The sequence below is a fragment of the Elaeis guineensis genome, chromosome 5 (genome assembly GCF_000442705.2).
Source record: "Elaeis guineensis isolate ETL-2024a chromosome 5, EG11, whole genome shotgun sequence".
Taxonomy (NCBI): domain Eukaryota; kingdom Viridiplantae; phylum Streptophyta; class Magnoliopsida; order Arecales; family Arecaceae; genus Elaeis; species Elaeis guineensis.
In genome coordinates, this window is record NC_025997.2 from 20,217,532 (window position 1) to 20,361,710 (window position 144,179).

Here is a 144,179-nt window from a genome sequence, read left to right on the forward strand (position 1 = left end):
TGTTTGGTATCCTTTGGAATCTTCTTCCAATTCTTCCTCCTCTTGCTTTTCTTCTTCTTCTTTTTCCACCTCTTTCTCTTCTTTTTCCTCTTCTTCTCCTTCTTGGAGAAAATTATCTTTTAAAATAATCTTAGTTGGATCTACCTCCTCATGTTGGCCATCTTCACGTAGGAAAATTTTTAGAGCATCCAATTTCATATCATCGAATGATTGATAAACTCCTACTGTCTCATCCTCTTGAATTCATTCTGGTAATTGGGACTCTTCTTCTTCTTCAAGTGCGTAATGAATGGCTCAAGACTTAATTTTACATACAGCCTACCAATCTTTTCTTCATCTTTTCCTTAACGAAAGAGGAGTATAATACACTTGAGCAGCTTGTGCAGCTAGTACAAATGACTCGTTGACATAAGCTTTTGATCCATATTTGATTTTAATGTCCGTACCATAGATCAACCTTCATACCATTGTCGGTATCAAATTATTGGCACTTAAATAGAATGATACTATTTCCTCCAATATAACTCATCTTAATCACTTCTTCGAAGATTCCATAGCAGTCACTCTCCACCTTATCTTCCCACAAGCTATCTTTTATACACACACTATTGTTCATTATGCTTTTATAATTTTCATATTGCTAGGTGTGAAATTTAAAACCATTTACATTACAGCCATTATAGCATGTATGTATTTTTCAAGCCCGTAAGCTAATGGTCTCAGCTTCATTGGTATGGACTCACTCCCTTGAATGACCTGCATATTATAAAAAGAATAAATTGAAGAAATTAAAACATATAAAATGATAATAGATGCTTACCAATTGATGAAACCAACATGCAAAGTTCTCTAAGTGCTATGTTGATATTTCTTCATCACTTATACTCGAATTTTCTCCTTTTAGCATCTCATCATATTGCCTAAATATGCATAAAATAAGTATACTAAAATAAGTGATTAAAGAGTTGGGATTGTGATGGACACTTATGGGATACATGGGTCAACCTCTGCACAGTTTAGCAAAACATATGTCTCTGTCTGTCAAAGTTCAGTATCAGAGAAAATCCAACGAACCTCGTGCCCAAATTCTCGAGTGGGATGGGCAAATATTGAGATCTTCTGCTCTGATCCCTCAGCACTCCCATCATCATTTTGGCTCACTTGAGTCAGCTTGGTCTGCACACTACAATTAAAGTAGTATCGGTTGAAATTTAAAATCTCTTCTATTATATAAACCTTTATAATAGAATCTTGGACTCAAGCCTTATTTTTTATTTTTTTTTTAAGACTGTGCATATATCTTTCAAATGGATACATTCATCTGTACTGCATTGGACCCCCCACCCTAGCTTCATACATCAGATGAATCATGAGGTGCTCCATAGAGTCAAAGAAGGTGGGAAAGAATATCTTCTCCAACTTGCATATGGTCTCTATACTGCTAGCCTCAAGACTGGAGATGTGATTGGTGGATAGTTTAGTAGCACAAATATCTCTGAATAGAAGGTTAAGCTCGATCAAAAAACTCTATATGGAGTTAGAAAAAGATCCCACCTAGCAAATAGGAGTAATCATTGCATGAATACATGGCAGTCATGGCTCTTTAGCCCATACAACCTGCAATCTTTGACATTGACGTACCATGCTAGATTACTTGCATAACCATCTGAGAATTTAAGGCTCTTACACCATTTGTAAACATCCTTCAGGTGGTCCCTTGTTAAGGTATAAAATACTTTCGGCTTCAAAAATTTTTCAAGTGACACCTCAACCAGCTCTAATAGAGGATGCTTGCATATATTCTTCATATCTGCTCGAGCCTTGGGATTATCCTTCATCTTGCCCTTAACATCCATAACAGTGTAGCAACATTATCGAATACATTCTTCTCGATATGCATGACGTCAAGGTTATAATGGATCAAATTAATGGACCAGTAGGGCAATTCCTAAAAGATGCTTTATTTCACCCAGTTATGAGTTGTACCAAACCTCCGAGGCTTCTGCTTGTCAAATTCAATGCCAAACGAAACTTCATCCGATTAGGATATCCTCGAAATACTTTCATGCCACTGAAGCACTGGGGTGCATGGTTTTTCTCTATCTTATTCCTCCTAAAACTATCCCACTGCTTTCAAAAAAGATGATGCTCGGAGAAGAATTGACGATGACAATCGAACCAACATGGCTTACGATCATGCACAAGCTGAAATGATTTTGTATTCTCCATGCAATAGGGACATGCTAGCTTCTCATGAGTGCTCCATCTTGACAGCATCCCATAAGCAGAAAAATCGCTAAGGGTCCACATCAACACAACTTTCATTATAAAATTCTGCTTCTTCAATGCGTCAAAAGAATGAATGCCATCGGATCATATCAATTTCAGTTCATCAACAATAGGCCTTAGATATACATCAATTCTTCTATCAGGATGTCATGGTCTAAGAATGACTAATGTAAGAAAGATGTTGTATTCTTTTATGCACATCCCAGGTGACAGATTGTATGGAGTGATAAAGACTGACCAATATAAATAAGGAGCCGCTGTATGACTGAATGGTGTAAAACTATCCATAGATAGATCTAGTCGGACATTGCATGATTCTTGAGCAAATAAAGAGTGACAAGCATCAGATTACTTCCATACCTCACTGTTTGATGGATGACATATCATATCAGGATGCTTGCGTGGTCCTTCTTTGTGACATCTCATCTGTCTAGCAGTACTCTTAGACAAATAAAGGCTCTAAAATCTAGGAGTGAGGAGAAAGTATCTAAGAACCTTATATGGTATGTCTTTCTGATTCCTATCCTCTTTTCTTAGCTTAAATCGGCTTGCACCGTATATGCCGCATGAGCTCTTCTGTTGGTCCTCCTTATAGAAAAGCATGCAACCATTACGGCATGCATCTATCTTCTCATATCCATGCCCAACCCTTTCACCATTTTTTTCAAAGCATAGAAGCTCCCAACAAACTTTTCATCCTTCAGTAGTATTTTTTTTATTATTGCTACGATCCTATCATAACAATTGACTGTCATATTAAACTCGACCTTCAAGTTCAACAACTCTACATAACTGATAGTATAGTATGTATTTCACATCCTGATCAAGTAGTTGATCAGCATCTTTCAGCATACGATAGAAATTATCACTGTCAGCTTTTAGATCATCTTCTACATCTCAATTAAATTCAGGACCAGCCGCATCCATAACCATGTCCACCATTCTATCTATGTCTGTATCCTGCTCAGTTCTAACCCTTGCAACTTTCTCCCACATCTCTCCATATAGGTACCAATACTTATAGTCGGACATAAATCCACTCTTATACAAATAGACAGTAATTATATCCCTATCAAAAATTTTTTTGTTGCCATATCTATTACAAGGGTAACGAGCCCGTACTTGATATAAGAGTTCGTATTTTCAAAAATAAAATCATAGAAGCACTCTACACCCTCCCTGTATTCAGTAGAAATCTCCCTATCGACTACTCAATGGTCCATCCAATTACGATCCATAGCAGACTACCTAAGAATTCTGTATATATATAAATGTAAGGCAATTGCTAAATACTATTTTATCATTCAAAATAGCTTACATAATAAATACATCATATCATCAACTAATAGATAAAGATAGATCCTATCTCATTCAGAAAATATATTAATTCTATATATCCATTACAGTAATCAAATGATACATAATAGGAGCCGAAAAAAATTTTAACAATATTTTTTTTTGGTACTTCCGTATCAGGAGAATAAAAAAAAATATTATCCAAAATTTTTTTCGAACCCTCAGCATACCATTTGATTCCTATATGACCTATAGAATTACTTGTATTTTTAAACTATCCATAGTGGATAATCAATTGACTAATGTACATAATTCTTCCATCTATATAAAAATAAATAAATGTACGGATACATTAAAATATGTTCATCAATCAACTGATGGATCTATCACTCCATACAATGTAAATTTTATTAAAATTAATACATAATTAATACTGTCCGACATCTTCCATTAACTTGAGCGCACTGGGTGCGCGAGGGTTAGATGCCTTGGACGTCAGTTGTGATCTGAGATTCGGACATGCAGGACACGTCCAGACCCCATATTTGTAATGTTGTCCGGCATCTTCCCTCAATCTGAGCACTCTACATGTCCAGATCCAAATCTTGTATATCTAATTAATTATTTAATTATTTAATTAATTAATTAAATTAATATTTAATTAACTTTTAGTGATGGTACTCTAGCTATCACTAAAGCCATCACTAATAGTAGACTACATTAGCCATCGCTAATGCCATTCCTAATACTCATAGTGCTGATGCGAGGATGGATCGTAGGGTAGGGGCGGTGGGGCAGGGCCGAGGTGGCTAGCTCGAGGCCATGGACTGGGGGTGATGGAGCTAGGGCAGGGGTCGTCGGGCCGTGGGCAGCAGGGTCGAAGTGGGGATCGGGGGTAGGGGTGGGGGCCGTGGGGCCGGGGCGGGGGCTCGGGGGCCAACGAAGTTGGGCTGCGGGCTGGGGGCGATGGGACTGAGGTGGGGCCGCAGGGGGCAGTGGGGCCACGAGCTAGGGATGGGGCCGTAGGGCAGGGGTCGCAGGGTCGGTGAGGTCGGCTCAAGTTCGAGCCGATGCAGGGATGAGGCCGGTGAGATCACAGCGATCGTGGGACGTCGGAGAGGGGGGTTAGGGGGTGAGGATGCCGGAGAAGGGGGTTGGGGGGTGGAAACAGGAGAGAATATATGGGGAGGAAGAAATATTTTGATTTTATAAAAAGCTATTAGCGACGACATGACGATAAATTTATCGTCGCTAATACCATTAGTGACAATATTAGTAATAAAAATTTTTATCGCTAAAAATAAAAATTATTGCTAATACTTTTATCATATTTTTAAAATAATTTTTTCAAAATTATTCATGATGGCATGACTTCCGTCGCTAATATCGTCGCTAACAACTTAACCATCGCTAATACTGTCGCTAACACCATCACTAAACATACTTTTTATTAGTGACGAGATCAACCATCGCTAAAAAGATTTTTGGTCGCTAGTAGATGTATTAGCAACGGCAACATTGTCGATGCTAAAAGCTATGGCTAATAACCTTTTCACACCTTCACAAACATCCGAATATGATATAATTTTAAAATTTAAAATCTATCTTTACTATTCATTATCTAAATAATTATCATTAGAGTATCATCACAAAAAACTACCTCGATCCGACAGTCCTAGCTATATCAATCAATAAAATTTGATTTCGATGATTACGAATGACCGCATGATGATCTGATAGATAGAAACTATCAATGAATTCGAAACTTAGAATAATAATTTTGATGATACTTATAGCATACTATTAAAATTTTACTTCAATCAGCCATCATTATTATGATCAATTTAGTACGAAATAATTTTGATTGTTAAATAAAAAATGACAGATCAAAAGATCAAACGACATCCTATTAAAATAATTTTTTAGATAAATAATCTTTGCTACTATTTTAATTATTTATATGATGGTGATCATAAAATCTAAATCATACGTATATGAACTATTTACGTTAAGTAGATCTTATAAAAATATAAGTACAATTACTTAAGAATTTTAAGAATGAGTATTGTTGGTGCAAAAATCTGCCTGCTCGGAGAAGCTGGAGTCGAGGGAGTCGCGGTCGCCGTCGGGACCTGCAAAAGAAGTCTAAACAAGAGTTGGGGTTGCTCCGGCAAGATCCTCCAATGCTCAAGTCAGTTCTCTACCTCAACAAGAATGGAGTGCTCGAACAAAAATTTTAGCAGAGTTTTTGGGATAAAAATTAGAGCTTAGAGAGTAACGTATCTGGGGTCCCCTTTTATAGGTGGAGGAGGCAACAGACTGATAGCGATGTTTGAAACCGTCTGGCAGTGGGCTGCTCGGGGTCAGGAGAAGTTTGTTGTGAAGAGTAGTAGAGTGGAATCGTGGCCATCATCGGAACATGCCATGTGGAGTCTGTTGCGGGGAGTGGAGCGGCGTCCGTTGTCGCGACTTGTCAGAGGGTGGAGGAACCGCACGGTATCTGTCGTAGGAAGTGGAGCAGAATCGTGACCATTATTGTGGTCTGTCGGGGAGTGATGGAGCCACGCAAAATCCATCGCAGGAAGTGGAGCAGAATCATGGCCGTTACTGCGGCCTGCCACGGGGTCCAGGCCTATCGACCGAAGTTCGGTTGGGGTGTCTGGCGGAGAGAGGTGGCTAGCTAGCCATCCGAGAGGAGCTCGGATGCTGCAAATCCTGTTGGGTCTTTGGGCGTTAAGGCGGCAGGCGAGGACCACTTGCCGTAGGAGCTCGGTCAGAGGCTTCCCGCAGGCGTAGCCTGGTTTCGCGCAGACTTTGGCAGAGGGCCGACCGGCGGTGGATGTAGGATGGTGCTGGAGAGGTTCGTCCGCAGGAGGGGTCCAGCTACTGGATTCCGTGAGCACGGTATTTGCCCGCTTATAGAAGTTTGATCGAAGTCTGATCTCCGTAGAAGCCCAGACAGGGATCATTTGTCGAGGAGTCTCGGCCAAGGCCTATCTATAACAGAAATCCGAAAGGAATTCATCCATATTGGAAGCTCGGGTGAAGGCTTACGATGGGAATCCGGCACGGACCGCTCATGGTAGAAGTTTGAAGTAGATCGTTTGCAGCGGAAACTCGGAGTGGGTCGCTTGCAGTAGGAGCTCGGAGTCCGGCTCTCGTAGGAGCCCGGATGAAGTCTTCCCGCAGTCGAAGTCGGGGATGAAGTCCGGCTCCCGTAGGAGTCCGGATGAAGTCTTCCTGCAGCTGGAGTCGGGGATGAAATCTGGCTCCCGTAGGAGTCCGGATGAAGTCTTCCTGTAGCCGGAGTCGGGGACGAAGTCCGGCTCCCGTAGGAGTCCGGACGAAGTTTACCTGCAATTGATGTCCGGGGCAAAGTCCGGCTCCCGTAGGAGTCCGGACGAAGTCTACCTGCAATTAAAGTCGGGGGTGAAGTCCGGCTCTCGTAGGAGTCCGGGCGAAGTCTACCTGCAATTGAAGTCAGGGGCGAAGTCCGGCTCCCGTAGGAGTCCGGATGAAGTCTTCCTGCAGTCGGAGTCGGGGATGAAGTTCAGCTCCCGTAGGAGTCCGGACGAAGACTGCCTGCAATTGGAGTCGGGGATGAAGTCCGGCTCCCATAGGAGTCCGAACGAAGTCTACCTGTAATTGAAGTCGGGGGCGAAGTCCGGCTCCCGTAGGAGTCCGGATGAAGTCTTCCTGCAGCCAGAGTCGGGGACGAAGTCCAGCTCCCGTAGGAGTCCGGACGAAGTCTACCTGCAATTGAAGTCGGGGACAAAGTCCGCTCCCGTAGGAGTCCGGATGAAGTCTTCCTGCAGCCGGAGTCGGAGACAAAGTCTGGCTCCCGTAGGAGTCCGGATGAAGTCTTCCTGCAGTTGGAGTCGGGGACGAAGTCCGACTCCCGTAGGAGTCGGATGAAGTCTTCCTACAGCCGGAGTCGGGGATGAAGTCCAGCTCCCGTAGGAGTCCGGACGAAGTCTACCTGCAATTGAAGTCGGGGGCAAAGTCCGGCTCCCGTAGGAGTCCGGATGAAGTCTTCCTGCAGCCGAAGTCGGGGATGAAGTCCGACTCCCGTAGGAGTCCGGACGAAGTCTACCTACAATTGAAGTCGGAGGCGAAGTCTGGCTCTCGTAGGAGTCCGGATGAAGTCTTCCTACAGTCGAAGTCGGGGATGAAGTCCGGCTCCCATAGGAGTCCGGACGAAGTCTACCTGCAATTGATGTCGGGGGCGAAGTCCGGCTCTCATAGGAGTCCGAACGAAGTCTTCCTGCAGTCGTGAAGAATCTGGTCGATGCTGGTGGGGGTTTATCCGTCGGCAGAACTCAGGAATACTGTGGAGACTCGGTCGCAGGAGAGAAGTCGCCGAAGGTCGGACGCCGGTAGAATCCCTAAGTGGTCACTCCTGACACGAACTTCAGTTGGAGGGGGGATTCTATACCCAATACCAGTCCCCCTACTTTCGAGTTCGAGTTTTGAATGAAGGAAGTACAAAAAATTTTTACAGCCGAAGTCGTTTCCTTGAATTTTGCACACGACCGCCTCGAAAATCTTGGCATTCAACGCACGCATGCTGGAGTCTTTTTCCGATTAGGGCGATCCGAAGAGTCCTTTCAGAATTTCCCCCGGAGTGTAGTCCTAAGCGCCACATCATAATGGTCCCGCTAGCAGCTAGCCCTACGTCACGATGAGTAGGACACGTGGCGGGCGCTGGTGGACTTAGGGATATCCGCCGCCATAACTGCGCCAAGCCCCGTCGCTTATTTAAGCCCCCCCTCCCTCCAGGGGCTTCGCTTCACCTGAGAGTTGACACCTTTTTTCTGCCTGAGGGTTTAGTCATTCCATCGGTGCCCTTTTCAACTCTAAGCACTCTTTGCACAAGTCTTCGCCATCTCCACCGACTCCCCACCACCTTCAGTCTTCCGAGTCCCTTCGAAGGGTTCTCCCGTCGGGGCTTTTGCCCCGGAGGCCAACCTCGAGAGGATGCCACGGATCAAGAGGAGTAGGAGGGGGAAGCAGCATCCTGCGAATTCTCCGACTATCGAACTGTCACTGAGGGTTCCCACCACCTCAAAGGAGGCTCGAGGGAGAATTCCTTCAACAACAGGGATTTAATAACGGAAACAACCGGTGAGCGCGTTCCACCCGAGAATTTTAGAGTAGTTGAATGGGGTGACACCGATCAAAGAGGGCAGAGTTATCGTCACAAGCTGTGGCGGGTTTCTTGACGTCGTTGGGGCGAGGGACCAGAAGCGGTCGGTGCTGACGGTGGGGCAGTAGGACTTGTTGCGGGGACGGTGGAAGTAGCGCATGCCGACCTTGCCGAAGTACCTAGGAGGTGGTTGTCGTGGAGCACACGGTGGTGGTGCATGCTTCCGGTGCCACCGCAGCCTCCGAGGTACTTCCGATTCTTCCCGACATAGGTCATCGTCGCTGCTGCCGTCGCCATCGCTGCCCCTTAAATTCTATCCCCTCCTTTTCCCCCTAGGGCTGGGGTTTCGGCGATGAAACGGAACGAGGCGGGGGGCGAGAGCTGAGGGATTTATCACACGCATTGGAAAATGCTGTCGAGAAGGGCGGAACCGGAAGGAGAAGTCGAAATCTTGAAGTGGTCCCTAATGTGTTCCTTCCGAGTCTTGTAGTAATGTTTTTTTTTCTTTTTTTTTTCGGTCCTCTGGGTCTTGTAATGTACATCTTGTTAATCGAGAATGAGAAGGAGATTTTATTACCTTGTCCGACTTTGAATCAAATCGTCGCCTGTTGAGCTTCGCTATTGTTATTGTTGTATTCCCCTCCTCTTTTTCTTTTCTTCTTCAGCCTTAAGGGCTCTGTAATGCACATTTAGTAAATAACATGAGAAGGGGATTTTTCGTTACCTCTTTTACTCACGTGTTGAATTATCATTTGCCGATCTTCCTTCGGCTTTTGCCTGCTCGATATCGATGCCATTCGGAGGTACCCGATTGCTGTCGCATTGACCCGTCTCTCTGTTTGCGATCGCTGATTTGTCCGAGACCACTCGAGTTTGATGCCTCCTTTCAGAGTTCGAGCTCGGAGATCTAAGCTTCTCATCTCCCTGAGGAAGCCGTCTTATCCTTGGCCGTGTTGAGATCTCTTTTGGAGACCGGAGATTTTGATGAGAACCCCCATCCTGGCCGGGACGAGGTTCCCTGTATTTTTAATGTAAATTATTTTCCAGTCGTCGCTGATGTAGTTCGTCGCTTTCCCTTTTAACCCCTCTTCCTTTCTGTTTCTTTGTTTTTTTTTTTTCGAGTGAGGGTTTTCCCCCTGCCCTTAGTCCCCCTGCTCTTGATGGGGTCGCGGGAGCGTGGAGGGGTCGCTGGGAAGGTTCCCTTTTTCCCATCCGGTCTTGAATGACCGGACCTTAATTGGTGTTGGGATGAGGTTCTTTCCCTATTTCTGACGTAATAGGTTTCAGCTCTGATTAGGACGAGGTCCTCCTCTTGTCTCTAACAGGGCTATGGGGCATATATGGGCGCTGCAGGGCCTCTCCCCCCATCCGGTCTAAATGTAACCGGGTCTTCGACTTTGCTCATGTTAGGACGAGGTTCCCCTCCTGTCCTTAACGTGGCTGTGGGGGCACATATGGGCATTGCAAGGCCTTTCCCCCCATCCGGTCTAAGTGTAATCGGGCCTTCGACTTGCCCATGTTTGGACGAGGTTCTCCTCCTGTTCCTAACATGGCTGTGGGGTCACATATGGACGTTGCAGGGCCTCTCCCCCATCCGATCTAAATGGAACCGGGTCTTTGACTTTGCTCATGTTAGGACGAGATTCTCTTCCTGTTCCTAACATGACTGTGGGGGCACATATGGGCGTTGCAGTGCCTCTCCCCCATCCAGTCTGAATGTAATCGGGCCTTCGACTTTGCTCATGTTAGAACGAGGTTCTCCTCTTGTTCCTAACATGGCTGTGGGGGCACATATGGGCATTGCAGGGCCTCTCCCCCCATCCGATCTGAATGTAATCGGGCCTTCGACTTTGCTCATGTTAGGACGAGGTTCTCCTCCTGTTCCTAACATGGCTGTGGGGGCACATATGGGCGTTACAGGGCCTCTCCCCCCATCCGATCTGAATGTAACCGGGCCTTCGACTTTGTCGAGGTCTCCTCCCGCTCTCGACACAGTTTGTTTCAATCGTCATTTATAAATTTTTTGAGCTCCATGGTCGCGGGAGGTCTGCTCCTCCGAGCTCCTTGAGGTAATAAGTTTCGGGGCGGACTACTTCCTTGACTTCGTATGGGCCTTCCCAATTTGGGGCAAGCTTCCCTCGATCCTGAGGTTGCGAGACAGCGGCTCGTCGAAGCACTAGGTCTCCTGCTCTAAAGACTTTATTTTTGATCCGAAAATTGTAATAGCGGGCGACTTTCCGTCTGTAGGCTGCCATCCGAATTTGAGCTACCTCCCGCTTTTCTTCCAGCAAGTCGAGGTTGGCTTTAAGACCTTGCGAATTGTGATGTTCGTCGAATGCCATGACTCGTGCCAACGGAAGCTTGAGCTCAATTGGGATAGCAGCCTCCGTGCCGAAGGCTAGAGCGAAGGGGGTCTCCCCCCTGGGCAGTCTTTGAGTAGTTTGGTACGCCCACAACACATGGTAAAGTTCGTCTGCCCAAGTTTCCTTCGCCTTTTCGAGCCTTGTCTTGATCCCTTGCAGCAGAGTTCTGTTGGTCACTTCGGCTTCGCCGTTCACTTGAGGATGGACTACCGATGTGAAGTTATGGAGATGTTTAGGTCTTCACAAAATTCGACGAATCTCACTCCTGCAAATTGCCGCCCATTATCAGTAATTAGGATTCTCGGCAGGCCGAACCTGCAAACGATTGACTTCCAGACGAAGTCTTGCGCTTTAGCTTCTGTGATTTTCGCCAGCGGTTCGGCTTCGACCCACTTGGTGAAATAGTCAATTGCTACCAGGAGAAACTTCCTCTGCCCCGACGTCATGGGAAAAGGTCCAAGGATATCCATTCCCCATTGCGCAAACGGCCATGGGGCACTCAAGGGTGTAAGCTCAGCAGCAGGCTGTCTCTGGACATTGGCATACCTCTGACATCAGTCGCACTTTCTGACATATTCATGGAGTCACGATACATTGTCGTCTAGTAATACCCTTGGCGGAGCAACTTGTGGGATAGGGACCTAGCCCCTAGATGGCTTCCGCAGATTCCCTCATGCACCTCCCACAAGGCATAGTCAGCTTCTGAAGGTCGGAGACATTTTAAGAGGGGCAAGGAGTATGATCTCTTGTACAGCTTGTTCTCGTAGAGGATGTACCGGGAGGCTTGATTTCTAAGCTTCCGAGCTTCTTTTGCATCATGAGGGAGAACTCCATCCCTGAGATATGCCACCAGTGGGTCGATCCAACTGGGCTCATGATCAATTTCCATCACGGGCCGCAACTCTTCCGTACTTGGGCACTTTAGAACTTCAAAGAGAATGCCCTCGGACAATTCAGCTGGAGCCAGCGTAGCCAGCTTGGAGAGAAGGTCGGCCCTGGTATTTTCCATTCTTGGAATCTGCCTGATGTGGAAGCTACTAAAGGCGGAGACGAGCTCCTTTACCTTTTTAAGATACTTAGCCATGCTGTCCTCCCGCGCTTCGTAATTTTCGTTGACTTGTCCCACTACCAATTGGGAGTCACTGTGAACTTGGAGCCGATCTACTCCCAATTCTTTGGCGATCCTCAACCCTGCGATCAGAGCTTCGTATTCCGCTCCATTATTAGTTGTGGAGAACTCGAAGCACAGAGCGTACTCCGCGATGATTCCCTCCGGACTGATCAGGATCAGACCCACGCCTGCGCCCGACATGTTGGAGGATTCGTCCATGTAGAGGGACCAAAAGCAATCGGGGGGGCTGCTTCTTCTTCGGAGGAGTTCGATCGGGGCTCCAGGCCGTCAATTTCATCCTGTTCAGGCTCGACTTCCTCTGAGATAGTGCATTCTACTATAAAGTCCGCCAATATTTGGGCTTTCACTGTCGGTCTGGGTCAATAGTTGATATCAAATTCTGTGAGCTCGATCGCCCATTTCGCTATCCTCCCGGAGGCATCTGTCCGGTGCAGGATCGCCTTGATCGGCTGGTCGGTGAGCAATGTTACGGTGTATCCTTGAAAGTAGAATCAGAGCCTTCGGGCTGCAATCAACAGGGCGTAAGTTAGCTTCTCTAATTTAGTGTACCTGATTTCGGCATCTCTCAATGCGTGACTGATGTAGTAGATCGATTGTTGAATTTTTGTTTCTTCCTTGACGAGAACTGCTGCGAGAGCATAGGGAAGACCGCCAGGTACAAGAATAGCTCCTCTCCAAGCTCGGGCTTCGCCAACAGTGGAGGTGAGCCGAGGTAGCTCCTTAGTTCTTCGAACGCCTGTTGGCACTCAGTGGTCCAACAGAAGTCCTTCGGCCGCTTGAGGGTTTGGAAGAAGGGTAAGCACCATTCGGCCAACCTCGCAACGAAGCGATTCAGGGCTGCCACCCTCCCTGTAAAGCGCTAAACCTCTTTTATCGACTTCGGGGCGGCCATCTCCTGGATGGCGTTTATTTTCTCTGGATTGGCCTCAATCCCACACTCCGATACCATGAAGCCCAGGAACTTCCCTGAGGTCACTCCGAAAGCACACTTAGTTGGGTTCAGCTTCATCTTATATTTTCGAAGTGCGTCAAAGGTCTCCTCGAGGTCGGCGACGTGGTTCATGAAAGATTTGCTTTTCACGAGCATGTCGTCCACATAGAGCTCCATGTTGCGGCCGATCTGCTCTTTGAAGATTTTGTTTACCAGCCGTTGATAGGTCGCACCTGCATTTTTTAGGCCAAAGGCATGACCCTGTAACAGTAAAGACCACGGTTAGTAATGAAAGCAGTCTTTTCTTCGTCTTCTGGTGCCATCCTGATTTGATTATAGCCGGAGAATGCATCCATAAAGGTGAGAAGCTCATGGCCCGAGGTTGCATCCACCAGTTGATCAATTCTGGACAGAGGATAGCTGTCCTTCGGGCAGACTTTATTCAGCTTTTTGAAGTCTATACACATCCTCACTTGCCGTTTGCCTTTTTGACTAGGACGACATTAGAAATCCAGTCAGGATAATTGACTTCTCTAATGAATCTAGCTTTCAGAGTTTGTCCACTTCCTCGGCTATCGCTTTCTGCCTCTCCGGTGCATGACCTCAAATTTTTTTCTTCGTTGGTCGATACTTTGGATCAACGGTCAGACAGTGTTCCATGACTTCTGCGTCAATCCCTGGCATGTCTGCTGGGACCCAAGCGAAAACATCTGCATTCTTTCGTAGGAAATCAATGAGCTACGTCCGCACCTCTTCCCCCAGGTTGGAGCCGATCTTCACCGCATGCTCCGTATCCCCATCGTTCAAAGGGATCGAAATCAGGTCTTCGATTGGGCCGCCCCTTTCCTCAGTGAGATCGTCGCGGGCGTCCAATCCATCAACCGGACAGAGGTCAGATTGGTCACTTCTTTGCAAGGCTATGTTGTAGCAGTGTCTGGCCAGGGCCTGGTCTCCCCTGACTTCTCCGACCCCCTGGTGAGTAGGAATTTCTGTTGGAAATGTGTCCTAAAAAGCCAATCGTCAAGCTGTTGACGGTGAGCAACCAAGTATTGTAATTGATTTGTTAATAAATAAAATATATTTGGCATCTTCATCATAAGCTTTCATCTTCTAATGAACTCCGTTGTTATGATGAAGTCCTTAGGACTATTTAAGTTCGATAAAGAGAGGATTTATCGATTAGTCCTTAAAACTGTTTACGATCAAATGATAAGCTGTTAATAAGGCGACAGCTTCTATCGAGCATAGGTCGCTGTAGGCCATATGGGTTGGTTGTCCTCTTAACCAAGGAGTGTGGAGACACTGGTATGGCATACAGGTGAGATGTAAAGGTACATCCTCATTGAACGTGACCAACTCCAGAGCATTCTGCTGTCGAGAATGTCTCTGATGGGATATAGGTATAAGTGTCCCTTAGACTTGAGATCGCCTCAGTGACTTGCAAGCAACTCACTGTGGTTTGGTACTGGACTAACTGAATTTTTAATTCAGGGACGGAAGGCTTCTGGGCACAGTCAAGTACTTGCGAAGTCAGAGTGTGATCGAGATGGGATTGACCACTCCAAGAGTTGGAGAAGAATGAGTCGCTGTATTTCAATTTAGCAAAATCTTGGCCAGGGTAATCCATCAGATGGATTTGATATTTTGAAATACAATGTGGACAACCTGATCAGAGTTGACAGTTAAACTCTGGGGTTCCTATGATCATTTTGGTCAAGGGGATGAATTATATAAAAACTATATCCGCATGGGTTCTAAGGATGTTGTTCTATACATTCGACCTATCCGATCGTCGGGTACCATTGCTAGATGGTCACTTCGATTGGTATAGAAATTTGTTCCTATGCTACCGGCTTAGGTTTGGACCTATGAGGTCACACACATTAGAGTTCATGATCCGATCAGATGGTTGGTGAGATTAAATCTAATTAAATATGATTTAATTAGATTTATTTTGGGCTTGATTGGATCAAGTCCAATTGGTTTATTGGATAAGCCAAGTGCAAGAAAAAACTAGTCCTAGTTCAACTAGGACTTGGGTCAATCTAATTTTTAATTTGATTAAAAATTAAATCAGATTTAAATCTAATTTAATCTGATTAAATTAGGTTCTTAATTGGGTTAAGACCTATTTTAATTGGATTGATCTAATTTTGATTTGATTTGGTTTGAAAAATCAAATTAAAACAAGTCATAAGACAGAATCCTAGTAAGACTAGGATTCCACCTTGCGCCACATAAGCCTTCTCCACGCCCTCTCTCTTATTCAATGTCAATCTCCACTTATTTTGTGCGACAAAAGCCCTCTCTCAGATCTCTCCCACGTTCACAAAAGGTCTCCTCTCTTCTTTCTTACATGGAAGGTAGTTTGGATCAAATCTAAAAGGAATAAGTTTGGATTTCGAATTCTATGAGATAGAGTTTTAGAAATCCAAAACTCTTTCAATTTTGCACCGAATTTATCCAAATTTTTTTTAAAATTTTCATGGCTTTTAGGGTATACATTGTGCATCCTTTTCTGTTGATCCATACATAAAAATATGAAGGAGGTGCTCAAGAGTTGGGCATCCCTTAACTTGCCATGTTTGGATAAGCCTTGACTAGGTGTTTGACCTAGATAAGGACTCTATCATATCTCTCTATATAAGATGAGTTTCTTTATAAAATTTTAGGAGAAGAGATTTGAGAGACCTTTGTGCCATCCAAAAATCAGAGAGAAATATCTTTGGGTCGTGGAGATATAAAAGACGCAAGTTTGGGTGTCTAGAGAGAAAAACGTGAAGAAGAAGAGGGTCTTCTTCTTGGGTTTTTGTTTTTATATCTTTCCTCCCTCCATCTTGAGTTTCCTGAGAGTGTCTCAGATCTGAAACTCCTCCTTCTACTTTCATCTTTGGAAGAGTTCAAATCAAGAAGAAGGAGGCACCTGATCAACCATCAAAGAAGGATCAGCGCAGTACTAGCATACTGTGCTGATTTCCTGAAGCAGGACTTCTGATCGAGATTCGTGGGTTCGTGTGGACGACTCCTAGAGGCCGGACGTATGTGTGGCTTGCAACATCATCCTCAAGCCCAGATCAACAAGGTTAGAACGTCTAACTTGCAAGATAATAGATCTGATCTATTGTTTAATACATATATTAGATGTAGTATAGAAACATGTTGATATGATCAACATGTAGTTCATGCTATATTTATATATTTTAATTTCTGATTTAATACCATGTAATAATCATGTAATAGGATCTTAGATCTAGAGATTTTCTGATCTTAGAAAATAAATTTTGATTTATTTTAGTCTTTCGCTGTATGATCTTGAAAAAGTTTCAAGATCTAACCCTCTTTTTCAAGATCTAACCCTGAAACCCTAGATCTGGTTCCTTCAATTTTAATTTCAAATGATAGGTTAACACCATGGCCTGGAGAGCGTTGAGACTGGATCGGCCGAGGATAGCGTTGTAGGCTGACGGTGCCTTCACCATCAGAAAATTCACCAAAGCCCTGGATTGCTTTGGATATCGACCCGCAATCACAGTCAAGGTTATTACCCCCTCCATCGGGACAGTATCGTCGGTAAACCCTACCAAGGGGGAGCTAATCGGCCCCAAATGATCGTCAAGGATGGACATTTTTGAGAAGGCATCATAGAACAAAATGTCGACCGAACTTTCATTATCGACAAGAATACGGCGGACATCGTAATTAGCTATATTTAAAGAAACTACAACTGCATCGTCATGAGGAAATTGAACTCTCCGGGCATCTTCTTCAGTAAAGGTTATGGATTCCTCGATCCTTTGTCGCTTAAGGGGTCCGATCAATACATCAGTTGTTTCCTGTCGGGATTCTTCCAAGATGGTGTTGGTGAAATCTGTCGGAGGCCGACCATCGGATTGCTCCATGCCGACTGCTGTTGTCGGAGGAGGAGGAGTCTGGGAGGTCGGAGATAGGGTTGGGGCTTGCGGAGCTCGCTGAGACCTGGCCGCGGAGGTCGCTGACCGCCCGAAGGGTGCCCTTCGGGGAGGCATCAGGTGGAGGCCAGGCAGGAGACTGGAGGAAAGATATCGGGGAAGATGACCGGAGATGGTCCCGTTGAGCGCTCCTTTAAGAACAAGGGTACCGTGAAGACACATCCCTTCCTCTAGCGTCAATTCTGTTGGTGCAAAAATCCGTCTGCGTCGGAGAAGCTAGAGTCGAGGGAGTCGCGATCGCCGCCGGGACCTGCAAAAGAAGTCTAAACCGGAGTTGGGGTTGCTCCAGCAAGACCCTCCGACGCTCAAGTCAGTTCTCTGCCTTAACAAAAATGGAGTGCTCGAATGAAAATTTTAGCAGAATTTTTGAGATAAAAATTAGAGCTTAGAGAGTAATGTATCTGGGGTCCCCCTTTTATAGGTGGAGGGGGCAACAGACTGATAGCGATGTTTGAAACCATCTGGCAGTGGACTGCTCGGGGTCAGGAAGAGTTTGTTGTGAAGAGTAGTGGAGTGGAATCGTGGCCATCACCGGGACATGCCACGTGGAGTCTGTTGTGGGGAGTGGAGCGGCGTCCGTTGTCACGACTTGCCAGAGGGTGGAGGAACCGCACGGTATCCATCGCAGAAAGTGGAGCAGAATTGTGGCCATTATTGTGGTCTGCGAGGAGTGATGGAGCCGCGCAGAATCTGTCATAGGAAGTGGAGCAGAGTCATGGCCGTTACTGCGGCCTGTCAGGGGGTCCAGGCCTGTCGGCCGAAGTTCGGTTGGGGTGTCTGGCGGAGAGAGGTGGCTAGCTAGCCATCCGAGAGGAGCTCGGATGCTGCAAATCCTGTTGGGTGCCTTGGGCTTAAGGCGGCAGGCGAGGACCACTTGCCATAGGAGCTCGGTCAGAGGCTTCCCACAGGCGTAGCCTGGTTTCACGCAGACTTTGGCAGAGGGCCGACCGACGGTGGATGTAGGATGGTGCTGGAGAGGTTCGTCCGTCGGAGGGGTCCAGCTACTGGATTTCGTGAGCACGGCATTTGCCCGCTTATAGAAGTTCGGTCGAAGTCCAGTCTTCGTAGAAGCCCGGACAGGGATCATTTGTCGAGGAGTCTCAGCCAAGGCCTGTCTATAACAGAAATCCGAAAGGAATTCATCCATAATGAAAGCTCGGGTGAAGGCTTACGATAGGAATCCGGCACGGACCGCTCGTGGTAGAAGTTTGAAGTAGATCGTTTGCAGCGGAAACTCGGAGTGGGTCGCTTGCAGTAGGAGCTCGGAGTCCGACTCCCGTAGGTGTCCGGACGAAGTCTTTCCGCAGTCGAAGTCGGGGATGAAGTCCGGCTCCCGTAGGAGTCCGGATGAAGTCTTCCTGTAGCCGGAGTCGGGGACGAAGTCCGGCTTCCGTAGGAGTCCGGATGAAGTCTTCCTGTAGCCGGAGTCGAGGATGAAGTCCGACTCCCATAGGAGTCCGGACGAAGTTTACCTGCAATTGACGTCGGGGGCGAAGTCCGGCTCCCGTAGGAGTCCGGACGAAGTCTACCTGCAATTAAAGTCAGGGGCGAAGTCTGGCTCCCGTAGGAGTCCGGGCGAAGTCTACCTGCAATTGAAGTGGGGGCGAAGTCCGGCTCCCGTTGGAGTCCAGATGAAGTCTTCCTGCAGTCGGAGTCGGGGACGAAGTCCAGCTCCCATAGGAGTCCGAACGAAGTCTGCCTGCAATTGGAGTCGGGGACGAAGTCCGGCTCCCGTAGGAGTCCGGACGAAGTCTACCTGCAATTGAAGTTGGGGGTGAAGTCTGGCTCCCGTAGGAGTCCGGATGAAGTCTTCCTGCAGCCGAAGTCAGGGATGAAGTCCGGCTTCCATAAGAGTCTGGACGAAGTCTACCTGTAATTGAAGTCGGGGGCGAAGTCCGGCTCCCGTAGGAGTCCGGATGAAGTCTTCCTGCAGCCGGAGTTGGGGACGAAGTCCGGCTCCCGTAGGAGTCCGGATGAAGTCTTCCTGCAGCCGGAGTCGGGGACGAAGTCTGGCTCCCGTAGGAGTCCGGATGAAGTCTTCCTGCAGCCGGAGTCGGGGACGAAGTCCGGCTCCCGTAGGAGTCCGGACGAAGTCTACCTGCAATTGAAGTCGGGGGCAAAGTCTGGCTCCCGTAGGAGTCCGGATGAAGTCTTCCTACAGCCGGAGTCGGGGACGAAGTCCGGCTCCCGTAGGAGTCCAGACGAAGTCTACCTGCAATTGAAGTCGGGGGCGAAGTCTGGCTCCCGTAAGAGTCCGGATGAAGTCTTGCTGTAGTCGGAGTCGGGGACGAAGTCCGACTCCCGTAGGAGTCCGGACGAAGTCTACCTGCAATTGACGTCGGGGGCGAAGTCCGGCTCTCGTAGGAGTCCGGACGAAGTCTTCCTACAGTCGTGAAGAATTTGGTCGACGCTGGTGGGGGTTTATCCGTCGGCAGAACTCGGGAATGCTGCGGAGACTCGACCGTAGGAGAGAAGTCGCCGAAGGTCGGACGTTGGTAGAATCCCTGAGTGGTCACTCCTGACACGAACTTCGACTGGAGGGAGGATTCTATACCCAACAAGTATCAAGAGATATAAAGTTTTGGATCATTCATATACACGTATTTTGAATTTTATAATCACCACCATACTAACGATTAAAGTAGTAGCAAAGATCATTTATCTAAAAAATTATCTTATAATCGAATGTCATTTAGCCTTTTAATCATTCATTATTTATTTAACGATCAAAATCATCCCATGCTAAATTGATAATAATAATGATGTCTGATTGAAGTAAAATTTTGGTAGTATGCTATAAATACCATCGTGATCATCGTTGTAAATTTTTGAATCCATCGATTGTATCTATCTATTAGATCATCATGCGGTCGTTCATGATCATCGAAATCGAATTTTATTGATCGACATGGTTAGGACTATCGGATCGAGATGATTTCTTGTGACGATACTCTAACGATAATTATTAGATAATGAATGATAAAGATGGACTTTAAATTTTAAAATTATATCATATTCAAAAAAAAATAAAAAAAATTATATTCTGTATTGAGTATTAGCGACAGTAATTGCAATCGCTAATACTCTTCCTGCCATCACTAATAATTTTAATAATAATTTTTTTTTAATTTTTTATGATGGTGAATACCATCGTTAATAGTACCATAGCTAATGATTATTAGAGACGGTAGTTGCCATAGCTAATACTCTTTTCATCATCGCTTATAATTTTAATAAATAATTTTTTTTTAATATTTTGTGATAGCGAATATAGTTGCTAATGATTATTAGAGACAACAATTATCTTCGCTAATACTCTTTTCACCGTCTCTAATAATTTTAATAAATAATTTTTTTTTTATGATGGCGATTGCTGTCTCTAATAGTGCCATCGCTAATGATTATTAGTGACGGTGATGCTATCGCTAATACTATTTATGCATCGGTAAAACTAACATTAGCAATGATGAAAATATCATCTTTAATAACCATCGATAAAATAATTATAAGCGATAGAATTATTGTCATCAGTAATACCGTCACTAATAGATATACTAGTGATGGTAAAAATATCGTTTCTAATGGATATTGCCAATATCTTAATTTTTTTATAGTGAGACTTCAATTAACTGTGTGCAGTATTCAATTAATTTTGTACAGTATTTAATTAACTGTGAACAGTATTTAATTAACTGTATGTAAGATTCATTTAACTGTATGCAGTGTTTAATTAACTGTGTATAGGATTTAATTAACTATGTACAGTATTTAATTAACTATATATAATTTTAATTTAACTGTGTATAGGATTTAATTAACTATGTGCAATGTTCAATTAACTATGTGCATTATTCAATTAACTGTGTATGATTTTATTTTAACTATGTATAGGATTCAATTAATTGTGTCCACTATTCAATTAACTGTATATAGGATTCAATTAACTGTATACAGTATTTAATTAATTATGTGTAGTATTCAATTAACTATGTACAGTATTCAATTATCTGTATATAATTTTAATTTAACTATGTGCAATGTTCAATTAACTGTGTATAGAATTTATTTAACTATGCACAGAGTTCAATTAACTGTATATAGGATTCAATTAACTATATATAGGATTTAATTAATTGTGTACCACATGAGCTTAACTGTGTATGATGTTAATTTAATTATATGCCATGCTAGTTTAATTATGTACCATATTTAGTTGACTACATACCATGATACCATAGATTGTGGAGTGTATATGCTGATATTTTTGGAGCTATGATACCCCTTGTGGATACATCAAAAATTGGCTCTCTATGTTGGGCCTATGGCATCGTAAGGGTCTATCCATGAGTCGCCCCTAGCGTAGGCATCATTCCATGGGTTTGCCCCCATGACGTGCCGAGCCAAAAATAGCGTGCCAACATTCATTTTTCAAAGGAGATGATCTAATGTTAAATTTAACTATATGTAGTGTTCAATAAATTGTATATAATTTTAATTTAACTGTATATAGTGTTCAATTAATTGTGTATAATATTCAATTAACTATATGCAGGATTTATTTGACTATGCGTAGACTTCATTTAACTGTGTGCAGCGTTCAATTAATTGTGTGCAGGATTCAATTAATTATGTACCATATTAGCTTAACTGTGTATGATGTTAATTTAAATATATACCATGCTAGTTTAATTATATACCATGTTTAGTTGACTACATACCATGATACCGTAGATTGTGGAGTGTATGTGCTGATATTTTTGGAGCTAGATACCCCTTATAGATACATCAAAATTTGGCCCTCTATGCGGGGTCTATGGCACCTTTGGGGTCAATCCATGGGTCGCCCCTGGTATAAGTGTCATTCCATGGGTTTGCCCCCTATGGTGTGCCGAGCCAAAAATAATGTGCCAACATCTTTTTTTCAAACGAGATGATCCAGTGTTGAATTTAACTATGTACCACATAAATTTAACTGTGTACAGTGTTCAATTAATTATTTATGATCTTAATTTAACTATATATAATATTCAATTAACTATGTGCAGTGTTCAATTAATTGTATACCACGTTAGTTTAACTATGTATGATGTTCAAGTAATTATGTGCAGTATTCATATAATTGTATACGATGTTAATTTAACTGTATATGATGTTCATTTAACTATGTACCATATTAGTTTAACTGTGTATCATGTTTAGTTAACTATGTGCCATATTCATTGAACTGTATATCATATAAATTTAGCTGTGTGCAGTCTTAACTTAACTATGTGCAGTATTCATATAACTGTGTACGATATTCATTTAACTATATATTATATTGTTTGATTTTACAAGTTCATAACAAATAATACTTTTGCAATATTCAACCATTCTACTTCTTAAAACAAAAAAATCAAATCCTATATATTATTCAATAGCCTCATTACAAGTCCTTCTATTGTGTCCTTTCTCACATCATCCACATTTTATATTTCTTGATAAATCCATCTGTGAAGCTCTTCTTTTCTTTCTAGGCCTGTCAGGATGAGTCTTCATAATAGGAGGTAAAATATGTATCTCATCTGATGTACTCTGACTCAACTCAATATCAAAAATTAGATTGATATATTCTGCATATGTGGCTCTATACATGTCAGCTTCGAAATAGTTATCAGTGAAGTGATATAAAGATCTACCAGCCTTCTCAATGCATGCACATACATGCTTATATGACATCCGAAAGATTCGCCATTCATCACAAGAGCAAGTGTATTTCTGTAAGTCAACCTTACATAAGTACTTTATATCTTGTACATCGTAAATCATAATGCTCGATGTAAAGATAGATAACCTTCGATCTTCTTCTGTATTTTTTTGTAACACCTTTTTTGGATCTGGGCAAAGATGGGTTTGTATATTGTAACCTCGAATCCATCGATTGTCCATCAATTTTATTAACTGGAGTCTTATATGATCAACCATCTGAGGAATGGGAAGATGCCGAGCCTCCAGAATCCAACTGTTGAAACACTGCCACATTAGATATTATGATACCCCAATGCGGACCCGGAAAGACTGTATTTGCCCAATGCTCTGGCTTTGCATGCATCATAAAGTTACTTGTGCTTAGATTTGTGGCTATAAGTTTGCTGATTAGTTTTTGAAAATTATTCAGGTTTGGAGTATATGTAGTCATATTTAATAAATCAAGCAATCTCTTCCTTTCAATTGCATGATAATGGACAAGCACTTACATGTACAACAATGAAAGAATAACAATGACTTAATAAACCCAGATATTTTGAAGATCTAACTTAAAAATTCAGAAGAATATGATGCATACCTGATTTTTGTAATTATCTTTGACATGACAGATGAAATATGAGTGGTAGCTACCAATAAAATATTTCGACACTGCTTTTATAAGTTCCTGATGTCTATCTGTCATTATAGTAAAATGATGCCCATGATAGTCAATGCAAGACTCTAAGGCTTCTTTCAATATCCAACAAAACCAATCCCAATTGTCATTATTTTCTATATTAACAATAGCATATGCAATGGAGAACATATCATCATTCGCATCTTTGCCCATAGCACTAAGTAAAACTCCTCCATCCTTATGCTTAACAAATATTCCATCTATGAATATTAGAGGTCTATAATCTTTTATGAAACCAGTGATTGAGGCTTTAAATAAAATGAATAGGCATCTAAATCGATCTTCAATGGTTTCGTACATTGCTATGCTACTGGAATTGGTCTGAAGAATGGCATCACAATATCATCGTATCTTTTTATAAGATACTGATCTCTCACCATAGATCTCCTTGATAGCAACCTCTTTTCTATGCCATGCTTGATGATATGGCAATTTCATACCATATTCATGACATATATCTTTTATAATATCAGCCAGCCTATATAAAGGCATATCTTGGAGTTTCTCCTTGAAAACATTTGGAACCTAATGGTTCAAAGCCTTGGGATAATATCGATTTTGCAACCCTACTTTGCATGTATGTTCATTGTTTATGATTTTAATTGCAAACCTATCATAATTTTCAAGACGAAAAGCATGAATGCACCATCCACATCCATTATATGCACACTCCACAGTCACACGCATACAATCATTCTTGACAAACATAAAATCTCTGCAATTTGCAATGTAGAACTTATGAATTGTAGCACGAAGGATTTTAACATCCTTGAATTCTTGACCTACATCTTCTATATAGCTTTTCCAAGTATTCAATGTATTTTTTTGACTTGGTTCATCTTCAATTGCAGCTTTTATTTCTTTAACAACTCAAATGAAATTAGTCGAGCTACGAAATGATGAAAAGTAAAATGAATCAACCATTTGACCATTTTTGCAACAACTTGTATGTTCAGCATCATAGATTGGATCGCTAACCCTACAATATAAAAGGATTATTCTTTCATTATATTATTACCAATTAATTTTGAACTATTACATATATCATAAGTACTATATTCATGTTGCAATTATATATAAATGCACAAAACAACTAATTAAAAATAAAAAAAGATATATAATTTGTAATTAAATTCTGTATTACCTCATATTGATTACCATTTTAGGAGATTCAGTTAAGGATACAATGAGATACAACCATCTCAATTATCACAACTTTTAACTTCAAATATATTTTATACATATTCCTAACATCCTTATCCACGATGAGCTTAACAAGCATTATTGAATTGTTAGGAATATAGAATTTGATTTTTATCATTGCAGGGGATAGATGCTTCCATCTCTCCACTATTTCATTGACAATGTAATTAAGAGTTGAATCTTGTGAAATTGAAATAATGTGGCCCTCCATACCATAAGAGCACACAGCCATGAAAATTGGATTTTCAATGTTCTTTGGATTCATGACTATTAGAAAGTTAGATGAGGTTGCTTAAAATGATAGATGAGCTCCTTTAAATCACTTTGACAATAATAAAGAATAAAATCTCTGAAAAACTTGAATGAAATTCCTTAAAACATGATGTTTGTATCAGAATATTTTGACCTGAATACAACAAAAATTAGAGAGGCCAAAATGAGCAAGAAATCTCTCAAAAAGTGAATGTCCACATCAGAATATTTAGACCTGAGTTTTAACGAATTTGGAAAGGTGATCTACGGATAGAAAATCCCTCGAAGAATGGGCTTCTGTTGTTTCTTCTAAAAAATAGAGAAACATTTTGTAAAAGAATGGAATCTAGAATATTTCGTGGCATGAAAGGATATTTTTGGTATTTTTTAAAGACATCTCGCATCAAAGCTATTGGGTTACACTAAATAAGGACCAGAAGTTACAGTTTTGATCAACAAGGAGTTTTTATTAAAATGGCGCCAATTAGGGGATCAGTAATTAAATACCTGTAAATAAAATGGCCCCAACTATTAGTCACACCTATGCAAGGGTGTGGCCTGACAAGTGAAGCTGAATTAGATACGAGGGTGGGTGGGATTGCATGTGGATTGGATTAACCTATGCAATGTCAAATTAGGTTGAAACTAATCCAATCCAATCAATGCCAAAAATATCATAATTAGACTTAGAATTAAGAAAAGATGATCCATTTTAAGTATGGATTGGATTTAGAGCATGTTTGGTCTAGAAGAGCTGAGCTTTAGAATAAAAATGGAAATGAATAACTCTTATTCCAACTATTTGATTCGATACAATTTCATTTCTATTTCGATTCATATTCCAATTCAATTTAATTCTAATTCCGTTTTGGAAGTATTTGGTTAGGGAGAGTAGGGGTCTGAAATTAGAATAAAAATGGATAACTCTATTCTAATCATTTGGTTGGGAGGAGTCCCATTTCAATTTTGATTTCAAGATAGAATGTGTATAGCTCAATCTATCTAAACCTCGATCCCCACTTTCCTCTCACCATCATGCCTATCAAAGGAATCTTATAAATTCTTCCGCAATTTTTAAAATCTCCCACCACATCATTGTTCTTCTCAAGCAACAACCTACTAAGGCTAAATCTCCTTTTATGTGCGGTCCAACTTAACCGCGCGGTCCGACTTAACCAAACTTTACCAATCATATTTGTTATACTCACCATTCCACTGGAATCTTCTATAAAGAAAAAGTTGTCACCTTGCACTAGCAGGTAGCGACCAATCAAACAATGAGTAATGGAACCAGCAGATGGTGGCTCTTGCACAATCTTCTGACCTGGAGACTAGAGTTGACATGAAAGAGCAAAAAGGTAAAGAAAAACAAAAGAAAAGGCCAAAGAAAGATAAAAAGGAATATATATATATATATATATATATATATATATATGTGTGTGTGTGTGTGTGTGTGTGTGTGTGTGTGTGTGTGTGGAAGAATGCGTCTCCATCTAAGCATCAATTTTCACCCAAAGGGTGAAAAATAAGTTTTAAGTTTGCCCTCTGTTCTTCTTCTTCTTTCTTGATTAACCTATTTGAGGTCTTTTAACCCAAGGTTTCTTGTTAACAAGCTTGCCTACTCATAGTTAGAGTAGCGCCGAATCGCTGGGTCTAACAAATTAGCAACATAATGGGCAAGGTGCATATGTCGAAGGTACATACGTCAAGATCAATCCAATTTAACGACCCAAGTCAAGCAAGTCCTGAGACCAAAAGATAGCCGAATTGCATAATAGGTGTTATTAAATAACAATTGCCAAATTCTACTAAAAAAAAATATATAACAATAGCCAAATCCCCACCTTTGGTAAAACCCAACCCAAGTCCACCAAGGTGGTCCAGTCGAGGGTCATTGGTTCAGCCTATTTATCAAGTTGCCAACATACACGGACAAGTAACTAAACGTTAGCGGGTCTTCATGATTCTCATTATTTTTACATTAAGCAACTGCCAAGGCTATGATCTGCATCAACTTGCACTTATTATTTACGTCCCATTATTGCACCTCCTGGAGGAACCTTTTCCATGGATACCTAAATCCTCATCTTCCTTGAAGTAAAAGGCGGGTCCCTTAGCCGATGGTGCTTTTGAGATACGTAAAGATTTGCCTCAGTGCACTTTTCTTTTGTCCTTTTGTGGTCACAGATAAAAGCTTAACTAGTGGAAGGCAGATCTACCACAAAATCCAGCTTCAGACAAATTTATGGGTCATTTGGCTCATGCAGTTGACCTTGGCAAAGAAACGAAAGCAATGGCTGATCTTTAATCTGCGTCATGTCCTGTCGGGCCAGTTGACACGTGTGATGCTTTAACATGTGTGCCGGACCGACCATGCGATCCCAGCAATCTCAAATTTTGCCAACCATCACATGTTAATCGATGTTATCTATGCATAATTTGGAACCATAGCGTCCTAATTGGTGTTTAGTGGTTGTAGGAAAAATATATCACTCTTCATGATTTGATTCCAAGACCCCAGCATTTTATGTGCTCCCACCAAGGTCCCTTCAGCAGTGTATTGTGCCTCGAGTGTGGTTTTGGATGAGCCGCGCAAAAGTGTTTGTTTGTACTCGTATTCCCCCCCCCCCCCCCGGGACTACCTACAAATGCCTTTGGGGGACATGAGTTGCTAAAGTGTTGATGGATCTCCATCCACCTTGGATGTCATGTTTTGTCGCATTGAAACATGAAAGGGTGTATATGCTGTGGCTATCACCACACTCCACCATTCATCGTTTTAGAAAAAGGAGAGGAGAGAGAGGAGTGGATCATGAAAGTGAACACTTTGTTGGATTTGTACTTGGATTCTGAAGCCCTTGGAGACCCTCGTATGACCATAAGATATATAGAGCCTCGAACCTTTTCTTCTTTTTGGTTATTTTACTTTGTATCCTCAGCTTGCTTTCCCATCCTACAACATAGGAAAATTATATCCTACACTGCATGCATCATACAGCGGTGCATGCCATTAATATAGCTGCATATATATATTTTGTGATTGATGGCGTACATGGCAATATAGTGCATGTAATATGGGGTATAATTTGTCCTGCAATGTGTTGGAGGATGGCTGGCCTCACAGCAGCCTCAACCTCAATGGGTTTTGTCACATTTTGAAGCCCTCTGCCGGCTTGTGGCAGGTCATTTCACATGCCACCGATTGAGTAAAGGGCATTTTTAGATTCCATTGGGTGAGAGCCAGCTGTCTCCGGGGTAGCAATTTGATGATGACCCTATTTGGTTTATCGCATAATTACACAGGCAGGTAATTATTTGTAAAGTGAAAGTTAAAAATGAGCATGCATATATAATCACTCCGCAATAAAAATTTTTAAAAAATATTATGCTTTTAGTCTATGATATTTAGCATATTTTTTAAATAATTTTTTAAATTTAAAAATTTAAAATTTGATCTCTCTAATTTTTGAATCGTTCTGATGGGGTCATTCTTCTAAATTCTGATCACTTTATCTTATCAAAAATTCCAGACGGTGATGATCGATGCTCAGTAAAAACAAATGCTTATGTGGCAAAAATTTTCTAAATAGAGATGATGTGGCATTAACTGAGGTGACATAATGTAGATAACACAGTATATAGGTGATGACATGGCATAACAGATGAAAATATTTATTTTGATAATATGGTATAGATCATGATGTGGCATATGTGTGATAATGGGGTATATGTATACGACATGGTATGTGCTGTAAAATTTTTTATCCAGAAGTGTTCAATCATCGAGTGATATATTATCATCTATATGGCATGTCATCACTTAGTGGGTGATGATGTGATATATAAATGATGAAATGACGTATGCTGCAAAATTTTTTATCCAAAAGTAGTGTTCAATCGTCAAGTGTCATATTATCATCCATATATTATATCATCACCTATATGCTATGTCATCACCTATATATTATAAATTATATTTTTGATCCTTTAAATTTTATAAATATTTATATATGATCCTCATAGTTAAAAAAATTCTAATTCGATACTTTGATTTTTTAAATATGATTTAATTTAAACACTACGATTGGAACAATTAGAACTAATGTAAAGATGCAATGCACATATTAAAAATAAAAAAAAAATTATTAATAATATATTATTATATTGTTGATTGTACTCCATCTTCAATCATATCCTTAACCCCATCCTCTTTTTCTTCCTACCTTCTACTAGAGCAAATATAAATATATATGCGAGAAAAAAAATTATATAATCATGATTTATATATAATATCACATCATATGTTATTCATCTAGTTTTTTATTACATCTCTTGATCCCATTTTGGAAAAAAAAAATGCAAACATAGAGTGTTCGATCTAAATATAAAAAGAATAATTAGCCAAAGAGGATAAACGAAAGAGAAAGAAATAATTTTATTTTTAATTTATTTGTTCTTTTAGCTTACCCATTCTACCCCAATCGAAGCAAATGCCTGAGATCTTTGATTACATGGTCCATGATTACTGATCCATTCCTTTTCAAAGAGAAACTCGATTACTGACTCATTCATTCTCCATCATTATCGCCACATAACGGTCTTCAAATTTTTGAACTTAATTTGCTTTAGGACTATCTTCCAATTGGGACACAATCTTCCTATTTTGAATATTGCCGTCACATTAGAATCATCATTTGCCTTGCCATATATTGAATAAATTAAATTATATTATATTTAAAAATTAAAGTATCTAATTAGAGATTTTTTTTTTAAACTATAAGAATCATGTAAGAACATCTATAAAATTTAGAGGATTAAAAATATAATTTATAGTATATGGATAATGCATAGATAATGATGTGGCATATAGATGATACTATGGCATCTAATGCTTAGATATTTTGGATAGAAAAATCTACACCACATATCGCATTATCATCTATATGCCATATGATCATCATTCATATGCCACGCCATCGTAATAAAAATTAATTTTCATCCATTATGCTATATCATCATCCATATTCCACTTTATTTACATCATATTATATTTTGATTAATGCCACATCATTTATATTTAGATGGTTTTTGTTACATAAATATTTTTTTCGGTACATAAGTATCCATTATGGCTTGTTGAAAATATTGGTGAGATAAAATGGCCAGATCCGAGAGAAGGACAATATTAAAATAATTTAAAAAATAAAAAAATTAAGTTTCAGATTTTTAAATTTTATGAATCATTTAAAATTTATATATTAAATTTTAGAGATTAAAAGTATAATTAAAAATCTCCCCTCCAAAGAGAGAAAGAGCGAACCACAGATAGTTCATTTTTCTCATACAATCCTGATAAAATAAAATAAATATACGTAAAGAAGTTTATTAGCTTTCAGAATTTTCATTTCTCCATCCACCGACCTAAAGCTAACGAGATTACATGGCACCATAAAGCGGAACAAAAGGTTTATCCCCAACATCTCTCCAACCAGCTATGTGTCTAAAGTCGACATGCTAGCCTCCGTTGACATTATAGTGGGACCCATAACTGGAGTTTGTCGAGGCTTTTTTGTTTTTTCTTCCTCCAAGTATCCAAAAGTGTTGCTCAAGGACTCATTTATCAGATGGGCTTGGGTTGTATCTTTTTCCGGAAGAAATGATTCATCCTGTTTTACTATATGCACCATTACATTATGCAATAGCTGTTATGAAATCTATACTGATAGATGAAAAAAAAAAAAAAGCTCAAAATGCTAATTTGAAAATTATGCAAGATATGATCTAATAGTGATGTTGCGAGAAAGTACTAATCATTCTTTCACCGGAAAGATACAGCCCAAACCCTTATTAGACTAAGTAGGTCATGATTTTACCAAGATTTATCAACTCAAGGGGGTACATCATGTCTAAAAGACATTAGTGAGCCAAATCTCTAGCATGGTGTGGTATGTTTCATCTGCATTACAACATGAAAACGCATGGGTTGACTTGAGTTGGCATGGCCATTAAGTGGCATGGCCAGAGATGGTGAACTACCCAACAAACAGCATCCATCTTTTTCTCCAAGTGTGGAGTACCATCAGCTGCACTCTGGTACATTTTTATTTTTAATTCTTATGAACAACTTTGTTTCTCTGTAATAAAAGGTTATAGCCCAATTACAGTCTCCCCAGGAGAGTTTCTTGAGCAGCAGAGATCAAGCGTTGATAGAGAGGTCTAGGAAGATGATGAGTTCAATGTGTTTATCCTTGAATTGAATGACCTTAAATTTTTTTGGTATGAAATTGAATGACCTTAATTTGTTAGCTAGTTTCCTAACACATATGATATACTTAAATCTTTTAATGGAAACATCTATCTTACATTTTTTACACTCTTTGGCATACGAAAACATTTAACTGCACAAGCAAAATGTTGGGTACAGATACTATCATAGATTTTTTTTAAAAAATAATTACTAAGCCCGCAATTGTCTCGCACAAGATATTCGTACCTCCATCCCTAACCCTTCTCATTATTAATTTTTTTATTTTTTTCGTTGAGTACTGCTAATGATCATCTTTTGCATCACTACTAAGTTTAATTATTTGGGATCTCTCATTGCTCAACCAATCATTGATTGTTAAAACAAATCAATAAACTTGAAAATGATAAAGCTGGTAATTTTTAGTGTTTTTTTTTTTTTTTTTTTTTGGTACTTTCGATATAGTGGAATGATGACATTGAAGGCCAAGTGCTGAGTGGAAGGACAATTAATTGGTACAAATGGTAGTAGAAATTTCGAGACCGGGATGTCCATCGGGCTTGCGTCGTGGGAGACACGAGTATCTCGTCCACAGCGGTGGCGAGGGAACCCAGTTGGAGCCACTAAGCTTGCGAGGGGCATGCGTTGGTGGCCGACATCCACTCCCCTTGCTACCAAGTTTAGACTCTGGCACGACATGTCATGCAAGCCTGGAACTTATTCCTCCGCTAATGCTCATACGAGGCAAACCCTTCAAACTAAGGGCACCTTGGACTTGCACTTATTTTACTCGGTTTCGAAGGAATAAGCACATTTTTTTCCAGATTTAGTAGAATGATATTCCATCAATTAAAGAATTAGTAATATTTAATTATTGAAAAAAAAAACTAATATTTTATTAAAAAAAAAAAAAATTGTCCGAGCTGCTTCCTCGAGACTATTTACTTGCTCAATGCCAAATTTAGCAGTCTATTATCTCATCAGCAGACTTAAGAGATGAGTAAAAGGAAATGTTTTTGGGTAATGCATGCCATTATTGGTATGTTCCTAAAAAGTTGCAATGATACTTCCAAAATATTTTTTAATAGAAATAGTGGGGACATTCTAACAATCCATTAGATTGGTATAATTAAAAAAATTTAATTTTAACATGTTATTAAACTGATTTATTTTATTTTTACTAAAAATATTTATTTTATTTTTTTTAAAAATCGATCAATTTTCATCCTCGCCCCCTCCCCTTGCCAGCTGCTACAAGGGGTAGCATGGCGTGTTATTGACCATGGGATTTGATGTGGTCCAATTGCACCTAGTGCATGCAATACAGAGGCCTCCCCATTGCTCCCTCCCCTCACCACCCTCTTCCTTGTATTCCCATCCATCACGTCGCCCCGCCCCTTGCTGCTGCTCTCCCCATGCCGTCCACCTCCTCCTGCATTGTCTACCTCCCCACGCCGGGCCCCTTATCGCGTATGTTGGCTTCATTCCACAGCCTTCTCTCCTCACCCGCTACCTCTCCCCGTATGGTCCACACCCTCTCCTCAGATGCTATCCATCTCCTCACATAAGCCCCCTCCCTTTGCTGCCCCCCTCCCTCATACACTGGCTCCATCATGCCGGCCTCCCCTCACCGACTACTTCTCCCCATCCCATCATCTCTCTTCATGCTGTCTACCTCCTGCGCCATTCTCCTCTCCTATACACTGACTCCATACCGCTGCCTCCTCCCCTCATCGATCTCTTTTGTTGCTTGCAATCTCCTCTAGTGCCAACCACCTCCTCCCCCATACACCGACTCCATCTTGCCGCCCCCTCCTCTCGCCATCCCCTCCCTCATACACCGGCTCCATCGCGCCACCTCCTCCTCTCATCCATCTCTTCTCCCCATGCCATCTGCCTTTCCCCACACTATCCACCTCCTCGAGCTAGCCCCCTCCCCCATACACTAACTCTATACTGCCACCTCCTCTCCTCGCCGGCCCCTCCCGTCGTCGGCCGCCTCCCCCAGTGCCAACCACCTCTCACATTGGCCCCTTCGATCCCCTCACCACCACCTCCCCCGTATATTGATTCCATCTTGCCATCTCTTCCCTTTGCTACCCCCTACCCTCCATGTAGGAGTACAAGTGGTATGGATATTATTTGTCCAGATTCATTTTGGTATCCGAATCAATTTGAATATGGATAGAAATTTGAGGATCCGACTAATATCCATATTCGTATCCGAATTCGTCAAAAAAAAAAAGATATGGATATAGATAGACAACTATGCGATCCGTATCCGAATATCCGAATTTATATGTAATCTTTTTTAATTTTATATAATTCTTATTAATTTTTTTAAAAAATATATAACTACATAGATAAATTATTAATTTAATTTATCATCTATTTAGTAATATCTTTAATTCTGTTGTTATAAAGTCTAATTATTTAAGTCATATTTATAATTATATCCATACTTCTAGTATCCGAATTATATTCGTATTCGTTTAAAATAAATATGAATATTAATTTTTATATTCAAATAATATCCATATCTATATTTATATTCGTTAGATAAAATAAATATAGATATGAATATAATCATATCCGATCCGATCAGGTTTCAGTTTTTATCTCCACGTCTTTCTTCCCGACGGAGGAATCAGAAATCGGATGAGAAGAAAAGTTTAAAAATATTTCTAACATTATAAAAAATTCACGGAAAGTATCATTATCTTTTTGGTAAATTAGCACTGTATGTTGAAAAAATTAAGCGCATTGGTCCCGATCGTGATCGGTTACAGAAAGCAGCTGTTAGAGAATCCGGAACGTTCTTTCTTGACCGGATAGTTAATTCTTCTAAATAAAAATGATAAGTCTATCATTTACGGACACCGCAGCAAAATCCATGTTCGTAAGATTTTTTGCAAAAGCGATAAGACACGTACCGGACACAAGGAGTGACATGGAAAGTTATTCGCCCTCACAAGTATTGTCTAATTTATTTTCTAAAAGAGTAATATTACGAGGAACATTCCCAAATAATCACATAAACCTCTCCTGCCACCGCATATTGGTATGATGCATGGCACAGTGGAACAACAGCGTCAAGATGAGAAGCTTTTTACGTGATTGATTAGCAATATATTATTACTCTATATATGTATAATTCATACATATAACTGTGTGCATATATGCTTTAAATTAATTTCTAAATCAAAGATATATTTATACTTTACAAAAGGTTAGGTAGAGGCCTAAGTAGGGAGTTGGCGTCGTGCGCAAATATAACTCAGTGGTAAGGAAAGTTGGATCCTTGCTATAGTGCCATCAAGATGCCATAATTTCTTACTCTATAGGATGGTCGGGCTAACAATTTTATTTATTTATCAAAAAAAAACTTAACAGGTTTTTTTTTTTTTTTTAAATTACGCCAACGGTTATTGATAAAAACCTTCGTTGTTTTGCGCGCAGGATAGTTGTTGGTGTATTGTCAGACTCATAAAAAAGAGAAATAATTTGTTTTGAGAGGGGTTGCTCCAAAGAATTATTTGTTCCATTTGAATGGACTACCCTCTTGGATGGAAGCCACAGCTCCTGATGTACGAGGATCAGACAACGTTTGATACCTTGAGATTGATTTTTTTTTTTTTTTTTTCATCTCTCACTCTCTCTCTCTCTCTCTTTTCAGTGGGTCTATGCAAATCCCATCAAAATGTGCGCTCCTAGAGGTAAAATATCACACACTCCATCACAACATTCAGGGGAGGTGCAGAAAATAAACCCATAACAATGTTTAGAAAGCAAGATATATTAGTGTATTGAGGCTTGCCTCTCTATTACAAATTAAAAGAAAAAAAAAAGTTTGAGCATTTGGCGCATTGAAAAAACTACTAGACAGTGTCTGGCAAATTGTAGTTAGTCAAAAGTGTAGACGATCAGATGGTTTCGCTCAATTGTGAGTGGCCATGGTTAAGGTGCAACATTTGATTATATTCCACTTATAGATAGCAACATTCCATGCATGTAATTTCACTAAATATATTTACTAGATGAATTCTTATCTTGGTTCTCCCAAACATCACAAAGTAGAGTGTTGTCATATCTTATCCAACTTCCACACCTGCTGTCATGCAATCGAGCATGTCAAGATAAAGTTGTTCCACTCCATGTAAGTGATATTCACACTCATTTTTGCATTTTTAGGTAACAAACAACTTTCTTCTAATGGAGAACTAGGCACTAGAGCCTGGATAGGATTGTTCTTTGGTTACATTGAGCTGGAAGTTGTAAATTCATAGATAGCAAATCCAGACTAAGATTAAATTTGTGCCTTTCACATCCATCTTCCGATTGCATCTCAAACCCGCAGCTACAGTAATCGAAAACTTTTGGAAAATCTCAATATGATTATAGTGTATTCTTTTTTCATGAACTAATTAACCTTGTTCCAATGGTCCTACTCACCATCTAGCAATCAAAGATTTTGAATTTGAGTCCCGGATGGTGCTTCCAGAGTATGGGAAGATAATTGATCATGATATGGATGTATGTCTCCTTTCTTTTCCAAAATAAAAAGAAAGAAAACCTCTGCTGCTCTCCTAATTAAACGGTGCTGAACTCCCATCCTTCCATAGTTCTATGAACGTATGTGGCAGTGGTGAAAAACACAAGGGATAGGTTATTTCTATGAGAAGTTCAAATGGGTTCCCAACATTTCCTAGACTGCCTTTTCAACATAGAAAATTGAGTATGAGGAGGGAGATCTAGATTTTCTTTTCTTAAATAAAATATATAGAATTTAAATACCATTTTAGATGCAAAAAGAGCAGTGATAACGAAAGGCAAAAAAAGATATTAAAAGAGTTGATGTCATTTAAACCCTATTTTATAGCTGTTTTGTGTTTAGCAGCAAGTAGCAATTTTTTTTAGTTAATCATCATACGTGGATAGATATATTAGGGTTTTGATTATATTTTGTTTCTATACACAATTATCACTTGTTTGTATATATCGAGAAATAAGCAAGTAAATAAATATGAATTGATCATAAGATACCAAGAACTACCAAAAAAGAATTTCATTAAGTAGAAATCAAACAAAAACAGTAGTTACTCTAGGGGATGGATCTTAGTTGTGCACCCTAAAAAATGTTAAAATATGTTCTCAAGCTTTCAAACTTATCCTCGATATACATTTTTATTATTATGTTTTGATGTATTATCAACATAATTAATTAAAACTATAGCTAGAGAAAAGAGTTTGATAAACTTTTTTAAGGATTATATCGACCAGGTTATAAATTGACATAATACTAAGTAAAATTATAAGCCTTGTTAGCTATTTATAGATTTTGCTTATAACTACAATAAACAACAATATCTATGCAAGATTTTCATGTCCGCAAAGATTTTAGTCGAGATCTCAATTTGATATCCAACACCACCTAATGTGTTATATGCAAAAATCTTGATCGAGATTATCTGATAAAATTTGAGATATTGACCGATATGATATATTTACATCAATCAAAATTTTAAATCTTTTTTATCTTTTTAATATATATTTTTAATTAGAAAATCTAAAAATTAATATTTAAAAATATATTTTAATTTGAACTATTCATAGAGGTATTAATATCATGTCCAAAAATATTGTCCAGATCCTTTTTTTGAGAGATCATATGTATTGTACCATATGTGAATAGAAACATCCATGAGAATCATAATATAAAATATTCAAAAAAAAAATAAAAGAAACATCTATAGTTGAATCTTGTAATATAGCCCATGTGGTTAGCCACATGGAAAGCTATCTAATAAGTTGCATCACTAACTTATTTATAAATATTTATCGCCTTAAAAGAAACTAAGAATTGTACCAAATGCCAATAATCTTGTCCTAGCGGATAGAGTTGGGTATCTATAGATGGTGAGTCTAAAAGTCACTAAATAATTGTCAAAGAATCTCTCTCTAAATAACTATGAGAGATCCTCAGAGTATCAAAAATACATTTTAATCACTCCCAAGCTGCACGTAATTCCATCATTAGAATATGGTACAAGGATCTTAACGCAACCTATAGCAATTAAAACATCACTAGCCTCCTAATAACAAAGTTCATAGCCACCAAAAGCACTTTATTTTTATATTACCATTAAAGTTAACCTTGAGAAAACAAGGGGGTGACGGCTCCTAGAGAAATATATCATATGAGGAATTACAGAAGCTATATGAAAAGAGCCATATATTTCTCCTATTATCAAAAGTTTTCCTGAAATAGTCATTTGGATGAACTTTTAGCCATGTATGGATGCTTTCAGGAGACTTAACGTGGCAATCATTCTCAAACATTAGAAGATAAGGTCATTCCTAGTCAACTTGATGTGACAAGCAATATAACATATAAATACCACCTCATTTGTTCTATCTTCCCTAAAAGATCTATCTTTAATAACATCAAGGGCTATACCAGCTCAAAATGTGAAGGCTGCTGATGTAAAATATCTCAACAAGAAAGTTGATGCCAAGCAACTTTCTAAATGAATAAAGAAACTCTATGATGGATACACCAATTTTCACACCCAATGGATACCACAATTAGCACAGATCCGGATAAGAAAAGTTTAAATAAATATATCTTAACTTATCTCCATTGTCACCAATCGTTATTGGAAACAACCTTATTAGCTAACTCCTTATAACAGTTGATAGACTAAAAGTTGATTCCATTTTCTTTCATTGACCACAAAATAGATTTTGCACCATCTGACCCTAAGAAAAATCAGAATTAAAAGAGCAAGCCAACGTGCAAGATGGATGGATAATAACTACAAATCATAAATCATATTAACTCATTACTAATGCACTATTTAAGATTAGAGTAAACTAGTGGAGCATAAGAACAAAATCTTCTTCCATACTGGACCAATACTATGAGGACTAATCAGAAAAGAGATAGAGGACCATGACACATATTTCATCTTCATAAATAAACTCTAGAAACCATCCTAGAACAACAAAATTCTTGCAGTATGTTTAGCCATTAAAGCATCATATCAAGCAACCAACAAGGGAATTCCCAAACCTCCATCCTAGATGGGCTAGTATACACTATCCCATGATATCAAATGCACCCTTTTTGAAGAATTTATTGAGCCCCATAGGATATTTCTAATATTGCCCTCCAATATTGTTTGTAGCACACCCATAGGATTTAATAAAATTCGTCATCAAACAAGTAGCAAGTACAGATAATATTGACTTAATAAGAGTAATTCTATCCATCATAGATAAAGCTTTCCATGACTAACCCTCTAATCTATCGAAGAATTTCTGTACTAAATCATTGCAATTGGCTGAAGATGGTCTCTTAACCATGATGGGAACCCTTAAATACTATCGAGTACCATTAGCTTTCCTGATGTGAAGATGATTCTTGATATGCTATCTGGTGAGCATATTAATCTTTAGGCTGAATTTAATCATAGACTTTCCTATAATATAGCTTTGAAAAATATAGCACAATGACGAGTAAAGAGAAGATGAGAGATAGTTACTCTTAATCAAGTCAGCTGATATACAACCAATGTATTTGTCTAGACCATAGCTTTTAGCATTCATGAGAAAATACCTGCACAAATTATAAATATGTAGGGTGGCAAAGGATATTCTAGTTTCAAATCAATAGAAGAGTAGAAAGTATCAGATGGAGTGTCATTAATCAAAATAATAAATAAAAGAGACACAATACATCTACAAATCAAATCATTCAAGTATCCCGAAAACCAAATTGATCAAATAAATTGAATAGAAACTCCCATTGAATCGCATCATAAGCTCGTTCCATATCTAATTTAATAGCCATATAACCACATCTTACGCAAACCCTTTGTAAATCATACATAATTTTTCTAGCTATTAGAACATTATCAAAAAATATTCCTACCTTTAATAAAGGCATTCTATTCCATATCAATCTGCGGATTAAGATATGCTATATTTTATTGACCTATAATCTAGGAATAATTTTGCACAGGTCATTGCACTCATCAAGATTGCGGTTTAAAAACGTTGCCCCTTTGCCATCTTTACCATGCTCTACAGTTCTCATGGTTATTTCCATCCGCGTCAGCCACAAAGAACCTTCTACCACCGTATTTTATCTTTTCATTTCACTTTCCACGAGTTTATCCATTCGTCTCCACCGTCGCCTTTTTCCAACGCTCACCGACAGGTGAGCAGATCCTTGCTCCTTTATATGCATGCAGAAACAAATCCCTTCGCTCCATGAAGCCTGAACTCTCCCTCCTCCCTTGGACCTCGAAGCACTTCTATCACACCCGCATCCCCTCACTCCTCCTCCTCTCTGAAAAATAACAACAATAATGGGAGAGGACACGAGACCGAGCGTGAGACTGTTCGGCTTCGCGGTAACGGAACCCGGGGAGGACGACCACCGCGGCGGCGGCAGCGTGGAGGGCGGGCGGAGGTTCGAGTGCCAGTACTGCCGCCGGGAGTTCGCCAACTCCCAGGCTCTGGGAGGCCACCAGAACGCCCACAAGAAGGAGCGCCAGCGGGCGAAGCGCGCGCAGTTCCACGCAGCCCGCCGCTTCGCCCTCCCCGCCCCCCACCATCCACTCGCCCGCGCCGCCTTCTGGTGCCCCTCCGCCGCCACCTCGACACCGCCCTTCCCCGCTCCGCCGCTCCACGTCCAGCTCTCCGCCTGGCCTTGCGCCCCTCCTCCTCCCTCGCCGCCCTGCGCCACCGGCCGGAGGGCCCCCGACGTCGACCCCGAGATCGATCTCCATCTCAGCCTCGCCCCCTCCTCGGCTCCTTGATTCTTTTCATTCTAACTGTGAGATGAGATTGTGGGCATTGTGGGCATTCTCAGGCACGAGTTTAATTTAATAAAATTTTGTGTGTTCAGTTGTTTTAAATAATTTCGACCATGATATCCTGCTACAGCTCCTATTCTTCAATCTTCATGTCTCAAAGCTGGCAAACTTAGGGCTTTGGTGGGCCCTTGTCAAATATCTAGATCACCACCGGCACCCAGTATTATATATAAGTGAGTGGACACTATCATAGAGGATGATGCATTCTTGCATGTGTTCATGTCTGGATTGCGACATTGTTTGGGCAAGCAATTGCACATAACTTTTAGGACATTTCATGATTTTCCATTAATTATTTATTTATTTGCATCAAAACACTCTTAATACAAATGATTTTATGCTATTTTTTTTTATAAAAAATTTATCTTGAGTCCACAATCAGCAGTGAAACACGTGGGGATTCGTTATCTTGCTGATATGTCGATTGGTATAAAATCAATTATTGGCAAAGTTTCTATTTTAATCAATGGAACAACCACATTTTTCTAGGACTTTTGTTACTCAACAAGTGTTGAGAGAAAGGACTCGCCTATTGTAAATGTTGCTTCCACCATGTTGATAAAGATTGGGGCATTTATCGGAGGAGTTACATGTTGAATTTTTATCGATGCTCATATATTGCTTGCAAAGCCCAAATGAATTGTTTAGAATCAAATCATCAATAGACATGCAATTCAAATAGATGATGCCTGTTCAAGACCGGATGTAGTTGAATTTCGTTTGAACATAGGCAAAAATCAGTGAATGTTGTGATGGTTTGAAGTGATGACGGGCATCTTTTTTGCTTGATATCTGCGCAGGGCACCTTGACTTTTTCGGCATCGTCTCCCACTCGTTATTGCTGGATGTGCGGAGTAGAATAGAATACTAGCCTTCTTACCATGTGACACGGTGACTTTCTAGACTATGAGAAGTGTTGGAATTAAGCTTGACATCTTTGAAAAAGTGAAACGTCATGCCTTAATAACATCAAAAAGCGAATTTTCTCTGAACGCTTGATACTAAACTGAGATGAAAGATTGTGGATTGTGAAATGGATCTAGTTTATTTTGCAGAAAAAAAATCCTCGTGCCAAAATATTGATTCATGAAAACCTACATAATTCGTGTCATGTCACCACTGTGTCCATTTGGTTTATTATGTGACAATTCCTTACAAAAATGAGATAAAGTGATAAACTATAAATTTTACATCAATTTTAGTATGACACTTAGAAATTCAAAATTAAGCAGAAGTTAAAACTGGGATGATAAAGGTTGCTATTGGCATCAAAAATAGGTGAGTGAAAGGATTTGAACTCCGTAAATGTTATGAGCTCTAACATTGCTTTAACTAATAAGCCAAAATCTACGCTTGTACTCAAGCTGGCTGAGACTATATTTATACCCTTGTGATGTGGTACGATCTGAATGAAGGCTAATGGGAGAGTTTGGAATTTTTAGATAATTTTATAATCGGGATGAGTTGGGATGGTAAGACTTTAAACGGATGATAGGATAAACCGTTGCCACCGTAGGAAGGCTGTCTGGGAACCAGGGGATAACCGGAAAGGGCCGTATGCGGAGCGGGGCCAGAGTGTGCGTGTTTTTTTTTTTTTTTGGGGGTCGTTTATGGTAAGTAAAAGGGTCCGGGGAAGCTTCGAAAAAAAACAGGGTTTTTGTACCTCCCCCAAAAAATAAACGAAAAAAACAGGGTTTCATCTAAAACCCCATCCACCTTTTCGTAGGAAAGAATTGCCTCCAGGACCCTCTTGGAATTGCTTCCTTTCCTTCTTCCACCCTCGGAGAGGAGCTGCAGCTGTTAGATCGACTCCTGGAATCGCCATTCTGCCGGTACTCTGATCCTTCTTGAGCCATTGTGCTCCAAAATTTAGCTGGTTTCCCACAAAAATGTTGATTAATCTGTCTCTTTTTCATCTATTTTTGGTAGCTTGTTAAGCTATATGATTGTTTTGTTGGAAGATTTCAACTTTGTTTTATCTGCGGTCTTTTTAATGATTTTGGTTGATATTTATGTTGTTGATCTTGTTTTGTTGCTGAAGTCGATTTATTTACTCGAAAAAACGAATAGATTGAAGCTTCGGTTTCTGATATGCGAATCATTGCTTGTTTGCTAAATTGATTGATCCGAAGATTTTCGTGGGGTAAATCTGTACAATAAAGAACATTGATGTGCTCACCAATAGGTTGAATCTTTGGTTTTTGAGAGCTGGTTTATTGTGGGTTTTCCTACATAGCTCGCCCTGAAGTTATGGGGTGTTTGGGTGAAGTAATGAGATGATCATGGAGAAATATTTGGACTTTCAGGACCCTTTTGGTTCGCAGGAATTGGAGGGGAGAAAGTGTGATTATTGTGAAGTACAAAAAACTCATTTTGTTCGGTTGGAGTTTTCAAAGGAGAGAGATTGGAAAAATGTGATTCCCGTGGGAATACAATTCCCATATTTCATAGAAAAAACCTATGGAGGAGGGTGGCTTGTTGTAATTCCGATGGAATGGAATTGGAGATGCTATATTCCCAAAACACCCTTTTATTGCGGTCCTTTTATATTATATGAATATAATATAAATATAATATTATATTGATATATAATATTATATGAATATTATATTATATTAATATATATTATATATCGATATAATATCAATATATTAGTATTATATTAATATAGTAATTTGACATGTTCTAATGTTCTATTATATTATATTAATTATATATTTATATTATATTAATATTTATACAAAGTTTGGAGCAAAAAGTTATGGTCTTATATCTATTAAGAGTATAATTTATATAGTTTTCCTAAGAAAATGGATGGTCAATCAAATATAAATTACTTTGAAAGAAGCCATTTTTCCATGGTCGACCAAACATGTCAAAACTATTTTTTCAGGCATTATATTTTCAGAAATCAACTTCCCAGGAATAACATTTCAGGAAAGAAAAGTTCCTATGAACCAAACAAGTCCACAAAAAACTTGGCTTGAAGGTGTTCAGCCAATTGGTTAGCTATTATAGGTAAATCCTAAAAACGTTCACAAATATATTTGAAGTAGGGGGTGTTGGAATTGCACTAGACAACTTATATTATATAAGATAGAGGGAGGCTAAGATACTCTTCTTTAATCAATGCTCTATGGTTTCCAACCTAAAGGACGGGGGGAGAGGAGGAGGATTGAAGTGTAGACCTAGGAAGGTAAGCAAAAGAACCTATGAAAACTAAGGAATTTTTTACTTGACTACTCATGATAGAGAGAGAGAGAGAGAGAGAGAGAGAGATCTTGATCTTTCCAACAGGTAAAGGTGTGCTTGTTCTTTGGAAAATCCATATAAGATGATTTGCAGCCAAAAAAAAACAGGTGTAAACTAGGTAGGTATGCCTGAGCTTGCTGGCCTTATCTCATCTTCATGGCGATGGCTTTTTGTAAATGAATATACAATGCATTTGATGGTCACTAGGTCACCTATTATTTCATGCCAGGTCCTCTAGATGGTTTGGCCATACTTTCATTCCAAGGAAGCAATAGACTAGAGAATTGTCTACCAAGAGACTTTGGAGACTAGTTGGCTAGATTGCGTACCCTTAATTTTTGGTTGCACATTTTAATCTAATGGATTGGATCATTGGACAGCCCTTCAAGATTCCTATCACTTCAAATAAAGTCTTGGCAAGAGGAAATCGACCGGCAAGGTTGATACAGAGAACTACATGATAGATGTTAGGTTTTCAAGTAAATCTGTGGGCAAAATGACATAATTTAAATTATAGTTTTATAACATAAATAAGCATAGACTGATCATTTTGCAAGGGATCAGAATAAGATAAAGAAACTGTTATGTCTCTAAAGCTCTACAAAATCTACAAATAAAATAACATAATTTAAGATTACAAGTTTATTACCTAAAATGTAACTTTTATTGGATTGATAATTTTATCGATAAATAAGATAAATGGCCAGATGTCAGAGAGGTTTAATGTTCAAAATTGGCATATTGCAAATTGGGCCAGACAATTATGTTAATCTTTTAAGAAAACATATCCAATACAGCTAGGGTCTTTTTGGTTTTTGAGAAAATGAAATTCAATGAAAGAAAACAAAACAAAGAGAAAATAGGATTTTTCTATTGTTAAGGGCCTATTCGGGAAATCTAATGGGATTGGGCTAGATTTCCTATAGGAATTGGGCCTGTTAGCCTGCCTAGCTCGTTGTTTCTAAAGGCCCATCCTAGTCTTGGCCTAAATCCCATCTATAGGCCTATTGGACTGTGGGGGAAAAAAAAAGACCTATGGAGGTCCTTTTTTTTCCTTCCATAGGATTTTAGCTGGAGAGGGATTGGGTTGACATGGGCTTCACATAAATATACTGTGTAATCCATGATCCAACATGAAAACCAGCCAATCTTGCTGGATTTTCCAAATAGGCTCTTACTTGAGCAGATAAGATTATTGAGAAATTAGTAGAAAAAGGGTATTTTTATCCTAATCCACTTACTTTTTTTCTCTCAAAATAATACATAAAACATGGGAAAATTTTTAAGTCTGTTAATGAAAAAATCTACCCTTAGTTTTCTTCTTATTTTGCCTGCTTGGAGTTTTCTTTGGATTGCCAAATGCTGAAAAAGAAGATTTTCCTCTGGAGCAGTTCTATACATTTTTGAGAACCAGAATGTATGGTATAGATTGAGTGTCTAGAAGGTAAATCATATGGCAACTTTGCCATGCTCTCTTTTCTTCATCCTCCTTTCCCAAATGAATGATGCTTTCTAGCAGTAGCTTAGGCTTGCCGGGTCGTAGTGATGGAGCACCACGTTTTAGTCACTTGAGCAGTTCAGTAGTTGCTTCTGGAAAGGGAGGTTAGTGAGATATTCATGCTGTACTGTATTGGCAATAAATTGAAGTTCATCCTGCAGTTTTCTTTTTTAGTTTTCAAATCTTGTAGTATATTCTGGTTTATGCTATTTCCATTTGCAAATTTTTCTTTTTAGGTTGAAGATTCCCTTCAACTATGGGACATTATAGGGAAACACCTGGGGGAGGCAATGCTATTGAAGAATACTTACATGAAAATGGGGTCATTTGTTTGCATGCATTTTCAGATTTGTCACACATTTCACCAGCAACATTTGTCTATCTTCTGAAGGAATGTTATGTATGTGGTAAGTTATTCTTCACTCATTAAATATCATTTTATGCACCAATCATGAATGGCTTAGGGAGATTGATGAGTTCTAAATGCAGAACAATATATAGTCCTTGTTATTGAACTTTGACAACCATCAGTCCATGAAAACATGTAGTGGCATACTGAGTTACAAGTGTAAAGCTATATGCTTTCTAATGAAGCACTAAAGTTTGTTGGGAGGCATATCTAACTTTTTGTTCCATTTCTTTTTTTCTTTTGCACTTTTAGTGACATATCTAGCTATTCTTCAACTTTTTTTTTTTTTAATCTTAAAGTAAATAGTATCACTTACAATTTTTATTAAAAAAAATATCATATATGATATGTATGTATATGCGCTATATTTAAAACCCAATAAACTAGCTGTTTTGCTTGCTGCAGTGATATTTTGATCCTTTTGTAATGATCGAATACTGGAAGGACCAGTGCAAATTTTTTGCTGCTTAATCTCTTAGTGTTTGACAATGGTTTTTGGTTGGATAGTGTCATGTTGTGGTGTTCCTTTGTGGGTGAAATTAGGGCTTTGATGTATTGTGTACTACCGTCAGATAGGGAATTCATCATAATATACATATATGATATATGTTATCATGGACTGTTGCAATTCCTTTTGTGCTTGCTGCTTTTGAATCTTTTATAATCATCTGTATGAAGTGCTATCTATGCTGTCGAAAATCCCTTCTTGAAACTTGTGTTAGATTGAAGTTTGACTCTTTAAGGCGCATGGACTTTGCTCCATTTCATGCTTACTGGAGCACTAAGAAGAAGTGACCATATATTGTGTGTCTTGAACTGAGAGGTTGATCATCTTAATTGCCCCCTACCATCAGAACTTTTCGGTATTCATCTAGGTTGCTTTGAAATTTTCATCAGTCTAACATAAAAACATTTTGAGCATACTTGATGGATTTCTACAAGATCCTTCAACTCTAATAGCTATAAAACCTTCAAGTCTGTATTCCTTAGGAAAATTATTTGATTGTGGGCATTGACTTGAGCGCATGGTGTGTTGGTAATGATGGATAAGCTTATGTTGTTAACTTTTCATTGTTACCTATCTTATTTCTTTAAGTTTGCCCCTCTATATCATCACTAGCATATACCCCTTCATTTAAGAACCATAGCTATAGTCTCTTTGATGAGATGTTGACAAATGCCAACATCTTTTAAATCATATTAGAATACTTTTAATTTTTATATTTGTTAGGTGCTCCAGGGCTCCAAGCTAGCTTTAAATATGAAGAGGTTTGAAACTTTATATTATTATTATTATGCTCTAAATATGAAGAACAGTTATTATCATTATTAATTGTAGATTTGCTAAGAGAAATAAGATTGTGTTCTTTCTATGGAAGTTAGAAAGTTGTCTTTTTGCTTTGTACAATAATTTCTTAAAATTTGGAGGTGGATGTGGGGTGGATAAAGGTTTGTTGTACTGCCCTAAATTGTTTGGCTCGGGGCATACCTAAGTAAGCTAACCGTACTAAGGGGAAATCGGGATGGTTCCCATCTTCGGCTCAAAAGATCATGCAAACCGCTCGAACTAGGCAGTTCGGAGTTATAACAGTGCGAACCATCTAGTTTGCACCAGTTTGGGCTCCACATGCAAAAGAAGAGGGGGTTGAGAAAATACGAACCATCCGGTTTGCACCAATTCGGGCTCCACATGCAAAAGAAGAGGGGCCTTCTCAACCCCTCTCACTCTTTTTAAATCTTGGAAAAAAGAAAAATGCCAGATTTCACACCATTTGAGCCAAATCCATGCTAAAATCAGGTAATGAGTTGTTGCCTCCCCTTATTTCTTCTTTTTTTGGGGCTGAAAATCAGCAATGAAATGGGAACATAAGGAGATGTCGTGCCAAATTTTTGATTTTGCTATAATTTCATGATATATTGTAGATTTGCAGATGATTTAGATCCGCCTATAAATGGTCTATTTTTGCCGTTATCCACATCAAATAGAGGAACTGTCTTACACAGAGGTGGTTGAATGATCTTGCGTATGTTCGTTACCATCAGCATTTGCGATTAAGGTGCATTGAATAAGAAATCAAGCGACTTCACGATGGCTTTGTGCATGATGAAGAGGATTTGATGATTGATTGGTTTAAAAGCCAAATATAGGAGCCAGGCCTAGGTGAGCTAGGATTGCCTCCTTGATCAGCCAATTTTGTAGCTAGAAAGGCTAGGATGGATGCTGAGCAATAAACAACATGACATATTTTGCACCCATATATAATAGGGGGAGTTGATCATCGTATGGCTCCATATCAGAGGCATCCTCTGAGCAATTTGGTCAAGAGATTGAGGAGAGGCCACCATGGTATTCGATCTAGTTAGGATGGAGGGTCCAATTGATCCTCCTAGAAGAGTTAGAGCAATAATGTAGCTGTTCAGGCCAACAAGAAAGCAAAGGAAATAGAGCTTGGAATTGGGCTTGGGCCGGGTTGATGTTGGGTCGGGCTTTGGGTTAGGCCTGAAAAAATTTAGACCAGGTTCAGGCTAAAATATGGAGCCCATTTTCCTTTTGGCCAGGCTTGAGTATATCATTGGCCCGGCCTAAGTCCGAGCTCGTTCAAGGCCCGACATTAAGTCCGATTGTAATCTCGACATAGCCCAATTTAATAATAAAATTGAAAGAATAATGTCCTACAAGCCAATCACATATGGGATGCGATCGAATGTTTTCTGTAATTTATCTTCCAAACTCATGTAATTGATATTGATATTTAATAATATAGGCATTTCGATTCATTATATATTGCATCTTATTATTGTTTTTAAGATTATAATGAACTCCATAGGTTTGGGCAATGGTTTTAGGGCCGTGATGAGATCACGCCAGTGAGACCTAAATCTTTAATAGCCATGACTTAAAATACTCCTAGTCATTGGTTTATTGAGTCGGAGATCAATGATACCGGTAACACTGGCATGTTCTATGTATGCTCAGTGATGAGGGTGGTTGATCTCACAATCACTTGTGTGGTGACATTAATACAAGGATGTGGGTGCTCATTAGAGAATGAGTTCACTGAATAGATCTGCGAGAGAACATCTAATAGAGTCTTATTTATATGTCAGCTGATGCTTCTTTAGTGGGAGTTGTGTAAGTGATCTTTTGATCTGAGATTGCCATGGTACCTTGTGTACATGAATCCATATTTTGGTTCGTTTCCTAACTTGATTCTCTGATCCTTGTGTAGGATGTTCTGGATGTGGTGAAGTGTGCATGGAGGTTGTGAGTGATCAATAAGGGCTCAGTCACTCCTAATAAAGGGAGCGAACATCCTATGTGATCTCATAGATCGATGATTCTGGAAGTCTTTGATCAAAGTAAGATGATAATTAGAAAGAGATTTTTAATATATCATCAACTGAATCATCGTCTTCTGATCGAGATATATAAAGATAAGTAATTGAGTTTGACATTATTCCATGCCCACAGCTCATCTGGGATGTTGTTTGACTGAAGGATTGAATTACGTGGTAACTTACTACTGAAAGATATTTTGGTAATTTTTCATCAAAATTTCAAATCTTTCGAGTAGTCATGACACGCTGCTAGACGTCAATCTTGACTTGTAGACTTGTCAGAATTAAAAGAGTTTAATTCGAGAATCAATTAGGAAGAGTCCTAGTTGATTAGGGCTCTTGAGCTGACTTAATCTGATCGGATTAGGGTTACGTCAAGGGTCTATGTCCACTGTTGGTTAGATTTAGAACCTAATGGGTCACATATTTTGAGATTTGATCTTGGTCTGATTTAATTAGGATTTAATGTAAATTCTAAGGGTTAATTTGATATGTTAGCACATTGTATTAACCCAAATTCCTAAATAGGTTCAGTTCAAAGCGTTTGAGCTAAACTAGACCAGTTGCCTTTGACCTAATAGGATTAGGTCTAATTTAATTTGGTTCTTATCCAACTTGGAAGTGTTTCAAGTGTGGAAGGAGTCTGCGCCCACCAGGTCTCACACCAAAAATAAATTGCCGCCCTCCTCTTAATTGCATTGAGAAGTGAAGAGTCCTTCTTCACGAAGGTTTTTATCTATCTCTTCGTTTCTATCCAGATACTTAACTATTACATGTTAATTTAATGTGGAAAATTTATGGGGTGCAGAAGAGGAAGTGTCCTTATGTGTGAAGGCTCTTTTGCGCCAAAAGTAAATCACGGAGATTAATTTCTCCACGTGAGAAGTTGGAGCACCAAGAGTTGGCACCCCTTGGTCCTTCCTGTCGTCCCCTCTTAGCCTATTTATATGGGGCATCCCATATGGGCTAGGGGCTGAATTTTGGGTGAAAATCAGAGCCAATTGGCATGTAATAGAGGAGAAAAATTTTAAAAAAAATTCGAGAAAAAGAGAGAAAAAATTGAGAGGAAAAGTTATAAGAAGGGTGGTGAAAGAATTAGCAAGTGTTGCTAGTTTATCCTAGGATTTGATTTCTTTATGTGTTGGAGTCTAAAATCAAATCCTAGGTTGTGAGACTTTTGAAGAGTGTATCCTCTTGACGTGATTCTGATGGCAAAATCTAAGGTAACTGGGCATTGGTGTGATCGTACTTTGAGTTCGAAGTTGGTAGTGTTCTTGTGAAAAAAAGACTATGGCAGCGCATCGGTTAGGAAGGACCTTGGCCAACTTCAGTGTGGATCATCGTTGGACGGCTTCTATTTTGGAGTCTCATGGAGATCACCTACTTACCATTCTACTCATTGAAGAAAGTATAAAGTTCTATCTTTTTGCATGCTTATTTTTGTTTTGTTCGATATCTACAAGGTGATTCTAAGGTTTGAATTTCGGTTTGATAGTTTTAATTGTTAAATCTTTTGATATGTTTGTTTTAAAAATTTTAAAATTCAATTTTCGCTATGTGATCGGAACCCAACAGTGGTATCAGAGCAATCCTTGTTAGATTCAATCAAACAAGTGCAAAGTTATAATATAGAATTGTTCTAGTTCATATATTGTCAAAAAAGTTGTATCGATTTCTAGCATCGATCTTAAAATCAAAAATTATTTTTGACTTTATATGAACTATGAATTTAAATTTCAGTTATTAAAATTATGAATTTATGATAATATGAAATTTATAGTTTCATGATTACTTGATGCTTAAATTGATTTTATGTTTAAGGATGTAATGCATGCCTAATTTGATTAGGGTCTGTTATTCAATTTGGCTAAACTTATTATATTTGTTAAGTCATTTTGTGCACCTTTATATGTTTTTGGGCATGTCAATATAATTGTTATTATAACTTGTAAAAGCATGCTGAATTGCATAATTGTATAGTACATTTTATGTTGTAGTAGTTAGGATGTACCGAGACTAGTTCAAAGATCCTTTTAAAAATTATATTAAGTTGTAATATCGGGATTCACTTTCAAATCAAATGTCGAATTCATTTGATCCATTGGTGTCTAGGTAAGTAAGAAAGATAGTTTTCTAATTAGGTCCGTATGCTGGTCTGGCCAACTTTGTTGGTGTCTAAGAAAAGCTACGGAGAACCTTCCACCTACCGATCTGGCCAATTTGATCTTATTGAATTTCGGATTTAGATTGATTAGTGATGTAGACACTACAAGAGCTTTCCTTTAAGCTTGATCAATAGAGTATGTCAAGATCTTTGTGAGCTTGTTGTGCTATCCACAAGACTTACTATGGAAATTGATATGATGTTGACTAAGTGCATATTGATGCTTATGGCATATTTGAATAGTGTTGCTTTGTTGTGCTATCCACAAGGGCAGCATTGTTTAAGTATGACCATATGGGATTGAAGGGTTAACTTAACTAGAACACTATAGTTTGTTGTGCTATCCACAAGACTATGAGTGATCTAGAGGCAAGAGAGAAAAATGTTGAGAATTGTATGAAGTACAATTGGTAAAGATTTACCTATTCTTGAACTCATGAATGCTTGTTGTGCTATCCATAAAGTGTTGGTGAGGAACAGGGATCTCAACCCCACTTAGAAACATAAGGATGTTTCTCATTTTTCGTACTTGAGGGCTAAGAAATTTGTTAAAATAGTAGGAGACACAATTAGACAAAAGTTCTAATCTAGTTGTGCATGTCATCATGAGTTGTCTGCTTATATTGTGTTCTTGTCATTGTAGATTAACTGCACATATGGCATCTTCGCTGTCCTTAAGAGGCATACTAGATTCTAACAAATTGATCGGATCGAACTGTGGATCGGTTAAAAAATTTGAGAATTATTCTCACTCAGGAGAAAGTCTCCTACATACTGGATACACCTGCATCCGATACGATCGGGGAAGATGCATTTAAAGAAGAAAGAGCCACATATAAGATGTGGAAGGATGACAGTGTGACTGTCAAATGTATCATGCTTGCCTCAATGAACAATGAGCTTCAAAGGCAGCATGAGAATATGGATGTTCTTTCTATACTCCTTAATTTTAAGCAGTTATATAGGGAATAAAGTCGAACTGCTAGATATGAGATATCTAAGCAATTGTTCCGTGCCCGCATAATTGAAAGCATGTCTGTGCAAACTCATGTCTTAAAGATGATTGATTTGATCACTCGTCTGGGACAATTGGATTTTGCTATGGATAGTGAATTCAGTCAAGATTTGATCCTGCAATCTCTCTTCGATTTTTTCTCTCAGTTTGTCATAAACTACCATATGAACAAATTGAATATTAGCCTGTCTGAACTGCTGAACATGCTGAAAACAATAGGGAACCATTTCAAAGATGAAAATGTTTCAGTTCTTCTTGTCGATCTTCAGTTTTTGTCGATAAGATCAACAAAAAGAAAGGCAAGAAGGGTTTTAAAAAAAAGTTGAACCCCAAGGCTGGCATCTTTAAGAAGAAGGCGAAGAAGGTCTCTGTCAAAGGTATTTGCTATCATTGTGGTAAGGAGGGGCACTGGAAGAGGAATTGCAAGGAATATCTTGCAACTATGAAACAAGCAAATGTTGCTAAAGGTTTGTATATGATACAAACTAATTTATCATTAAGTACTTTAATTTTAGATTCTTGGATATTGGATACCGTCTGTGGGTCACATCTTTGCAAATCGTTGCAGGGTCTGTAGGAAATAAAGAGTCTGAATAAAGGTGACTTCGAGCTGTTTGGTGCTAGTGGAGATTCCAATCAGACCGAAGCTGTAGGAATCAGAATTTTGAAGTTGCCTTCGGATAAAATTTTGGAACTAAAGATCTGTTATTATATTTCTAATATTGTTAGAAATATTATTTATGTATCCTTGTTATTAGAACAAGGTTTTGAAATAAAAGCAAAGAACAATGGTTGTTCTATCTATTTTTCTAACGAATTTTATGAAAATGCTTATATAGATAATGGTCTTTTATTCGTATCACTTAATGATAATATATTTCATGTTGATAATATGAAGAAAAAAGAAAGAAAGAGGATGTGAATATCACATACCTCTGGCACTACCGACTTGGTTATATAAATGAGTCAAGAATTTACAAGTTATACAAAGATAAATTCTTTGATCCTTATGATTTTGAATCATATGGAACTTATGAATCTTGTCTCATGGATAAAATGATCAAGACTCTATTTATTGGACATGGAGAAAGGATGAGTGATATCTTGTATCTTGTACATATTGATATTTGTGATCGAATGTCGACTCAAGTCAGAAGTGGATACTCTTATTTCATCACATTTATTGATGATATGTCTAAGATTGGATATGTGTATTTAATGAAATACAAATCCGAAGTCTTTGACAAGTTTAAAGAGTATCAAAGAATGGTTGAGAAACAAACTGGTAAAAGTATTAAAACTCTTTGATCTGATCGAAGAGGAGAATACTTGACTAGTGAGTTTCTCGATCATTTAAAACAAAATGGTATACTCTCTCAGTGGACATCTCTTTACACTCCACAATTAAATGAAATTACGGAAAGAAGGAATCGTACCTTATTAGATATGGTGCGGTTCATGATGTGTTTTACGGATCTTTCGATCTCTTTTTGGAGATATGCTTTCGAGGCCGCAGCGTATGTTTTGAATAAAGTATTATCCAAGTCTGTCTCTAGCACTCCATATGGGATATGGAAAGGGAAGAGATCCAGTTTTAAATATCTTAAGATTTGGAGTTGTCCTACTTTTGTGAAAAATGTTGATGGACGTAAGCTTAGTGCTAGATCAGAAAAATGCAGGTTTGTGGGTTATCCCAAGAAAAGTATAGGATACTACTTCTACCATCCTACTTAACAAAAGATATTTATTCGTAGGCATGCCGTTTTCTTGAAAAAAGAATTTATCCAAGAAGGAGATAATGTGAGGACTGTTGAACTTGAAGAAGTTCAAAATCTACAATCTATCTAGGATTCACAAGCTGATTCTTAACTAGATGTATCCATTGTTGAGGCATAGCCACTACACATGTCTCCTCTCCGAAGGTCAAGTAGAGTGCGTAATGTACCATTCAGATATGGGTTTGTCATTGAGAATGACAACGCATCCCATATCATTGAGAATGATGATCTCACGATCTATTCGGAAGCTGTCATGGGTAGTGACTCTAACAAATGACTCAATGTCATGAAATTCGAAATGGACTCTATGTATATCAACCAAGTTTGGACTTTGGTTGATGCGCCTGAGGGTGTGATCCCAATAGGCTGCAATTGGATCCTCAAGAGGAAGATTGGAGCAGATGGTCAGGTAGAGACCTATAAGGTCAGATTGGTGGCAAAAGATTTCAGACAAAAATAAGGTGTTGATTATGAAAAAATCTTTTCGCCTGTAGTCATGTTCAAGTCTATTCAGATTATACTTGCAAGTCTATTTAGATTATACTTGCTATTGCTGCATATCATGATTATGAGATCTGGCAGATGGATGTCAAGACTATCTTTCTCAATGAAAACCTTGAGAAAGAAATCTATATGACTCAGCCAGAGGGATTTGTCTTTAGTGGGAGAGCAAATCAGGTATGCAAGCTGAATAGATTCATTTATGAATTAAAACAAGCATTGAGTTGGAACATCCATTTTGATGAGACAGTCAAATCGTTTGGCTTTATCAAAAATGTAAATGAACCTTGTGTGTACAAGAAGACTAGTGGGAGTGCTATTATCTTCTTCATCTTGTATGTGGATGACATACTGCTCATTGGGAGTAATATCTCTATGTTGCAATCGATCAAGACATGGTTATCACAAAAATTTTTTATAAAAGACTTGGGTGAAGTGTTCTATATACTTGGTATAAATATCTATAGGGATAGATCAAAGAGGATGCTTGGCTTGTCCCAGTCTAGGTACATAGACTTTATGTTGAAGAGGTTCAACATAAAGGAAAGTAAAAGAGGTTACTTGCCCATGGGTCATGGCATACAACTCTTTAAGAAGATGTCTCCTAAGAAATCTGAAGAGAGAAATAGAATGTGTTCTATTCCTTATACTTTGGCTGTAAGATCAATAATGTATGCTGTTGGGTATAAAATACCCCCAGCCGAAGTTCTTAACAGGATTGACCCTCCCAGGACTCCTCCAGCTTTCGACCGCAGATGGTATCTCTCCGGACTTCTCCAACAGCCGGATTCCCACGATGCTGACTGAATTCCTCCGACGGACGAACTCCCGCTGCACCGCCCGAGCTCCTTCAACATGAGTTCTCCCAAGTTATCTATTAAGCCGCCCCAGGTGCTCACCGAGCTCCGCCGCCAGCCGACTTTCTGCGACTATCAGCTGTTCCCTGAATCCCTTCCAGACTTCTTCCAGCCAGGTTCAACTCCAATCAGAACTACCCCGGACTTTGTCAACGGCTGAACTTCTCCGACGGTAGATTCCTACAACTACCAGATTTCATCCGGACTCCTACGGGAGCCGGACCTCGTTCCCGACTCCGACTGCGGGCGGACTTCGCCCGGACTCCTACGGGAGCCGGGCTCCGCCCACGACTTCGCTTACAGGTAAACTTCGTCTGGACTCCTACGGGAGCCGGACTTCACCCACAACTCCAATTGCAGGAAGACTCAGCCCGGACTCCTACGGGAGCCGGGCTCCGTCCCCGATCTCGACTACGGGAAGGCTTCGCCCGGACCCCCACGGGAGCCGGGCTCCGTCCTCGACCTCGACTGCTAGTAAGCTTCGTCCGGACTCCTAAGGGAGCCGGACTTTGTCCCTAACTTTAATTGCAGGTAGACTTCGACCGGACTCCTACAGGAGCCAGATCTCGTCTCCGATCCCAGCTACAGGCAGATTTCGTCCGGACTCCTACAGGAGCCGGACTTTGTCCCCAACCTCGATTGCTGGAAGGCTTCGCCCGGACTCCTACGGGAGCCGGGCTTCGTCCTCGACCTCGACTGCTGGTAAGCTTCGTCCGGACTCCTAAGGGAGCCGGAATTCGTCCCTGACTTTAATTGCAGGTAGACTTCAGCCGGACTCCTATAGGAGCCAGATCTTGTCTCCGACTCCAGCTACAGGCAGACCTCGTCCGGACTCCTACGGGAGCCGGACTTCGTCCCCAACCTCAATCGCTGGAAGGCTTCGCCCGAACTCCCACAGGAGCCGGGCTCCATCCTCGACCTCGACTGCTGGTAAGCTTCGTCCGGACTCCTAAGGGAGCCGGACTTCGTCCCTGACTTTAATTGCAGGTAGACTTCGATCGGACTCCTACAGGAGCCAGATCTCGTCTTCGACTCCAGCTACAGGCAGACCTCGTCCGGACTCCTACGGGAGTCGGACTTCGTCCCCAACCTCAATCACTGGAAGGCTTCGCCCGGACTCCCACGGGAGCCGGCCTCCGTCCTCGACATCGACTGCTGGTAAGCTTCGTCCGGACTCCTAAGGGAGCCGGACTTTGTCCCTGACTTTAATTACAGGTAGACTTCGACCGGACTCCTACAGGAGTCAGATCTCGTCTCTGACTCCAGCTACAGGCAGACCTCGTCCGGACTCCTACGGGAGCCGGACTTCGTCCCCAACCTCAATCGCTGGAAGGCTTCGCCCGGACCCCCATGGGAGTCGGGCTCCGTCCTCGACCTCGACTGCTGGTAAGCTTCGTCCGGACTCCTAAGGGAGCCGGACTTCGTCCCTGACTTTAATTGCAGGTAGACTTCGACCGGACTCCTACAGGAGCCAGATCTCGTCTCCGACCCCAGCTACAGGCAGACTTCGTCCGGACCCCTACGGGAGCCGGACTTCGTCCCCAACCTCGATTGCTGGAAGGCTTCACCCGGACTCCCATGGGAGTCGGGCTCCGTCCTTGACCTCGACTGCTGGTAAGCTTCGTCCGGACTCCTAAGGGAGCCGGACTTCGTCCCTGACTTTGATTGCAAGTAAACTTCGACCGGACTCCTACGGGAGCCGGACCTCGTCCCCGACTCCAGCTACAGGCAGACTTCGTCCGGACTCCTACGGGAGTCGGAGCCGGACTTCAGCCGACAGGCCTGGACCCTCTAGCAGGCCCTAGTAACGGCCACGACTCTGCCCCACTTCCTGTGACGGATTCGGCGCGACTCCATTCCCTGGCGAGCCGCAGTAACGGCCACGACTCTGCTCCACTTCCTGCGACGGATACCACGCGATTCCTCCATCCTCTGGCAAGTCACGACAACGGACGCCGCTCCACTCCCCGTGACAGACTCCACGTGGCATGTCTCGGTGATAGCCACGATTCCACTCCACTACTCCGCGCAATAAACTCCTCCTGACCAAGGGCGGCCTATTGCCAGACGGTTACAAACGTCGCTATCAGTCTGTTGCTCCCTCCGCCTATAAAAGGGGGATCCCAGATACGTTATTTTCTAAGCTCTCATTTTTTACCTAGAAACTCAGCTAAAATTTTCGTTCGAGCACTCCATTCTTGTTGAGGCAGAGAGCTGACTTGAGCGTCGGAGGGTCTTGCCGGAGCAACCCCACCTCCGGTTTAGACTTCTTTTGCAGGTCCCGGCGGCGACCGCGACTCCCTCGACTCCAGCCTCTCCGATGCGGGCGGATTTTTGCACCAACAGGATTGGCGCTAGAGGAAGGGGCTGTGTCTTCGCAGTACCCTTGTTCTTAAAGGAGCGCTCAATGGGACCGCCTCCGGGCATCTTTTTTGGCATCCTCTCCTCCTTCCTCCATTAGGTCTTTGCCCGATGCCTCCCTGCAAGGCGTCCACGCGACGATGCATGGCCTCCGCGGTCAGATCTCAGGCTCCGGCCTCACCTCCAGTCTCCCAGCCTCCTCCTCCTCCGGCAACGGCGGTTGGCGCGGAGCAATTTGACCTGCTGGCACAGCAGGTCAGAGGCCTCACTGAAGCTGTGCAGGCCATACAGCAGCAGTAGCAGCCACAGGCATCGGTGCGCCTGGAAAGAGCGTCACCGGAACACCAGGACCCGGCGGTAGGGCGGGCCACTTGGGCCAGCCGCCCCGTCTTTCCCGGAAAGACGAATCCGAGGGTGGAGAGCCCTCAGTCGGATCACGACTCCACCCCCGGAAGATCTCTACCCCCATTCTGCCAGAGGACCCTCGAGACCCGTAGTCGAGAGGATTTTCTGGACCGGAGGCTCCAGAAGATGAACCAGCGGATCGAAGAACTCTGCCACACTCCCCCCGCTTATGGTGAGGATATTTGCACCGACCCTCCTTTTTCTCAAATGATCATGCAGGAACCGATCCCGCCAAACTTCAAACTCCCCCAGTTTGAAAGCTACGACGGGACTTCGGATCCGGTTGATCATCTGGAGGCCTTCCGGATGATGATGCTGCTTCATGGCGCATCCGACGCCATTCTATGCCGAGCCTTCCCGTCCACCTTGAAGGGAGCAGCGAGAAACTGGTACTCGGCGCTGAAGTCGGGTACCATCTTTTCCTTCGATCAGATGAGCCATCAATTTGTGGCCCATTTTGTCAGCAGCCGGCGCCCCCGGAAGGGTTTGGAGTCCCTCATCAATATCAAGCAGAGGGAGGGGGAGTCCATTCGAGCCTACATCAACCGTTTCAATGTCGTCGCGCTGGAGGTCCGGAATTTGGATCAGTCGGTAGCAATGGCCGCTCTGAAGGGCGGCCTTCAGAAGAATGACCTTTTGTTCTCCCTGGAGAAGAAGTACCTCAGGGATTTTGCTGATCTGTTGGCTCGGGCCGAAGGGTACGCCCGAGCGGAAGAAGCCTTCAAAATGAAGGATGAAGAGACTGTAAGAGAACGGCAGGTGGGAGACTCGAGTAAGCCCGCAGTCGAAAAAGGGTCGAGAGAAGCTCGGCCATGTTCTCGAACTCCTCCCGGGCACAAGCGTGTCCATACTCCTCCCCGGGTACGTAGGCAGAGAAGTCCGGACTGCGGAGTTCGACGGGATTCTCCACCGGAAAGATTCCGCAACTATGCCCCCCTCAATGCCTCGAAAACCCAAGTGCTGATGGAGGTCAGGGAGCAGCTGCCAAGGCCGGAAAGGATGCGCACACACCCTGGGAAGTGCAATCCTAACAAGTTCTGCCTCTACCATCGTGACCACGGCCACGATACAGAGGAGTACATCAGCTCCGGGACGAGATCGAGGAGCTCATCAGACGAGGTCGGCTCGACAGGTTCATTCGATGCCGACCTGAAGGCAAAGAGGATCGGCCAAGGGCCCTGCCGCAACCTGAACTGCCAAGGAGGGAGTAGCCGCCCGGAGGTCGGCCTCCAATTGGGACCATCGACTCCATCACCGGAGGGCCTCAAGGAGGAGCAGGCCTTCCACGACCATGGGACCCGAGAAATCTGTAAATGTACTACTAACGACTTTGCTTTGAATCAAAGTTCCTTTCGACTTTGCATGTCTTTCCCTTTTGGCATGGACTTGTTACGACTGGGGGTAACCCCTTCAAATAATTAAAACAAGGACATGTTAGGAACAGGAGGAGAATCTCGTCCTAACATAAGCAAAATGAAAGTCCGATTATTTTAAGATCGGATCGGGGGAGAGGCCCATATAACGGCCCTTGAGTGCCCCCATGGTCATGTTAGGAACTGGAGGAGAATCTCGTCCTAACATGAGCAAAATGAAAGTCCGATTATTCTAAGATCGGATCGGGGGAGAGGCCCATATAACGGCCCTTGAGTGCCCCCATGGTCATGTTAGGAACTGGAGGAGAATCTCGTCCTAACATGAGCAAAATGAAAGTCCGATTATTTTAAGATCGGATCGGGGGAGAGGCCCATATAACGGCCCTTGAGTGCCCCCAGGGCCATGTTAGGGACAGGAGGAGAACCTCGCCCTAACATGGGCAAAGTCAAAGGCCCGATTCTTTTAGACCGGATGGGGGAGAGGCCCTACAACGCCCTTATGCGCCCCCACAGCCATGTTAGGGACAGGAGGAGAACCTCGCCCTAACATGAGCAAAGTCAAAGGCCCGGTTCTTTTAGACCGGATGGGGGGAGAGGCCCTACAACGCCTTTATGCGCCCCCACAGCCATGTTAGGGACAGGAGGAGAACCTCGCCCTAACATGAGCAAAGTCAAAGGCCCGGTTCTTTTAGACCGGATGGGGGGAGAGGCCCTACAACGCCTTTATGCGCCCCCACAGCCATGTTAGGGACAGGAGGAGAACCTCGCGCTAACATGAGCAAAGTCAAAGGCCCGATTCTTTTAGACCAGATGGGGGGAGAGGCCCTACAACGCCCTTGTGCGCCCCCACAGCCGTGTTAGGGACAGGAGGAGAACCTCGCCCTAACATGAGCAAAGTCAAAGGTCCGGTTCTTTTAGACCGGATGGGGGGAGAGGCCCTACAACGCTCTTATGCGCTCCCACAGCCATGTTAGGAACAGGAGGAAAATCTCGTCCTGACATGAGCAACATGAGCAAAGTCGAAGACCCGGTTCTTTTAGACCGGATGGGGGGAGAGCCTCGCAACGACCTTTATGTGCCCCCACAGCCCGTTGGGAACAGAAGGAGAACCTCGTCCTAACCTGGGCTGAGATCGACCACGTCAAGAACAGAAGGAGGACCTCGTCTTGACGATGACAAAAACCCGGTCGCCCAACATGATCGGATAAAGGAAAAAATCCCCTCAACGGCGCCTCTACGCCTCTATGCGACTCCGCAAAAAGCGAGGGGAGGACCCTCACTCAGAAAAGAGGAGGAAAATCAATAAGGAAAGTGACGAACTACACCGGCAACAAATGAAAAACAAACTACACCAAAAACATAGGGGACTTCGTCTCAACAAAGACGGGAGCTCCTACCGAATATCCCCGGTCGCTAAGAAGGCTCTCGATGCGGGCCAAGAAAACAATGACCCCTTCAAGGTAATGTGAAGTTCAGACTACGAGCTCGAGCCTACGGCCATGGACGACAAGAAAAGCAAATCAACGTGACGACGACTGGGCACCTCCGAACGACACCGACGTTGAACAAGTCAAGAGACAAAAGAAGTTCGGCGGACGATGATTTAATGCACTACGTGGACGAGGTAACACAAAATCCCTTTTTCATTTCATTCGCAAAATATACACTACAAAGCCCAGCAGGCTAAAGGAAGGAAAGCAAAACAACAAGAACAAGACAAAATAACAAAAGAAAAAATATATACATGGGAAGACGGAAGGACAAAAAGGGCCCTAAGGGGACTCGGCTCCCTCCGACTTCGAATTTTCAGCTTCGGCCCTCGTCAGGGAACCCCTTAAACGTTCGACTTCTGCTTCCAATTCCCTCTCTCTCATTAATATCTCCATTTACCTTCGATGAAATCGCTGGCTTTCGTTCTCCGCCTCTCGACGCCTTTTTCTCAGGATCTCGGATTCCGCCTCCGCGTCCTTGACGGCCCGCTGCTCGCATACCAGCTGGATCTTCAATTGCTGCAGCTCGGCCTTCCCCTCCCCAAGAGCGACGGATAGTTCTTCTGCGATCCTCCTCAGGGATTGGAGTTCGTCGAAATCCCGAGCGGAGGCAGATTGAGCCCCCTCAGTTAGCTGCCTTCGAAGGTGGGCAACCTCGTCGGTCGCCATCCGGAGCCTCCCCTTGCATTCGTCCACCTGCTTGCGCCAGCCGGTCCGGTACGCATCATAGCTCCCCTCGACATCCTGGAGCTGCTGCTGGAGGTCGGAGACCTTCTTCGACCACTCCCAGTCGCTGTCGGCCCGAGCCGAAAGCCGGGATGAACTTCCCTCCAGCTGGCCAATCTTCTCCTACGCAGCTGACAGTTCCACCCTGAGAGAACTGATCTTGGCAGCTTGAGCCCAAATTTGATCGCTGGCGCGCTTCTTGTGTTCCTCAAGCTTCTTCTTAAAGTTCGCCTTCCTCCGGCTGTACTCCATGATCCCCTTCACGTGGAGATTCCGAAAGTGGGTGGCCTCCGCGGTGGCTTCAGAGTGGCTCTCCTTCAACCTGCGGAGTTCGCCTTCCATCTTCTTCGACCTTTTCGTCCAATGAAGAACCTCCTTCAGGCGCTGGATCGTGAACTTCAGCGGGATCCCCTGAGGCAAGGAAAGCGCTTCGGCAGGACGCTGCCATCGGGAGGTCAACGCGTTAAGACGCAGCTCATTACAAAAAAGAACGAAAAAGAAGAGAAGAAAAGTCCCCCACAAGGAGGAGACCAATTTTATTGACTGAACGTTTCTTGAAGACAAAAGAAAGAAAAAAATGGCAATAAAGGAAGAATACAAAATTAGAGGTCTCGGACCTCTGGATCGATGGGGGGACTCAGCACCTCTGGGGGGTGGTCCGCGGTGGCTGCGACGGCGGTGGAGGGTCCGGCTTCATCCTCGGACGCCTCGTCCAAGAAGCTGAGGTCGAGCTCGGGGAATTTCACGACCATCTTCTCCTGGCAGAGCTCAAACCCTTTATTGAACGCGGCTTGGCTGAACTCAACCTTCAACTTCTTCATTTCAGTGGAAGCCTTGAACTCCTCCACCGCTTGACCCCTGGCCTCTGAGACCAGGGTCGGGATCTGTTCCGCCATGTTGGCAACCTCGGCCTCCGCTCTCCTCACCATCTCCTCCAAGGCGGCCTTCTGTTCCGTCGAGGTCTGTCTCTCTCTCTCAAGCGCCTCTCGGAGACCGGCCGCCTCGAGGGCCATTTCCTTAAGGCGGGCAGCCTCGGCCTGCTGACCTTCCACCGCCTTGTTTGTCGTCTCGATGTTGGCGAGGAGTTGGTGCCCGAGCTGCAAGGACGATCGGAGGGTCAGAATGGGAGCTGAGAAGTTAATTAATTGAAGAAGCGAAAGGAAGAAGGGAGGATGAATCTGCTTACCTCGAGGAAGGCCCCCAGCGAGTCCCAGACTCGTTGTGCAGGATCGACGCGGACGATCCTCTGGACGACTTCGGGCAGCGAGCACTCGTCTACCAGCTTTTTTATTAGATCCCTGTCACTAAAGGGATTATCCCCCTGCTCCTCTTCAAAGCCGCGGGATTCTTCAGTGGCGGCCCGGCGACTGCCGACCCTGCGGGCCAAGGTCTTCCTCCTCTCACCCCCTGGCACCTCCTCAGGACGGATCTCCGAAGCGGGGACCTCGGTAGGAGAACTCAAACCCCTCGAGGAAGCACGGGCGGCTGGAAGCTCAGTGTCTGCAAGGACGTCGGCAGCTGAGGTCACTTGGGTGGGCGCGGTCGAACTCATCCCCTCCACTCTGGTCCTCTTCGCCGGCCCGGGGGCCGTGGTGCCCTTTCTTTTGAGAGCCTTCAGGCCCCTAGCTAGCATCTGTGCTTCTTCAGCGTCCATGCCTAAAAAAAAAAAAGAAAAAAAGAGAGAAAAAGAAAGAGAAAGAGGGGGTGAAAAAGGAGAAAGGAAGAGAAGTAGGAAAGGAAAAGAAGAAAAGAAAGGGAGAGATGAAATACTGGCGGGATCCAGGGGGCTCAAACCGATGTTGAAAAGAAACTGCTCCTTCAGGAGGTGGGGGAGAGAAAGAGTTGGATATTTGAGGAGTTTCTGGGAGACTTGATGGTCGTCCCCTCCCAGGCTAGGCGTCCGGCGGACGGAGTCCCTCAGGGAGCCCCAAGGGGGCAACTCTAGCCTCAAGGTCGGGCATCGAACATAAAGAAACTTCCCCTTCCAGTTGTGGATAGAAGAAGGGGCACCTTTCAGCAACCCCTTCCTATCGAACTGTGGGGAGAAGTACCACCAATCCTTCGCCGTGGGATGACGCTCGAAGGTGTAGAAGTATCTAAACAAGGAAAGGGTGGGCTGGACTTCGACTACATGACAAAGAGAGAGGAATCCTATCAAAAATCTAAAGGAGTTCGGTGCAACCGAAGCCAGAGAAATATCCAGAAACCGGAAAAGAGCAGTGACAAAAGGCGGAAGAGGAAGCCGGAGTCCGGCACGGAAGGCCTCCTGGTACAGGCAGAAGCGGCCGGGGGGAGGGGCACTAGTCCGGCCGGACAGGCCAGGAAGTTCCAGTTCGTACTCCGGAGGAACCCCATACTGAACTCTTATCAGTTGGAGTTCGTTCGGAGTTAGAGAACAAGGAATGGCGTTCGGTGCAAAAATCGAACGAGGTTCAGCTCTACCTACCGGTTCATCTACCGTCGAGGACTCTGGGAGACCGAGACAAACGAACTCCTAGAGCCGCTAGAAGAAGAAGCCCTGGAAGACATCTAGAATCACACGAAGACCACTTACAGAGGCGAAATCTCTAAAAATCGGGGAAAATCACGGACAAGGTCCCGGGGGACTGATGTGCGGAGCAAGAGGAAGAAAGACCGAACGATAAAAGGAAGAACAAAAAGGGGAAGGAGTTCCGAGACTAACCTAAGCGATTCGGAGAGGTGCGAAGGTGCAGAAATGGGGACAGCTCGAGAAATGCCTAAGGCTGGAAAGGGCGCTGAGCAAAATCGGAGCTCTCAGGGAGAAGAGGGGTGCCGGAACGAGACAGTCGGATAGAGCAGGACTCTTGGAGGAGGGATACGGATTTAAATAGACCCCAGAATCCGGCATAATGATGATTGCGAATCCCCTCTGATCGGTCTCTTTTCGCCGCGTGTCCCACTCACCACAGCGGGCGGTTAAAAAGTGGCAGACGGCCGACAGAGCCTTTATTGCGCCACGACTTGAGCACCGTTCCGCTGTAGGTTCCAAAAGAGCCTCTTCGGATCGCCTCGATTTGAAAAGACTCCAGCGCACGCGCATTAAATGCCAAGATATCGGAGAACGATTGCGCGCGGACATCAAGGGAGCAACTTCGGCTGTGACAATCTTTCTGTACTTCATTCGAAATTCGAATTCGGAAGTAGGGGGACTGGTGTTGGGTATAAAATACCCCCAGCCAAAGTTCTTAACAGGATTGACCCTCCCAGGACTCCTCCGGCTTTCGACCGCAGATGGTATCTCTCCGGACTTCTCCAACAGCCGGATTCCCACGATGCTGACTGAATTCCCCCGACAGACGAACTCCCGCTGCACCGCCCGAGCTCCTTCAACATGAGTTCTCCCAAGTTATCTATTAAGCCGCCCCAGGTGCTCACCGAGCTCCGCCGCCAGCCGACTTTCTGCGACTATCAGCTGTTCCCCGAATCCCTTCCAGACTTCTTCCAGTCAGGTTCAACTCCAATCAGAACTACCCCAGACTTCGTCAACGGTTGAACTTCTCCGACGGTAGATTCCTACAACTACCAGATTTCATTCGGACTCTTATGGGAGCCGGACCTCGTTCCCGACTCCGACTGCGGGCGGACTTCGCCCGGACTCCTACGGGAGTCAGGCTCCGCCCACGACTTCGCTTACAGGTAAACTTCGTCTGGACTCCTACGGGAGCCGGACTTCACCCACAACTCCAATTGCAGGAAGACTCAGCCCGGACTCCTACGGGAGCCGGGCTCCATCCCCGACCTCGACTGTGGGAAGGCTTCGCCCGGACCCCCATGGGAGCGGGGCTCCGTCCTCGACCTCGACTGCTAGTAAGCTTCGTCCGGACTCCTAAGGGAGCCGGACTTCGTCCCTGACTTTAATTGCAGGTAGACTTCGATCGGACTCCTACAGGAGCCAGATCTCGTTTCCGACCCCAGCTACAGGCAGACTTCGTCCGGACTCCTACGGGAGCCGGACTTCGTCCTCAACCTCGATTGCTGGAAGGCTTCGCCCGAACTCCTACAGGAGTCCGGGCTCCGTCCTCGACCTCGACTGCTGGTAAGCTTCGTCCGGACTCCTAAAGGAGCCGGACTTCGTCCCTGACTTTAATTGCAGGTAGACTTCGACCGGACTCCTACAGGAGCCAGATCTCGTCTCCGACTCCAGTTACAGGCAGACCTCGTCCGGACTCCTACGGGAGCCGGACTTCATCCCCAACCTCAATCGCTGGAAGGCTTCGTCCGGACTCCCACGGGAGCCGGGCTTCGTCCTCGACCTCGACTGCTGGTAAGCTTCGTCCGGACTCCTAAGGGAGCCGGACTTCGTCCGGACTCCTAAGGGAGCCGGACTTCGTCCCTGACTTTAATTGCAGGTAGACTTTGACCGGACTCCTACAGGAGCCAGATCTCGTCTCCGACTCCAGCTACAGGCAGACCTCATTCGGACTCCTACGGGAGCCGGACTTCATCCCCAACCTCAATCGCTGGAAGGCTTCGCCCGGACTCCCACGGGAGCCGGGCTCCGTCCTCGACCTCGACTGCTGGTAAGCTTCGTCTGGACTCTTAAGGGAGCCGGACTTCGTCTCTGACTTTAATTGCAGGTAGACTTCGACTGGACTCCTACAGGAGTCAGATCTCGTCTCCGACTCCAGCTACAGGCAGATCTCATCCGGACTCCTACGGGAGCCGGACTTCGTCCCCAACCTCAATCGCTGGAAGGCTTCGCCCGGACCCCCACGGGAGCCGGACTCCGTCCTCGACCTCGACTGCTGGTAAGCTTCGTCCGGACTCCTAAGGGAGCCGGACTTCGTCCCTGATTTTAATTGCAGGTAGACTTCGACCGGACTCCTACAGGACCCAGATCTCGTCTCCGACCCCAGCTACAGGCAGACTTCGTCCGGACCCCTACGGGAGCCGGACTTCGTCCCCAACCTCGATTGCTGGAAGGCTTCGTCCGGACTCCCACGGGAGTCGGGCTCCGTCCTCGACCTCGACTGCTGGTAAGCTTCGTCTGGACTCCTAAGGGAGCCGAACTTCGTCCCTGACTTTGATTGCAGTTAAACTTCGACCGGACTCCTACGGGAGCCGGAGCCGGACTTCAGCCGACAGGCCTGGACCCTCTAGCAGGCCCCAGCAACGGCCACGACTCTGCCCCACTTCCTGCGACGGATTCGGCGCGACTCCATCATTCCCTGGCGAGCCGCAGTAACAGCCATGACTCTGCTCCACTTCCTGCGACGGATACCACGCGATTCCTCCATCCTCTGGCAAGTCGCGACAACGGACGTCGCTCCACTCCCCGTGACAGACTCCACGTGGCATGTCCCGGTGATAGCCACGATTCCACTCCACTACTCGCAATAAACTCCTCCTGACCAAGGGCGGCCTATTGCCAGACGGTTACAAACGTCGCTATCAGTCTGTTGCTCCCTCCGCCTATAAAAGGGGGACCCCAGATACGTTATTTTCTAAGCTCTCGTTTTTTACCTAGAAATTCTACTAAAATTTCCGTTCGAGCACTCCATTCTTGTTGAGGCAGAGAGCTGACTTGAGCGTCGGAGGGTCTTGCCGGAGCAACCCCACCTCCGGTTTAGACTTCTTTTGCAGGTCCCGACGGCGACCGCGACTCCCTCGACTCCAGCCTCTCCGACGCGGGCGGATTTTTGCACCAACATATGCTATGTTATGTACCAGACCTGATGTGGCTTATGTCTTGGGCATTGTAAGCAGATTTCAGACTGATCTCGAGGAGGATCATTAGAAAGTTGTAAAAAACATACTCAAGTACTTGAGAAAGACTAGAGATATTTTTTTTATATATGATGGATCTGATTTAAAATTGAAAGGTTATACTGATTCTAGTTTTCAATCTGATCCGGATGATAGCAAATCCATATTTGGGTGTGTTCATCTTGTATGGTGGAGCAGTAAGTTGAAAGAGTTCCAAACAGTAAACTGTTGCTGACTCAGTTACTGAGGCTGAGTATATTGCTGCTAGTGAGACTGTTAAGGAGATCGTTTGGATGAAAAGGTTCATCTTAGAATTGGGTGTGGTCTCAGGGATTGAACAACCAGTGTCCTTTTATTGTGATAATGCTAGGACAGTTGCTCAAGCCAAGAAATCGTGGTCTCATTATAAATCTAAGCACATCCTAAGATGGTTCCACCTCGTTCGGTCGAAAGATACGATGTGATCGTGGAGCGAGTTGATACCTAGAATAATATAGCGGATCCGTTCACTAAGATCTTGTCATTGCAGCAGTTTGACCGTCATCTTGATTGCATGGGCATCAAGTATCGGAGCGATTGGCTTTAGTGCAAGTGGAAGATTGACAGAATAATACCCTACAAACCAATCACATATGAGATGCGATCGGGTGTTTTTTATAATTTATCTTTTAAACTCATGTAATTGACATTGATATTTAATAATATAGACATTTCGATTCATTATATGCTGCATCTTATTATTATTTTTAAGATTATAATGAACCCGATAGGTCGGGCAATGGTTTTAGGACTGTGATGAGATTACGCCAGTGAGATCTAAATCCTTGATAGCCATAATCTAAAATATTCTCAGTTACTGGTTCATTGAGTCAGAGATCAATGATACCGGTAAAACTGGCATGTCCTATGTATGCTCAGTAATGAGGGTGGTTGATCTCACAACCACTTGTGTGGTGATACTAATACAAAGATATGGATGATCATTAGAGAATGAGTTCACTGAATAGATCTGCGAGAGAATATCTGATGGAATCTTATTTACATGTCAGCTGATGGTTCTCTAGTGGGAGTTGTGTAAGTGATCCTTTGACTTGAGATTGCCATGGTACCTTGTGTATATAAATTCATGTTTTGGTTCACTTCCTAACTTGATTCTCTGATCCTTGTGTGGGGTGTTTTGGATGCGGTAAAGTATGCATGAAGGTTGTGAGTGATCAATAAGGGGTCAGTCACTCCTCATAATGGGAGTGAACATCCCATGTGATCTCATAGATCGATGATTCTGAAAGTTTTTGGCCAAAGCAGGATGATAATTAGAAAAATTTTTTTAATATATCATTCACTAAATCATCGTCTTCTGATCGAGCTACATAAAGATAAGCAATTGTGTTTGACATGATTCCATACCCATAGCTCATTTGGGATGTTGTTTGACTGAAGAATTGAATTACACGGTAATTTGCCACTGAAGGATATTTTGATAATTTTTCACCAAAATTTCAAATCTTTTGGATAGTCATGACATGTTGCTAGACGTCAATCTTGACTTGTGGACTCGTCAGAATTAAAAGAATTTAATTTGAGAATCAATTAGGAAGAGTCCTCGTTGATTGAGACTCTTGAGCTGACCTAATTTGATCGGATTAGGATTACGTCAAGAGTCTGTGTCCACTGCTGACTAGATTTGGAATCCAATGGGTCACACACTTTGAGATTTGGTCTTAATCTAATTTAATTAGGATTTAATATAAATTCTAGAGGTTAATTTGATATGCTAGCACATTGTATTAACCCAAGTTCCTAGATAGATTCAGTTCAAAGCGTTTGAGCTAAATTAGATCAGTTGCCTTTGATCTAATGGGATTGGGTCTAATTTAATTTGGTTCTTATCCAACTTGGAAGTGTTTCAAGTGTGGAAGAAGTCCTCTGCGCCCACCAGGTCTCACGCCAAAAATAAATTGCCGCCTCCCTCTTAATTGCGTTGAGAAGTGAAGAGTCCTTCATGAAGGCGCTTATCTACCTCTTCGTTTCTATCCAGATACTTAACTATTACACGCTAATTTAATGTGGGAAATTTATGGGGTGCAGAAGAGGAGGTGTTTTTCTGTGTGAAGGCTCTTCTGCACAAAAAGTAAATCACGGAGATTAATTTCTCCACGTGAGAAGTTGGAGCGCCAAGAGTTGGCGCCCCTTAGTCCTTCCTCACGTCCCCTCTTAGCCTTTTTATATGGGGCGTCCCATGTGGGCTAGGGGCTGGATTTTGGGTGAAAATCAGAGCCAATTGGCGTGTAATAGAGGAGAACAATTCTGAAAAAAATATGAGGAAAAGAGAAAAAAATCGAGAGGAAAAGTTGTAAGAAGGGTGGTGAGAGAATTAGCAAGTGTTGCCAGTTTATCCTAGGGTTTGATTTTTTTCATGTGTTGGAGTCTAAAATCAAATCCTAGATTGTGAGACTTCTGAAGAGTGTCATCTTGGCATGATTCTGATGGCAAAATTGAAGGCAATTGGACGTTGGTGTGATCGTACTTCAAGTTCGAAGCCGGCTGTGTTCTTGTGAAGAAAAGGCTGTGGCAGCGCACCGGTTAGGAAGATCTTAGCCAACTTTCATGTGGATCACCGTTGGAGGGCTTCTACTTTGGAGTCTTGGGGAGATCACTTACCATTCTGCTCGTTGGAGGAAGTATAAAGTTCTATCTTTTTGCATGCTTATTTTTGTTTTGTTCGACATCTACAAGGTAATTCTAAAGTTTGGATTTCGGTTCGATAGTTTTAATTGTTAAAGCTTTCGATATGTTTGTTTTAAAAATTTTAAAATTCAATTTCTGCTGTGTGATCGGAACTCAACAAAAATGGCCCAGTTGGTTAGGGTTTGACGTGAATTGCAATGTGGTCAACTGGCTTCACCAGCTCCTTATATTCACTTATCCAAACCCACCCCACCTTGACATGATGTAGCCTGAATCGGTGAATCACTGAGAGATGAAGAGCTTGAGAGCTGAGACCTTGACGAACCTAGGGTTTCTCACTTTCTCCTTCTTGGCTCTTTGTCCAACCTGGGTTCTCCTCCCATTCTACCTTTGCCGCTTCTCCCAGTCTCCCTATTCTTTGTCTTCGGTCTGGCGGTCCCATCTGAGAGCATTCCCCTTGAATTGTGCCTTTGTCGACTGCAGCTCACCGTTCTCTAATCAAATCATGGTGGATGACCCTCCTCTCATTTATTTTCCAATCAAAGCCAGTTGCTGCTCGCCGTCTTCCCTTCCCCATAATCCTTAGAAGGCTTGATTTTCTTTTATCCTTTCAAAGGGTCTAATAATCCAGTGTTTCAGTTCTTGCAACCGGGAAGCCTCAGGCTTCAGTAATATAAATTATATATAGATTTTATTCTTGCAAAGAATCAAGCCCATACTATAAAATTGATCTTTGTTTAGTTCCATTGCAAGATTTTATGTGTTTGATCTTTGGCTATAGGTCTCTGTTCTTTGTAATTCTGCATTAGCTTCTATAGGCTTATTGGGTGTGTTCAAGTGAATCAATTATGGGCCTATGGCGAATCATGACCATGATGATGAGTACAATGTAAGATGGTATTACTACAAGAAGAATCATAGAGTAAATTTATACGTCTTTGTTCTTTGGAATAATAATGTTTTTTTCTTGCTGGATTTGTTCTTATTTGGGTATTCATTTGTGTATGTGTGTCATTGGTTTTTATTATGAGAAATATGATGAGAATGCCACCTTTTCTTTTTGTAGCCAAACCTCTCTATAGAACATGCATGTATGAGAATCAGGGTAATTCAGGCCAGCTGAGTTTTTGGCCCAAATGGGTTAATCTTGGGCTGGCCCAGTTGGGTTTGGGCCGGGCTTGGGTTTAAATTTTTGAAGAACATTTGGGTCTAAGCTTGGAAAAAAATTTGGGCCGGGCTTGGGTAGGGGTATGGCCTGGCCTGGCCCATTTATAGGCCTAAAAAGAAAGATAGTTTTATTTTCATTGGAGAGGCTCAACAAGGAATTCATTCACTTTGATTCGGAGACCAGCGAGCCGTTTGATGACTGTTTGCCCAGATAAAGGGTTCAAGTCCCAACGGGACATCCTGTGGGATACCAAGACAGGATACCATCCCATATTTTGATATAGGACCGTTCCACTAGCATTCCAGTATTTTGATTGGGACGTCTTGGGACATCTATCCCAAGTGGTGGGATGGGGTGGGATAGCAGCACGTCCTATTCTATGAAAATTTTGGGACAGTCTTGTCCCACGGGATTTAAAACCTTGGCCCAAATCATTATGAGATACCAGTGATGACAGTTCATCCTATGCTACATCTGGTGGCTAGAGAGGTAGTGCAGTACAAGACACCAAAGTTTATAACTCAATCCTAGAGTGGTCTTCGATTCATTGGGGAGCCCTGGTTTACTCATGCCAAATAGGATAGGGACTCTAGTACACAGTTTGGTAAAGCCCTTGAGGACATCATTGCATATAGGAGATGTGCTCGTGGTCGTTTGGGTGGTGATGCTATTGCAGCATATGACATTGCACGTGGAGTAGGGTCTCTAGATATATCTGGTTTGCAATCGCATGATAGATCCTATTCCACACTAGCATTCAATGATCTGTATGCAAATGGATTGTCTGAATTGTTGTACTCAAGTGGTTACTAATCTTTGCAATTGTGGCCATTTTTTCGGGGTTGGATTTTGCTATTGACATCTTTGCATGGCCAACCAAGTCTTGGAGTTAGATGAATGTCTCCTAGATTAATTATCTAATCTATTATGGAAGGATCATGGAGGCCTATCGAAATATGGACCTCTTGGAGAGTTGGTGTGAAGCTCCTTTAGAGTATTGTTATGATCATGATCAAGGTTGGCGGAACCGGTACCGATGGCCGAATCGGCCGGCCGGCGGTACGGTACGGCACGGCACGCCTCTGTTCCGTTTCGAATCGAGGCGAACCGACGAAGGAAAACACGGACGAACCGGGGAAGAAAAAGAGAGAAAGAGAGAAATAGAGAGAGAGGGAGGAAGAAAAAGAGGGAGGGGAATCCGCCGGAGGGCAGCCGTGGCCGTCGGGCGGCGGAAAGCATCCCGCGGCTCCGCGCGGGGAACAGGGGCGATCCGTTCCTATTTCTCGGAGCTTTTTTTAAAAAAATCCTTTTCAAAGTGAAGTCGGCAAAACCCATGCCGGCTTCACTTAAGTGAAGCCGGCAAAACCCATGCCGGCTTCACTTTGAAAAGGCTTTTTTAAAAAAAAAGCCCCGAGAAACAGGGGCGGATCGCCCCTGTTCCCCACGTGGAGCTGCGGGAGCGCTTTCCGCCGCCCGACGGCCACGGCTGCCCTCCGGCGGCCCCTTCGGCGGATTCCCCTCCCTCTTTTTCTTCCTCCCTCTCTCTCTCTCTCTATTTCTCTCTCTTTTTTTCTTTTTCTTCTCCGGCACCGGCATGTGCCGTTTTGCATGCCGGAACCGTCTCGGTTCTCCGTCGGGACGGTTTGGCACGTCCCATACCGGGCAGTTCAATCCGGTACGGCAATCTTTGATCATGATATTTATGAGCCACTTCAATGCTCCACCTAATTTCAAACATTGATATATATTTTATACTTTAAATACATTAAAATCGATTCAATTTATTGTATTTTATATGTTTTTACTTATAAATATGTTTGTTGGTCTACTTCAATAACGTTAAAACCAAAAGTTGGATGACAATTCAATAAAGTTTTTTAAGTACTAATCTGAAAAGAATTTGAGAAAAGAAAAAAATTGAAAAAACAAAAAAATTAAAAACGTGTATCAATCAGCTGACCAGTACATCAGGGTGTATTAAGTGCCGGGATGGTACCAAACTGGTACCACACCGTATTGGTGGCCTACATGTATGGGTCTCGGTACTGTTTCAACGGAACTTGGGTGGGATTATTTAAAGATTGTGTTGGTAAATTCAAATTTTCAGTTAAAGGTGGGTTGGTATTTCCAAGACCCCAATGGAGGTGGTTGTGAAATAAGGTATAGATCTCTATCCAAATCTCTATCCAAAGCCATAGCCAAAACTAACCATGGGTCTGGGTTCAAGATCTGAACCTGGTTAAATTTGGTTCTTCTGACTCTGCATTTAAACCTGCAGCTTTGGCAAGGGGAATGACAGATCTGCCGCTTGTCCTGCCCTGCTGATACTGACACATCATTGTAGATCTGCTTGCTTCTGAAAAGATGGACAATATGCCTCTTAAGTTATACCAGTGGATTCAATTTTTCTGTTTGTGTTTTGCAGTTCTTTGCAGATGTAAGCAACTAAGCATGCAGGTTTTTCTGAGTTGCTTGTGTTATTTATTTATTAATTTATTCCTTAAAATCCTGGACAAGCTGCTGAGCTTATATGCTCATCTCAGCAAAAAGCTTTAAATTTTGGAGGATGACTGTTGATATACAGAAGACAGCACATATTTTACATTGATGAACTCAAATAGATGGAAATAAGCTTGTTGTTTCTTACTATGTTCTCAGTATCTACAATTGAAGTGTATCATCTTTAAATCAACCTGATAGTTATGCATCAACTTCTATGGTTTAGCAAATACTGCACCTCATTTGACTATGCTGATGACAGGTACACATAAAGCTAATTGCAAGTTTCGTGTCCTTCAGCAGCAAGTTTCACAAGCCCTGTACAATGGACCTCAACCAGGACCATTCACTTTTATCCTTCAGTGCCTTTATGTTGTATCGTTACTGGAACCTAATCATGCTGATGGGTTTAGTCACATGCTGATTTCTTCTCTTCGGAGTATTAGAACTCTAAAATCTGTACTAGAAGATTTTTCTGAAGCAAATCGTCTTGTTGCAGCACTATTTTTTGATAATTTTGCTAGTACTTTCATGCATGATGAGCGTATTCTTGTTAAATTGTTGAAGGAATTTGATGTTGAGTTGAAAGATATTGGAGATGCCATATGTGGTTCAGAGTTGAATAATGGATGTTTAGAGCAGGCAGAGGCATATGCTAAGCAATTTATATCTGGCTTCATAGAATCAAGATCATATATGACTGCTGTAAAACTGTTGGACCAATTTTCCATTCACCTTTCTGGGGAGTCTCTTCTTGTAGAAATGATACAACACAAACAATTTGGAGCAGCAGAAATCTGGGCTACTTTTATGGGAAAGCCAATGATATGTTTATTGGTCAAAAAGTATTTGGAGATGAATTTACTGAAGCTTGCTTATGAACTGGTAAAAGGTAACAATCTTATGCAGGAGTTTCCAGATATCTCCCATTTATATAAAGAAAGGTATCAATCTCATCTCTGACTTTCAAGCATGTTTACTTAGGCTTTAGTCCTTCGGTTACCATACAATCTTCACACACAAATGTAGTTTTTATCTCAATAATTCTATGGAAATTTTCCATCCAATATGCAGTTTATTAAGAAAACTGGCTGGAAAAGGGTGCTGGGATGCTGCAGAACAGAGGGCAAACAATGACGGGGAACTTCTAGAGTACCTGGTAAGAACATTGATTTTAGCTACCTGTATGTGGTGAAAAACTTTTAGGCTCTGTTTTCTTCTATTATACATCGACAATTCATTCATATTCATTCATGTATATGGATCAATGTAACATAAAATACTCTTAACATTGACTCTTTAAAGTGGAGAGCAGATTCTTACCGACTGATGTGACCTAAGGTGGGGGTAACAAAACTTTTTGAGTTTTAACTACCAGAGTCAAGTTGAAATTAGTAAATTCATGTTTCTTGGGAAGTAAGAAAAGAAATAAAGTGATGAAAGGAGGGGAAGAGAAAGAGGAGGGAAGAGGAAGAGGAGATGAAGATGGAGAAAGAAAGCAATGGATTTAGTTTGGTGCTGCTTGTTTGATGTTATCAAGGGGAAAAATTGCCTAATGAGGGTCAAGAGTGGAAAAACGGCTTTTAGATTAGGTGCAAGGTTTTGGAGTTTGATGTTCTATTGTTTCATTTTGTATTTGATTTTCTACTGTTTCATTTTGTATTTGATTTTCTACTGTTTTATTCTGTGTTTGCATTATTTGTGTTACATTTTGGCTTGATGCATTGAATATATATGTATGTACTTGCATGCATGCACACACATATAGGTAAACACATGCGCGCACGTGCAAACACACGTGATGTACTCATATTTGTATACATACATACAATGCACACATGTGCTATTTATATTGTTTACATGGGACAAACATGTCCTTGAGCAGTGATGTACTTTTGTGAGCCTATCCTTGCACTCATTTTCATAATTGCTTCAATGCTTGTTCTAATGAAGGTATGTTTGGCTATGGAAGCTGGATACACGGAGAAGGTTGATCAATTGTGTGAGCGTTACAACCTTGAACATTTTACTGAAGTTTCAAGTATGCAAAATATGTTTTGATTTTTGAATAAATTATCTAGAAAACTATAGTGCTTTATCAGTGGTCAGGTGAGTGTTGGAATTTAGGGTTTAGTGCATACATATGTATTTTAAAATTTTATTTTCTAAACATCGTAGCGGAAAACAAGATCAAAATATTTTTAATCTGAATTATTCATGCATGAAAACATAAAACCACGTGGATCTATCTCATATGCTGAAATTGATATATGCTGAAATTCAGATTGTGATCAAATCACATATCTGTTTTGCAATCTTTTTCTTCAAATCTGGATCTGAAAGAGAAGAGATTCTATCTTAGCCGCACAAGTGTTCGGCCTCTACGAGTATCTACTCGGGATCAGTCTGGAACAGCTCTCTTTAATCTGAATTTTTGTTTTCCAAAATTCAGCCTACTGAATTTGAACGAAGCCTGGATCGCGATCAACGCTTGATCTCTTTCTTTGATCTTCTTCTTCTCCTCTTCTCTAGAGTTTCTTCCCTTGCTATGTGCGCTACCAAATGCTAGAAACCAGTAAGGAAGAGGCACCCAACAGTCTTTGGGCATTGGACTTCTTGGGACGCGCGTCCCAAGAGATAGGGGGTGTGGGACGCCCAAGGAAAGAGAAAGGGAGAGGAAGAGAGGGTGTGGGACTTCTCTTTTGGCATGTGGGGTTGCTGGTTTGGATGCTCTAGGGACCTTAGGGGAGGTCCCTTTAAATAGGCACAAGGATTGAATCCTATTCAATCATATAATACAAGTCCTACTTGCATTGGATTTTTTATTAACTTAAGTTATCCAACTTACTTTAGGAGATCCTTTAGGTGCCAGCAATTGGAGCCTTTGCACCTATAATTAGATACCCCAAAATATACCCAAGAGATGCCCCATAAGAGAACTAAAAACCTTTTAATCAATGGACATGCCTAACTTAATCAAATCAAGGTGGCGTCCAAGAATAACTATCAAAAAAATTAATTAGGGACTTAGGGACTTGCATCCTTAATTTTGTATGATCCATAATCTTAGACACCCAACAATTAGAGTCCCATGAATCTTACTCATGTAGGTTATTAGCAGGTAATTAAGTTAGAATTATCTTATCAAATAAGTAATTCCAACGAAAAGAGGAATTGGATCCAACCTTGTGCTAGTAAGGTTATCATGAACCCAATGAGTTTCTCTAAACTCAATTGACACTTCATAAGCTCAATTACTTATTTCAGATCTAATTCTTTTATTGTGTGATCCCATAGATTCAATTTTATCTGGTAGTGAGATATACAATGATCTTTTATCATTGTATCATTGAAATTTTTTTCAATGGATCGGAACAATTCCACTGTTTTCAATGGATCCATGTGCTAGCAAGATTATCATGAACCCAATAGATTTCTCTAAATCCAATTGACACTTCATAAGTTCAATTACTTATTTCAGGTCTAATCTTTTTGTTGTGTGATCTCATAGGTTCAATTCTATCTGGTAATGAGATATACAATGATCTCTTATCATTGTATCATTGAAATTCTTTTTAATGGGTCGAAATAATTTCACTTTAACTCAGCAAGGATTGTCGATCCGGAATAATTTTAATAAGCTCTCATAATCCATCAGTGACACCTAGCAGTATGTAGTGGCAACCTAGTAGAACTGAAATACACCTCTAGGTGTAGTTAACGTGTGATTCAGTCCCTTTATCGTGAGTTCAGACTAGATGGCAGGTCATGGATAAATCGTCAAATCTTAACATCAATCATATGATAGATTCGATTAACTCAAGTCCAATTGTGACTTCTATGAAAATTCTTTTCCATCAATCACTGTTATGGTCACAGACTCATGGACTTAGCGTCTCAAATCTCATAAGATTACTCCTCTCTATCAAGATCGATAGATCCTATCTTGATGCGCACCCCACTCCTATAGTAGATCAACTGTCGCCAACATCCACTACAAGGGCTCATTGAGATCCATATTTATGTGTCAGTCAAACTTCAGCAGTCTCACTGCGAGCAGCAGTACCATCTCAAGTCGAAGGACCAGTCACACAACTACGGCATTGAGATAATCATTGATGATCGAATAGAAATTCAAATGATCTCTCGTATGGTCACGCTCAATACTAGTTCTCTAATAATTATCCGCACTCGTCGTCCTGTCTCTATACAATAGATCAGAGACTCATCTATCCCAAAAAAAGTGATTTGTGCATCAGTTTATCCGGATCAATCACTGTCCTCATGATCCTATGACTGGAAGCATTTAGGAATTAACTATATGTCTCTAATTCTCAATACCTTAAGAATATGTATTGAAATTAATTTCATAGACGATTCAAGGACACATCACACTTGAATGAAAAAGAAATTATTCTTTTATTGATCATATCAATATATTAAGTATAAAATTGTGCCTTAGAATTATTATAATATGTCAGCCATATTGACTTCTAGGACATACATCTACCAATCTTTCACTTAGACTAAAGCCAATTAGCCACAAATCTAAGTCCCATCTTCTCAAGGTGGACTTTCATTTTCTGTTGGCTCAACTGCTTAGTCAGCGGGTCTGTTACGTTGTCCGCGGAGTCTAGTCTTCGTACCTCGACATGTTTCTTTTCGAGGTAGTTGCATATGATATGAAAATGCCGCTCGATGTGCTTAGATTTTTGATGAGATCTCGGCTCCTTAGCAAGTGTTATGGCTCCATTGTTGTCGCAGTACAGCGGTATGGCATCCGATGTCATAATCTCAAGTTTCGCAACGAATTTTTTGAACCAAAAGCCTTTCTTTGCAGCATCCGAAGCAGCGACATACTCAGTCTCCGTGGTCGAATCCGCTATGATGGGTTGCTTGAAACTCTTTCAGCTAACTGCACTATCATTGCAAACGAATACGTACTCTGACGTAGACTTTTTATCATCAGGATCAGACATAAAGTCTGAGTCAGTATATCCTTCGACTTGCAACTCAGAATCACCTCCAAAGATCAAGAACAAATTCTTAGTTCTTCTTAAGTACTTAAGGATGTTCTTCACGGCTATCCAGTGCTCATCATTTGGATTTGACTGATACCTGCTCGTGACACTCACGGTAAGGACAATATCAGGTCGAGTACATAGCATGGCGTACATGAGACTCCCTATGGCCGAGGCATAAGAAATCCTACTCATGCGCTGTATCTCCTCAGATGTGGTTGGACGCATCATCTTAGAGAGATTAATACCATACTTAAGAGGTAAGAGATCTTTTTTGGAGTTTTCTATACTGAACTTTTTTAGCATCTTCATTATGTATAGCTTTGGTGACAGACCAAGCATCCGTTTAGATCTATCCTTATAGACCTTTATTCCAAAAATATAGGACACCTCCCCTAGGTCTTTTATAGAGAATTTTTTGGACAATCATCTTTTGACCGTGGTTAGCATGGGAATATCATTCCCAATAAGGAGAATATCATCCACGTACAATACGAGGAAGGTAATCGCACTCCTATTGATCCTCTTGTACACACAAGGTTCTTTTTCATTTTTGATGAAATCAAACGATTTGATTGTTTCATCAAAATGATGATTCCAACTCCGAGAAGCTTGTTTTAATCCATATATGGATCTTTGTAGCTTGCAGACTCTGTGATCACCATCATTGGATGTGAAATCTATAGGCTGCTCCATATAGATATCTTTCTCAAGATATCCATTCAGGAAAGCAGTTTTCACATCCATCTGTCAGATTTTATAATCATAGTAAGCCGCAACAGCAAGCAAAGTGCGGATAGATTTCAGCATAGCTATGGGCGAGAAGATTTTCTGATAGTCAATGCCCTCGTGTTGACTGTAACCTTTAGCCACAAGTCTAGCTATATAGGTCTCTACCTTATCATCGGCACCTATCTTCTTTTTGTAGATTCATTTACACCCAATGAGTATAATATTCTCAGGTGGATCCACTAAAGTCCAAACTTGGTTCGAATGCATCGGGTCAATTTCTGACTTCATAGCATTTAACCATTTCTTAGAATCGATGTTAGATATCGTCTTGTCAAAGGTATTAAGATCATCAGTATGATCCCTATCTCTCACGAGGAACATTTTCTTTACTTTCTCCGTAAGCATACCCATGTACCTTTCAGGAGGTCGGGAGATCCTACTAGATCTATGAGGTGGTAGAAGAACATCAACTACTGGCTCATGACTACGAATTTCTGAGGATTTATAGCTCTGGGCTCTTTAGAGACTTTCTTTTCAAGCTCCACTAATCTCCCACTGCCGTCATCCTAGATAAACTGTTTTTCTAAGAATACGGTGTTTCGACTCACAATCACATTGTGATCTTGTGGAAAGTAGTAGTATCCCATGGATTCTTTTGGATATTTTATAAAGCGAGCTATAATAGATCTATCCTTTAATTTATCCGTCATCTGTCTCTTGACATAGGTCGGACATCCTCAAGTCTTGAGATAATCCAGACTCGGCTTCTTACCGAACCATATCTCATACGGTGTGGTAGGAACGGACTTTGATGGAACTCTATTCAACAAATGAATGTCAGTTAACAAGGCATGTCCTTAAATAAATAAGGGTAGATCAGTGAAGCTCATCATGGACCGAATCATATTCAATAGGATCTTGTTCTTTCTTTCAGATTCCCCATTGAGCTGAGGTGTTTCAGGAGGGATCCACTGAGAGATTGCCGTTGTCCTTAAAATATTTCAGAAATTTTTGACTAAGGTATTCACTTCGATCAAATCGAAGAATCTTAACGGATTTGTCTGTCTGCTTTTTTACTTCATGTCTGAATTCTTTGAACTTTTCAAAGATCTCAGACTTATGTTTCATGAGATACACATATCCGTACCTAAACAGATTATCGATAAAGATAATAAAGTAGGTATAATCATCTCTGGCCTGCACATCAAATGGCCCACACACATCGGTGTGTACCAGGGCGAGTAACTTAGTGGCTCTTTCCCCATGACCTACAAAGGGTAACTTGGCAATCTTTCCTCGAAGGCAAGATTCACAAGCTGGATACGATTCTGGGTTAAGAGAGTCAAGGATCCTATCTTTTTTCAGTTTGTTTATCCTGTCTTCTTCAATATGGCTTAGTCTATGGTACCACAAGTATTTTTGGTTAATTTCATCTCTGAATCTTTTTTGACCTACATCACTCATTATTTGCTCGTTCAGGTTCATATTCGCATCAACATGTAAGTGATAAAGACTGTCAATTAAAAGATCTCGTACAACCAATTTATTTCGTAAATAAATGAACAAAAGTCTTTATTAAAACAAATTTCAAAACTTTTCTGTGCTAGTACAGACACGAAAATTAAATTCTGACTAGCTACAGGAAACAACCTTTCAAATCTAATCTAACACCAGACGGTAATCGAAGAGGGTAAGTGCCAACGGCCTCTGTAACAACTTTTGTTCCCTTGCCGATCCGAAGGATCATGTCATCTTCCCTCAATCTTCTACTTTCTATCAGACCCTATATTGAGGTACATATATGAGTACTCGAGCCAGAGTCCAATATCCAACTAGAAGTAGAAGAAATCGTAAGGTTAGATTTTATTACGAGCATACCTTCGGAAGGTTTATCATTTTTTTAATCTTTAGGCTCTTCAGGTATTTTGGACTGTTCCTCCTATAGTGGCCTTCAGCATGACAGTGAAAATACTTTTCCCTTGCCTCAGCTGCTTTTGGACCATCCTTCTTCGGTTTGCTCTCTTGTTTTTGCTTCTTCGCGGATTTAATCTTCTTCTTTCCAGCAGACTTTCTTTTGGAAGAAAAAATCCACTCCACAGTGAGAACAGTGCCCTTGAACTCTTCAAGGTACCCTATGTGATGACCAACATGTTGACAAGTTCGGAAATAGTGCAGTCAATTTTGTTTATATGAAAATTCACAATGAATTGACTATATGAACTGATAAGAGATTGAAAGATTAGATTTATCTGCAATTTTTTTTGCATATCTAGCCCGAGCTTCCCAAGCTCCTTAATGTCTTTGATCACTGTCATACAGTGCTCATGGACAGACTGTCCCTTGCGCATTTTCAGATTGAAGTCTCTTGGACACTTCGAAGCGTGCAGTACGGCTCTGCTCACCATACAACTCTTATAGGTGAGTGATCATGGCTCGAGCAGTGGGCATATGCTCGTGCTGGCTTTGCAACTCGTTTGATATGGACGCCAGCACATAGCATTTGACCCGACTGTCTTTATCCGTCCACTTCTCAAAAGCAGCTCTTTGCTCAGCAGTAGGACGGTTTGGTAACACTACGGGATCCTGATCGAGAACATGGCTTAATTTTTTTAAGGTCAGGACAATTTTAAGGTTTCTGAGTCAGTCTTTGAAATTATTATCGATCAAACAATTGGTTTCAAGGATGCAGACTAGAGGATTTGAGATTGACATGATGGTTTAACTGCGAGAGTAGAGATTCAAGTTAGACTTTTGTACTTAATGTTTATATTTGCTTCTAGGAACTTTAAGATGCAAATAATGACTCTCATTAATTTATCGGATCCCTCCACTCGGGAAGAAAACGAAAATCCTAACGAGATAAAGAATTTTTAATGGGTGCTGCGGTCCCACCGATGACATGCACCTCACTTAATAGTTATTGGTAACATGCATACCGATGCGTAGGTAACTTTTTATCCAGATGCTTCATTAAGCATGTTGCAGCGACTTGTTCTCTAAGTCATGTGGGCTCACCTAACAGTTATTGTCCATACTTCGTAGTTAAGCCCGATCCATCGTTCACAAGCAGGTGCAAGGCCATCATTGGATCCCTCACCTAGCAGTTATTGGGCCCAACCCTATTCGTACCCTGGAGCAACTCTTTACTAATAGAGTGGTTGCATGTTTTCGATACAACTGAACCACTGTAACCAGTCGAGAACAATCAACGCTGGTAGCACGCCTGCACATCTACAACGGTGGAAGATCTATGAACTTAATATTTATGGGAAGGTTTAGATTTAGATCTCATCTACAGTCATCATATGATCGATCTAATAGGCATGGGTTAAACCAAACTGCTAAGCAACCTACTTCAAGACCAATCTTCCAAATTGGCCAAGTAGAGATCAGTAGGAGTCCCTCCGTTGCCTTCCTAAGACACCAATAAATTGGTCAGATCGGCTAACGGAACCAATTAAATAACCACATCTCATTAACTTGTCTTAGACACCAATAGGTCGATTGATCAGAATTGGTTAGCTCAAGCGATTCCCGCTCAAACCAACGAGTCAAATTAGGTCCTTAGGTTAATCGATTCTATATATGAGATTTAATCGATTTGATCAACAATAATTGTATGATTATTAACTTAATTGATCTAACCCTAATCAACACTTGACTTGGTTTGATCAATTATTTAATCGAATTAGATTCATATGACTCAAATCAAAAATCTTAAATAGACCTAATTAATGATTTTCTCATGATCAAAATCCTCATGCACAAATACAAATTTCTGATTCTAAAATCATATTTCAGATCGAAATTCATTGCATGAAAGTAAGTTTTAAAACACGAAAATAATTTTTAGATTTTAACACACAAATATCATATATATGCATGTAAAATCAGATCTAAACAAAATTTCAAATCTAAGTATGATTTCATATATCTCATATACTAATCATGGATCAGATTAAAAGCAAATTTATGATCTAAATATGCAATCATATATCACATATATGAATCAAAATTCAAATCATATAAAAATTTCAAGTTTTATGCATGCATCTATGTATCACATGAACATGAACTAGAACTCTTTCTAGATCAAAATTCAGATCTATGCATGTAATTACATATCAACAATATGTTCTAAAATTAAATCCAAAATCAAATTTCAGATTTGAAGATCCATCTATACATCTCATGTATCAAGAAAAAAATCTGATTTTGAAATCTTTTCAAAAACATGTATATCAAAATTCAGTATATGAAAATTCGTGGTTCTGATACCACTGTTAGAATTCGGGGTTTGGTGTATGCATATGTGTTTTAAAATTTTATTTTCTAAACACCACAGCGGAGAACAAGATCAAAACACTTTTAATCTGAATTATGCATGCATGAAAACATAAAACCACGTGGATCTATCTCATATGCTGAAATTGATATATACTGAAATTCAGATTGTGATCAAATCACATACCTGTTTTGCAATTTTTTTTTTCAAATCTGGATATGAAAGAGAAGAGGTTCTCTCTTAGCCGCACAAGTATCCGGCCTCTATGAGTATGCACTCGGGATCAGCCTGGAACAGTCCTCTTTAATCTGAATTTTTATTCTCCAAAATTCAGCTTGCTGAATCTGAACAAAGTCTGGATCGCGATCAACGCTTGATCTCTTTCTTTGATCTTTTTCTTCTCCTCTTCTCTAGAGTTTCTCCCCTTGCTATGTGCTGCTACCAGATGCTAGAAACTAGCAAGGAAGAGGCACCCAATAGCCTTTGGACGTGAGACTCCTTGGGATGAACGTCCCGAGAGAAAGGAGGTGTGGGACGCCCAAGGGAAGAGGAAGGGAGAGGAAGAGAGGGTGTGGGACTTCTCTTTTGGCGTGTGGGGTTACTGGTTTGGATGCTTTAGGGATCTTAAGGGAGGTCCCTTTAAATAGGCACAAGGATTGAATTTTGTTCAATCACATAATACAAGTCCTACTTGCATTGGATTTTCTACTAACTTAAGTTATTCAATTTACTTTAGAAGATCCTTTAGGTGCCAACAATTGGAGTTCTTGCACCTATAATTAGACACCCTAAAATACACTCAAGAGACGCCTCATAAGAGAACTAAAAGCTCTCTAATCAATGGACACGTCCAACTTGATCAAATCAAGGTGGCGCCCAAGAATAACTATCAAGAAAATTAAATAGGGACTTGCACCCTTAATTTATATGATCCATAACCTTAGACACCCAACAATTGGAGTCTCATGAATCTTATTCATGTTAGTTATTAGCAGGTAATTAAGTTAGAATTATCTTATTAAATAAGTAATTCCAACGGAAAGAGAAATTGGGTTCAACCATATGCTAGTAAGGTTATCATGAACCTAATGGGTTTCTCTAAATCCAATTGACACTTCATAAGCTCAATTACTTATTTCAGGCCTAATTTTTTTGTTGTGTGATCTCATGAATTTAATTCTATCTGGTAGTGAGATATACAATGATCTCTTATTATTGTATCATTGAAACTCTTTTCAATGGGTTGAAACAATTTCACTCTCATTAAGGATTGTCGATCCGGAACAATCCTAGTGAGCTCTCACAATCCACCAGTGACACCTAGCAGTATGTAGTGGCAACCTAATAGAATTGAAATGAACCTTTAGGTGTAGTTAACGTGTGATTCAGTCTCTTTATCATGAGTCTCAACTAGATGACAGGTCATGGATAAATCGTCAAACTTTAATATCAGTCATATGATAGATTCGATTAGCTCAAGTCCAGTTGTGACTTCTATGAAAATTCTTTTTCATCAATCACACTGCTGTGGTCACAAATTCATGGACTTAGCCTTTCAAATCTCATAGGACTACTCCTATCTATCAAGGTCGATAGATCCTATCTTGATGCGCACCCCACTCCTACAGTGGACCAACTGTCGCCAACATCCACTACAAGGACTCATTGAGATCCATGTTTATGTGTCAGTTAAACTCCAGCAGCCTCACTGCGAGCAGCAGTACCATCTCAAGTCGAAGTATCAGTCACACAACTACAGCATCGAGATAATCACTGACGATCGAATAGAAATCCAAATGATCTCTCGTATGATCACGCTCAGTACTAGTTGTTTTCTAACAACTACCCGCACTTTTCTTGTGTCTCTACACAGTAGACCAGAGACTCATCTATTCCGAAGAAAGCGATTTGTGCGCCAGTCTATCCGGATCAATCACCGTCTTCATGATGATCCTATGATCGAGAGCATTTAGGAATTAAATACATATCTCTGATTCTCAACATTTTGAGAATATGTATCGAAACTAATTCTATGGACGATTCAAGGACACATCACACTTGAATGAAAAAGAAATTGTCCTTTAATTGATCATATCAATATATTAAGTACAAAATTATGTCCTAGAATTATTACAATGTGTCAGCCATATTGACTTTTAGGACATACATCTAACAGTAAGATGACTTCTGATTCTTTATTTAGAAGCTACAACTTAAAGTGTCGTGTTTTAGTCGTTTGAGTATGATATCAGGGAAATATGTTTGATGGGATTTATTTATTTGGATTTATTGCTTAATAAATTTTTTCCTTTGGGGAAAAAAGTGTCCTTATGCATGATGCTCCCGCAGTTGTGGGGTTTGATGAGGGTCAGATACACACACCTTAGGCCTGCATGTGGAGAGCCTATTTCCATGTTTCAAGCCTATGATACCTAGTTCACTATGGAGCAATTTACCATTGCACCAAGGCCTGCTGTCTAAATTTTTTCCTTGGAAGATATCATTAGAACTTGATAGTGATCTTCCAGGGTATAACATCCAAGAGCTATCCATATTTTCCATATTTTTTGTTTAGGCTGAATGGTCTTCATTATAATTGAATATTTAATTTTGGTGGCTTTTCAGAATTTCATGAGTTTTATAAAATACTAGTGAGACCTCATGTGCAAATGCACATAGGGTGCAAAAATATGATTATGAAATAATTTAGATTTATGATAACATTAGGAATGCAAATAATTTCTAGTTTTTTTAACAGACCGTGCATCCATTTGGAGAAGCTAGCTTGGTTTAGATCGAGGAAGAATCTGACTGAACCATTCTATTCAGTGTACTAGATCTCAATCTTCAGCATATAGGTTTCTCTTCATTTAGGTTTCTATGCAAGCATCTTGTATCATTTTTCCTACAAGTACTCATTTCTGTGCCACCTGGCTTTTTGGTGTTACATGTATCAAGCGAGAATTGCATTTTCTTATGCCAAAAGGACCTGGTCCAGCTGGTTGGCACCCTCCCTTCTTGGGGAATGGTGCAGGTTCAATCTAGTGGTTGCATCTTGCCACCATACTTCTCAGAGAAAAAAATAATTACATTCACTTGAACAGAGATTTGTGTGGAAGTTTGCTCCATACTCCCTATTACCCTTGAAGAAGCTAATCCACTGGGAGTTTCTCAATGCCCACATAGGACTTATTATCAGAGATTACATTCTCCTATTGGAATTTGGAACCACATTGAAAATCCCAATAATGGAGACTTAAAATCTAATTTTTATGTTATAAAAAATAAACTAATTTATAGTAGTAAATTAGTAATTATTATAATTATTATTATCACAACAATATATAAACTGGTGAAACATTGGTAACTTCATAAAAATTTGGAGCAGTAGTTCTAAGCCAGTTATAGCTCTAAAGTCTATGGTATAAAAATTTGAAGAAGCAATATTTCTAAGTGAGTCATAGCTCTAAAATCTATATGTTCATTTAACTTTAACATAAGTTCCTTGGACTAGGGACTCAAAACCACTCATGACTTTTGAAAACCATCTTTTCTTTCACAGATATCTTTAAGTGTTTACCTTTGCAGATTTTAAATTTTAAAGCCTTAAACACCCCCTAGACTTGTAGCTAAACAGTAAAGATAACCATTCATTTTTTCACATTGACATCCTTCTTAATCAGAGCCATTCATTACCTCATGTGTTTCTAAGTATCTTTAAATCAAATGATGATGGTGTCTCATGTGCATACTGCATATGCACAAACAACAAACCAACCAGAGCTATTTTTATGGACATGTGTCCAACTTCAAATTCCATGGTTTTAGAGGACTGGCAAACATCACGCTCATCAACATGCCCTAAGTGAGTGCTACTAAGATGATGATCATATATCTTTTAATTGAGCCCCATAATGGATCTATCTTTTTTTATTCCAGTATTACTGCAGATGTCCTTGCTGGCCAACTAATGTACCTTGTCCAGTAGGATTAAAACTATTAAGTTGTCTATTGCTCCTCTTGTCCTTTGTATGTGTGAAAGGGAGAGAGTGGGAGAGAATGACCAAAGCTCCAAGCATGGGAAATAACTTGTTTCTTTATGTTGTACGAGGGCTGTTACTTTAGCATAATAGGAGTGGATGTAAGAGAACACGTGTATAAAAGAATCCTCATTGTGTTGGATGCTATCTCATGAGAAGCAAGAGTGCACTGGAAACAGGAGTTTTCTGAGTTGGTTGACACCCCTCCCTCTCTGCATCAGATTCATTTAACCCAAAACTTTCCATGGGTAACAAATATAGTCTCACATTTTTACGGTGGGATTTGTGCTGAAGGACCTGTACATGGCACTTGGATTTTTTCACAAAGTTGGCCTGGCTTGGGAGTCCCAATTAATTGAAATTTTAAAGTATGTCAAATTTGCATGAATGGTTGAGATGCTTTAAACTAAATCTAAGGGCTACAAATCCCTATCAGCAGGAAACTATTTGTACTTTTATATACTAGTAAGATTTGCTATTTGTTCCCTACTTGATTTTGCCACATCTTCCATGTAGTTGTACATACGAGATCTTGCATTTTCCATTAATGTATTCTAGATTTTCGATTCTCCATCCTTATTAAAAAAATTGACAAAATTCACACATTGAATCAATATATTAAAATGGCTTCAGTACCTGAATTTTAAGTAAATATTGGCTTCCATATAAAGATATAAGCACTGCCAACTCCCTTGCTTCCAGCAACAGCACACTATTATTGAAACATGCAAATGGCTGTGCCTCTACTTTTGGATGGCTGTATTGTTTGATGGTGGTCTTGCAAGACTTGGCTGCAAGGTTTGCTGAATTGGTATTGGGGCTTGTACCGGCCGATGGCTAGTTCATTACGGTATAGGTTCATACCATGCCATTTTGGAATGTACGAAACAAGAAGAGCTGGAGAGGTAAGGGGAGTGGAAGAAGGAGAGAGAGGGAGGGAGGGAGAGAGAGGTTCAAGTCATCGTGGGGGAGCTTCGATAGCCTCAGATCATGCAACGAGGATTGAGAGAGAGGGGGGAAGGGGCCGGGAGAGAGGTTTGAGATGTCACAAGGGAGTGCCGAGAGCTCCGTATCTGGCAATGGGAACTGACAGAAGGGGGAGAGAGGGGGCAAGAGAGAGACTTACCTAGCCTGGGACCTTGTCCTTGTCATTGTACAGTGCTGTTGTTAACTCGATGTGGACGGAGGGCTTTGGTGATTAGGCTTTCGAAACTGAGTGAGAGGAAGAGCTTCAAATGGGATAGGACGAAGCTTTGTATGCCGTACCAATGCATGAACTGTGCTAATAACCAACCGATCCGATTTGGCGTGCCCCAAACTGGCTGGTTCTGCATAGTTTGGCTAACCTTGCTTGGTTGCTTCTTCTTCTGTTGTGTGTGAGAGAGAGAGAGAACCACCTACACTATAATCACCTAGAAGCCCATGTTTGGAAATATACATCTAAGACTTGAACCTAGATCCTCTGGTTGTTAAATAGAGGGATATGACCACTGAGGCAAGTCCCTCTTCATCTTGGTCGCTTTTTAGTATAACCCTAAATCAACTGATTTCCATTTAAATGGAGCTATTACTTTGAAAAAATTTTCCAAAATAAACCACAGATGCTTTGGCCAGTGATATCCATCAAATGTGATTTGCTTAGATGAATTATGGGACCTTGGAGGTTAGGTAGTTCTTAGGTGGGATCAAGAGTTCAAAACTTCAAATGCATAGGTTTTGGCGATTGAGTATAAATAAATTAATATATAGAAGTGTCTGGTCCAATACTTATCAATTATGATGTAAAGTCACTAATTCTTTATTCCTCCCATAGTTTTTGGAGCAGGATTGACAACTATGTATTATAATAAAAACTGGAAGTGAATCATATCATTGTCAAAATGCTGAGGTGGGGTCAGTCTTTTGTAGATGATGGTTAGCTATTTCTTTATCATGTGAGGCTGTCCTATCTGGTTCCTGAAAGAGATTGACATTTATACTTAATGGGGATGAAAACATATTTTGGGCCACAGTAATAGAAATGATAACATGTTATTGCTTTAGAAGAAGACAGTTGCATGAAAAATAGGAGGATTATTTGTTTTTTTAAGTTCTTAACATCACATATAAACCATGTTCAACACAGTTCTGATAAAACCTTTGTTTCTTCATTGCTCATCATTCTAGTATGTTCATGTGGTGTGGCCTTGTGAATTATGTGGCAACCATGAGACTGGAGAAATATGTGCGGTGTGGAGATTGGAGTGCAGTCACAGTTTTGAGTTCCTTGTATCTCAAGTGGTGCAGTTCCACAGGATAAGGCTTCCGCTAGGGGATATGAGGCTTTCGTTCGATACAAAAGATTCATATTTCAGGATTGATCAATATATGCTCATGATATGAAACTTTTTGACTAGTATATGTGTATCAGCCTAATGATCATTTAAGTTCAATTACTTCTAGCCTTAAAAGTTTGACCTTAATGTTTTAAGGCATACCAATTTATGAATTAACAATATCTTTTTGTTGACTCTTTGAATTATTCATGTGCATGTTCAGCACTATATTAAAATTATTTCATTTTTAGCAGACTGGGTTTATCCTATCTCTACATGGTCATCCAGAATTTAGATATGCTCCATCAAACTTTGCATATGTTGTATGATTGGCTTTCAACCTGGCATTAGCCCTCAGAAATTTGTGCTGACTTTTTGGTCAAGGCAACTTTTGGAAGAGAGAGCAGCCCTTAGTGAAACCTGGAAGGCTAGTTCATGGATAGAGAAACTTTAAATATTGCTTATTTAAATCTCAAGCAGCCAGTAAGATTTCCCTAGGTTTGAAAAGTTCCTAGAGCAAGAAGTTAGAAGACAAGGGTTTATATAGGACTCTACATCATTATGTGTGTCACTAATCATAAGCTAGACATAAATTAAACTACCATCATGTGATGCTATAATTGAATCATATGGACAAGAGTGCTAGGAACATTATAAATAAAAGCATGAATTTGTCTGTCACTGAATTGGCTTCTTGATCTATCTTATACCTCAACTTAAATACTTCAGCAGTCAAAGCAATTTTCAAAATATAGATAAATTGTGCAGATGACTTGCTAGAGATAATGCATGTTTTTTGGTTCTTCTAACATTTATGTAAATATGAATTTCAGTTCTTCTGTACCTAATTGAAGCAAGTTCCTTCAACTCATTGGAATTAAAGAAGGGACTGTTTCTTCTTTAATCTTTAAGATACTATTCCGTTTTGCCCTTTCAGAACAGGCACTATGTGGCCAATACTGATGTGAATTTCCATGTTAATTGGTGTTATAATCATCATTCTTTACATCTGTGGTTTTGCTCTCCAAAAAGATCGAATAAATATCTCATGTAAAATTAAGGGAAACATCAGTGGTAGGTAAAGGTGATCCTCAAATTAGTGGGCACTCCCCACAAATTTGTATGGCATGCTGAGCTCAATCAGATTTAGAACTTTTGGAGATGCACAAATCAAAATTGTCAGAGTTTGAGTTTTCTAATTGTTATTCTAGCAGTTATGACTATACATGCTGATAACGTTTCTTTTCTTCTCCTTGCTAAGAAAAAGGTGGCTCAGTGCATGCGGCTCCTGCTATTGTAGGGTCTAGAGAGGGCAGATGTACGAAGCCTTGCCCCTCTGTGTGGAGAGGCTGTTTTCATGTTTTGTACCTAAGACCTCCAAGTCACATGGAACAATCTCACCGTTGCGCCAAGGCTCACCGTCGTTTCTTCTCCTTGCTAAATTTTCTTATAAATTCTTTTAGATCATCCATAATTTGATTTTCATTTACTCAGCTGTTGTCTCCTTTCATGTTGGATTTCTTTATTGGTCCCATATGATGCAGCGCCTGAGGACATTTCTTCTGGGGCTCATTATTTGGATCTGAAGAAACTGATTAGGGATGATATCATATGGGTTGACAATGTTGATTGGCTCTTAACTGCTACAATCTATATCGAGGGATGTGAAATTATTGGAATAGATTGTGAATGGAAACCTAATTATGAGAGAGGCAGCGGACCAAACAAGGTAACCAGTCGATTAATAGGAACTTCTGCACTGCAGTTTCAGTTATTTCTTGACCAGAACCATTACTTATCAATCTTGTGTGCCTGTGTCTGGGTGTTCTGTGTTTGAAAGTAATAGTGCATGATGAAATGTTATGTTGAATAAATATTACAAATTTGGCTATGAAAGAATTTTCCATAAATAACTTTTTGCTTACAAGTTCTTTTCCACTTCATATTGTGAAATAAATCCTTGACAGACTGCTGACTGCTTTGAACTGTATCTAGAATGATTGTTGATATGGATAGTAAATAGAAACCTAATTATTAAAAAGTTAGCAAGAAAAATTGGTGACTGAATATTTACTATAAATATGTTATCTTTAAGTTTAAATTATTTCTTGATTAACAGATTATCAGTATATGCAAATATCTTTTCTATTTATGAGATTTCAATAGTGTGTGATCCACTATTATGCTTGAGGATATCTGTATATTTAACTAAAATTTTCCATAATAACTTAGTGTGTTTTTGGTGTTGTGTCTGCTTTTTAAATAGTCATTCTCAATGTTCACATTCATTTAAGTTCTTAAATAAAAGTACTTTACAGTATATTTGTCATTTCGCTGTCACATACCATAGAACCACATTAGTGAATGGATTTACCATATTTGAAGGACAAGAAGTAATCTCATGAAAGAGGCTCGAAGCTAATTGTTCTATCATCTCCTAGAAGCTAATTTGTTAGCAGCCAGAAGACCACTAGATAATTAACTTAAGAGGCTTCCAAGGTGATGGAATTGTTATCTTTCATGAGGCATTTATACACCAGCAACATATGCCTTGCATAGAAATAAATAGTACTATGATGCCTAATCTCCTAGTCCTAGATTTATTTGTATTAGTTAATGAAATTTGTCTGCTAATGTTAAGCAACTTGTGTATCAGGTATCTATCATGCAGATTGCTTCGGAAGATCGAGTGTTCATCTTTGATTTAATAAAGTTATATGAAGATGAACTAGAAGTGTTAGGCAGTTGCTTTTAGCGCATTTTGTGCTCTTCAAATGTTCTAAAGCTTGGTATACATTTATCAGAAAAAATAATAGTCATATCTCTGCTTTTCTATAAAGACAGAAGAATGACATAATCTCTTTTGATTGTACTTCTTGCAACATGTAGGCTATAACTTTCAATGCGATCTCAATCAGTTGTCATATTCTTATGGAGGACTTGGAGTGTTTTGATTCCTATGTCAAACTTCTCGATGTTCAAAAGCTGTTCAAGGAGCCTAACGGTGGTCTATCTGGGTTAGCAAAGGTATTTTGATGATTTATAGTATGGCATCCTCCTTGATGATACGTCTGTGTCTTTGTTTCATTATTGAACTGGTGTTTGTTCTGGTTGAACTTTGTGTAGCAGTTGCTGTTATATTTTTCATTACACTAAGATGATGAGCTACTGAACATTTTGTGCTGTGAGCAGAAAATATTAGGAGCTGGTTTGAATAAAACAAGATGTAACAGCAATTGGGAACAACGACCTTTAAGTGAGAATCAGGTCTCTCTCTGTGTGCGCGCGCGTGCACCTGCACACACCCACGCACACACTTGTCTGCATGCATGTGTATATGCATTTGGATGTTTTCAACTCCCTCGAGGAACCCAAAAAAAAGAAAATCCTATCATACATGTTTTTAAGAAGGGGATACAGTGTGCAGGTGCAGATGCATAAGAGGACACCGATGCAGTTGGTATTTTTATAAATATTGAGAAAATAAATAAAATTTACAAATAGATAAAAACAAGTTAAGGATTGAAAAAAAAAAAAAGCAGATAGAAACTCAAAAGATGCCATAATATCTCTTTGAAATTATAAAATCACATCCAAGATGTTAGTGTCAGAAGCATTGTGCTTGTATTCAAAGCATATAAAAAATTCAGTTTGCTGCTCTACATGTCAATATACGGTGTTTGAACATTTATTTAGATGCAATATCTGAATGTAAACTTAAACAAGAGCAGTTGTTTAATTATTTTGTAAATATTAGACATCAACTAGGTTAAAAATGGTGACTAATCCGAACACAAACTTGGATATGTACATGCAGAAAGAGTATGCTGCTCTTGATGCTGCTGTCCTGGTTCATATATTCCATCATGTCTGTAACCAGTGTCATTGTGGTGCTATCAAGGAGAGATGCAAAATTGAATGGAAATCTCACATTGTAAGTAGTAAATGCAATGCAGCAAGTTCCAAAACCCAGTTTTTTTATTGATCTACTGACAAATCATTCTATGATTGTGCAGGTATCCCGTATTAGCAGCACAAGACATATGAACGTGTCATAAAGTAGTGAATATGGCAATAACATCAATTAACAATTCATTTCCAGGTTACAGTTTCTTCCCTCTGCATCCAGAATTCTTCTGTTATATAGCTTTTTTAATATATATATCTGATCATCAAACAAGGGACATTGCTTGGTACCTGGGCTGACAAGCTCAATGGTGCAGGTTCGAGTCTTGGAGCAGCCATGTGCCAAAAAAAAAAAAAAAAAGGTTAGGTTTGTCTTTGGTTTGCCGCTGCCAAGGCTTCAGACTGTCGGGAACATAACTGGGTATTTTTTTTTTTCTTAAATCTGATCATCAAACATAACCTCACAGTCCATTGCCATTGTTGGTTACACATAGAGGTGCAAATGAGTCAAGTGGCTCGCAAGCTGCTCGAGCTTGATTCTTCTCAACTGTTAGTGAGTCCAAGTTGAGCTTGAGTAGATTGAATAGGTTTTCCTGTCGAGCTCTAATAGCAAAATACTTATCTCGAAGGCTTGCGAGCTTAATCGAATATATATATTTTTAATAATATTATAATTATTTATAATATATATTATTTATTTAGTATTTTAAAATATAATATTATATCATATTTTGTTTTAATCATATTTTTTAGTTATGATCAAGGCTCGAATTTGAGCACAAACTTGAGCTGGAGTATGGCTCAGTTGATATTCAAGTCGAGTCGATCTTGAGTATTTTTTTTTTGATCGACTCAAGTTTAAACTTGGATACTAAGGCTTGATTGATTTTGAGTCGAATTTCGAGTTTGAGTATTTTGAATCAAGTCGAATTTGAGCTTTCAGCTATTCAATTTGGCTCGGCTTGATTGCTCCCCTAGACTCATACGTGAATATTTGTTATTACATAGATAAAGGTACTAATAGAAATGTAGTCAGATTATGCAACTTGTGCAAATTGCACTTTCAATTAGTAGACTCTGCCTTGGCTTCAGCAGGCATTGGTCTGCCTTCACCATCCAATTAAGAAGTATTCTCATGCTCAATGCAGATACAGGTGAGTCAGTGCCTGGGGGTCTTGACCTGCACTGGTTGCATTTTTCTGGTTTATCATTTTTCCAAAAATCTTTGCATCAATGAAAAATCATAAATTTTTGAAGTGCTGTTAACTTGTCACTCTGCTATTGTTTGGCTATATTCCTGGCTAATGAGTCTCTTTTTCAGTCGGTCATAGTTGAATGAATTTAACCATCTAATAGAATTACTTTTGCACAGACCTCACATCATTATGTTCTATTGATGTGGTGCATTAATATTGAAATCATTGCTGACTCTGGTTATCCTATTACAAGTAGGGTTTTTTGTTATTTTGGAATTATGGTCACTGCTGGGATATGTCGGAAAGTTTCAGCAATTACATATTTATCCTAAATATATTGTTAGTTTTGTTGAAGTAAATTGAACAAAAAGAAAGGTATCTGATGATATCAAATATTTGGAGAAGATATGAATGATCCAACCTGATGATATCTGCTTTGTTTCTAAATTCTAGTTCACAGACAAAGGAAAATAAAATTGCCAGGATGCACCATACTTTTAACTTTTTTTGTTTCTTTTGTCGTTTGCAGTATCAATTACAGTATCTGTATCGGTACCATGTTGGTTCGGTGTCAGTACAGGTCTGTTACTCGGTGTGCATCTCGTACCGAGTATTGTTCGCTATCAATACTGTACGACATTACTAATATGGGAAGGCACAGTCTGGTTGCAATATTTTCTTCTGGTAAGCTTTGTTCCAGACATGTATTCCTTCATCCAAACCAAATGTGATTGACCACCTTGCTGTGGCTCTTCTATTGGCCACTGTCCAATTCAGCATGGCTTTCTGTTGGTAATCTCACGGAGGGGGATGCATGTTTAGTCTAAGGCTTTGTATATGCTGTGTGGTTAAGATTATGTGTTGGTGATCCTGCCAGCATGCGTGGGGGTTCAACATCCCACTCTTACAAAAAGGCATATTTCTGCAGAAAGGGAACTTCGACTTCAACCCATGCGTCTTCCAGCTGCTTCAATAATTGTATATTCAATTAGTCTTTTGACATACAAAGATATCTTTGGTTTAATTTCACAATTATTTTCTAATGGAGATTGCAACCGTCAAATGGAATGCCCATAACTTCCTGTTTCCTCTTCCATTCTCCTAGGATCACCTGGTTTCCAAATTTCAATTTGTTATCAGCTCACTTATTTAGCCTCTGTATAATGACCCTCTCTCAATCATCAGTTCTCCATTGCAAACTCTCATATATTTCATTACCTTTTTCTTTTGTCCAAGAAAAGCCCCGTATTTCGCTATTTTCTATCACTTGCGAATGAATTTTTGCAATAAATGTACCAAGCCTCAGGTATCGATTTGTACATTTAATGGGCGTAAGTTAGGACAAAGGATAAAAAGGTGGCAACGGTCACTTTGTAGAACCTGTGGAAGAATGGGAAATTTTGAGGGGAAGGATTTGGAAAGAAACTACTTGCTTGCACTAATTTGTAGCCAAAACAGAGAACTTCAGGAGGTTGGTGTGGAGGAAGTGATTGCCGAGGCCGATCTAACTTGCACAATGTGGATTTCTGGCCAAAGAGAAGGTTTGATGGTACAATTCAGAAAAATATCTTCCAAACTTAAAGCCAGACTGATTAATCTCAAGAGAGATAAGAACTAGTGATATATTAGTTATTGCATAATTAAAGATATCAAAGGGAACTGGAACATATCTTTAAGTCAAAAACTAGGAGGTTGAATTTTAGCATCTCAATTGACTATGATGTTTGGGTGTTCAGAAATTCCATATGGCTGTTTTTAGTTGTGGAATGAGTTACCTCAGATTAAAAGGGTTAGCACACTCCTATCCTACTTTACGCAGGTATGAACCACAACCTAGAAGGTTAGAGGGGGTAGCTTCTCCAACTTTTTTGATTATGCACTTTTCCCTCAGAATGAGCTGATTATTTTTCTGCCGTTTGGTAGGTTACAAGATAGTTGCGAGATTAGGAAACATGCAAGAAATGATATGAGAAACGAGAGAGGGAAACAACTGATAAAATTTTTGTATAACTTGGGAAACAAGAGACATTTAAATAAAGTTATAAAATTTTTCTACGCTGGTCAACGTTCCTTTTGTGCCCATTTCTGAAAACTCATTACCTATTTTTTAATTCTAAATTGGTGGAGGGGGTGAATATTTTTTTAGCAACTTTTCTTAGCTGTGGAGTCATATTGGTTTTCGTGTATATTTTGATATAGAATTTCATGTTTTCTAAAACTTGTTTCATACTCATTTCCTTGTTCATTTCTAGGAAATGGAGGTGGAGCCCTTTTCTTGGCTTCTGTTGGTTGAAGCGGAATATGGGTTAAATGGACTATTATTCTATTTAAATTTTTTTTGGTACAAATGGATGATCACATCAGTTTGGTGTTAGAGCAGTTTAAAATATCAAGACACAAAAGATTCTACAAGGTCAGCGGGCAGTCTTCACTCTATCTTAAGATTTACTCATTAGAGTGGTTAGCAATAAAAGCTATCATTCAATCTGCTGCAGTATTAATCTTTTGATAAATATGCTGAATTTTGGCTGCAGTAGCGTGGCGAAGAGAGGTGCAAACATTCCGGATAAGAGGGTGACCTTCGGGCTACTGAGCATCCCTCTAAAGTCAAGCAATGATAGTGGCAGAGTCATCCTTAAGGAAGCTTCGCTTCGCATGAAGCTGTTGTCCAGTAAAAGTAACCTCAATTCAGGCAGCATGAAGCTCCGCATCAAGGACAGAGGGCTTAAAAAGGTGGGAGCCATCAGTTGCCAAAAGTCCATCTTCAGAGCTATGGATAACAAAGCCAGCTCTGTCTCGTTCATTCCTAACATTGTTGTTGAAGTTAACCTTGACAAACTCCGAGGATGGGGGCTCCCAAGAGATGGATAAATTCCTACGGGTCATTGTTGGGATAGTCAGAGAGCTCCAGGGATCGGAGATGTCTAAGAACGGATTGGTAGTATCAAACCGGCAATACTCCTGAGCAAGACAGACAACTATATCCAAAACTCGACGAGCAGAAATCACATCACCATCAAAGACGAGATTGTTTCTAAATAGCCAAATCTGATAAGCAATGTAAGCCATCTATCTAGTAACAATGGTCGACCCGTCAGTCATACTCTGACGAATCAAGCCAAAGAAGGAATTCAACTAGAGATCAGTGCTCGTCTTCTAAGGGTAATCGTCTGTCTATCTCTAAATGATCCTCGCCCTTGGCAGTGCAGAACAGCATGCTCCAGAGACTCATATTTCATCCCACAAATCGAACAGGAGGTCGGAATCTCCATGCCCATCCCTGAGAAGAGCCCGAGTAGAAAGCTGGTTCCAGGCTAGTTTTCAAAGAAAGATCCTCTCCCTAGGATGGGCGGCAACTCTCCTTATCTAGGCAGCATCGATTCTCCTAGTAGGCGTTGGTCCATACAACTGGGATAGGTCCCTCAAGGGGACTTTGAGGCAGCAGAAATGTCCCCAAACTCTCGCATTCTGAGTGGGATGCACTGGAACTGGGATGACAAAGATCCGCTCTACAAGTGGGCCCCCAAAGAGCCGAGTGATCTCCTCTCTTCTCTAGCTGGAGCCCATTAACAGCAACAAGTTCAGATACCCTCATGTGGTCACCCACCTCAGTGTTGATAAGGGTTGGCCAGTGGGAGAAAGGAATGCTCGAAATCCTGGCATCCTAGGTCACCTCCACCAAATGTCCATCCCCAATCAAGCATCTGATCTAGTCTATGATGTTAGCTCCATAGGCACAAATCTCTCTCTATTTGAAAGAGTATCCCCGATAGGCATGGATGGGGGTCCCAAGGGTCCAGCCATCGTAGCGGGCCCTCATTATCCCACTCCACAAACAGTCCGACTGGATCAAGAATCTAGCTGTATGCCTCGCGATCAATGCCTCCGTTCTCGTCAATAAGGAGTAGATCCCTAGGCTACCATCCTGCATAGGCTGGCAAACCATCTCCCAGGAAAAAAGATGAACACGATGACGATTGTAGCCAGAACCCCACAAAGCTATGAAACTACTGCTCAATCTCTTGAATACAAGCAATCGGTATAATTGTATGGCCAAGAGGTATATCAGAACAGAAGCCAGCATCGATCTCACCATAGTCATCCTGTCCATGAAGGACAAGGTATCAACCTGCCAACCCTGAAGATGCTTCTGGACCCGCTGCTCTAGAGGTCTCCACTTAGCCTGCTGAAGACAACGGCCCATGATCGGAACTCTAAGGTAGGACAGTGTCCCAGTCTATTTTCGGATCTCCAGGATCCTTTGAATCGTCGATTTGGTCTGGGGCTTTGTTCTCGGGCTGAAGATGATCGTAGACTTTTGAATATTGACCAACTGGCTCGACCACCGACAATAGGCCCTGACAATAAAGGCAAGGTGCTCTGCATTTTGGGTCGAGGCATGCCCGATGAGAAGGTAGTCATTTGTAAAGAGAAGGTGCGAGAGAGGTTGGGCACTGGGGGCAGGCCAATATGGCTCCAAGGTCTGCCTCTGAACCACCGCTCTCAAAGTCCTGGATAATGCATCAGCACATAAAATGAACAAGTAGGGGGAGAGAGGGCAACCTTGGCGAAGACCAATAGAGAAGAAAAAGAACTCCATCAGGGTACTGTTGACAAGGATGGCAAAGCTCGGGCCCTTAACGCAGTCCATGATCCAATCAATCCATCTGGCCTCAAACCCCAACTCCTAAAGCGTCCATCGAAGGAAAGGCCAACACATTTGATTATTTGCCTGCTTTATATCCAATTTGATCGTCATGAGGCTGCGGTGATCTGGCGCTCTCTGGAGGTCGTGCATAAACTCCTAGGCTGTCGGTGATAGCCCAACCTGCAACAAAAGCATCTTGCTCTGGGCTAATTAGACGAGGCATCAATGGCTTCAGCTGCCGCATCAGAACTGTCGCACACATCTTGTAGAAGGTGGTACAGAGACTGATAGATTTGAAATGCTTCAGAAGTGAAGCGTCAGGTCGCTTCTGAATGAGGATGATCAAGGTCCGCTTCCATGCTGTCGGTACGCCTTTGGACTCAAAGGCCGCTTGCACCGCCTCCACTATCTCCTCCCGAATGATCGATCAATACCGATGGAAGAACAACAGAAGAAAACTATCAGGTTTCGAGGCTTTATCCTCTCCAAGAGACCAGAGGGCCTTATGCACCTTCTTAAGAGACATCAGGCGGGTCAAAATATCATTTTCCTACACAGAGATGCAAGTCACCTATTGAGCACCTGGGATGGGGCGGTCATCACCAAACGTCATCGTCCACCGATCCTTGAAGAAACAGAGGATCTCCGCTCGAATTCCTCCACCATCATCTAGGATACTGCCATCACTCCACAACTACCTAATATGGTTGGCGGACCTCTGGATTATGGTGGCTTAATGAAAGAATCTAGTATTTTGGTCCCCCTTTTGAATCCACTGGACTTTGGACTTTTGCCTCCATAAGGTCTCCTGCTGTCTCAGAAGAGAGATGCTCAGAGAGCTTACTACGGGGCTCCCCCATCTCAAGCTCATGCAAGCCACTATCCTGATCCTCTCTCAGTTGCAACTCCACGATATCCGCCTCAACCTGCTCAATGCGACGAAAAATGTCACCTACCTCCAAGCGGTTCTATTCGAAGAACCTACATCTGGCCAGCTCCAGTCTGCAAATCATCCTGTACCTCGTATCCCTACAGATAGTTAGCCTCCACACCTCTCGAATCAAGTTTCAAGATCTTGGATAAAAGATCCAAAACTTCTTAAACTGGAAGGGGGCTTTGGGTCGGTCCAGGCCATCCGTCGAAATAAGAATCGGACAATGATCCGAGGCTATTCTCGACAGATGCTGAACACAATACTCCAGATAATGCTGGATCCAATCAGCTGTAGCAAATGCTCGATCAATCCTCTCCCAAATACGAGTTGACCTATGTCGGTTGTTGCACCAGATGAACCTGAGGCCAGTGAATCCGAGATCAATCAACAGTGCTGCTGATGAACTCCCTGCACTTTTGGGACTCCATGCTGTCCCCCTGCTATCTGCCACCTTGTTTCTTGTGGGGATCCATGATGCAATTGAAGTCTTCAGCCACTAGAGAAGGCACATTCTGCATCAGGAGTCTAGAGATCTCCATCCAAAGCACCCTCTGATCCTTGTACTTGGTATTGCATAAACATCAGAAAGGAGCCAAAACCTCCTAGATTGGTCTGTCTGCTACTCACATCTATGGAAAGCATCCATTTTGATCAATCTGCGATGCCACATCACCAAAATATCTCCTGATAGTCTCCGAGACTCCACAGCATAAGAATCCCAGGCCATAGGGATCCTTCATCTCATCCGGGCCAGTCCAGTCCTGGAAAGATGAGTCTCACTCAGCACACAAATATCAGAATCATGTTGCTGGATCAATTGATCGAAGGTCGATCGAAAGGAGGGCTTTCATACCTCCCGATAGTTCCAGAGCAGGATCCTCATGGAGAAGACTCATCGGGAAGGGGATTAGCACTCATACCCCCCCTCAATCTGAGAGTCCATCTCAGCTACATCATCCATCGAGCCCTTCCTCTCGAAGGCCATCCCCTCATTGTAGATGGCCTGCCTGAGTCTAGCCACCGCAATCTCATGAGAGGAGACCTCTATCTCAATCTCGAGCTGTCGCTCCGACACTCCTGCTACCATCGGGGCACCAAGCTCTCGGCTCCCTCCTCCTGGCTCTAGCGGGCCCTCCTCTGCCTCTATCAGGACTCTGGCCACAAAGATGAAGATACCAAGGCCCTAGGATGCCACTGGCACCTCCAGATCCACGGACGCAGAGACCACGGTCTTGCCTTTTGACTTGTTTTTCTTGGTCCCATCTTTCTTGAAGCCCTCTAGGCCCAAGACAAGGCTAGTGGGCTTTGCTGGTGCCTGGCCCAAGTCAGGTTCTTTGGGTCGGGCTCGTTTGGCGAGGCTCGCCGCCAGTCCCGCCTGGCCCGCTTTCAGCTGGGCTGGGCCCTCCGCAGCAAGGCCCAACGCTCCGCAATCCCATTCGCGCTCGTAGGCCTCGGGTTGGCCAACGGGTTGAATGGGTTTGGGTTTGGGTCTGAAACCCTCCCCCTGCCTCCAACAAGCAAGTCTCCCTTCCTCGCCACCGGACACGACCGGCCAAGTGATTGTCGGTGTGCGATCTTGGTCGGCTAGCTCCACCTGTCGGTGCCAGGGTCGGAATTCGCTCGAACTGAGTTGAGGCAGGACACTGGGGCGAATGTCCCGACCCTGGTTGAGTCGTCCCCTTCATCCCCGACGTCCCCGTTGTCAGTCTCCTCCCATCCGCCCCAGTGTCTTGCCTCAACTCCCGTCGGTGGATGGCCAGCAACCAAGGCCCAAGGGGGGGGCCCGCCATCCTCTGGCCACCATCCACCCCCTTCGCTCGGACGAGATTGTCAGGGCTCAAACCCGTCGCCGCAGCACCTTTCCCTGGCTGGCACCGCTCCTTCGGCGGGTAGAAGATGCCGCAACGGAGATAAATGCCGTCGATCGATTCATACACAAACTGCTGCCAAAACGGGCCTTCTTGCCCCTTGACCAAAACCCCCGACCTCAGTGGGCGGCTGAGGTCAATTTTGAGGCACACACGAGCAAATCCCAGTCGCCTCAGATCCATCGTGTAATCATCAAGGGCAACCAGCTCGCTGACGAGTTGAACGACCTCCCGAAGTGCTTCTGGATCCCAGTATTCCATCGAAAGTCATGGAAGCCGAATCCAAAGTAATGCCATGGATATATCTCCTTCCATCGGAAAGAACCCTGGCCTCCACGGTTCAAGGGCTAAAGCCTGCCCTGCCATCGTCCAAGGTTGCCGAAGGATCAGGTCACGCTCCACCGGCTTCCCAAACTAGAAGAAGAGAAGCCCCCTCTCCAGGCTGTAAGCCATAGCCTTTGACCGCTCCCCGAAGTCGAAATTTCCTTGCTACTGACTCCGACTAGACATGCCGCCCTAGGCTCCATTCCACCACCACTATTGCCTCCCACTTCGCCGAACGCGCTTGGAGGGCCGCCGCCGAGGCCTCCACCACCTCCGAATACCAGCGAGTAAGCTCCATCACCTCCTCCGGTGACGAGTCCAACGAAATCCACACCAACCGCTCTTGCACTACCCCTTTCCAGCTCATTTTTGGCCGATCGCTGCCTTTCGAGGCACTCGGCCAGTCACGCACCTCCTTCACTGTCATCCACCACCTCAATGGCGCTGGTAACGGACCAGAACGTCGGCAATTACACCTAAAAAAACCAACAGTCCGAATCTTAAAGCACTAGCAGGCCGTATAGTTCTCAGTTGTGTCAGTCTTTTTAAGTGTCCTTTGACCTTGAATCAGACAAGCTTAAGTGCTTCACCAGTTGGGGAGAATAGGAAAATTACACTGGTGTATGTTGCTGAAAAAAAGGTTCTTGACATAAATTTATGTCATCCTAATTTGAAAGAGTGCCAGATAACCTGACTTTTCTAGGCACTTGGAAAAGTTTAAATGGCCAAAGAAAATGCTGTTTTCCTCTTTGCTCACCGTTTTCTGTCTTTGCCAATCATTATCTTTGCTTCATCCTAAAAATATGAGCACCTTGTTGATTTGTCTCCCATGCCATCCTCCTTTTAGATTGTTTTTTCCCACAATTTCATGCTAAAAAAGGAAAAATCTTTGTCATACAGGTGAAAACTCTTCTTATGCGGTCCTGATCTTGATCAGAAACTGTGAACTGGTGCTTCTTTTTCCAGTTTTCTGTTTTAAAAACCAGGAAACAGTGTTAGGGATCAGAATCATTTTGGCGAGGTGGTTTTATTTTGTGTTCGGACGTGTTCTTGATTTTATTTGTAAATAAGAAATAAAATATCAGTCCTCGGCAGTCTCTTTACTGTTATTTTCACTGTCACACCATTACGGCTGATACTAACCACGGTCCCTGCCATCACATTGCTGCGGCTGGCATCAAAATTTCACTCACTTAGCCACCACCGCTGCTGTCATTCCCCTGTCATCTCCATCGGGACCAGCATCACCATCACCACCCATCACTACAAAACATTGTTATTATTTTTCTGCCCTTAAGAATGAAAATAGCTGTGACGGTTTGTTTCTGTATTCAAACAATTGGAAACAAAACAACAAATAGCTTGTTTCTGGTTTTTAAAATCATGAAAAGGGGCAAAGTTGCCAAGCACTGCCTACTTAAATGGTTGTAGCTAGAGATATGAAAGATGGCTAAGCAGCAAACCAATGTGAACATTTCACTATAAATGTGTAAGTATCCTTTAATCAAGCCTTTGAGAGTCCAAATGTATCTTTTTTTATTTTTTTGGCAAAATCATATTTTCAGCCCCCGTCTTAATGGAAGTTGCACTCAGACCTCTTGTTTGAAACTTTTTAATTAGATTCCTCGAGTTACTCGGTTGACCCTCCATCTCTGTTAATATAGTCTGTGGGATATGTATCATGTGCCTAGCACATGATATTCTTCCAACTCTTTAGGATCAAAATATCCTTGATTGATGAAATAATAAAGAAAAGTAGAGAGAATTTTCAGATTCATGCACCTTTCCCAGTCTTGCTACAATTGCTATTTCTAGTCCCGCTACTTTGATTCCCCTCATGCCCCGATCATAGTGCTGATGCTGTGCTGTGACTTTTTTTTGCTGTTTGCTACTTGCCTGCTCCTTTGATTTGACCGAATCGATGATGGACTGGCTGCGGTGATTCCAGCGAAGAGCAAGTGCGGGATGTTTGCACGCAGTGTGAAGGTAGGTTGGGGGACAGTGGTTTTCACGGTGGAAAGCCCTTGCATCATGATCCACATCCGACTAGTGGTGGCATCCTCATCCACCCTGTTTCCTTCGGCCATCATCAAGAGGATCAGCCTCAGCCTCCTATGCTGTTAGGAGAGAGGAAGCTGCTACACAGCCAGAGGTTGAGTCGGGATGACAAGCACAACGGAAGTGGAGTGGCAGCATTTATCCATCGTTGCTGCGCTTGCTGTGAAGAAGGCCTATATAATGAGGACGATCTACTGGTAGACCACTTGGCACTAGTGCCTAGTTCAATCCCATTCTAGATGTAGGCGAAGATAATGATGACGGAGGCAATGAGGACGTTGAACTGGAGGCATAGAAGGAGGGCCACCGCCGGCACGAGGGCCCAAGCTAGGGGAGTGGCTGTCTCGGTGTCTTTCGAGCAGGGACACCGAAATTACGTGGAGTGCTCAAGCTGAACTCTTGCGGTGGTGCCCCTGCTCGCCTGGATCGATTTGGTCATGTGCTAGATGTGAGCCAGGGGATGATCCGGATGTTGAAGTAGTAGGCCATGCGTCTGGCCATCTCATCTGGGCCTTGCCAACTGCCTCGCATGGTTGCCTTCTAGGCTGTTGCTGCCAAACACCTTTCCTCCATCGAATGTCATGGCTTGGCCAGCTCTTCGCCCACCTGATCGTGGAGCGCTTGGTGGTGTCTGGCAATGGCCAAGGTTCATGCGTCCGTAATGTCCTTTAGAAGGCCACCAACACCAAGGTATCTGAAGACTGGCACGAGTGCAATTCCATCACCACCATTACGCTTCATTTTGATGGCCAGCAGCAGAAGCACGATGCCAAGAAAGAGGGCTGCTGCTACCTTGGTATCCATCGTTGGCGGCAGCCCCGCAGGTATGATACAGATCGCCCACTTTGGATGCCGTTCGCCCATCTGGCTTTGGGGACATGCCACAATAGCAACCAGCCTAGCACAATAACAGGGTAGTCACCATTGTCTACTCCCATGGCGGGTTGGCAGTGGCCCTTGGCACTTTGTCTCGCATGAAGACCTCTAAATGGAGGAGCAGGAACTGTTGGTGGAGCTCGAGGTGCGGATGGTGGCCGGACTAATCTCCTCCTGGTGAAGTGTAGGTAGGTATAGGGATCCGGTCACCCAGGAGATGATCTACAAAAGTGAGAGGACTCTGGTTCTGCTTTCTCGATCTCACTACAACTACGAAATCTATTTGTCATCATGTGTGCTGTGGCCACGCCTCGGTGACTGGTTGAGCTCTCGGTCTACACCATGACCCTCTTCTGCTCTCTTCTGCCTGCTCCTGAGTGCTATAGTCCCCGGCCGCCTTGGATCAGTACCTCATCTGTTGGTTTGGAGGCTGAGCTCACTGATTTCGGTGGCAGCAAGGGATGCTGTGGCGGCTACTTTCCCTGTGCTAGAGTTGAATTGAGGCGATGGGGATGGAGGCAGCGTAGGATAGTCCAGTAGTGTGGGAAGTAAGGGTGGCAATCGGATCGGATCAGAAAATATCAAACTTGAATCCGATCTATTTATTAAACAGGTCAGATTTTCAAATCTAAATCTGACCCATTTAATAAATAGATTATTCGATCCGGTCTGTTTAATCTATTTATTAAACAGTTAACTTGTTTAACCGATTCGACCCAACCCATTTAATCTGTTTATTGTTTAATCTGTTTAATAGATGAACAATCTATTTAACCGATCCGATCCAATCCGTTTAACCTATTTTTAAATAAGATAAACATCACAATTCACAAATAGCCAGCATGTTTAATTCAAGACAAAATATACCATTTCAAATCGGAAACACATTATCCTTAAAGGAGAACAAATGCTGTCAATGTTTAACGTATGATCACTTTAAATAATATAAAGCATGAGAAAAAAATTTGTTCAATAAAAAAAAGAAATCTGCCAGCCAGACAAGTAATCATAATGATTTTAAGTCCAATCTCATATCATACATGAAAGTATGAAACTTGCAATATCCTATTATAGAACATAAAATACATATATCAGAATATTAAGTTAATATATTACTGTAAATAATATTAGAATATATTTTTAAATTATATCCCAGTGATGACAAAGAAGATAGTAATACTGCAACGGTAACACATACAAAAGATTCAAATAGGATACAACATTAACTCTAAGCCAAATTTCATTACCAACAATATGTTCCAATTAAACAAGTAGTAGCGGTCTAAGAGCCTAGCTTTTATGAGTTTCAGCAATTAATCGGAGAGGCCCGGGGCTCATGTTGTCCATCATCATAGTTCATAGAAGCTCGGGGCTGATTTCTTAGAAGGAACTCATCTTGATTCCTGCATGAAAAATTTGTATTTTAGTAATGTTCAATTGAGTACAAAATATTGATAGAGAAAAAGTGAAGGATACAAACATGTGGAATAACTTCAAATACATGGATCTGCTAATCCAGATTCTCATCCATCTCAATAATGATAATAAGGTTGCTACATATGAAAAGTATTATAATAGCTAAGAATGGAAAAGAAAGATCCATGCATATCTAGAAGAGGAATACGAGGCTTAGATCTGATAATTAATTCATAGCTAAATCAAAACGACTACAATCGATTGCCTATAGAAGAAGACCATCCAAGATTGTTATCGCTAGAAATAGTTGTCATCAAACATATATCTAAAAATCATCATAGCCTCCATAATACATGTCCAAAAATATGAACAATGCAATCCAAAAAAGAATGCATAACCATGAACAATCGACCCCTTAAACATGAACAATGTTTAACTGACCTGGCCCAATCTATTTAACCGACTCGACCCAACCTGTTTAACTTATTTTTAAATAAGACAAACATCATAATTCACAATCAATTAGCATGTTTAATTCAAGATAAAATATACCATTTCAAATTGGAAGTCTAGAAATATATTATCCTTAAAAGAGAACAAATGCTGCCACTGTTTAACATATGATACTTTAAATAACATAAAGCATGAGGAGAAAATCTGCTCAATAAAAAAAAAAAATTTGCTAGACAAGTAATCATAGTATTTTTAAGTTTAATCTCATATCATGCATGAAAGTATGAAATTTACAATATCCTATTGTAGAACATAAAATACATATATCATAATATTAATTTAACATGTTGCTATAAATAGCATCAAAATATATTCTCAAATTACATCCCAGTGATGATAAAGAAGATAGTAACACTGCAACAGTAACACATACAAAAGATTCAAATAGGATACAACATTAACTCTAAGCCAGATCCCATCACCAAAAATATGTTCGAATTAAACAGATAGTAGCGGCCTAAGAGTCTAGCTTTTATGAGTTCCAGCAATTAATCGGAGAGACTCAGATCTGATAATTAATCCAAAGATAAATCAAAATGACTGCAATCGATTGTCTATATAAGAAGGCCATCTAAGATTGTTGCCACTAGAAATAGTTTAGTCATCAGACATATACCCAAAAATCATCAGTCTCTACATACAAACCATAAAACAATCTCAAAATTGTTTAAAACTCAAACAAGTACCTAAAATTTTAAACAAAGACAACATAACAACATCCATTGTTCTTAGTCAAACAAAAATCAAAAAGAAGTTTCAAATAAAATACAACATGATAAGATAATATGTCCAAAAAATATGAACAATATAATCCAAAAAAGAATGCATAACCATGATTCATCTCATTATGAGTTGGGATCAATATTGATCGAGCCTTGAGTTGATTGGGCTTCATTCATGGAACTGGAGTTCATGACATCTTCTATAATCTCATCTAACTTGGATTCCAAAACATCTACATTGAAAGATTATAATAGTTAATAATAAACTCATTCAAAAAATATAATAGCAATATAATGATTAAATTATATATCTTTTTTTTAAAATATCTAATCTCAAGTGCAAATCACGGCCTCAACGACATCTAATTTAAGTGAACTACAATACTTATCAAGTACTCATCCACCAATACTAAAAGTAGATTCAGAGGCAACTGTAGATATTGGAATAGTTAAAATATCACGTGCCATGAGAGAAAGATGAGGATATCGAAAATGATTGGCTATTCAAAATCAAGAATATCTAAATTAGACTTCCTATCAATTCTTGGCTCATCTAAATATAATTCCAATTCAGACTTTAGTGTAGTAGTCATAAATTCAAAGCTTTCAAATGTATCAAAATCCTACAACATTATAAAAATAAAATAAGATATTTATTAGAACTGGTATTATGTACAAGATAATAAATTTATTTTGATAAACAAAAATTTATATTACCTTAAAAATATCTGCTTTTTAATATGGCTTAGAAGTCTCACAAAAAGTATCACTATCAATGTCTGCATCAGTTGATGTACCAACGGTTGGAGTTTTAGAAGAAGAAACTATATACTGATTGAAGAGAGAAAATACGCAATCACAGATTTGGATGATCTCAGTACAGCCATATCCATACAATTTTTTGTAAAATATTTCATAAATTGAAATTTATATCGAAGATCTAAAATAATTGTCATGGTCAAGATTGAAAATGATTTGACCAATATTTTCAAAATTTTCATACATTTGCCATGCCATTCGTTGCATGAAAGCATCTACACTCTCCATCTCCTATCTTAAAATGAGCTCAATCAAAAAAATATAAAAAAAATATAAATTTACTGTAGTATATTTAATTTCAAAAAATACAAGAGTAGTATCATAGAACACACTCAACAACTTGTTAATTTTTATAATTTTGTCCCACTCTTTTTTAGATGGACAATGCTTGTAATTGAAGTCACTTAATTTCAAATGAAAAAAAAAGTACGACAATAAGCAAGAGCACCGTCTAGCATCAAATAAGTTGAATTCTATCTTGTGAGAATATTTTGCCTTAAATCTTTTTTACTTTTTAAGGATATTTGTCTAACACATTTGAAAAACTTTTGTTTCTGAACTTGTAAACCTCTCATATATTTAATATTTCACGAATCTTATAAATAGATTTATCTATCGCCTTTAATTTCTCTTGTATAATTAAATTAAGAATATGAGCATAATATCAAACATGAAAAAACTCTTCATTTGAGTAAAGTACATTTTTCAAATTAGGTTGGATCTTTAACATATCAATAAAAATATTATTTATCGATGTATTATCCAACGTTATACAAAATAATTATTTTTCAATCCCCTGATCAATTAACAAATTATAAATTATTTCACACAAAGATATGCTATTATGTAAAGGAGGTATAAAATGAAAGTTAAGAACTTTCTTTTGCAACACCCATTCTTTATCGATAAAATGGGTGGTTAAACATAAATATCTATCAGTGATAATAGAGGTCCACAAATCTGAAGTCAAGCTTATTCTAGTAGGAGTTAAGTGTAGCCAGTCTGATGAAATGGCGGCAGGCTTTAAGAGATGAGCTAGGCAACCATGGCTCGCCAACTAGCAACGGAGAGAGGAGCTTGGGTTTTATGGAAGATTTTCGATTTTAACTTTTAAGAGAGAGAGGGTATTTATGTCATTTGGAATGGTGTTGTTATGGTATTGGATAGCTGATAGGATAAAGGATGATGTTGGGTCTTCCGAAAATAGTTTAATCTTCAAAACCTAGGTGATGCCTACACACTAAGGGTGTTGGAGAGAGCTATGTGCTTGATTGCAGAGTATAGCTATTTTGATACTGTCAGTCTATGCCTTGATGCTTTCAATAAAAAAAAAAATAAATTGATGCACAGTCTAGAGAGTTTGTGAGATATTGAGGGATAAATATTAAAAAAATTTAATAAAGAGTTAAGTCTAGAAACATAAATATTTTTTCTATGAGCACTTCTAATTTATCTTACTAGCATCAAAAAAGAGTTTACTTCCTATGGACTTGTGTAGAGTAACTATATGTTTCTTCATAAAATAAATTATTTTATAGAAAATTTTTTTTTCAAGAATTCTATATTGAGTAACCGAGACTCTTTGCCTAAGCAAGCTTAAAATTTTGCATCCAAAAATTCGAAGGACAAAGAAGCTCTGTTGTAAAGCTATCTTAACTCATAGCTTATTTGATTCGAGATAATAAGTCTGAGAGATATTTTATACCTAGTGCTTTAAAACTATCTGGTTTGGGAGTCATTGGCTGAAAACTCGCTACATAGGTGAGACAGAAAGCTTAAGGAGTTAGACACTCAAAAACAATACAATATTAAAAAAAAATTAATAAATGAAAGATGGAAGTAACAATATAGTTATCTATATAAAAGTTAGATGATTTAGAGATAAAGATAAGGATAATTTAAAAAAAAATTCAAGAAAAATTTAATGTTCTTGGCTTAACTCTCACATTAATTGATACCAATACCCCAATGACATAACTTACTCACGTTCCACTGAACATCAGTGGCTTTTTTGAAAATTACTTGTTGAAATTTGGAACTCTAAGCTAAGTGATATTTAGCCTTAAATCCTTTCTTTACTTGAGAATGAGCAAAATTCAAGTTGGAGGATATGATTAGTGCATTAAATGCAACATAAGAAGTATTAAAATTTTTATTATTTAATATTTGATATTTTTTATATTTTTTTTAAAAAATAATTAATTACGAGAACTTCGCAAACCAATCAGCAACAACAGTCTTTCAACACGTACATAACATGCGAATATAGACGAATGTGTAGTAGGGATCCAATGGATAAAAAAAAAAAAAAAAAACAAAGGAAGAGGCTTTCATGCGGTTGTGGCTCATGGTCACAGAAAACCTTGGGCAATTGACTTTTGGAGTGATGTCCACACAAAGGAAAAGAAAAAAAAAAAAGCAAACCCAGCAACTCATAGGTCATGCGAGAGCAAAGTTAGCGAACGCAGGCGCAGGTTCACGTGCGCGAGCGAGTGGGTGTGTGAGAGTGGCCTGATATGCGAAACAGCGAGTGGATGCAGCCAGCGAAACATGGACATGGCTTGAGACTTGGTTCAAAGACCTGAGATGCGCTTGGTATGCAGAAACAGAAGCGCGGCAGAGATGTTGTAAACAATGTAGAAAAGAAATTCGTGAGAATACAGAAAATTGAGTACAGCCAGGACCATAGGAGCTAGGAAAGCTATAAAAAGAGGTATGGAGATACTAGAAAAATTGTAGAGAAAAATAGAGCAAAAAATTAAGAGAAATTTTGTAGAGAATCCCAGCTCAGATCCAAAAAGGAAGAAGAAAAAGAAATCCAGCATGCTTTGAGGAGTTTGAAGGAAGAAGGGTTCATTAACCGTCTTCCCAACATGGCTGTGCCAATCGACTTTGGATTCTTTGTTACAGTTTTTTTTTTTATTTTATTTATTTATTTTTTAAATTTTTTATAATTAAATTTTGATTTTAATTAATACAAAAGTTATTTTTATGCTCTTTAAATTTTTATTCTTTACTTTTATTGTAAGTAGAAGTTAAGATCTAGATAGTAGATTTTAGTACCAAGTTCTTTTCTTACATTTTTAATTTTTATTTTTCGATTTCAATTACTTTTTTAATTTTTTTTTATAAAATCAAAATTTTCAAATTAGCACTATCTTCTCTGTGGAATCGATCCGACTCACTATTTTCTACATATTTTTATTTTTTTTTAAAATTTAGATTTAAACTGATAATCATGGTATCCTACGACGACAACAAGTAATATCCTGGCATGCCTACTGAAGTTGTAGCCATTCCGCTTTAAGTATTCCTGTGACACCAGGTTATTCTTCAGCTTCGGGATGTGCTCTACATTGGTAAGGATCTGCACCATCCCATCGAACATCCTTACTCTAATGATCCTAATGCCAGCCACCTTGCAAAGATGGTCATCTCCAAGTATCACACTCTCCTCATCGATTTTGGTGTATGTAGAGAACCAAGACCGATTAGGTGTGTAGTGGTGAGAACAAGCAGAATCTAAGGTCCAAATCTCTATATTCTTTCCATGACCATCCGAAACGACCAAAAGGTCATCCAACACCTCGAGATCAACCACGACACTCAGCAAATCAAATCCACTCCTTTCTCCTTGCTTCTTCTTCTTCCAAAGAGGACAATCCTACTTAAAGTGCCAAACTTCATTGCACTTGAAGTACTTTGCCTCCTTCTTGCCTCTTTGGGATTTTGACCGTCTCCTTTGCTTACTTCTATCCTTCTCCCTTCCAAACTTCTCTCCTACGGTCAAGCCCTTCTAGGGAGCTCCTTCTTAATCAACTTTTTTCTTTGCTCATTGAATTTAAGTATCAAGATAATGTCTTCATAATACAAGGTTTTCTTTTCATACAGTAGTGTCGTCACCAACGGATCATAAGAAAAAGATAGCGAGCATAGCAATAGCAAACTCTTGTCCTCCTTATATATCCATCTTCACTCCAAGGTTCATTAGATCATTACTTAACTGATCGAACTTCTGGATGTGCACCATGATGTCTCTACCTTTCTGCATCCAAAGGCTGTATAACCACTTCTTCAGCATCAACTTGTTACACATGTTCTTCCTCATATTCATGGTGTGCAACTTCGACTATAACCCCTTGAGAGTCCTTTCTTCTAATATCGAATACAACGTCGAATCCGCCAAACACCCTCTAATGGGTGAACATGCCCTCCTTTCCAAGGACATCCATTGCCTATCCGTCATTCCATTAGGCCTCTCCTCTAACATCAGATCCAACTTTTATTGGATCAATAGATTTTCCACCCTGACTTTTTACATGAAAAAACTTTTCTTTTCATTAAACTTCTCAAAATCCACCTTGATGATGCTTTCCATGGCTGAATCTTACCAAAATCACAGCAAACCATAAGGTAGATTTAAAAAAATACCTTGGAAGAGATGTACAGATTTCTACTTGATAATCTTCTCTTACTTCTGGCTTCTCCCTCCTTTTCACATAAGATCAGTGTTAGATGTATGTCCTAAAAGTCAAGTTGGTCGACACATATAACCTTTCTAGTGACATAGTTTTGTAATTAAATAAATTAAATAGGGTTATTTTTCATTTATGTTGATATGTGTCTATGAATCATATGAGGAATTAATAAGATGATGACACATATTCTCTAGAGTTGAGAATTTGAGGCATATGTCATTGGTGATTAATTCCTAAATACTTCTGATCGATGGATCATCACGAGGATGATAATTAATCTGATTAGATTGGTGCATGGATTGCTTTTCTCTAGATAGACAAGTCTCGAGTCTATAGTGTAGGGATACTGGAGCGAAAATGCAAGTGACTGTTATAGGACTAAGCGTGACCAACATGAATAGTCATATGGATGTCCATCCACTCATCAGTGACATACTCGATGCTGTAGTGGTGTGAATAGTCTACAAACCTGTGGTGCCTCAACTGCTCATAGTGGGGTTGCTATAGTTTGACTATACATAAACATGGTTCCTAGCTATATGGATCATTGTAGTGGATGTTAGCTGCAGTAGGTTTACATAGGAGTAGGATGCATGCCTAAATGGGATCTATCGATCTTGATAGAAAGGAGTGGTCCTATGTTATTCATGAGATTGAGTTTAAAAATCTATAGCCATGGAATGTGAATGATGGAAAGGAGTTTCTATGAGGTTTCACATATGAACTCAAATCGATTGAACATTACATTTGACAAGCGATGAGTTTTGATGAGTTATCCATAATCTCTGTCTTATCGAGACTTACGACAGAAAGATCGAATCACACGGTAACTACACCTAGAGGTTCATTATTCAATTTTGCTGGATTGCTACTACATACTACTGGTATCACTGGTGGATTGTGAGATCAATAAGAATTATTTTGATGATCAATAGTTTTTAATTGATTAAATTAGAATTGTTCTAATCTATTGAAAGATATTGTAATGATATTGATGATGAAGATCATAATATATCTCACTATCAGACAGAATTGAACTTATGAGATCACACAAATAAGAGATTTGGTCTAGGATGGATCAATTGGGCTTGTAAAGTCCCAATTGAGTTTGGATTTGATGAAATCCTATTGGGTTTAGGAAACCATGCTAGTACATGGTTAAACCCAATTTCTCTTTAGACTTAGACTCCTTATTGGATAGAAATTTTGACCAAGTCAATTGCATGCACTTTTGGATAAGGATGAGGACTCATACTTGACTTATTGGGCGTAGAATACTTGGTAAGAAAGAAACCTTTAGGCATGGAACTCTTAGTGAGAAGGGGTGCCAATAGTTGATGCTCCACCTGATTGTTACCATGAGAAATAAGAGAGGGGGCATGCACCCCCTTCTGGATAAGATCCAGGGGCACACGCCCACTGGATAAGGCTCCATGGTGTGGGAAGTTTTGAGGCACTAGGGTTTTTGGCACAAAAGGTTTGCATGAAAACTTGGGGCCACCCCATTTAAAACACTGTGAAAATAAAGAGAAGAGGCACCTTAAGCAAAGTCCTTCTGCTTGAAGGCTTTGACCAGTCAGAGGCTTAAAGCCCCAGGACTCTTCTTTCTTTATTTAAGAGTTAAGATCTCTTAAAATCAAGTGGAACCCATCTTAGGACTTTTTCCCTCACATCATGAGAAGAAAAATCTCACACCAATATGATTGGCGGTCCTCCTAAAAATCCCATGCTCCCATGTCTCAACACTCCATTAGTTTCCATGGCCTCCTCTCTCTCTAACGCTCCCTATATCTCATGCCCTCATCTCTCTTCCCTCTTCCTCTCTCATGTCCAAGTTGTTGGATGTTGCACATGTGGAACTTTGGAGATCTAGATGCCCAAGGGGTTGGGTATCGTATTTCATCATATGCGTCTAAAGCATTTGATGATCCAGATCTAAAACAAGGAAAGGAACAAAGATGATCCAAGATCAAGAGTTGATTTATGTGATCTAGGATCAAGAGTTGATCCAGTAGATGATTTAGGATCAAGAGTTGATCCAAAAGATCAAGGATTAAGAGTTGATCCAGATGATCAGGATTAAGGGTTGATCGTTAATCTAAGTGCATGCAGATCCGACATGATGATGAAGGATCAAATCGAAGAGGATAGTCTTGGATCTATCCAAAGTAGATATCCGTAGAGGCCAGATGTGTGTGCGGCTGATCAACAGACCTCAGAGCTTTACCACGATCATCAATTACAGTGAATTGTTACCCACACAAAGATGAAGATGTGATCTTCATTGTTTCATAAATTTTTATATTTATGTCTTTATTTTCTAATCTTAAAATCATGATCTTGATCTAAATGTATGAGATGAGATCTCATACATGCATGTGTCGGATCAGATCTCTTCCATTGCATCAAATTTTTAATCGAAATCTGACATGCATGGTAGAAAAGTTCCTTCAAGTGGTATCAGAGCTAGATTGCTGGATTATAATTTTAAGGATCAATATTCGGATTTGAATTTTTAGATTAGATCTAAGATTAAATCAGATATGAAATTCAGATTAGATCTAATAATTTAATTAGATCTACATATATGATTCATGTTCAGATTAGATCTAAAATTTTGCTTTAATCTTAATTTTTATTTCAAATTTAGATTAGATTTGTAATTTGATTAGATTTTTAGATTTAGATTAGATCTAAAACTTATTAAGATCTGAAATTTAGATTATAAATAGAATTATGAATTATAAGATCTAATTAGATGGGTTTAGGGATTATCCTGACATAACGTTGCCCTGGCATAATGCAAATTATGCTGCAAGATTGTCTTAGGATGATTGATTGAAGATCAAACCCTTAACCTAAATATCTTTTGAGAAAAGTTAAACTCTAAAATAAAATAATATTTTATTTAAGATTATGAGATAATCACATAGTATTTTCATGGATACGTGTGGTGATCGCAATGGATCACTACAACCCTTGATGTAGGGTGTATCATGATTACACGTTTTGATAGTTGCAGTTGGTAATTTATGGTGAGGAATCAAAAGCCGAACCCAATCTCGAATTGATGGATCAATTTGGTGTCTAAGGCAGGTGTTTAGATAGTGGTTACTTAATTAGGACTGTTGCCACCGGCAGCGGGGAGCCTCCCATCCATCTTCTTTTACTTGGCCATTTTGGAGATCAATTTCGATTTTATGGTGCTTAGGTTGAGTTTACTACATTTGCATTGCACCATGAGTCCGATCTTGATCAGACCAAGCTAGGATCCCATAAATAGATCCATTGTAATTATGGATTTATATACGATGTAAATTAACAATTAAGATTAAAGAGACCTAAATAAAAATTTCCTTGTTAATATTTAGTTGTAGGGTCTTCCACCATGGTAGAGTGTGGTGCCCTCTCCGATATTGATTGTTGTTGGCTGATCATAGTGATTCAGTTGCATTAGGAGAGAAGCAACTACTCTATTAGCATGAGATGCTGTAGGGTAGAGATGAGGTTGGATCTAAGATCTGTCAAATGAGGGTCCAATGACAGCTTCACTCATGTCCAATGGTGGATCTGACTTAACTAAAAAATGAGGTCAAGATTTGTCAGGTGAGATCTCAAGACTTAGAGACCAAGTCCATTGTAATTTTTTTAAGAAGCATTGGACAAGAGTTGTCTACTCATTGATTGACATATTTATCAAGATCTCTTAGATGAGATGGTGTGCCAATCAGTGGGACCGTAGTACTCACTAAGAACCTTAACTCGCGAAGGAGTTTCTGCTTTCCAATCCGAGTGTTGAGATTCAAAAAAAATAGTGGGAGCTGAGTTTGTTTTTGAAATATATCCCCTAAAATAAATTAAATAAATAAATTATAAAAATTTAATTAGAATCTTCTTCTCTCTGCTAGGAATTGTCTGTCTCCAATCCTCTTACCCTTATTCTAGAAACCATTCGACTAAGCGGACCTAATTATAAGGACTGGCTTAGGAACTTGAAAGTTATTTTGAGTTTTGAGAAGCTTAGCTATGTTATGGACCAGGATACCCCAGTGTTACCAAACCATTCAACCACTGACCAATGGAAAGCATTGTATAAATAAATGATGATAATAAGGTCAGGTGCCATAAATTGACGTATGTCAAATGCAATGCTAGCATGAGATCATGTAGACTGATGGGGTTATGTTGACTCACATATAAGGATTGTATGGTGAGGAGAGCCGATCTCACACTCTTTAGTGCTAAGATGAGAAATAGGTAGTCTGTGCATAATTATTGTTTGACAATGATTAAGAACTTGAAGGAGCTTGAGAAGCTCGACATGACCATGCATCAGGAATTGTAAATAGATTTGATCTGACAATCCCTTACAGGTTCGTATGAGTAGTTTATAGTAAAATACCATATAAACGAGATAGATTGCAATCTGATTGAATTATTAGACATGTTGGTGACAACTGACGAGACTTTGAAGAGTTCAAGGGTCATGGTTTTCACTGAAGAGCGGATAAACTATCTTGTGTACCTAAAGATCCTAAATAAATATAAAAGAGACACACCTTTAGATGGTTTGTCAAATTTGCTCGTGATTAAAACTAATCTTATGATTTCTTCTGCTTCTAGTTGAGTCATAGACTCTAGTTCTAGTGCATACTTTTGCACTTCTATGCAAAATCTTGAGAAAAGTAAAAGGCTTAGAAAAGGTGAGATGACTCTTTCGTATAGGCAACAGAGCAAGAGTTGCTACTGTAGTTGTGATCACCCATCCTTTGCTATTGTCATTTGGATTTAGTTCTAAGGGACTATTACAATATACCTATTGCTAGCAAAAATTTGATCTTTGTTTTAGGTATAGGTTAGTTATAAAGGCTACTATACCATTTATTTAGAAAATAAAATGGTCAGACATAGCTTTATGATTAACAGTCTCTATCAGTTATATGTTGATGTATCTATAAATTTATTTGAGCAGATAGTGAATGTTATAGGATCTGAGAGATCTAGAAATGAGATTAACCCAAAGTATATATGGTACCTTAGGCTAGATCATATAGGAGAAGCAAGCATTAATAGACTGAAGAAAGATGGACTTTTGGGCCTAATGACTACTTAGTCATATCCGGTCTGTGAATCTTGTCTTCAAAAAAAATTGAGCAAGCTATCCTTTATGGGATATGGTGTTGCCCAGAGATACAACCCAAGAGTGGGGGGGGGGTTGAATTAGATTTTTGAAATTTTTTTTGGAAAATTAGATAAGTGTGTGTACTATATGAATGTATGCAGTGAGAATGATGAGCTAGTACGCTGAAATTTAAATGCGAAGAGGTAAGGAAGCAATGCCACACACAAATAATAAATTTTTATAGTGGTTCGATGTCAACCCAACACCTATGTCCACTCTTCAAGAAATCCTCTTGAGAATTTCACTATAATCATTAAGATTACAGCAATATTATTTTAACGAGATCACAATCTTAATCCGGATAGTTTTGCAGGCTCACCAACCAAAATCTATCCCCAAGCTACTCCTAGGCTTGTATAAATCCACTTCAAGGCTTGGATAAGCATATCCCCCAAGTTTCAATTCCTATTGAAACTTAAAATATAAAAATTATAAGTACAGAAATTTAAATACAAAACAAACTCCTTTGACGAGCTGTTTTGAAGCTTTGATGCACAAGATGAAAGGTTGGAGGACTTTTGCAATGAATGCTCCCTTCCTTGACTTGAGAAAGACTTGAGGGCTCGTTCTTTTGTGGGTAAATATCATGAAAAAATTGGTCAACTTTCCTATTGACCAACTTATCCATGTTCTCACAGATTTCAAGATGGGTAAATTATTTTCCATGGGTGGCATTTACCCATGAAATAGGAGGAAAATTTTACCCATCCAGGGGATGGCTAAATGATTTTTCCATCAACCGGTAAAGTGATCTCTTAATTTTATTCCTAAAATATCCTTTTTCTCATTTTCGATGCCTCTATCGTTAATGCTTAATAACTCAGACTAATAAAATATATCTTTATTAGAAGTTGATAATTTTATTATGTTAGGATAATTTGGTGTAGACTAAAAGGTTAGTTTGGTATAAAAAAAATTACTTAGTTTGATACAAAAAAATTAAGCTTTATAAATAAATCATCAAATTTGACCCAAGAAGCATAAAGGGTATTATGGGAAATATGGATAAAGTTTAGCAACTTACCCAAGAAAGTAATAATGCAAAAGAACATGGGTAACAGATTTCAAAGCCACTTTCCCATGTATAAAAGAACATAGGTAAGTTATTTTTCTGTCTAAATGTTACCTGGAAAATACTTACCCAGAAAAATATAGTTTCATGGGTAAATCTTTTACCTACAAAAGAACGGGCCCTGAATGTATAGTAGGTTGGGTGGTTGAAATGAAGTAAACACTCTTTTAAAGTTCACTTGAAGGATTGCATAGAAATTTGAATGTATTTCAGACTTTCCTCTCTTGTTCCCTTGTTTCCTTGACTTTTCTTGCTTTAATAATCACTTAGAACCATTTTAATCCAAGCTAGAAATACTAAAAATGGGTTTGTAGCCATTGGAGCATGAGAAATAGCCATTTGAGAGCTCCAAGATCAATTCTGCATGTTCTAGAAACTAACCGTTACTGTTGTCAAAAGCAGTTGAGTCGACTCAACTTTCTCTTGAGTCGACTCAAGGTCTCCTTGAGTTGGCTCATGATGTTTTTGAGTCGGCTCAACCAATGCTTGAGTCAGCTCAAAACCTATGTCAAGTGCTGAATGCGTGTCAGAGCCGACTCAAACTCTTTCTGAGTCGGCTCAAAACCTTATCTCTTCAAGAAATTACTTGACTTGGCCTTCTAGATCTTCCTTCTCCAAACTCTTTATTCATAAACTTTGAGCTTTGACACTATATGGTCCAAACTTTCTGAATTTTTTACTATACACTCAAATAGATCATTAGTGCCAAAAGTCTACTCAAAAGTTTTGTTATTCATCAAAATTAATTTCAAAGTTAACAATCTCTCCCTTTTTGATGATGATAAAATTTTTGAGTGATAAAATAGAATATTCTCAAATTTTAAGATAAAATTGCATAGCTCCATCATATATTCAATCAAAAATTTTGCATTGTCAACAATTTCAGATTATGTTATAAAATATCTTTTCTTTATATGAGTGACAATTATTTCAGCTACGGTAATCTTTACTTAAGAAGATTCACTAAGTTTCACTTTGTATGATCTATTTCTTTAAGTGTGCCAAGTGTGCCATTAGTGTGCCAAGTATGCCATTTTTACTATTTTGCTAAGATGAAATACTCTCCCCCCTAGCATATCAACACAATTGATACATTCTCTACTTTTTTCCATTCACATTCTCAAAAGAGTTAAAATTTGAAGAATTTTACCTTTAGCCACATATATTTTCTCAAAGGGATTAAAATTTTAAATTTCTTGAATAGTTCTCTCTTTCTTAAAATTTGGATTGTTCTCGCTCTTAACCATACATATTATTTCTTGGTGTCAAATTCAAAAAATTAAAATGCTCCCCCTTGCCATACATATTTCTTCTTCGAAAAATTAAAATTTAAAATGCTCCCCCTTAGCCATACATATTTCTTCTCTCCCCCTTTTTGTCATCATCAAGCAAAAATATGAGAGCCTTCACATAGTCAAGGAGAAACTAACATAAAACATAACATTCATTATATATAAGTAAAATACAAGTACATAGTTTACTAAAATATGTAATGTATAGAGAAAATATAGCTGAAATAGTACAACATTCATAACAAGTTCTGAAAAGCCAAAAACAACAACATACAAAGCCAACTACTAAGGTGTACCTAACCTAAGTCTTATGATATATGATAAAACAACATAACCAGCAATGATCCTAAAAGCGAATCTAGGCCTGATCCTCATCAGAAACTATCTCAAGAGCGGTGAAGGAACTAGGCCTAGGAATGGGAAGGCCTGATCGCCTGCTCCTAGTCTTAGTGGAAGGTTCGCCTGCAGTAGATTGAGTGTAGATCCTGATGGATCTAGGAGGAGGTTGAGTAGACGTAAAAGGATAAGCAGGTGCGCTCAGGGGTGGCTGCTCGGTAGGAGGAACAACTGGATCAAAGGTGATGTCAGTAGTTGCCTCTCCTACGGCCTTTGTTGCTTGTCCTGCCATGATTGATGATGCGGCAGTGGTTGCTGTTGTTGCTACGGATGGGTGATGGGTCCTCAGAAGATCTACTAGCTGCCCCATAGAAGCTAGGATTGATGATGTGACATCCTGAGGCACACGAGAGCTCTCTCTCTGCTCTAGTACATTGATCCTCTATGCCAACCGACTGACCTCGGATGATAAGCTACTAATCTAAGATCGAAGATCCTCCAAAATAAATTATCCAATCCTAGCCACCTGATCATCGTCTAACTGAGTTTGAGTTGGTGGAGGTCTCACTGATCGTCTGGGAGGTGTCATAAAGGAGTTGGAAGGCTGAGCAAGAGGCACATCTGACTTAGTATCAGCAGGATGACTTGGTCCTCCTGCATCTGTGAGTTGCTATGGCTGCTGCTCCTCTTGATCAGTAATATGTCTCACCTATCTCAGATCCTCTTGATGGCATCCCATGCGGATGAGGGTCCTGTCATCATATGGTCGGTGTGGCGGAGCTTGACTGACAGCTCTCCCTCTAGGTTAGTCCCAACCTCCCAAAATACTGAGGTCAGTGCCATGCCGTAGGGTAGACATGCTCTCGCTCTCCCTATATTGTCTCTCATCTAGGAAAAGATGATTTGCGGGAGGTTCATTCTCTAACCATAGATGATACAATCCATGATGCCAATAACTCGATCCGGGGCAAGATCAAAACACCCAGTCTTGGGTAGAATAATCTGAGCTACTATATGACTAAAAACTCCTATTTCTACTATCAAGTATTTGGCTTTAAGCCCAAAAATCCCATGAACGTTCTCTTTATCCAAGATCATCCTAAGGGCTAGTTCCTTGTTAAAGGGGTGGCGGGGTGCTACTCCCTCGCATAATAGCCTCCAAATCTGATCTAGTCTCTCCGTCGTGATAACAAATGAGACATGCTTGATGGTACACCATAGGTCATTGTCCCCTCTGGCCATAGACTAAAAAAATTCATGCACAACGTGTGGATAAGTGGGCTGCTTCATAGAAAAGAACTCCCCCCCACTCTTGCAGCTAGATCTAGTTACCAAACCTAAATCCTTCCCTATAAAAGAATCAAAAATCCACATTTCGGCCCATTCTCACTTGCCTATCTAGGAGGGAAGGGGATCATGGTGTGGGAGAATGAGGAGGCAAGCTACCTACCTCAAATTTGGAGTCAGAATCACTTGACTCTCTTACGACTTGCGGCCTTTTCCTGTGGACCGAAGGACATAGACTTCTTACGATGCCCCATTTGAATATGGCAAAAGTATTAAGAAATAGAGGAAAGTCGGCAAGGAGAATAGGCGAGATGGGTTTCTCAGAGGGTATTGGGGGGGTCCCTAGGGCAAACAGTGAAAGGGGTAAAGTGAATCAAAGTGAAGATGCTCGGGTTTAAAAACTCAATTTCCGTCCATGAATTGACTCATTGACTTCTTGAGCTGACTCAAGAGTGGTCGACTCGAACATAACCATGAGTCGACTCAAGCTTCAGATTGTAAAATTTTTTGAAATTTCAGGGAATGCTAAGGTTCAATGGATCAAGATAATTTGAGTTTATGTTGGCTTACCTTAGGATGAAATATCTAATTTAAATGATAATACATTCTTAGCTCTCTTCTAATTATACAAACCTTTCTTCATTCAGAGGTTTGGTAAAAATGTCTGCTAATTATCTATCTATACTCACAAATTCAAGCATTACATCATCATTTTGCACATGATCTCTTATGAAATGATGTCTTATCTCAATATGTTTAGATCTTGAGTATTGAATAGAATCCTTAGTTAGGTTAATTGTACTTGTATTATCACATCTAATTGGAATTTTGTTAAGTTTGATGCCAAAATCTTTGAGTTATTGTTTAATCTATAAGATTTGAGCATAATAACTTTCAGCAGCAACATATTCGATCTCGACCATTGATAATACCATCGAGTGTTGTTTTTTGCTAAACTATGAGATTAAATTAACTTCAAAAAATTGACAACTACCACTTATACTTTTTCTATCTAATTTATACTCAATAAAATCAACATCAGAATAACCTATTAATTCTAAGAGTGATGATCTATCATACCATAGACCAACATTAAGTGTACCTGATAAGTATTTAAAGATTCTTTTAACAGTTAATAAATAAGACTCTCTAGGATCAGATTGAAACTTATCACACATACAAATATTAAACATAATATCAGACCTACTTACAATAAGATAAAGCAAGGATCCTATCATGCCTTTATATAATTTAATATCAACTTTCTTACCTTCTTCATCTTTGTCAAACTTGTAAGAGGGACTCATAGGTGTACCAATTGGTCTTGAAGTTTTCATCCTAAACTTCTTGAGTATCTCTTTTATGTATTTTATTTGGTTGATGAAGATTTTTTCTTTATTTTGCTTAATTTGAAGTTCGAAAAAAAAATTCAGCTCTCCCATCATGCTCATTTCGAACTCTCCCTACATTAGTTTGGTAAATTTTTGACAGAGAGATTTATTAGTAGCACCAAATATGATATCATCTACATACTACCAATAGATCATTGAGTTTTATTTTTAAGAAGAGTGTCTTATCAATATTTTCTCTAGTAAATTCATTCATTATAAGAATTTACTTAATCTTTCATACCATGCACGTAGAGCTTATTTTAATCTATATAGTGCCTTATACAATTTATAAATATGATTGAAAAATACATGATTTTTAAATCTAGATGGTTGTTCAACATACACTTCTTTAGCTATATATCCATTTAAAAATATACTTTTAACATATATTTGATATAGTTTAAAATTCATGAAATATGTAAATGCAAGTAATAATCTAATTACTTCCAATCTTGCTATAAGGGCAAAAATTTCATCCAAATCAATACCTTCTTCTTGATCGTATCCCTTAGCAATTAATCTAACTTTATTTATAATAATGATCTCATTTTTATCTAATTTATTTTTAAATATCTATTTAGTTTCAATTATAGGGTAGTCATTAGATCTATCAATTAGAGTCCAAACTTTATTTTTTTCAAATTGATTTAGTTCTTCTTGCATAGCATTTATCTAACAAGGATCATTTTCAGCTTTTTCTATTATTTTTGGCTCTATTAATGAGACAAAAGCTAAGTAATTATTAATATTTCTTAAAGAAGAGCAAGTTCTTACTCTTTATGATGGATCACCTATAATTAGATCCTTTGGATGTCTATAAGCATACCTCCACTCCTTAGGTCATTCACTCTTTTCACTTTGAGTGGGTTCTTCATTCTTCTCTTTTTCATTCTTTGCTTATTCCTTGGCTTCTTGAGTTGGAGGTTCATTGAGGGTGAGTTTTTCAATTCTTTTGTTGATTATCTCTGCATCATCATCAGTAAAATTTTTTTTTCTAAAAAATTGATCATTAGTTTCATCAAACACTACATGTATAGATTCTTTAACAATAAGTGTTCTTTTTTTGAAGACTCTATAAGTCTTACTAGAGGTAGAATAATCCAAGAAGATGCCTTTATCAAATTTTGTATCAAATTTGCTTAAACTATCCTTACCATTATTTAATATAAAATATTTGCAACCAAAAATATGAAAGTAACTAATATTAGATTTTCTATTTTTTCTAAGTTCATAAGGGGTTTTCTTTAATATAGACCAAATTAATGCTCTATTTAGAACATAACATGCTGTGTTGATTGCTTTAGCCCAAAAGTATTTTGAGAGATGGCTTTCACATAACATAGTTTGGACCATTTCATCTAGGATTCTATTTTTTCTTTTAACAATCCTATTTTGTTGAGATGTTCTAGGAGCAGAAAAATTATGTTCAATCCTCATTTCATGATAAAAACTTTCAAAATGTTGGTTTTTAAATTTTGTTTTATGATCACTTCTAATGAAAATGATTGTTAAATTTTTTTCATTTGTGATCTTTTTATAAAATTTGGAGAATACTGAAAATGCTTCATCTTTTCGAGTCAAAAATAATACTCAAGTAAATCTAGAAAAGTCATCTACAATCATAAGTTCGTATTTTTTACCTCCTAGGCTTGTGATCCTTGTTGGTCCAAATAGGTCCATGTGAAGTAGCTCTCGAAGTTGAAACAATGTTCTTTGATTTTAAAAAAAAATTGATTTATTTTTTAAATTGGTATGCATCACAAATCTTATCCTTTTCAAAATCAAATTTTAGTAAACCTTTTACAAGATCTTTTTTGATTAATTTTGAAATCAAATTTATGCTAGCATGCTCTAATCTACGATGCCATAGCCAACTATTCTCATTAATTTTAGCATTCATTACAACTAGACATTGGCTCCTTTTAGTGGAATGATCATCCAAATCAACTATATATACATTCTCATGTTTATATCCAATGAGAGCTATGCTATTATCAATAGGGCTAGTGACTATGTACATGAGAGATTCAAACACTATTTTAAATCTTTTGTCACAAAGTTGACTTATGCTTAATAAATTATACTTTAAACCATCTACTAAGGTATATTTTCTATAAAGATAGAAGGAGTGATACATATTTTATCACTTCCGATGATGTGCCCTTTGTCATTATCTCCAAAAATCACCACTCCTCCTTTCTTAGCTTCAAAAGTAATAAAGTACTCTCTATTATCCGTCATGTGTTTTGAGCAGCCACTATCAAGATACTATTTTCTTTTCTTTCCATCGACTGCAAGACACACCTACAGTCATAAATCAAGTAATGATCTTAGGTATCCAAGTCATCTTGGGTCCTTTAGGATTAGTAGCCATGGTTTCTTTGAAAACTCACACTTTCTTAATATTTTAATCATTTTTTATTTTTTTAAAATTACAAACATATGATTTGTGTCCAGATTTATCACAACAAAAATTGGTTATGTTTTAAGAAATTGATGATGATTCTTTTACAAAAAAAATTCTTTAGAAATTTCTGCTTCTTTGGAGTTTTAAATCCAATTCCTGCCTTATCAAAAATAGTCTTTTAATTGTTAAGTATCATTTGTAGTTTTTCAAAACTTAATATGAACTTATCAACCATAGGTTTGTATTTTTCAAGTTCTTTCTTCAAGTTTTGATGTTTTGTAGAAATAAATTCTTTTTCTTTTAAGATTTTTTTCTTTTCTTTAATCAAAGTTTGAATTGATGACTTGAGATTTTTATTTTTCAAAGTGAGCTTTTTATGTTCATCAATCAAGTCATAAAATGCTTCTTGTAATTCTTCGAATAAAAATTCAGATTAAGTTTCAAGTGTTACTTTGTCCTCTTGAGCCATAAGATAAAGATTGACCATTTCTTGTGCCTCATCTGAACTTGAATCTTCATTATCGCTCTAAGTGGCCATCATTATCTTCTTCTTCACTTTCTTGAAAGATTTTTTTAGTAGAGGACAGTCAATCTTGAAATGTCCTAGTTTTTTGCATTTGAAGCATGTAGGTTGCTCCTTGTCTTTATTTTTTTCTTAATCTTTGCTAGCTTTACCTTTGGAGAAGGATCTTCTCTTGAAGTTTGACCTCTTCTTCTTTATGAATCACCTAAATTTTTTGATTATGAGGGCCAAATCTTCATCATCATCTCCTTCTTCAGAATCTTCACTTTCTTCGTCTTCTTCTTTTGCTTAAGTCTTGAGAGCCATGGTCTTCTTCTTCTTGGCCTCTTTTTCTAAGTTTTGCTTCATGGTTAACTCATGTATCATGAGAGAACCAAGAAGTTCTTCAAGGTTCAAGATGTTGAGATCCTTTGCTTCTCGTATGGCTGTCACCTTTGCCTCCCAAGCTTGAGGAAGAGATCTAAGAATTTTTCTCACAAGTTCACTGTTGGTATAAGATTTACCTAAACTCTTAAGCCTGTTAATAATATCAGTAAATATAATAAATATTTTAGTTATTGATTCAGAAGGTTTCATTTTAAACAACTCATACTTATGCACTAGCATGTTTACTTTAGATTTCTTGACTTGATTAGTACCTTTATGGATAACTTCAAGTCTATCCCATATTTTTTTAGCTAAAACACAGGTAGAAATCCGGTTGAATTTATTAGCATCAAGTGCATAATAGAGTACATTCATTGTTTTAACATTTAGTTGTACTAACTTTTTATCAATGTCATCCCATTCCTTCTTTGGTTTGGGAACAACATTATCATTAATGGTGATAGTGGGTGTGTGAGGTTCATTGATTATAACACTCCATAGGTCATATATAATCGAGTGCTTGAATAAAAATTCACATTCATGCTTTTCAATAGGTGTAGTTTAATCCATTAAATAGTGGTGGTCGATTAGTGGACTGTCCTTCAGTAAGAGAGATATTAAGTTGGATTGCCATCTTGATCTTTCACTCTAGATCATTAGACAATCAAGTGAATGAGAGAGTGCCTGCTCTGATATCATTTGTTGCCCAGAGATACAACCCAAAGGGGGGAGGATGAATTGGATTTTTGAATTTTTTTTTGAAAAATTAAATAAGTATGGTACTATTTAAATGTATGCAGTGAGAATGATGAGCTAGTATACTAAAATTTAAATACAAAGAGTTAAGGAAGCAATGTCACATACAAACAATAAGATTTTTATAGTGGTTCGTTGTTAACCCAATACCTACATCCACTCCTCAAGAAATCTTCTTGAAAATTCTACTATAATCACCAAGATTACAGTAAGATTATTTTAACGGGATCACAATCTTAACCTGATTGATTTTGTAGGCTCACCAATCAAAACCTATCCTCAAGCTATTCCTAGGCTTGTACAAATCCAATTCAAGGCTTGGATAAGCATATCTCTCAAGTTTCAATCCCTATTGAAACTTGAAATATAGAAATTGTAAGTGCAGAAATTTAAATACAAAACAAACTCCTTTGACGAGCTGATTTGAAGCTTTGCTATACAAGACGAGAGGTTGGAGGGCTTTTGCAATGAATGCTCCCTTCCTTCACTTGAGAAAGACTTGAATGCACAGTAGGTTGGGTGGTTGAAATGAAGTAAACACTCTTTTAAAGCTCACTTGAAGGATTGCACAGAAATTTGAATATATTTTAGACTTTCCTCTCTTGTTCCTTTGTTTCCTTGAGTTTCCTTGCTTTAATAATCACTTAGAACCCTTCTAATCTAAATTAGGAATACTAAAAATGGGTTTGTAGCCATTGAAGCATGAGAAATGACCATTTGAGAGCTCCAAGATCAATTCTGTATGTTCTGAAAAGTAGCCATTATTGTTGTCAGAAGCTGTTGATTTGACTCAATTTTTTCTTAAGTCAATTCAAGGTCCCTTTGGGTCGGCTCATGATATTTTTGAGTCGGCTCATATGAGTTATCCAAAAAATCAGCCCTCTATTTTTTGAGATTGAGTCGGCTCAAAACCTGTGCCAAGTGTTGAATGCATGCCAGAGCCAACTCAAACTTTTCTTGAGTTGGCTCAAAACCTTGCCTCTTCAAGAAATTACTTGGCTTGGCTTTCTAGGTCTTCCTTGTCCAAATTCTTTATTAAAAAATCTTGAGTTTTGACACTATATGGTCCAAACTTTCCAAAATTTTCACTACACACTCAAATAGATCATTAGTACCAAAAGCCTATTCAAAAGTTTTATTATTCATCAAAATCAATCTTAAAGTTAACACATAGGGATAGGATCACTAAGATACTTGTTCTGGTACACACTGATATGTCCGATCCATTTGATGTACCAGCTAGAAGAGGTTATATCTACTTCATTTTCTTTATAGATCATGGTACAGATATATGTATCGGATATAAATTTAAACTCTTTAAAAAGTTTAAAGAATTTAGATGTGAAGTAGAGCTGTAAACTAAAAAAACCCTCAAGGTGCTTCGATCAGATCGAAGATGAATACCTAAGTAGAAAATTTCTAGGTTATCTTAAAATGGCAGTCTCATAATTGACTCTACCTGAATGCCTCAACTCAACAAAGTTTTAGAATGGAGAAATCAAATCCTATTCGATATGGTTCAATCCATGATGAGCATCATTGATTTTTATTATTTCTTTAGGGGACACACTTTGCTTACCATTAATTATTTAGTAAATTGGGTTCTCTCTAAATCTATTCTTATCACTCCATATGAGATATGATATAGTAAAAAATTGAGTCTTGGTCATCTCAAGATTTAGAGATGTCCGACCCATATCAAGTAACAGCAGGCGGATAGGTTAGAGGTTAGGTCTATAAGAACTTGTTTCATAAAATATCCAAAAAAATTTTAAGATACCATTTTTATCTCCTCGAAGATCATAATATGATTATGAGTCAACATACTGTCTTCTTGAAAAAATAGTTTATCCATGATGAAAATAGTAGAAGGTAAATAGTGTTGAAAAATATGTTTCAAAAGCCAATCGTCATCCTGTTGACGGTTGAGCAACCTTGTATTGTAATTGATTTATTAATAAATAAAATATATTTTTAGTATTTTCATCATAAGTTTTCATCTTCTAATGAACTTCATTGTTGTAATGAAGTCCTTAGGACTATTTAGGTTTGATAAAGAGAAAATTTATTGATTAGTCCTTAAAACTGTTCACGATTAAATGATAGGCTATTAATAAGGATGACAGCTTCTATCGAGCATAGGCCACTGTAGGCCATATGGGTTGGTTGTCTTCTTAACCAAGGAGTGTGGAGACATTGGTATGGCATACAGATAAGATATAAGGGTACATCATCATTGAACATAACCAACTCCAGAGCATTCTGCTGTCGAGAATATCTCTGATGGGATATAGGTATAAGTGTCCCTTAGACCTGAGATCGCCTCAATGACTTGCAAGCAACTCACTGTGCTTTGGTATTGGACTAACTGAATTTCTAATTCAGTGACGGAAGGCTTCTGGGCACAGTCAAGTACTTACGAAGTTGGAGTGTGATTAAGATGGGATTGACCACTCCAAGAGTTGGAGAAGAATGAGTCGCTGTATTTCAATTTAGCAAAATCTTGGCCAGGGTAATCCATCAAATGGATTTGATATTTTGAAATACAATGTGGACAACCTGATCATAGTTGACAGTTGAACTCTGAGGTATTCTATGAGCATTTTGATCAAGGAGATGAATTATATGGAAACTATATCCGCATGGGTTCTAAGGATGTTGTTCTACACATTCGACCTATCCGACCATCGGGTACCATTACTAGATGGTCACTTCAATTGGTATAAGAATTTATTTCTATGCTACCGACTTAGGTTCAGACCTATGAAGACACACACATTAGAGTTCACAATCTGATCGGATGGTTGATCAACGATTAAGAATCATTCTAGGGTTAAACGATCAATACGATTGACATTTAATCTAGTGCAAGTATTGCAGGAGGATCGATTAGCAATTCAATTGCTAATTGACTTAATTTGATTAAGTCAAAGGGCTGAGATTAAGTCTAATTAAATATAATTTAATTAGATTTGATTTAAGTTTGATTGGATTAAGTCCAATTGGTTTATTGGATAAGTCAAGTACAAAAAAAAATTAGTCCTAGTTCAAATAGGACTTGGGTCAACCTAATTTCTAATTTGATTAAAAAATTAAATCAGATTTAAATCTAATTTAATCTAATTAAATTAAGCTCTTAATTGGATTAAGTCCTATTTTAATTAGATTGATTTGGTTTTGGTTTGATTTGGTTTGAGAAACTAAATTTGAACAAGTCATAGATTGAATCCTAGTAAGATTAGGATTTCACTTTGTGCCACCTTAGCCCCCCACACCCACTCTCTTTTATCCCACGCCCACTCTCTCTTATTTTGTGCAATAAAATCTTCTCTCCCAGGTCTTCACGCACACCCAAAATTTTTCTCTCTTTCTCTCTTACATGGAATGTGATTGTGGATGAAGTCAAAGTAGGAATTAGTTTGGATTTCGAATTCTATGAGATAGAGTTTTAGAAAATCAAAACTCTTTCCTTATGGCACCAATTTTTTCTAGATTTTTTTAAAGATTTTTGTGGCTTTTATGACACATAATATGTGCCCTTTGCTGGTGGTCCATGCACAAAAAGAAAGAGGGGGCACCCAAGAGTTGGGTGCCCCTTGTCTTGCCATGTTTGGATAATCCTTGACTAGGTGTTTGACCTAGATAAGAACTCTATCATATCTCTTTATTTAAAATGAATTTCTTTATAAAATTTTTGTAAAAAATAGAGAAACAAGAGACCTTTGGGGTGTGCAAAAATTAGGGAGAAATAAGGTTAGGGCATGGAGATACAATAGACACAAGACTAGGTGCCTTGATGAGAGCAAAGAGAAGAAGAAGAGGGTCTTCTTCTAGGGCTGCTGTGTTCACCTCTTTCCTTCCTCCATCTTGAGTTTTCTGAGAGTGTCTCAAATCTAAAACTCCTTCTCTTACTTCTCATCATTGAAAGAGTCCTAATCAAGAAGAAGGAGGCATCTGATCGACCATCGAAGAAAGTTCAGCGTAGTACTAGCTTACTGTGCTGATTTTCTGGATCAGGACTTCTAATCATGATTCGTGGGCTCGTGTGGATGACTTCTAGAGGCTGGATGCATGTGCAGCTCGCAACATCATTCTCAAACCCGGATCAGCAAAGTTAGAACATCTAAGTTGCAAGGTAGTAGATCTGATCTATTATATTTTACATACATTAGATGTAGTATAGAAACATGTTGATATGATCAACATGTAGTTCTTGCTCTTCATATTTTAATTTTTGATTTAATACCATGTAATAATCATGTAATAAGATATTAGATCTAGAGATTCTCTAGTTTTACAAGATAAATTTTGATTTATTTTAGTATTCCGCTGCCTGATCTTGAAAAAGTTTCAAGATCTAACTCTGAAATCCTAGATCTGGTTCCTTCAAATAGGGCTCAAAGAGAGAGTCCCTAATGAGCAACAATGAGTCATAGAACTTATAGAACCTATTAAGTCAATAGATGGTGTATCTCCTCCACCTCATAGATCTAGTAGGATCTCTCATCCTCCTAAAAAGGTACATAATATACTTACGGAGGATGTAGAGGAAATATTCCTCATGGGAGAATAGGGAATATGAAGATGATCTCAAAAACTATTACAAGATGATTATAGTCATTGATTTTGAGAAATGATAGATGGATGTGAAAATTGCTTTCCTAGATAAATATCTTTGGAAGCTATCTATATGGAGCAGCCTCTGGATTTCACTTTTACTGATGGAGATCATAAGATCTGCAAACTGCAAAGGTCTATTTATAGACTCAAACTAGTTTCTTAGAGTTGGAACACCCATTTCCATGATGCAATTAAAATGTTTGATTTCATCAAGAATGAAGAGGTATCATGAGTCTTTAAGTAGGTTAGTGGGAGTGTTTGACATTCTTCATATTATACGTGGATGACATCCTCCTTATTGAGAATGGTGTTTTCATGCTGATCTAGGTTAAGATTTGGTTATCGAATGACTTCTCCATGAAAGACCTAGAAGAAGCATCCAGTATTCTGATAATAAAGATCTATAAAGATAAATCTGAAAGGATGCTTGATCTATCACAGAAATTATATATAGAGAAAGTGTTGAAAGGGTTCAGCATACAGAACTCCAAAGGAGATTGTTATCCTTTAGGCATGGAGTTAATCTCTTCAAGATGATGTGCCCTAGCACACTTAAGAAGATTGAGTACATAAGCTCGATCTCTCATGCTTTTACAATAGAGAGCCTCATGTACACTATGTACAGGACTATATATACCACTTGTTATGAGTGTCACGAGCAGATATCAGTCAAATCTAGGTTGGGAGCATTGGATATTTATGAAAAATATCCTTAAGTACTTGATAAGAACTAAGGATATATTTTTGATCTTTGAAGGAGTAGAATCTAGGGTTATAGGATATACATAGTTTGATGATAGAAAGTCTACATCAGAATATATATTCTTATGATTTGATAGTGCGGTATATTGAAAGAGTTCCAAACAACCGTTTATAGGAGGCAGAGATCATTGCCGCTTTTGAGGGTGCTTAGGAAGAATTCTGGTTCACGCAGTTTGTTACGAAGCTTAGAGTGATGACATGAGATGTCATAACACTCTACTGTATTGGATTTTTCATGTCGGGGTATGCATTGTTGGAAAATATGTCCCAAAGCCAATCGTCAGCCTGTTGACGGTTGTGCTCTTTCTTGTATTAGTATATAAATTATAAATAAATAAAAGTTATTTTAATATTTTTCATCACAAAATATTTCATCTTCTAATAAACTCTTTTATTGTGGTGAAGTACTTAGAACTATTTAGACTCGATAAAGGAAGATTTGTCATTTAGTCCTTAAACCTATAAGCGACCAAATGATACGTTGTTACTAAGGATGACAATGTTTATCAAGCATAGATCGTTATGTGCCATATGGGTTGGTTGTCCTCTTAACCAAGGAGTGTGGAGATACTAGTATGGTATACAGCTGAAATGTAAGGGTACATCTTCACTGAACGTGACCGACTTCGGAGCTATTTTTGCTGTCAAGATTTGCTCTGATGGGATATAGGTATAACTATCTCTCCGACCTGAGACCGCCACAGTGACTTGCAAGCAACTCACTGCACTTAGGCACTGGACTACCTGAATTTCTAATTCAGTGACGGAAGGATACTGGGTGTAGTCAAGTACTTGACTTGTCGGTGCGTGTGTCAAGATGGGATTGATCACTTCAGTTCAGGAGTTGTGTACAGTCGTGTTTCAATTTAGCAAAACCTTGGCCAGGGTAGTCCTAGTGAGGAGTCACAGGATTGTTTGAGTTAAGCACGATTCGGATGATCTAATCAGGGTTGACAGTTTAACCCTGAGTCGTCTTAAACACAGGAGTCAAAAGGGATAAATTATACAATAACCATATTCACATAGGTTCTGAGTATTGTGATTGTGACTATTTGATCTATTCGAACATCGGGTACTATTGCTAGATGGTCACTTCAATTAGTACAGGAATTGGTTCCTGTGCTACCGGCTTAGGTTCAAACCTGCAGGGTCACACACATTAGAGGTTCCTATCTGATATGATGGCTAGTGAAGAGTCCTAATGCTCGTGAACTTTGAGTCCTACGTGTCTGGAACTCTGTGATCGAGAATCAAAATTTTCTAATCATGAGTTCCACACATTTTGGGTACCGGGGTCAAGAGTCCCACTGGTTTGAGACTTTTTTGATTAGGGTTTCATATTGATGGACTCTGATGCTCGATTGCCCATCGGATTTGGACTCAATATTTATGAAAATTTTAATTAGTGATTTGATCATTGATTAACTTAATTTGATTAAGTAATTATTTTTGGATCAAGTCCAATTGAATTGGATTCAGTTGGGTTTGATCCGATTAGGTTAAGTGTTGACCTAATTGCTAAGGTGTTTTGGTCCCTGATCTGATCAGGGGTTGGTCTTAGTCAATTTTTGATTTGATTAAGATTTTATTAAGCCTAAATAAGCCTAATTAAGTTAGATTTAACTTAGTCTAATTGTGCTTAACCTATTTTGATTAGGTTGGTTCAATTATGATCAAACCACCTTTTGAATTTAACTCCCTGCGCCACCTCACTTCTCTGCGCCCATTTGAATTCATGAGAAGCAACTTCTCATGAATTTTCTCCCACATAGAAGGCATCCCATGCCCACCCTTGTGTGCTAATTATCTGGATAAAAATAAGTTAGTTGGCCATTCAAATTCAAAGGATGTTTGAATTTGAATGGGCAACCAACTAATCCATGCGCCACCCACCTTATCTTGTGCGCCCCTTGCTTTACACGAGAAAGAGTTTCTTGTGTGAACTCTCCACACATAAAGAAGCCATGCCTCTTCTCTTCTCACACCCAGAGTGGATAAGAATGAGTTGGTTTGCATTTGAATTCAAATTCGATTTGAATTCAAGTGTGCAACCACTTATCTTTATCCTTTCACGCGGATAAGACACGTCTTGCACTGTTTTAAAAGAGAAAGGGAGATGGGGCATGCATAGAAATTTTTAGAGATAGAATAGTGGGTGTGAGGAAGCCTTGTGCATGAGTAGGAAGTTCAAAAACTTTCGAGAGGAAAAGAAAGAAAAGAAACAAGAGTGGGCGCAGGGTTTTCAGTGAGTAACCTAGGGTTTTTGCCTAGGGTTCGGGAAGTGAGAAGGTGAGCTACAAGTATCGTGAGCCCACCAAACTTCAGGGAGAACTTCATCAACCTCTCTACCATCTTTGCTGATGATCTGAAGTATCCAAAAAGTTAGCAGACATCGATCAAAGGAGTTCGATCAGCATCGGCCGTTGAAAGGGCTCTACAATGAACTAGCATTCGTGACGAGCCGATCAGACTGGAAGCTTCGTGTGGATGATCCACAGAGGCCAGACACACTGTGTGGCTACATTACAATGATCAGACCTTTCAGAAGGTGATCAGATTACAGCGATCGACTACCTGCACGAAGGTAATATGTTCTGAACACATAACAGTAAATTATTTACTGTAGAAGTTTGAATTTCAAATTTAAATGCATGCTATGTATATATCATATTTAGATCCTTGTGTAGGATTTATACATGTTAATTAATTAGATTAATTAATAATTTTTACTATAAAATAGTGATTTTAAAAAAGTTTTAAAATTATCATTTACCCCTGCACTAAAATTCACTTCATTTTTCATGTCGGGGTATGCATTGTTGGAAAATATATCCCAAAAGCCAATCGTCAACCTATTAATGGTTGAGCAACCTTGTATTGTAATTAATTTGTTAATAAATAAAATATATTTTTGATATTTTTATCATAAATTTTCATCTTCTAATGAACTCCATTGTTGTGATGAAGTCTTTAGGACTATTTAGGTTCAATAAAGAGAGGATTTATCGATTACTCTTTAAAACCGTTCACGACCAAATGATAGGCTGTTAATAAGGACAACAGCTTCTATCGAGTTTAGGTCGCTGTAGGCCATATGGGTTGGTTGTCCTCTTAACCAAGGAGTGTGGAGATACTGATATGGCATACAGGTGAGATGTAAGGGTACATCATCATTGAACGTGATCAACTCTAGAGCATTCTGCTATCGAGAATGTCTCTGATAGGATATAGGTATAAGTGTCCCTTAGACCTGAGATCGCCTCAGTGACTTGCAAGCAACTCACTGTGCTTTGGTACTGGACTAACTGAATTTTTAATTCAGTGACGGAAGGCTTCTAGGCACAGTCAAGTACTTGTGAAGTGGAGTGTGATCAAGATGAGATTGACCATTTTAAGAGTTGGAGAAGAATGAGTCGCTGTATTTCAATTTAGCAAAACTTTGGCCAGGATAATCCATCAGATGGATTTGATATTTTGAAATACAATGTGGACAACCTGATCAGAGTGGACAGTTGAACTCTGAGGTATCCTATGAGCATTTTGGTCAAGGGGATGATTTATATGAAAACTATATCCGCATGGGCTCTAAGGATGTTGTTCTACTCATTCGACCTATCCGACCATCGGGTACCATTACTAAATGATCACTTTGATTGGTACAAAAATTTATTCTTATACTACCGACTTAGATTTGGACCTATGAGGTCATACACATTAGAGTTCATGATCCGATCAGATGGTTGATCAACGATTAAGAATCGTTCTAGGGTTAAAAGATTAATACGATTGATATTTAACCTATTACAAGTGTTGTAGGAGAATCAATTAGCAATTCGATTGCTAATTGGCTTAATTTGATTAAGCCAATTGGCTAAGATTAAGTCTAATTGAATATGATTTAATTAGATTTGGTTTGGGCTTGATTGAATCAAGTTCAATTGGTTTATTGGATAAGCCAAGTGCAAAGAAAAACTAGTCCTAGTTCAATTAGGACTTGGGTCAACCTAATTTCTAATTTGATTAGAAAATTAAATTAGATTTAAATTTAATTTAATCTGATTAAATTAGGTTCTTAATTAGATTAAGATCTATTTTAATTGGGTTGATTTGGTTTTGGTTTGATTTGGTTTGAGAAACCAAATTTTGAACAAGTCATAGATTGAATCCTAGTAAGACTAGGATTCCACCTTGTGCCACCTTAGCCCCCCATGCCCACTCTATCTTATTTTGTGTGATAAAACCATCTCTCCCAGGCCTTCATGCATGCCCAAAGCTTTTCACTCTTTCTCTCTTTCATGGAGTATGGTTGTGGACCAAGTAAAAGTAGGAATTAGTTTGGATTTCAAATTCTATGAGATAGAATTTTTAGAAAACTAAAACTCTTTCCTTATGGCACTGATTTTACCCAAATTTTTTTTAGAATTTTTGTGACTTTTATGACACATATTGTGCACCCTTTTATGGTGGTACATGGTAGAAAAAGAAGGAGGGAGCACCCAAGAGTTGGGCACCACTTGTCTTGCCCTGTTTGGATTTTCCTTGACTAGATATTTGACCTAGACAAGGATTCTTCATATCTCTTTATTTAAGATGAATTTTTTCTTGAGATTTTTTGTGAATTATAGAGAATTGAGAGACCTTTGGGGCATGTGAAAATCAAGGAGAAATAGTATTGGGGTGTGGAGATATAATAGATACAAAACTAGGTGTCTAGGTGAGAGCAAAGAGAAGAAAAAGAGGGTCTTCTTCTAGGATTGCTGAGTTCACCTCTTTCTTTCCTCCATCTGTGAGTTTTCTGAGAGTGTCTCACATCTAAAACTCCTCCTATTTTTCATCTTTGGAAGAGTCCAAATCAAGAAGAAGGCATCTGATCAACCATCAAAGAAAGATCAGCATAGTACTAGCATACTGTGCTGATTTTCTAGATCAGGACTTCTGATCGTGATTCGTAGGCTCATGTGGATGACTCTTAGAGGTCGGATGTGTGTGTGGCTCACAACGTCATGCTCAAGTCTGGATCAGCAAAATTAGAACGTCTAACTTACAAGGTAATAGATCTGATCTATTATATTTTACATACGTTAGATGTAGTATAGAAATATGTTGATATGATCAACATGTAGCTCTTGCTCTTTATATTTTAATTTTTAATTTAATATCATATAATAATCATGTAATAGGATCTTAGATCTAAAGATTCTCTGATTTTATAAGATAAATTTTGATTTATTTTAGTCTTTCGCTGTCTGATCTTGAAAAAGTTTCAAGATCTAACCCTGAAATCCTAGATCTGGTTCCTTCAATTGGTATCGGAGCCTAGATTATTTATTACATGATTATTTATACATACTTAGATTATTTTTTAGATTAGATCTAATTTATAATCTGATTGTTAAATTTAAAATTAAAATTTTTAGATCAATCACGAACTGTAGGTTATCTTACTATAAGGTTTACCCCTTACAGTGCAAGTGTTGTCCTAGTTCGTGTAGATCTATCTTTAATCATAAATTTGTTAGATGTGATCTAGATTAAATTTATAATTTATTATATTTAAAAAATATTTAAATATAAAATAAAATCTCTTTGTTAATAATTCTCGTGCAAAGAACCATGATATATTTATCTAAAAAATTTGCACAGTTTAAAGTTAAAATTATTTCAATTACATGAACCTGTTTAGATTAGATCTAAAGTAGTTTCATGCTTATTTCATTTGTATTTTGATTATAAATCAAACATGCAACTTGGTTGGTAGAACCATGTTGTAAAAATATTTTATAAACTTGAAAATTATTTTCAAAAAGTCAAACCCCAACCCTCAGCCCAAAACTTAATTGAGAATTAAGAAGTTGTTTGATTAGGTTCTAGGATTGTGAATTGAAGAACCTAAGACATAAACCATAACATATTGGGTTAATGGGTTAGTGGGAATTAGATCCATTAATTGGGTTAGATCTAAGGTTAGATTAAAGATGGACTTAATTAGAGAATTGACTAAGTCTAATCAATTATTGTCTTAGATTAGGTCAAGGATTTTTTAGATCAATTACAATAGTTGTAGTTGGTCAAGTCCATGTCTTTAACGAGAACCAAATGGACTTGATTCTTGACTAAGCGGTCTAGCATGAACTGTTAGGTTGATCTAATTGAAACTAATTAAACCAGTTGGTGTCTAAGGTAAACCAAATCGGTGATTTTTAATTGGCAGCCCACTTACCTGGCCATTTTTGATGGGGTCTAAGGCAAGCTTTGGCAGACCCTCCCACGGATCGAACTTTCCTGACCTCTTGGTGAAATTATGTTTTGATCGGATCACTTGACAATTTGAGCTGACCTATGTCAGCTAGGTAAATCAGTGTGACTGATTTAGATGCTCCTAGACCAGCCCTTTTGATGATCTCCCTTAAGCTGACTTGGTGAAGCTAGTGGGAGGATCATGATAAGTTAGTTCATCTAACCTCCTCCTCTGAATCAATTAAATCTTCTAAAATTATTAGGTCCTTAAAATAAAATAGTTATGATGATAACTAGATCATAGCCTCCCATTAAGTGGATGATAATGGGTCCATCAGTTGGATAATCATTGGAGGCCCAAAGGCTTGGTGCTTATCGGCTGATGGAATTATCATTCATAATATGATTTCTTGACTGTATCTTTCTAAATGATGGTTACATTAGCCAACTAAAGTTAGGCCTAATCATTCATTGGCTAGATGGGCCAAGTATGGTCATGTTAATGGTTGGACCTAACCAGACCTATTTAGTGGAGGCCAAAGCCTACTGATTAGGGACTGGGGCAAAATTAAAATTACTAAAAATTATTTAGAGAGATAATTGGTTATGAACCTACTCTTAGATATACATGGGTTGGCCAACCAAAGTTGGGCTTGTGTGCAATCTAAGTGGATTCTAGTACCCACTAAGGAATTAGGGTAATTCCTCGAATTGACGGTAGAGGCTACCAATTCGAATAAAATAGTGGGAGAAACCTTTTGATTAAAGTCCAAATCTTTAGATTTAATAAATCAATTACTAATTAGGTTATGATTTTCTTTTGTACAGATATGGCCACTTTTCTATCACTCCGATCATTATTGGATAATGATATTTTGGTGGGACCCAACTTCGGTAGCTGGTATCGAAAGTTGAAGATAGTCTTGGAGCATGAACGGATCCTATATGTGATAATGGATCCTGCACCTGAGGAGCCAGCTGCCAATGCACGTGGAATAGTCGGAGACACTCACCAGAAGTGGCTCAGTGATTAGACCACAGTGCGCTGCATCATGTTGGCTGCCATGAGCAACGAGTTCAGTCGCAGATTTGAGACGACTCAACCTAAGGACATGCTTCAAGTGTTGGAGGATGCCTTTGGCACACCTGATGACGTGGAGAGGTACAAGACTAGTTGTGCCATCTTCAACGTCAAAATACGGGATGGTGCCTCTGTCACTGATCATGTATTATACATGATCGAGCTGATGGAGCATTTGAGCAAGCTCGGCTTTCTCTTGCATGAGCAGCTTGGGAAAGATGCAATATTGAACTCGCTACCCAAGTCTTATCTCCCATTCCTCACTCATTATAGAATGACAAAGCCTGAAGTAAACTACCACGGGTTACTGGGGTTGCTTCAGAACTTTGAGAAGGATCACCAACTCCATAAGGAGTCGGTGAACTTAGTGGGAGGTTCGTTTTCTGGTTCTCGACCCTTTAAGAAAAAGAAGAAGAATAAGAAGAAGAAAGTCAAGAAGGTGCAGTTCAGGCTGGAACATTAGTGCAGGGCCAGACCAGAAAGATCAAGCCCGATAAGAGTCAAACTGAATGCTTCTTTTGCAAGAAGCGGAGGCACTGGAAGAGGAACTGTCCTTAGTACATTATCTTCCTAGACCCAAACAGGAAGAGAAAGAAGCAAGCTATTGCTGGGCAAGGTATTTATATGATAACTCCTTATAATTTCTCTATTTGTGACATAACTACCTGGGTATTGAATACCGATAGCCCTTACCATATTTTGAATTCATTGCAGGGGTTGCAGGTCAGTAGGAGATTCGAGCAAGGCGAGAGGTTCTTGAACGTTGGAGATGGAAGATCAGTTTCAGTTCTAGCATTAAGAATCTTAAAACTTGTATTTGAGTCCTATACTGTTATTCTTAATGATTGTCATTTTTGTCCCAGTTTCTTTTTAAATATTATTTCTGTAGGCCTTCTGATCAAAAATGATTATGAAATTTCAATAAAGAAATAAGTTTGTAATATCATTATGAATGGTATTGCTATTTTTTGTAGATATTTGAATAATAGTGTGTATATGTTATCACAACCTGTTAACGTAGTCTATTCTACAAGCAAGCATCCTAGATTAGATAGTGTATCAAATATCTACTGATGGCACTGTAGCCTAGGTCATATAAATAAGAACAGAATAAACAGGTTGACTCAAGAGGAAATCTTTGAAGCCAGTGATTGTGAATCACTTCCAACCTGTGAGTCCTGTCTTCTTGATAAAATGATCAGGTTACCTTTTACTGAAAAAGGTAAGAGAGCTACTGAGCTCTTGGGCCTAGTACATATTGATGTATGCGGGCCCATGAGCACAAGTGCTAGAGGTGGATATTTTTACTTCATCACTTTCACGGATGATCTATCTAGATATGGATATGTCTATCAGATAAAACATACGTCGGATTCATTTGAAATGTTCAAACGATTCCGAAGTGAAGTAGAAAAATAAACTAGGAAGAGTATTAAAATTTTTCGATCTGAACGAGGAGGAGAATACCTTTCTGGTGAGTTTCTCACATATCTAAGAGAGAATGAGATTCTCTCTCAATGAACTCCTCTAGGAACTCCACAGCATAATGGTGTGTCTGAAAGGAGAAATAAGACTCTGTTAGACATGGTCCGATCTATGATGGGTTTTGCCAGCTTGCCGATATCCTTCTGGGGATATGCACTCGAATTGACCTATTATCTGTTAAATAGGGTTTCAAGTAAGTCTGTAATTAAGACTCCATATGAGATATGGATAGGGCGTAAGCCAGTATTTTTACACCTTAGGGTCTGGAGGTGTCCGGCCTATATCAAACGGTTAGTTACAGAGAAACTTGGACCTAGGTCTGATAAATGTACATTCATAGGGTACCCCAAAGAGACCAAAGGATATTTTTTCTATCATGCTGATGAACAAAAGGTGTTCGTCAGCTTTAAGACAACTTTTTTAGAAAAGGAGTTCCTTGGTGAAGGAATCGTTACCTCTAAGATTGAACTTGATGAAGTTCAACAGGTAGAAGGACCGACACCAATAGCTGAACCTGAGTCAGATTTGATTAGATCAGATCCTGAGCCCAATGTACTTGCACCATTAAGACGATCTGGTAGAGTACCGCATCAGTCAGACAGATACTATGGTTTTTTAGTCCGAAACGGTTATCCCATCGAACTCGATGAGAATGATGAGGATCCGATCACCTATATGGATGCAATGCAGAGACCTGATTCTGAGAAATGACTTGAAGCCATAAAATTCAAAATGGAGTCCATGAAGGTCAGTGATGTATGGACATTGATTGACCCACTTGAAGGGGTTAAATCCATTGGGTGTAAATGGGTCTTCAAGAGGAAGAGGGGTGCAGACAAAAAGGTGGAGACCTATAAAGCCCGTCTGGTTGCCAAGGGGTATCGTCAACATTATGGTATTGACTATAACGAGACGTTCTCTCCTGTGACAATGCTCAAATCCATTTGGATAATGCTTGCAATAGCTGCCCATCTGGATTATGAGATCTGGCAGATGGATGTAAAGACAACTTTCTTGAATAGAGAGCTGACCGAAGAGGTGTATATGATACAACCTGAGGAGTTTACATCCACAGATGAGTCCAAGGTGTGCAAGCTTCAGAGATCTATTTATGGATTGAAGCAAGCTTCTTGGAGTTCGAACATACATTTTGATAAGGTGGTCAAAACGTATGGCTTCGTTAAGAACGGAGAAGAGCCCTGCATCTATAAATGGGCAAATGGTCCAGTTGTGGTATTTTTATCTTGTATGTGGATGATATTCTCTTAATAGAAATGACATCCCCACACTATAGGGAATAAAAGTTTGGTTGTCATCACAGTTCTCCATGAAGGACTTGGGTGAAGCATCCTACATCCTAGGGATGAAGATCTATAGGGATAGATCTAAAAAGATGCTTGAGTTATCCCAGTCCACGTACATAGACACTGTGCTGAAGAGGTTCAGCATGGAGAATTTCAAGAAGGGCTATCTACCGATAGGCCATGAAATTTTTCTCTAAGAAAGATCATCTGACAACTCCTGAAGAGAGAGAGTGTATGAGTAGAGTCCCATATGCTTCGACTATGGGATCTATCACGTACGCCATGATATGTACAAGGCCAGATATGGCATACTCACTAGGAGTAGTGAGTAGATACTGATCCTGAAAAAAACCACTGAAAAGTGGTTAAAGCCATCCTTAAGTATTTGAGAAATACTAAGGACCAATGGTTGGTTTATGGCAAGTCAGATTTGAAACTTGTGGGGTTCATAGACTCCAACTTTCTATCTGATCATGATGACAGCAGAAGCATGTCGGGTTATATCTTTACTCTAAATGGTGGAGCCATCTGCTGGAAGAGTTCCAAG

The 144,179-nt window shown here is 39.9% G+C and overlaps 1 protein-coding gene, 1 non-coding gene and 1 pseudogene across 2 annotated transcripts; 2 read left to right on the forward strand and 1 right to left on the reverse strand.

Moving 5' to 3' along the window:
- Nucleotides 1-22,534: 22,534 nt before the first annotated feature.
- On the reverse strand, nt 22,535-25,017 carry LOC140857953 (uncharacterized; annotated as a pseudogene).
- Nucleotides 25,018-39,540: 14,523 nt separating this feature from the next.
- On the forward strand, nt 39,541-40,403 carry LOC105032825 (zinc finger protein 6-like). Its single transcript, XM_010907398.4, has one exon. The coding sequence runs from the start codon at nt 39,621-39,623 to the stop codon at nt 40,071-40,073; it is 453 nt and encodes a 150-aa protein (XP_010905700.1). The 5' UTR covers nt 39,541-39,620; the 3' UTR covers nt 40,074-40,403.
- Nucleotides 40,404-41,670: 1,267 nt separating this feature from the next.
- On the forward strand, nt 41,671-93,551 carry LOC105036977 (uncharacterized). Its single transcript, XR_012141424.1, has 9 exons — nt 41,671-41,962; nt 45,117-45,287; nt 73,643-74,324; nt 74,455-74,539; nt 75,334-75,421; nt 91,318-91,502; nt 92,430-92,562; nt 92,663-92,800; nt 92,966-93,551. It is a non-coding gene; the product is annotated as an uncharacterized protein (transcript).
- The last annotated feature ends 50,628 nt before the right edge of the window (nt 93,552-144,179 follow it).

What these genes read in the sequence shown, in the direction of transcription:
- LOC105032825 (XM_010907398.4), top strand. Translation starts at nt 39,621, where the DNA reads ATGGGAGAGGACACGAGACCGAGCGTGAGACTGTTCGGCTTCGCGGTA.